Source organism: Lonchura striata, chromosome 17 (assembly GCF_046129695.1).
Source record: "Lonchura striata isolate bLonStr1 chromosome 17, bLonStr1.mat, whole genome shotgun sequence".
NCBI lineage: Eukaryota > Metazoa > Chordata > Aves > Passeriformes > Estrildidae > Lonchura > Lonchura striata.
In genome coordinates this window covers 5,407,499-5,551,184 of record NC_134619.1, presented here as the reverse complement: position 1 = coordinate 5,551,184, position 143,686 = coordinate 5,407,499, and the positions used below count along the sequence as shown (strand labels likewise).

The 143,686-nt window shown below is 45.8% G+C and overlaps 2 protein-coding genes across 2 annotated transcripts; both read right to left on the bottom strand.

Annotated features, from left to right (window-relative positions):
- Nucleotides 1-33,773: 33,773 nt before the first annotated feature.
- Nucleotides 33,774-90,513, bottom strand: NTSR1 (neurotensin receptor 1). Its single transcript, XM_021553529.3, has 4 exons — nt 89,705-90,513; nt 51,140-51,341; nt 40,820-40,910; nt 33,774-38,546 (listed from the first exon to the last, which is right to left on the bottom strand). The coding sequence occupies exons 1-4, from the start codon at nt 90,371-90,373 to the stop codon at nt 38,297-38,299; spliced, it is 1,212 nt and encodes a 403-aa protein (XP_021409204.1). The 5' UTR covers nt 90,374-90,513; the 3' UTR covers nt 33,774-38,296.
- Nucleotides 90,514-117,718: 27,205 nt separating this feature from the next.
- Nucleotides 117,719-143,473, bottom strand: SLCO4A1 (solute carrier organic anion transporter family member 4A1). Its single transcript, XM_021553570.3, has 12 exons — nt 143,430-143,473; nt 132,206-133,169; nt 130,929-131,019; nt 129,909-130,030; nt 128,864-128,975; nt 124,477-124,631; nt 123,604-123,799; nt 122,889-123,054; nt 122,117-122,289; nt 121,669-121,733; nt 121,026-121,174; nt 117,719-120,231 (listed from the first exon to the last, which is right to left on the bottom strand). The coding sequence occupies exons 2-12, from the start codon at nt 133,014-133,016 to the stop codon at nt 120,082-120,084; spliced, it is 2,190 nt and encodes a 729-aa protein (XP_021409245.2). The 5' UTR covers nt 133,017-133,169; nt 143,430-143,473; the 3' UTR covers nt 117,719-120,081.
- Between the last annotated feature and the right edge of the window lie 213 nt (nt 143,474-143,686).

Sequence of the window (143,686 nt, the reverse complement as noted above, 5' to 3'; positions counted from 1 at the left end):
GCTGACATGAAAGCTGAGGTTTCACCCCAAAGTGCAAGAAAGGCAAAGAATTAACTGAAATTTATATTCCCTCCCAGTTTGTATGTGGGAAGTGTTCAGATACTGTGCTGATGAGGGGTGATATAAATATCAGAGTTTAAATAAAAGGGTGTGGAAAGCCAGTGCAAAGATGTGTGAATTCTGAGAAAAATTCATTATCAATCTGGATAATGCTGCAGAAGGATCTTCACTCAAGTCCAGTCGCCAGGAGTTGAGATTCCAGCAAAACTTTTCTTGCTCTCCAGAAAACACCTTTGAGCAGACCATGATTTTAAATACAGTGAGCATCTACACAATCAACTTTTGCAAGGATGATCCCTTAGGAGGAAGAGAATTAGAAAAATGCTTTAATTTCCTTTGCTGTTCAGCTGCAGTAGTTCATCAGGATGGACAGATGAACATTTCTGTTTTCCTGGGCAGACAAGCATTTGCCTTTGTTCTTTCTGTTGCTTAGTGAGCTGCTGAACACCTATTTAAGTAGAAAGTTGTGTAAAACAAGAACTGAGGTGTATCTGCCTGAGAAGAAGCTGATGCAACAGATCTGAAGCTACCACTCAATGGAAAACTCAGAAACCAAATTTTTTTTCTAAAGGAGTGAAACAGCTCCTAGAAAAATTTCCTCAAATTCATGGAAAACACAAACATTTATATTAGACAGGCAGAACAATCTGGAAGGATAGGAAAGTGCAGGTGACAAGGGAGGGTCTCCCAGATCTGGGTATTGCCAGAAGCCAGCTCAGGGTGGTACCACCACAACCAACCCAACTGCCCGGGCTGTGTGCTGTGAAATCCACGGGATCCCTTCATCCTCTGTGCTATTCACATGCCCTCTGAACAGACTTGGCTTTCTCAGGGTTTCTCCTGAGAGAAGCTGTGAGAGAAGCAGAGAAAAGAGAATCAGAACAATTCTTATCTCATTGGCTGCTTGTGCCCATGTGGAATGTGGTCTGGGGATTGTTTACCCAAGGTGATTGCTTGGTTGGATTCTGGTGAGGGTGTTTGGATTCACTGACCAATTGGATCCACATATGTGCTGGGACTCTCAGGAGAGAGTCACAGGTTTTCTAGTTAGATACTGATAGCTCTTGTTAGTGTAATATAGTGTAAAATAGTTATAGTAAAATAAAGTAATTAATTAACCTTCTGAAATAATTGGAATTCAGACATCATTCTTCCCAAGTCGGGGATCCCGGCGCTGATAATCCTCAGCAAAAGCTGCAGCTGCATCCTCTGTGTCACAGTCATCCCAGCTTCTGGGGCTTTAGACTGTGTCCCTCTGCTTCCCCTTCTCTGCAGGAGACACAAAAGATGCTGCTCCTGCATTTATTGCTCACTGTGCCAAGATCCTGGAGTGTCTGGAGTGCTGGAAGCACTTTAACAGCTGCTCCCCGTCCTGCCAGTGTGCTGACAGCTCACTTCTGGAAAATTTAACTGTACAGAGGCAGCAATTTGTCTGCAATTTCTGATTTTTAGTTCTTTTATTCAGCCTTAAAAGGGGATTCACAGTACAATGTGGGCAGAGCAGCACTGCAGGCAGAGGCTCCCAGGTCCCCTCTCCATTGAAGCTGAGGCACTTGGCTGCAGCACCCTCTGTCTTGGAAGCTGCATCTCCCTGTTCCAGCAGAACATTTCAATCTGAATTTGTAAAAAAGCACATCTGGTGCATACACTTCCCTCCTAAGTGGGAAGAGCCTGTAAAATGTCAGGATTGGCCAAAGCCATGACTTGGAACTCAATTGTGGATTTGTACTTGGGGCTGGGAGAGAGCGGCTGGTCTTGAACCACGACTTCAGCAATGATCTGAGTTCAATCCTGGTCTCCCAGCTCCTCTCTCAGGGTCTGGATCCTCTTTTCTGTGCTTCAAACTACTGCAAGCTGTGAATTTTGTGATTTTACATTCCTGAGAAGACAAAAGATTCTCCTTTAGCACAGTAGCTGATCCTTGGGCTCGTGAGAGACCTCTAACTGTGTGTGATAAACTTGATCAATGTGATCTCCCTTCCACCTGCTGCATTGCTGTTTCTGCTGTCTCTGCTGTAGTGCCACTGATATTTGGAGCAGATTTTCAAGAGAGAGTAGAAAAATCCCTCTTCCCCATATATTTTTCATCCTTTTGCTTTCCCCAACCCCACAGAATCCTCTGATGATGTTTCTGCCTTCTCTTTTGCCATTAACAACAATGTTTTGTGACAAGAGCTATAGTTGCAGTCAGCATGGAAAATTTGCTGTTATTTTAAATAACCATCTGCTCTCCCCACAGTCTGCTACCTCACCCTTAATTTCTTTATTTTTTGGATGTTTATTTTGATTAGCTTTGTCACATGGTGCTATAAGGAAATCTTGCTTCACTTCACACACTGCTGCCATGTTGATACAGAAAACTGGCTTACAACCAAAAAGATGCTATTTTTTCCATTCCCTGTCCTTTTTTAATTTTTTTTTTCCCCAGAAAAAGTTTTATGTAACAAAGTGTTGTGTAAGGAGGAGAACAGCAGGGAGTACATTAGAACTCATGGATTTTATTTCATCTCTGTCACAAATGCACTATGGAACATTGGGCAAAGTCAGTACAATCCAAATTTTCTTATTTGGGTCAATGTGAGAGCTACTGAAATCTCCTCAGTACATCCATAGTCACAAGTGTGTAACAAGGACTAAACTCTAACCCAGAGCAAAAATGGAATCTTGGAAGAACCTTCTATATCAGGGAGGAGCTGATGCACTAAAATAGTTCACCTTTGTTAATTTACATTAAAATTGCTGGCACACAGATTTTGAATTTCAGAGTAATATTTAAATGTGGACGTTTGATATCTGTGCTGTAAATGCTGTTTCTCCATTAGATGTGCACTGACCACAGTGCCCAAGGTTGTTGTAACTAAACAGCCACAATTCTGGATGGGAAATCTGCACATGTGATGGAAGTGGCCCAAACCACAAGAAATCTCTCTTTGAGGAGCAAAAAATCATGAAGAATTTAATGCTCATTGTGCAAATGCAAATTTAACTGGTGTGGTTGAATGAAGAAATGTAATTTGGCTTCCTGTGAGAAGCATTTTCAGTGGAAATACGGGTCCTCCTGAGTCCTTTGCATAAATTCCAGCTCCTGCAGATCCTCGGGGATCAGAGGGAAGTGTGGGAGTACTGCAAGTGCTGCTGTTCACTTACACTCTGCTTTTCCATAGGACTTTTCTCAGTGTTGGCTTTGGGTGTACAAACCAACTCTGCTGGCCCTGGAGGTGAGACTGGAATCAAGGCACAATTACCTTAATGAGTCTTTCGGAGAATGTTAGTGCACAGCCTGGGTTTACTTGTTCTCATGTATCAGTGCAAACTGAGTAATTCTGAGTAATACGCAGTAATACTCAGTAATACTGAGTAATTCTGAGTAAAAGTGAGTAATACTCAGAGAAAACTGAGTAATAAACCAGAAAAAATGAACAGAGAATGAGGTCCTGTGGTTCTGTCAGAGATTTCAGAAGTTCACTTAAGGTGCAACTGTTACATTACAAAACACAAGGGATTCCTCCAAAAGCTTAAAAAAAAGACATTTGTGACAGTTCTAACAGCACACATGGCTTCCAGTTCAGAACCTGTGAAGAGCAGCTCTTCTGCAATCAGAGCAGTTCAGCTTCTCCCTGAATTAATGCTCTAAAAATCTCATTGGGGTTTTAGATACATTTTTATACATTTATCTTGCTTTTTACGGGGTTAAACTAACTCATATTACAATCCAGTTTCTGCAAACTGAATACCAGCAGGGGTAGTTAACAAATCTGCTCTGTTTGTGCTCAAAATTGTTATCAATGAAAACAGGAGTGGGAGTGTCCTCCTCGGGATTTTCCTTTATCCTTCCCTTTGTCCTAATCTCCATTCAATATTGGCTTCTGCCAGTATTTCTTCTATCTACCACTCAGTTTTTCTGGAAGTAACCCCAGACCAATAGACAAACTTAGCCAACAACAAACTTGAAAAAAAAAGCCCACCAAAACAAACAAATCAACCAAACAAAACCAAAACAAAACCCCAAGCAAACAAAAAGTCACAAACAACAAGAAAAAACCCAAAAATGCAAGCCTACAAAGAACAAACAGAACCCCACAAAACCCCCCAAAAACAAACCAGAAAATCCCTCCAAAACAGGAAAAAACAACAAACAAGGAAAAAAAAAAAGCCCAATAAACCAGAGTTGCCGCAGTGATGTGTTAATGCTTACTAATATTGGCCTGCAGAAAACAAAATCTTCATTACTGGTGACAGCTAAATAAGCAATATTTATCTTATCTACAGAGTGCAGCCATGGATTCACACAAGAAATGCCCTTTTCCAGCTCTTTCTCTGCACTTCAGTCCTTATGGGGTTTCATTGAGTTTATCTGGTGAATTAACACCATGAAGGACTAGAAAGTGCATTATTTCCTACAGCACAGGATACCCACTGCTGCTGCTGGTGCTTGGAGAAAAGCAGTGATGGATGAGCAGAGGAGGCTCCCCTGTCCCAGCCAAGGGAAAGCCACATAAATCTTGTTAATGCAGCTGAAACACTGCTCCAGAGGATGGATTGAGATGTCCTGGGGAAAGTTTCCTGAGCTCGTTTGCAGAATGCTCTGTTCTGATTCCTGCTAACCTGGGGCAATAAGAGGCAACTCTCAAACAAGCAGCAAGAGAGAAACTTCTGAAAATCTTGAGTGACTTTATTTTTTAAAGGAGAAGAGTAACAAAGACAGTGTTTATTAACTTAAAAACAAAAAAAGTCATAAGTATTAAATCTGTTTCGCTCCAGCAACACTCAAAATGATCTTTTGCCTTATTCTGTCACATAGATCTTTGTTCACCTTTATTCCAGGTGCATTTCTTCTTTGTATGGCCATACTACTACTAACCAGAAAATCCTATAAGACAAATCCCATAAGAATCCTTTGGCATCAGTCTTTTGTAGATGTCTCTTACAGAAATAGACTGTCCTCAGTGCTTCTAGTCTGTAACTACTGAAGGAAAAAGGGTGGATAAAGCCAGGTGTTACAGTGAGCCCCAGCTGCCCTGCTGCACTGGAGAGCCTTAAGTGTCCTGAAAAAATAGAAAGAAAGGCTGGCTTTCAGTGGGTCAGAGATATTTCACATCTTTCAGCTTTTAACTCATTTTCCACAGGAATTCTTGTGTGAACAAACTCTGAGTTTGTGTTCCAAGTGATCAAATATTTTAAAATTTTATTTTATTTTATTTTAAAATTTTATTTTATTTTATTTTAAAATTTTATTTTATTTTATTTTATTTTATTTTATTTTATTTTATTTTATTTTATTATTTCATTTCATTTCATTTCATTTCATTTCATTTCATTTCATTTCATTTCATTTCATATGATAGGAAGAGTTCCTGCAGGAATTAGTGCCTGACAAACCTCTTGGCAGAGGGTAGCCAGGGAGAGGGATGGATTTGTTGATGCTTTTCGTAGAATCCCAGAATGGTTTGGGTTGGAAGAAATTTTAAAGCTCATTTTGTTCCAACTTTCCTTTTCTTCTCCAGGACTCTCCAACCTGGGAGTGTCTCTCCAGCCATAATCCACAGCCCTGGTTCCAAACCTTTTCCCAGGACTGGCATTTTTCAGGCTTGGCGTGGCTGGGCAGAGGATACCACCAACCTCTCCCATCGCTCCTGGTGAGCCAAGGGGGAGGCTGCTGAATGATGTGAATTAACCCCTTCATGCCCCCAAATCTCCTTCCCCAGAGAGCAGAGCCCAGGAACCATCAATTGCAGCAGAGTCACTGGGGAGCAGCCCTGGACAGTTCATGGGAAGCTCCAAAAGCAAAGTGCAGAGGCTGGGGCAGTGCTGTGTAGCTCAGTGCTGTCCTGAGAGGGCACCCAGGAACCAGGACTCATCTCCCCAGCAGGAACGTGCTAAGGACAGCCTCCAGAACCTGTGAGTTTGCTTTGTTACAGGGGAACTGGCAAGGCCTGGGAGGTGAGCTCTGTGTGAACTGGAGTATGAAATCTCAGCACAGTGCAGAGCTGAACATGAGGCACAGAGCAAAGAGCCAGGGTGCAGGGGGCATTAAAGCTCTGACTGACACAAACTGCTCTCTTCTACCTCAGAAGGGGTTTAACTGATACCTGTCTTCAAATCATTCCTACCAGCTGGTGTCTTTTCCTAATTATGCTTAATTATATTTTGACTCTGAAAATTATCAGGTTACATAGTCCTACCTAGATTACCTTTTAACCAGCTAAATCAGAAGTCATTGGAGGCATAGCCCCAATATATAATTTACTTGACAGCTGCAACATGTCCCAGATTTCCACAGGGGTTTCACAGCCTCACTGAGTTCTGCAGTGCTCATGGTGCTGGAGTGCTTTAAAGTCAATTCAAAAGTGTTTGCAGCCACAAAAAGGATCTGCCCACAGTGGAAATGCAGCAGTCCCTTCCCTTCCCTTTCCTTCCCTTCCCTTCCCTTCCCTTCCCTTCCCTTCCCTTCCCTTCCCTTCCCTTCCCTTCCCTTCCCTTCCCTTCCCTTCCCTTCCCTTCCCTTCCCTTCCCTTCCCTTCCCTTCCCTTCCCTTCCCTTCCCTTCCCTTCCCTTCCCTTCCCTTCCCTTCCCTTCCCATCTGCCCACACCAGGATTTGAAAGGTGCATGGCAAAATTAAAGAAGACTCAGAGCTCTTGCCCTGTTTTCCCTCCTGGTTAACTACTTTGTTGTTACCTCATTTGTTTTGTGCTGTTCAGTGGGATGCTGACCAAGCTGCTCAGGGAAAATGTCATTAATTATTAACAAATTGTCTAATCCATCAGGGCATCAGTATTTCTATAATGCTTCCCCTGAGGAGATCAAAAGAGCTTTGAGTAAGGAGTTGGAGGTGTTCCAGTGGAATATGCAGCCCCAAAAACCAACCTTACTTCTTAAGTTTGTTAAATGAAATTTCCAGATGTTTCCTTCCTTCCCAGCATTGCACACCAAAAAGGCATAGCAGTCAGTTTTTGGAAAAAGAAGTTTGTTTACTGGGAAAGAAATATTGCTGAAGGGTCTAAGAGACAGGATCCTGAGGGATGAAATGTCCTTTGGGCACCACCATGTTATTACATGAAATAATACAAAAGGTCTGACCAAGGACTACTTTATAGTCAGAGTAACACATTACAGCCCTGTTGATCTTAAAGCTAGAATGGAATAAAGTCCTCTTTTTTTACTTCCAGGTGCATCCCAGACACTAAATATCACCTTTTTCCTTGCTGTTGACCTATTTTTTCTGACTGATACATGACTAGGAGGATACCCAGGACCAATCTGAAGATAACAGGATTTTATTTACTCTATTGCAGTGTCTGACCTCAGGTTTTAGGTGCTGAATTTTGTTCCTCTGGGACAAGTGTACATCATGTGTCAGAGATGGCAGAGATTGCCCACCCTGGTCTCCCTCAAAGAGAGCTCTGGGTAATTCCACTACTCCTCTGCCAGCAATTCCCTACTGTGTGGCAAAAGAAGATGAAAAAGTGCAGCACAGGAGGTTCTGTAGCTGGGTATGAATAAGCTCTAAATCTCTCTCTCAGTCCTTCCACTCTGGGAGAGAAGCATCTGATCCTTCTCACTGGCATTTACTTGATGGCTTGAAGTGGGAAAAACCTCAATAAAGGCTTTAAAATAAATCTCAATCTGTGAACACTCCAATTTAAGAAGGGTTTTTCATTAAATCTCCTGTTTCCAGCCTTTCTTCTCCCCTCCTCTATTACAGTCAGGAATGAGGAGTGGGAGGCTCAGGAGCTGCTGTCTGGACACCTCCCTTGAGCTGATTAAAAGGCTTCTTCCCTAACCATGAGAGCAAGGCTGCAAGGCTGCAACAGGCTTAGATGTGATGGCTTCCCTCTCCCTCTCTGCAGTTCCAGGTGGCTGTGATTCATCTTGGAGCTCTTGATAGCCAGGAGTTTTCAGGATGCTCTGCATCCTGCTGACAGCTACAGCTGCAGATGGCTTTTCCTCTTGAGGCCAGTGCTGTGCATCCCCTCTCTTCTTTAAAGATGTTTGTGACAGGACAGTGAGCCAAGGCTGGCCAGAAATGATGTTGGTGGGAAAAGCTGGTTCTTTGGAACCTTTAAAGGAGCAGAAAAAAACAGTTTGTGTAAAGCTTTTGTCAGAGATTGGTTTTATAGATCTGTAGAATTAAATTTCTTGTTGAAATGAAAAAGCATCTATGCCACCCTTCACTGTCCCTTTGTGATCTTCAGAACGGCCTTGAAGGATTTTAATCACCCTCAGTGTTTAATTTATACTCCAGACTTTGAAGAAAATACTTTTTGCATCATCATGGCATCAGCATTTGAATATATAAGTTTGCAAACAATGCAGTAATCCTTGTCTATGTTAAAGACTCTACTAATTCAGGGTGAGAAGTTAGAATATAGCAAATATTATCCTGACACAAGAAAGCAGCTTTCCAAAGGAAAATAATTTCTGAATGGGTTTCTTATTGCTCTGTGCTAAGAGTATGTGGTAGGTTTACCAATAATTAAATACACTGCAATTTCACTAATTGTTTGATTAGGGGCAATTCTTTAGACATTCTAATGTGTCAGGTTTTCAATGACAGAGCTGACAGATTGGTCTCTTATTTTCCTTTTGCTATAAATCATGGAGTGTGACTTGCTAGGAAACTGGAAGTATGGAAATGAGACACAATGAAATGCAGAACCATGCAGGGACTGGAGTGTTTGCATTTCATTCTAAGCAATAAAGCAAAGGAAAATACCTAAGGGAGGGAGTCTGTGTGTGCAAATGGCTCTCTCAGAGGCAAAATCAAGCCTTGCACAATTACACTGAGGCACAACTATGTGGAACACAAAAATGTAAATTGTTTTTTGTAAAAATAAGTCCAAAAATCAATTTTTTTCATCAATTATAAAGAAATGACAGCAAAGGGAGTGAAGGTAAAAGAGGTTATATTTGAGAGTGAAGGAAATGATGAGAACAGGCCAGCTGTCACATACCAGAGGGAATGGGCCTGGATTCCACATATTTCCAGCATGAGAATGTCCTCAAGGATCTGAAGAGAGGTCTGTGCAAATGGAAATGGCCACTGCTGCCCTGGGATTGGCATCAGGATCAGGGAGATCTCTCCTGGCCTGGGATAAAAATGATGGAATGAGGGAAGAAGGGCTGAGGCTTTGAGGCTTGGTCAGGAGATTGCCCTGGGGTGAGAGTTTGGTCTCCTGTTCCAGGTAGATCCTTGTCTCTACTTTTGTCAGCACTGCTCCATAATCTGCCTTCACAAAATGCAAAAGCCTTTGTTAAGAAATTAAAAAAAAAACATCTTTCAAGAGCTGTCCTCCTTCTCTCCAGGAAATCTGACATTGTCTTTATCTAGCATCCTGGCCTGTTTTGTGTTCCCATCAATCAGCCCCTTTTCCTCATTAAATCCTGCCCTGTTTCTCCAGGTCCAAGTCTTTTCATGAACCTCAGTGCATTGCCAGAAAGCCTTGAAGGATTTCAGTTCTTGGAACTGCACTGTTTCCTTTGTCCTGGCATGCAGCTTGCATGCAGATCTGCTCTTTAAAGAGAGCTGGAGCATCAGTCAAGTGGATTACAGGGAGCTGGCAGATTCCAAGGGCTTTATAAAAAAATGTCTGGTTTTTGGCAGGTAGATTGTCCCTTGAAAAGGGAATTCCATCAAGGCTGAACTTCTCTGCATCCGAGAGCTTCAGGTAATTTGTGAAATACATACATGTTGTATGCTTCATTTTTGCTCACAACATGGATAACTCTGATGAAAAAAAGTTATTTCTCTTTACCATTCCTTTAATGTCCCATAAATTAGGAGAGAGAGCAGCAAATACAATAAGAGGCCATTATCACTTATTATTCCATAATCTTTCCATTCAGACACAGTCTCTGAAAAACTAATTAAGGCACTAGTGGTGGCTAATGCAGGCACTCCAAATAATGCATGCACTCCAAATAATGCACACTCAGGCTCTGTTTCCAGCCAGAGCAGCCCAGGTTCATTAACATTACACACCAACAAATGAATTCAGTCTGGGGTAGTGCCTCCCGATTGAATTTTCCACAGCCCACTTAACTTTGGTGGGTGTTTGACAGACACTTTAAACTCCCTGGAGACCCTCTGCTCTCCCCTTTGCATTCCAGCCCCTTCTGAAGGGCAGACTCTGGCTGCTCTCAGCTTGGTTAGTGCCTTGCTTGCTCCACGGAGTTCCAGTGAGATGAGCTGCAGGGCTGAATGTTGTTCCAGCTGGGGAGAGGCAACAGAATGGGATCAAAATGGTGATGCTGACAACAAAGGGGTGATTTTTAAGTTATCCCATCACAGCCACAACTCAGAAAATTAGTTTCAGGGAAGACCCGGAGCTGGAATTCAAGAAATGGGTCAGGTTAAAGTTTAAACCTTAAACTATAAAATAGTGACAGACCAGGGAGAATGGCTTTAAAGAGAAGAAGGTTTAGATTAAATATTACGAAGAAATTCTTCCTTGTGAGGGTGGTGAGGCCCAGGCACAGGTGCCCAGAGAAGCTGTGGCTGCCCCATCCTTGGAAATGCTCAAGGCCAGGTTGGACAGGGCTTGGAGCACCCTGGGATGGTGGAAGGTGTCCCTGCCATGGCAGGGGTGGCACTGGATGGGCTTTATGGTCCCTTCCAACCCATCCATTCTGTGATTCTGTGAAAGTGAGAGTGCAGAACCTGTTTCCCCACCTTGTCTGTTCACAAAATTACTTCCATAACTCTTTAGGAAGAATTCATTCTACCCTCTAGCTTCAGCTTTCAGCGTGTTTCCAGCAGGTCCTGCCTCTCAGCAAATGTGCAGTGACTGTCACAGTGGGACCCAGGGAATGCAGGAAAGGTGCAAATTGACCAAATTTCACAAATTTGTGCCGTGAGAAGCAGAAGAATGGGCAGCCAAGCCTTGGAGCCTCTGACAGATGGGGGTGGCAGGTTGGACTGTCCCCATCTCATAGGGATGACAAGTTGACAAGATAACAAAACCCAGTCAAGCAGTCAGCCAAAAATCCTGCAGATGAAGCTGCTGGAATCACCAGCAGGTGTTGGGAACCAGCTGACGTGGCTGCCAGACACCCACATTCAGCAGGATGGGGATCCCTCTGCTCATTGCGTGGGTTTGATAGAGATGAGATTCAAACAGGATTTTTTTTCTTACAGGTGGCAGCTCTATGCAAATTTGAAAGTGAGAGTTGATAAATACACACTTAGGGATTGCTTTTATCATCCATTTTGATTTTTATGTTAGAGCTTTATGTTTTTCCTCAGGAAAGTGATGAAACAAATACTGTGTTAATAATTAATGGGTTGGCTAATTGAATTGCTGCCCTTTTCACTTGTGTGATCAACTGCTATTCACAGCTTTTTAGAGTTTTTTTCCATTAGAATGAGAAGTAGTTGATGTCTGCCTTGGATCTTCTTTGGTATGAATTTATGAGGAATATGCACAGGTTTTCAGTGAACATTGCAGAAGCACAGCAGGCAGTTCCCTTGATGAGAAAATCCTTGTCTGGACCTCCTGTGGGTGCTCCCTGCAGGGAGATCTGCTTTTCTGCCTGCTCTTGAGGAATCACAGGAACCCAGGGAGTCTGAGAGAGCCCTGCTCTCTCCAGTGACCCTGTGCAATACGAAAACAAGAAGAAGTGGCAGTAGCAAGAGGTTTATTGTGGTACAGTTTGTTAAACTGTGCTTTAGATCAAGCTCAGGGCGCTTCTTGTGGCAAAATTTGTGTTTAAAAGCAGAGAAGATCCTTCAGCTTCTCAGACTCAGAATTTCTGCGTACTCCAGGGAACTGATGTGTTACCTGGAGCCACCTGAGCTGTCTGAAAACTCTTGATGGCACCATTCCTGAACTTCATGGTCCAGGAGCACAGAAAATCCTTAGGAATCATCAACAACTCTAAATATAGTATTAAAAAACTCCCCTGAGTAATAGGAAAGGCATCTGGGGAGGCTGAATCAGTAGAGAAAATGCTTTCTATACTCTTACCTTTGTCTTTCAAGTGGACAGAATTTCCTCACCATCCCATCAGCTCCAATGTAGTGCTCTGTTTTCTGAGGAGTTTGTTTGGATTGGATTCCACCACACACACAAACACAGATCTGCACGTTCTCAGTGCCACAGCTGGACAGGACCAGAGCCACAGCTCCCTTCTGGCAGTGTCACGGGGTCAGCTGGCTCTGAGATGTCCTGTGTCACCCTGTGTGCCCCGTGTCCTGAGCTGGGGCTGGGTGGACCAGGCAGTGAATTAGCTTGGCCTGAGACAGCTCAGATGGCAAAAAAATCCTTGACTTATCTGCCAAGAAAACTGCAAATGTGCTTCAGCTGAGTCTGTCAATGTGAGAGGAGCAGAGGGTTGCCCAGTCAGCCAGAAGATGAATTTGTGCTTGTTCTGTCAACTGCTGGAGATGGGGATGTCAATATTGAGTCTAATAAACTTACAGTTTCTAAAATATTAGCTGTGCTGAGATTATGTTTAATAACAATCTGGTCTACCTCGGTCCATGCAATGGTGTGCAGGGCTGTCTCTGGGCTGCTGGTGTTGCCAATACTCTGGTTTCTCAGGTCTGTTTAGGTGTGTGATTCACCCAAATTAAATTGTGGCCTTGGGCGGCTTCACTCTCAAACCTTCCATGTGCAAAGAAAAGGAGGTAATTTAAAATAACAGCTGAGGTCTAGAGACCTAGAGATTAATATATTTTCTCAGATTTCTCCAGAGGAACTGAAGCAGAGGGCAGGTACTGCATGAACACTAGCAAATATCCTCATAAGGAGAGTTTGACACCACAATTTTGATGGTCAGCCCCTACAAAGGGCTGATAAAATCTTGGTGACTAATCAAGCTTCTAAAAGACCAGGAGTTAAAAATCTCAGATCCTTCTGTGGTGCAGGCAACTGTTTCCCATCTGGAAGTTCAGGGAGTGCTGATGGATGCCTGGGTACCAAAATGCTTTAATTCCACTGCCTGCCCCAGACTTCATCTTTGTGACATGTACAAAGTACAGGGAAGATATTGAACATGGAGATTTCTTTCCTTTGTTTGGCTGGATTAATTAAAGATGTCATTGATCCTGACAGGACTGCCCTGGGGTCGTGTGGCTGATGCTGTGCTTGCTACAAGTAGCTGGTGATGAGGGATTTTGTTTGTGCTGTATTATTCCATTCCAGTCCACTTGAGTCCCTTTGGAACAACATTTCTCTCTAGAATTATTACATTCTCCCTCTATTTATTGGTAATGTGTGGTAACTTATTCCCTGACACGGGAAATGAAATTGGTTGCTGGTGACTGCAGGGTTTTTCTTTGAATATACTTTAAATCACAGAATCACAGACTGGTTTGGGTTGGAAAGGACTTTAAACCTGATCTCATTCCATCCTCCTGCCATGGGCAGGGATACTTTGCTCTAGACCAGGTTGCTCCAAGCCCCATCCAACCTGGTTTTGAACACTTCCAGGGATGGGAAACCAACAAATGCAAAGCAATAATTTAAAGAGAAAATGGGAGGCACTTCCCACCCTGTGCCCAGCACTGGTGAATTAAAATAGTGCTCACCTTGCAGATATCCCAAAGAATTTCCTATAGATTTCTCATCAAAGCCAGGATCCAGTTGTCAAATGCTGGCAGGTTGGAGCTTGCAAAGATGGGGAAGGGTGGAATAAATGGATTTGTGGGCAGAGGGCAGGTGACAGGGTCAGAAACACATGACAGAGCCATTTCTCTCAGAGCCCAGCAATTTATCCTGTGACTGTCACTTCCAGTTAGAGGGTCTGGATTGACTTGGTGACCCGAGGTGAGTGGTGGGCGTGGAGCAGCTGTCTTGGTTCCAAGGAGGCTGCAGCCATGGCACTGCTTGGGTGCCTTAGAGGCACAAATGCATTTATCACTGCAGTAGCCTCTGGTTGGGCAACGATACTAAGATTTTTTTTCTTATTTTATTTATTTTGGGGGCATCAGAAGAATAAATATGGTATTAAAGGTCCTGCAGAGCAGGAACTAAAGCATATTCTTCTCACTCCCAGTCCAATATCTTGACCACTAGACTCACTTGTCAGGTGGCATCCTAAAAACCTGTTCTATTTAATCTGTTCCTCCAGGGACTTCTGTATATATAATATACACCTGCTAAAAATAAATCAGCAGAAGATAGAGTTTGACAAGTTTTTCACTACTTCTTCAAGAATGTGATCATTTTTAAATCAGCTGTGGCCTGTTTTGTGTATTAGAAGTTATTGTCTTTGATAGAAAAATCTCAGTTGTACATTGGCTTCTACTCCACATCCAGTTATGCCTGATACCTCTCTAAATCAGTGATGGCTAAATTACAGGTGACTCATGGACAGTAATCAGTGCTAAATCGAGTTTGATTCCTCTGATGAGAAGCCTGGAAGACAGAAATAAGGTGCCTGGAACTTTAGACCATTCCCAAGAAACACCTTGTTCTTCCTATAAACCCAACAAATGCTTGTCTGTTATCAGGGACAGAAATTTTAAATTAGCCTGTTTCCAAAGAGATTTCCATGAGAAGTTATTTATTTGGGGCCATAGAGTTTCAGGAAAGAAGAAAAAAAAAAAAAAAAAGAAGAGGAGCTGTCTGTTTGGTTCTTAATTTCTGTGGGAATATTTCTTTTCCCCCACTTCTGGATTCCCTTAATTGTTCCTTTCTTGCCGTGTTCAGGCCACTCCCTGAGCCACACTAGGCCTCTAACAAGAACTAGGAAATATAATTATTCCCACTCTCTCTGTTTCCATTATGTCTGTATTAATTGTCTTCCTTTTCCCAACAAGCTCTGCTGACAGGGAGCCATTATCATATGATGCACACAGACCGAGTACAAACTCAGGTTAATACCCCAGGATGCTGTGTAATGCACTGTCCTGCTGCTGGGCTTAATCTGACCCAGCCTGATGGAGGAGGCACCAAGCTCAGGGCTTCAGAGCAGGAGGCATCATCTTGCCAAATTTTGCAGAGGGCTGGCTCAAAAGCTCTCATCCTGCACCAAAATCTCCCAGCCCAACGTGCAGGGCAGTGGTGGCTCCTTGTTTCAGCACCACCCTGGCCTCTCTTCACCATCTCTGAGGAGATCAGTGAGGGAACAAAGGCTGCAGAGGGGCATCCCAAAAATACCACCAATCCAGCCCCTGGCACTCAGCCCAATGAGCTTTTCTCCTTGTATTTTCTATATTAAAATGGGCTGATGGGTCAGAGGGGGCACTGAGGATGCCAGCAGAGGACAGGGAGAAAGGGGGATCCTGTGGCTGTATGCAGCCACCCAAAAAGGATGAAATTAGAGGTGTGAACACAGTGCCTTCCTGGATCCTGCCAAGAAGTTAATTAAAGTCACTTGCTGTGCCTGAGTGACCCACTTTCACTCACAGCTATCACATCTGATGTGATGTTTTAGGAGATGGGCTACAAGAGAAGAACAGCATTTCCATCTTTCTATCTTTTTTTTTTTTCCCCTTTCTAAGCAGAGGAAACGACAAACTCACTTTGCAGGCAGGAGAGGATGATGAACTTTTTATGTTGTAGCTGTGGTAAAAACCACTGACACGTGACATGGCTCATCTAGATCCCAGCTCTGGCCATAGCTCTTCCAATCCCACATCCTTTTTCCTCTAGGGAAAAACTTCAGTGGAGACAACTCTATGTGAAAATTTGAATAGTTTGCCTTGGCTTCTGTCTTCTCATGTACCCCAGTGAATTTAGAATTGTAGAGTCTGTGTTTCTCAGCAGTGCACAGTTGGGACAGGTTTGGCATGACCCTGGGTGCTCACTGTAATATATTTCCAGGTTTTGGCAATTTTCTGCTCCCTATCTTGCAGGACACTGCAAGTCATTACTGTTGTGGCACCATTACACACATCTAGGGGAAATTCCCACATCTGCTCTGGATCTGCTGAGAGATAAAGCAGTGCAAAATGATGCACAAAGTGTTGGAAATTGTTCCAATCATGCTCCAAGGGTCATCTTTGATCCTGCTGTTTCTCCTAAGAATAAGGCCATACTCAGCCAGAGGAAACAGCGAGGTAGAAAAAATTTGACTCTTTTTTTTTTTTTTTTTTAAATTGTAGTAGAGGGCTTTTAGTCTCTCCCAATGCAGTTACAGATGTTTGATTCATTGAACCTTGGTGTAACTCCCTTTGGCAAACTGAGACCCAGAGCTACCACCTGCACATCAGCAGGAAGCTCCACTTTTCTTGCCACAAAGACACAGATTTATGACAGCTGCTGCCTCCCCATCATTTCTATAGCAGAGTTAATTTAGATTTATCATTCAATTCAAATCCAGGGAAAGTTCCAGTCCCTGACAGCCCTCACAACCATTCATTTTCTAGCAACAATAACTCTGACTAAACAATGGAATCTTGCTTGCAAAGACTCAATAAAAGTTATGCTGATACTTGAGAAAAAAAAATTGCTTATCTTCAAGCCATGAAAGGAGTAAACTCACCCACTGTCACAGTGATGAGCCCAAAATGAAATTTTTGATCTGATGCTCCAAAATCTCTGGAGTTTGGCCAGAGTGGAAACCAAATGTAGAGAAGGGGTGTCCAAGTTAGAGCAGCATCAAACCCAGAGGGATGCTGGCTTGGCTGCTGTCTAAAGGTGCTACAGCAAACTAAATAAAACTTGGCAGAAAGAACTTCTAGTATAACATCAATGTTTTGTCAGCTTTTCTCATTAATGGGATGTGACAGGACAGAAATATCACATGTCCATGGCTTGGGTGCATTTCAGTCTCTGCTTCCACCTCAGAGGCAGACTCCAGTTGTGCACTGAACAGAACCAATCCAGACCTCAGAAAACTGCCCACTGCTGGAATAAAACACCTTCCCCAGGAGCAGGGAAGGAGAAAGACATCCAGGAGACAAGGCCATTAGCCAAACTATCAAACAAAGAAAGATGCTGAGAAGAGCTACAACGACTCAGAGAGATTTCATTTGTTCCAGAGAATGCTTTGGCTTGAGCTCTTCTCTCATTAATAGAATTTCTCACATTTCTGTCCTTGCTGTATATCTTTCATCCCGCCATCGTTGAAAAGAGAGCCTGGAGAGACTGAAAAACATTGAAATCACAGCTATATCCCAATTCATCTTTGCCCTCCAGTCCTTCTTCCAAAAGAGAGCAGTAAGAGGCATCCTAATCCAAGAAACTCCTCCTTCCAGCTGCCCCCACCGCTGCTGGGAGCAAATGGTTTCATCCCTGCAGTGGGTGGATTGTGGATTGCTAATTGCTTCCCTGCCCTCCACCCTCCCCTGGGATTGCCCAGAGCATCCAATTCTCATCAGAAGCAGCAAATGATTGGCAGAAAGCTCAAGGCTTCAGCAGCTCCTGCTGGGGATGTCACTGCAAATCTGGGAGAGGCAGAAACACAGGGAGACAAGCCTGGGAGAGGATAGAAACTGCAAAGGGCAGCCCTAACACAGCCTGGGCCAGCCTGCAGCCTTTCAGAATATTCCTGAGCTGAAGGAAGAGCTTTTCACTGTGCTCAGAAATCAATTTTTGCTTTGTGTCCATGTTGTTTAATCAATATAATAAAAACTGAAGTAGCTATGGGTGCTTTTGATATAACAGTAGCTGGCAGTCACAGACCTAAGGTAAATAAATAAAATTTGCAGGAAGTCCCTGTGCAGATGAATGTAATCTTGACATTAGCTCTCATATTTAAAGCCTGATCTATAAGATCAGGTCTATAAGATCAGATCTATAAGATCAGGTTGTAGAATCATTAAGGTTGGAAAATACCTCTAAGGTCATTGAGTCCAACCCTCTGCAATGGGAGAATTAATTGCAAAGGCTCTTGAAACAGGCTTTGGCAAGCTCACATGATTCCACATGAGAGATTAATGACACTAAGAGAGGTTTTATCACAGCAAGACATGACAGAAAGTATTTGGGCCATTGGGAATGAAGAGGCTGTGAAAGCCAAAGATATAAGTGAAAACCAATAAATGTTAGGGGCTGCCTTCTCTAATTAGGATTCAGAGAATTTAACAAATGGGATTCCTTGCAGAAAATTTTTGGCCAAAACCAGATCCTCTAGGTATTGAGTGCCAGGGGTTTCATGCATGCATTTATTTCTAGGCATAAGAAAAGGGAAAGTGCAGGTCAGTGATGCACAAATCAAGCTGAGAGTCCTGTGGCAGTAAAAGGTTTGGTCCTTCCTGTACCAAAATTGTCCCTTTTGCTCCTCATGGATCAGCAGCTGAGGGATGTTTGAAGGTGCAATGTGTCAAAGACCTGAAATTACCACCTCCAGGGGCTGTCAGAGCATGGTGACAGAGCAGAGTCAGGGGGTTGACAGGATCCCTCCAACACTTTGGAGTCTCTGATTGTCACAGCAGCCAAGGCCACGGACATCGTGGCACAACTTCCTCCTGCATGGCCAAGCTGAAAACTCCATCTGTGCCCATCAGGTCATGAAAGTACTTGATCACTTCTCTCAGGGATTCAGATTTCAACTGAATAGACAAACCTCTGACAGGACATTTCTGTAGAAAAAAAACCAAGGGCTAATTTCATGCTGTGGTGATCTGTCCCCATCTATACCTGATCTTGTTTAGGAACAGGCTTTATCTCTTTCAGCAGATAATTACCCTCACATACTACAGTTATTCTCTGTTATTTCCTGCTTCTCTTTCCTTTAAAAAAAAAAAAAAGTGAACTTAGTTTGTCCCTTTCCTTTAAGCATATGGCTTCTGACACATATAAATCAATATACTTAATAGAAAATAAGCTTCCAGAAGGGATTTATAGAAATAGAAGGACCCATCATGAAACATGCACAGAGCATCCATAATAGAATTATATTATGTGAATCTATTTGGAAACAATTTGTCATCCTAGGACAAAAGCTATAGCCAGGAAGGAATATTACATGAGAGCTTTCTTTTTGCACAACATATTGCTGCTAGCCTGGCTGAAAACCACAAACTAAGAAACCTTTTAGTTTATTTAAGTGCCAGATGCCTGATTTAAGGCAAGCTGGGCCTGATCCCAAAGCCTATCAGAGATGATAGAAAATCATCCTTTGAATTCAGCTGGCTCTGGCCCAGATTTACAAGCTGGTCTCTTCCAGGCACATTTGTACCACTGACCAGGGGTATTTATGTATTCCAAATGCTTCCCTTCGAGTCTGGATGTGGAGTTTAGCCTGTGCTTACTCACAGTAGCTGGGAATCATAAATAAAGGCTCTTTGAGTGTTTGGCCTCAGTTTTCAGTACAAACTTGTGGCAGTGGTGCTGTTTTGAGGCTGCCATGTCTGAATTAATGTGCTTGGAAGGAGCACATTATGAAATTTCATATTACAAAATCACATTTTCACTATCATTTGGTCCCAGCCTTCAATGGGAACTTCAGAAAGTGGGTTGTGAGGGAACAGAGAGGGAAAACCTCCAAACAATTTGGTTGTGTGTCAGCAGCAGCACTATTCAGAGATTCAAAGAATGGGTTGGGTTGGAAGGGATCTTAAAATTTGTCTGCCATGGGCAGGGACACCTTCCACTATCCCAGGTTACTCCAAGCCCCATCCAACCTGGCCTTGGACACTGCCAGGGATGGGGAGGGAAGTACATAATGGAGCTGAGGAATAAATAAGCAATGAAAAGAACAGACTTACAGACAGAGAAGGTGATCACTTCCCCAGGCTGGCTTTTCAGTAACAGATCCTTTCCTCTTGTTTTTCTAACCCTTGCTGTTCTGATGTTAGGACACACTCTCCTTCCAGCCACATCAACATTTATTTATGTGACTCTAATGTGGCAGGTTTTTAACTGGCTGGATGTTTTTGTCCACCTCCATTTAAGCTTCCCTCTGGCATCCCAGGATCCCTGAAAATTGGTGCATTGGTGTTTTGGAGACAGCTGGAATAGCAGGAGGAGCTTTTGTGTGTGTGTCTGGAGCCTGATGAAGAGAATGAACAGAGCTGATAACAGATGCTCACTATTAAATCCAGGCCAGATAATAAAATCAGGTGAAGAATAAACCTCTGGCCCCAAGCTTTAATTCTTGTTGGTAAAGAAGAGAGAGTGTTAATGCAATTTCATGTACTGCTACCTTGATTCACTTCTCTTCCTCACCAACAAATACTCAGGGTTTGTTCACAGATTCTGGCAGAAGTAGCTATAAATACTTCCCCTGTGTATAAATTATAAATACTTCCCCTGTGTATAAATTCCAGCATTTGAAGCCTGGCTTTACATCTGATCTCTCTGAGAGCTGCTTTGGCTGTTGAATCTACATCCCAAGAAAATCCTAGCAGAATTCAGAGAAGGAAGGAGTAGGCAAAGTCCCATCAAATTATTTTTTTCAATGACTGGGAGCTTGAAGAGAACCAAATCTCTGCTTCACTGGAAAAACAAATCTGCATAGATTTCCTTGCCATCAGTTTATGAGACAATATATTACTATTTCCAATGTCACCATCATCCAGTGCTGATGATTGCAGGTTGGGCTGCTTCAAGGGCTATAAGAAAAGCCACTGGGATATGCTTTGCTAACCAGTAATTGCCTGTGAAGGTGAAAATTAGTGTGTGATTGTCCTTGATTGCATAGCACACATCATCTCATCAGCCACCTTCCTGCTGCTCCCAACCCCTCTTGAGTGATGCTCTTTGGATTGTGGCCCCTCTGATCCTTCTGCTGCCAATAGTTTCTGCATCACTTTGTGGATGTGCTATGTTTATGTTAATGCTTATATTTGTGTCTGCTTTTGCTTCTGCCAAGGTGTCTTCCAGATTAGTGAAAAACACCACTAAAAAACAAGCGTTGAGAATATTATCATTCCAACACAGGAATGGGAATTTCTGCTAATCCAAACCAGGATACAGTGTCCAAACAGTTGGATTAACACAGCTCTGCTGCATATGCCATTGAGTTGCAAATGAATCAGAACATGTTCTCTATCCAAAGGTGGGCAGGTGTACGACTTTGATAGAAGGCTGTGGACATTGGCTCCTCCAGATTTTAAAATGCTGCCAAGGAGGAAGGAATGGCACAGACCTGAACTGGGTTGCAGCCCTGCTTCTCACAGTGGAGTCAGGGAATTTCAGCTGTTTGGGATTTACAGGGTGAAGGAGAAAGAGTCTGTGCTTATGACAACCACTAGAAATGCATATTGTAGGACCAAAGGGGTTTTTTTCCCTGTACAAATTGCTTCAATTCTACTTTCCTAAGTAAACAACCAGCTACAGAGTCAGCTACACTGCTAAATGAAAACACAAGTTGTCAGTGCAGATTAATTGAACAGGAAGAAAGGAAATATATGTGTAGCAGACCTGAAAAGGAGACAGAGAGCTAATTAAATGTAGTACAACAATTTCACACAATGTCCTTCACATGCAGCATCATAAAATGTTTGCTAGATCGGTGCACCGAGAATCAGCTGCAGATCTGAAATCTTCCTAAAATCGGAAATTTTTACATCTCTTGTGCTCCACCTTATTGTTGTCAGGCTGGAGCAGAGAGCTGCTAAGAGGAAAAAGCATCATAGCTCATTAGCCCTTCCTGAGACCAAGGTGAAATTCCACCATATCAACCAAAGAATGGGAAAGTGGGAAAAGCAAAAAGACCAAAACTCTGAGCTGGGCAACAAATCAGAAAGAACAATCTGCCATGTGCCTTTGCAAGAATCCATGGGGGTTTTTGAGTAATCCTTCCCACGATCTCACAAAATTCATGCCTGTGCTTCTACATGTGGGGCATGTTCCAGTGTGTGTGTATGGAAGTGCTGCATGTTCTTTTTGGAGAATATTGGTGCTCGAGGTTGTAGGAGCGATATCCATGTTCCCTTTTCCAGATGTGATCCTTCCACTGCCTCATTTTGGCTGTGCTCAGCCAAGGACTACACCTGAGGGATGGCTGTAGGCACATTAATTAATTCTTGCTTTCAAGTGACAGCAGCACACTCCCTGTATCAGTTGCCAAGAGTGTTACTTAGCATGTGCAGGGAATTGAGGGTTGGTGAAAATAGCATAAATTTCATTATTGTTGGAGAAAAAATACTACAAGTGGAGCAAACTGAAAGTCACTGGAAAATGATGGGGCTGAAAGGAAGAAATTAAATATGTGAGCATTCCTTTAAGGATACTGATATTTCTATACTGGTGGTTTTATGTAAAAAGCAGAATTTGGAGCAATTTTGCTTCCTGCTCTGGCTCTAATCTTCACCAAATTTCCTGATTTTCTGCTAGCAAATGTGCAGCCAGTTTTTTCCTTGCTGCTTGAATCACAGCCACTGCTGGGAGCCACTGTGCAGCCAAGAGCCTGACCAGCACATGGGACAACAGACCTTGGACACGTGTGGGTCCTGTTCCTCTGCTCTCAACACTTCCAGAGTCCAGCCTGCTGCATCTCCTGTCCTTTTAACACATGGTGGTGATGTCCATGTGAGAGAGACAGATCTAGGCAGAAATCTTCCCTTTGGTTTTGGAGTGTTAATTCCTTTGAGTCTCACAAATGAAGGCAAGATTTTCTTGCCCATGGAAGAAGATTCCCTTGTTGGACTTACTCAGTACTTAACTGCCTGTCTCCAGGAATAAATTAGAATAACATGGTAAGGCAAACCATTTCATTAATTCCTTCTCTTAGCAGGATGTCCCTCAGAAGGGAGGTGCATTCCAGTGTGTTTGTGCTCCCATTTAATCTCCTCTGTGCTGCCCATGAGGGGACCAAGTGAGTCATGAGATGCTTTGGACATCAGCTCCCATCTCCTGGTTGTTCCTCTTTGCATGGGATGGAATGAGGGCAGGCAGAGCTCTCCTGCCCTCGTCACAGCCTGTGGCTTAGGCAGGTGTCCCTTTGCCCATCAGCCAGCTGGAGGTTGCTGCATTATATAGTTTTCCCAATGGAAAAAAGCACAATTATTATAAGGCACTGTTATTTCCTGTCACATTCAATGAAATCTGCCTGGCTCTCAGGAAGTCCTGTGAGGAAGGTGTTGGGATGAAAATTCATAAGTGCAGGGTAAGAAACATTGGCAAGTTAGAGCTTGTGTCAGTCATCACCCCACAGATACTTTTTCTGGGGCAGGAATGGGTGAACTGGGGTTATGGTGCCTTGCTGTGTGATTTTCCAGGCAGTCCCAAGTGCCCTCATGTAATGACTGGTGATGAAGGCAGCTTGTGCTAATGATCCTTGCTCTGCTCTGAGCTGGGTTATGCAGCTGTGCAGCTCTGGCTGCTGGTGGATGTTGGCTTTGCTCAGCAGGCCACAGTGGTTCCTTGAAGAGAAGGAAAGGGGAAACATTTTAAAAGGCTCCAAAGCATGAGATCTGTAATGGATTCACACGGGTGGGCAGCATCCTGAGAGGTGAACAAACACTACAGAAAAAGGAGCTTGTGACAAGAGCATTGGAGGGAGAGAGACTCTGCTGGAGCTGAGGCTGCAGCACTGAGGTGAGATCTCTGCTGTCAGCCAGGGAAAGCCACGGACTGCTTGCTGTGGTTGCTCTTTGGAGGATCTCCACAGCTAATTTAGTACTTTAAACTCAATACTTTAATTTAAGAAAGAGTTGTTGCCGCTGACACAAAATGCTGCTGTCCTACCTGTCCTAAAGTCAGGAGAAATCCAAGCACTGACTTGATAATTTCTGAAAAACCCAAACCCTTTGCACTGCTGTGGACACTTGACCATGTTTGCTGAGGTTACCCAGATGTCCTTTATGAAGTGTTCCCCTGTTTGTGAGGAGAATCCCTGGCAAAAGGGTGGATGGTTGTTGGGTTTCACTGCACAGCCTGGCTTGGAAATGCAGCACAAGCAGGAAGCCTGTGGTGATGTTTCCCAAAGCTGCAGAGCTGAGGAGGAGCTGATGCTTTTGGTGTCTGATGTGTTTTTGGAACATTAAACCCAGACTGCTTCTGTCTGGGCCTGCAGGGCTCAGATCTCCTGGGGCTTTTCTGAAGTGACAAAAAGCAAGCTGATTTTTCTGGAAAAGCTTCTCTCGGGAAAAGCTTTACCCCACAAAGTGTTGGCAGCTCTCCACACTTACTTTCTTCAGGGTACAGGGGGAAACTTGCTTAGTAGCTGGCAGAGCAAAGCTCATGAGGGAATTTTAAAACATTGAAGTGCCTGCAATTCAGAGATGCTGCAGCAGTCATCTAATGCACGTTTATTTTGCACAGGAATTTTGCAAACGTAGCTGAACAATAACATTCTTTTGCCATCCTGCTTTTTCTGTTATGAGGTGTTTAGCATCTCTGATGCAGATTCCCAGGAATAGATGTGTTTAAATTCAGACTTGACCCTAGGAGGGGAAGAACCAATTTTCTGCTCGTGTCAAGCCCAAGTGCTGATGAATTGGCAGGACCTGCCTTACAGATACTTTCATTTAGATCCTTTTGAGTATGTAATAGAAAATGGAATGTTGAAGATAGGCTAATCCTTGTCCTTGCTTTGCCAAGCATCAAACTGAAATAGCTGATGCCTTCCTGAGACACTTTGTCAGTCTCTCATGGGAAAATGGGAGCAAAAGGTTGCAGTCAACATTTCTGCAGCATTGCTCCAAACAGAGTGGTTCATGTGTGAGCCCAAAAAAACCTGCAATCAAGGGATGTGCCCACATTACCCCTTATCAGTCAAAGACCTCAGCCCAGCCCTGTTTCAGAGGGAGGGCAGTGCCCCTGTGTCATCACCCAGCAGTTACTACAGGGGAGTGGGCAAAACTCAGGAACTTCTCCAAAGATGCCAGGCACTTGCGAGTAGGATTTTTTTTTTTTAATTGGTTTCCACCTGTCAGACTTGTCAGTGGTGAAACTGGATGTTTTCACAGAGAAAAAAATCCTTCCCCCTCATCCACCCCCACACGTCCTGCCTCCCCATGGCCCATCTCCAGCTCCAAAGTGACAGCTGAGCAGGTTTATTTCTGTCAGCACGAGTGGAGGAGGCTGTGAGAAGAGGCATCCCACAGCTCTGGCTCCTAGCTGGTATTTTGTGTCTGATCTCTGTTTGGGAATCATTTCCTCTGCTGTGCTCCATTCCCCAGCTTTTGGCTGATGTTGTTCCTGAGGTGTGCAGGTGCTTTAACAGCAGCCTGGCAGCTCTGCACAGTGTTGGGAGGATCTGTCCCTCCTCAGCACGTCCCAGGTGCCACAACATCAGCCTCTGGCAGCAGCTCCCATAGGGGCTGTGCTTGGGCTGCAGCCTGGGCACAGAGGGACCTGCCAGGGCTGTGGGGCAGTGTTTAAACCAGGGCTGCTCACAGAGGAGGCTCCCTGGCACAAGCCCACCCTCCTCCTATGGGAACGAGCCCCTGGAAAGCAGGAGTGAGGATTTTCTCACAGAGTGACAGGGAAAATTAGGGGAGAAAGGAAACATTTTCGCTCTGCTGACAGCAGGAGACAGAGGCAGAGAAGGGAACAGCACAGCCACAGCCAGGATGTCTTCCTGTATTCCAAAGCCCACTCTGCAGGTGAGTTCCCTGCTGACATCCCTTCCCTTACTGCAGCTAAAATATAGGAAAGACTTGGGTGGTGAAACCAAAGGGTAAGAGGATCATGGATATGAGTTATGGGGAGGAAAAATGACAGAAGCTCTCCTTGTACACAGCTGTCACCCCAGAGATTTCCACTTCCACCAAATTCACAGAATTCCCTGAGCCTTTGAGACAGAATGGATCAGTTCAGCTTTGTGCCATCAGACAACTGAGATGACAACATTATTGGTGTCCTCAGGTCAAGCCTGTCATGTTGAATTAACAGCTCACAAGGCACAAGAAGTGCTGTCTCCCCCCTGTGAATCAGAGCTGAGACATCACCTGCATAAGTAATTCTATTACTTTTGAATCAACGATGAAAACAAAGGATAAACAATTATCTGCTTAAGTTCTTCATCCTTTTTGGTAACATTATTGGGCAGAGTAATTGAGTTACTCTTGTCTTCCCATTTGTCATGGGGTTTATGAGACACCCCTTCTTCCTCTCCCCTGCCTGTGCCATTGTGTGCACAAACTCTGAGCAAAAAGCCCAAAGTGCCTCTGGCTCTGCCTCTCAGGGTGGGAGGCTTGGTCAGGGTGAAACGTAAATTTTAAGGAATTTAGAGATTTTAGAGGAGCTAAGATTTTTGCTAGAAATAAGCCTTACTAGACTTAATTAAAATAAATGAGTAGGCCTTGATAAAGTTAGGAGTTAGTAGTTAACTAATGATTGCTTGTCAGCACAATGTTTAGTTAGCTGGGTTTATAATGAAGAATACACAAACTGACAAATAGCTTTTAGGAATATAAGACAATTGTGGGGCTCCTCTGTTCTGAAACCAATTGAAGACAAGGAATGGGAGTTCTACCAAGAGTTCATTTGTCATATCTGCATTGAAAAGGTAGAAAGGTCAGAACGAGGAAGACTTCATTTACTTCCTCATTTTGGGACCCCTCCCCATGAAAGGGACACTGACCCATTTCAAGGAACAAACTATGCATGCTGAATGGCTTTTGGAGTGATTAGCATATGAAGTGAGGGATGGGATGTACCAAAATGATGAATATGGATTTGTATTTTGTGTATTCAATACTTGTATGGATAAAAAGACTCTGTAATCCCCTGGAAGGTGTGGTGTGTATTTGGGAGTTATCCCGCACGCTGCCCAGTGTCAAATAAACACACACTTTCTAACTTTAAACTGTTAGAGAGTTTTTGTCTGTCACAGTTGGATATCGGTACTAGATCAATATCCAGATTTTTTTAATAAATCAAGAGGTGTCCTGGTCCCCACCTGCTTCCTGGGGCTGGCAAGCTCCTGGTGTGGCTTAAAAGGAAACCGGATCCCCAGCCAAGGGAATGGGAGCAGAGAGAAGAAATTGGGAGGGAGGAAATGTTCATGCACCTGATGACCCAGAACTAGAACTGGCCTTCTCAAAGTGATGCTTAGAAAGGAGCTGGTCTCTTCTTCCTGGAGAGTTTTCCTTCAGGTGAGATCCAGATGTGGCTGCAGTGTCTCATAGCCCATATCTGGGTGTGCGATCCCAGTTTTGCCTGACTTGGATTTGATTTCTCTGTACCTATGGAAATATTGCACATCACAACTCGGCATTGTTCCCGTCACAGCTCATGATTTACTGGGGATGAAATCCACTTTTCTGCATCAAGGTTTTTCTGGGTACATCTGGTTATGACGAGGTCTCAGTGTTTGACTTTTGGAACATTAGACTTTAGCTATGAATATTTATGGCCAGAGTTGAATTGTATTTCAGACTGCAAGTCATTATTGCTGGGAGGACAGCAGATAGAAGGCAATATTCAATTTATCAAAATATTTTCTCTTTTATGCCTTGATCAGTGAGCAGATTTATTTGAAATTTGTGTCATTTAAATATCAGTATTAAAATCTTATTAAAGTTACAGTCTTACTAAATAAAACATAGCAAGGAGCAAGGCTATCCACAACAACAATAAGCCAGAAATATTTCTGCTCATACACAGTAAAAATGTAGAGTTGACCCAAGCTATTTTATAAAGCAGATACTTTGATATGAACAGAAACACAAATTATTCTCAATTTAAACATTCATGAGGTGAAACCACAGTTTGCTCAAGTGAAACTCGTACTTGTTAATCCTAAATAAAAGGAGTTGGTTGTAAATATATGAATATTTGCACCGGAGATGAAATCAATCAAACCAAACACACCCTCATTTTGAGGGTCCGTGACTGAACATTTCTTCCAAATTTAATATCTGTAGAGTAGGGATGACTTTGAAAACATCTGTGATTGAAAATAAAAATGTGGGAAGGGTAAAGATGAAGATTAACGTGCTGTGGAGCTGTGTTTGGCAGCAGGAAATCCTGAAAACCTTCCCAGATTTGGGTGTTTAACTCTCTCCCTCTCTCCAACAAGCCAGGTGAGTGTCCCCTTCCTCAGCCTCTGCAGCTCTGATCCCCTTTCTCCCCCTCTGCTAAAACACCAAGTGTTTTGTTGGGTAGCTACAAGGAAAACTCTAAAGACAGGAGCTTTTCTTAGGTGCTCTGAGGAGCTTCCACCAAACTGAATTGAAGAAAATTTCATCTGAGCAGAAGGGAAAATGTCCTCAGTTGCACTTAGGAATACTTGCTGTACAAGAGAGTTGAGAACAGCTAAAAAATACAGAACTCTGGCCAAAAAGAGCCAGGGATTGTGGGAACAGGCATTTTCTGGGAGATGTGAGCAAAGTTAACTCTTTGCTTCTCTGCTTTACTCTGATGCTTGGTGAGGGGATGATTTGCTGAGCAGGTTGACAGGGTTGTCCCTTTGCTTCATCCCACTACAGTGGGTGATCCTCTGACCAGCCCTGTTTCCCCGCATTTTTATCACAGTCCTATTCTGTATTTCTCTGTGGAAGTAAAAACCTTCCTTAGAAATGTGATTTGTGCATCGCAAGAAAAAAGCTCAATTTCAAATAAACATGTCTTACCCTCTGTTTTAAAGATTTTCATTCCAACGAAACACCTTTCCCATCACATCCTCTGATTCATTATTTCATTTTAGTCTACAGCTCCTAATTCTCCAGCACTCTGAGGCCAACCTCTAAGGAAGTCTGTTGGTTTCATCAAAGTCATGCTGTGACTCATGGTCCCTTCTTACAGAGAACAGGTTTTTCCTCCTGATGAAGACAACCAATCTTCAAACCCTGTGGTGCCTTCTGGAGAGATGGATATGAAACACAGGCAGATCCTGAGCCCTGGAGCTGATCTCCCAGGAAAATAAATAGCACAGGGGGGTGAATTCTTGTAAACAAGTGGAAGTGAGATTTTGGTGGAAGAGAAAAGCTTTTGACTGATCTTTTAAAATGCAAAAATCAGAAAGGAGCAGAATGTATTCTCTTTTTTTTTTTTTCTCCTCTTCCATTTTCCATTTTTTTGTTGTTGTTGTTGTTGTTGTTGTTGTTGTTGCACATTGTTGTTACTGACACAACTGTATTTTCCCTGGGAAAATCTGCGAATCCTTTTGATGATGTGATGTTAAGAGAGCAAATTGAATTATCATTGTGCACTGATGGTGCCCACACTTTCTGAAGACATTTGAAATCCTTTGTACCTTTTATCCTACGCTTTAAGCTGATATGGCACAATCCTGAAAGCTGAGCTTTGAAAAGTAAGAATTTTTGGGCTGGGGGAAACCAAAGTGAGATCCCCTCTCTGCAGGAACATTTTCTGCCTATATCTCCCTATACAGAGATTCATTAATTTTGCATTTTCTGATGAGTGGAGCAGAAATAGCCCTTCCCAATTTTTATTTTAATGTTCATCTATGTGTAGCTTTGGCTTTCCTGTTCACCACAAGTGTAAAGCTGCCACTCACACACTGACTCTTCATTAAGCTTAGTGATGAAATGTTCTCCCAGAAGAATCTTCCCCAGGGATCAGAGGATAACAACGTGGCTGATCTCCCAGAGATCATATCACCCCTGGGCAAGGGGAGAGGAGTTTTTGCCAGTCAGCCATTCTAAGACAAAGACATTGCTCTTCAAGACTCTTCGTGGTGATGTTCTTCACAGCCAGGTTGGACAGGGCTTGGAGCAACCTGATTTAGTGGAAGGTGTCCCTGTCCATGGCAGGGGATTGGAATGAGATGATTTTTAAGGTCCCTTCCAACCCCAACCATTCTCTGATTTAGTCATGAGGAGCTGATTGTAAGGGTGTATCCTTGGAGTGAGACTGGCAGCATGGCAGAATGTATTTTTCCCTGTCTCCAAAATTCCATAAAAACTTTTTAAGATACAAAGTGAAACCTGCAAATGAATGCCAGTGAGCTCCAAATGATGAAGAACATATTAAAAAGCACTGAGCCATGCTATGATAAAAGCTCTCCCCCCTCATCCCTGTAATATATACAAAAAGCAAGAGATATTGTCCTCTATCCAATAAAAATCAGCACCAGAGTCTTTATTTCTCTCAGACACAATCTATGAGCTCTGATTTCTGTTTTAATCTGGTCATCACCTCTGGCGTTTAACACCGGAGTTGTGAACAGAACAAAGAGTATCATTTTCCCCTGCTAAATGATATTTTTCAAAAAGAAAGCCTCAGAAAAGAGAAACAGAGTTAGATTGGGTCACTTACAAACACAAACTGTGTTTCTTTCCAGATGCAAACAGGTTTATACCAGTTGTGCAGGTAAGCATTCGTCAAGGCTCAGAAATGCTCCACAAATTTGTATTTTCTTTCATCTCAACACGTGCTTACGTGTTTTCCTAGATCAGCCTCCCAGAGGGTGCTCCCTTCTTTGGGCAAGAGGATTAACCAATCTGGCTGCCTTGCTTGGTTTCACTGATGACCAGCTTTAAAATCCCTGCACCATTTGCTTGCTCTGCTCTGGCTCAAGCCAGGAGGAAGGAGAGGGATTAAGTCTCAAGTTCTGAGTCAGAAAGCACCAGCCACGACATCAGGTGTTTTCCTGGACTGGTCACAAAAAATGGTATTTCATGCTTGTGTTAATGGTAAAGACAAATCGATCTTATTCCAATTGCCAGTCTGAAGGAAGACAAAAAATGATTTATTGCAGTAATGTGAAACTTTGTAGGGATTCATGCTCTGTGTGGGAGCTGTACTAATAATGCTGTTGGCAGTCGTCGCTGCTTTCCACTTGGACAGAAGAACTAAAACATTGAAAATGTCAGGTGCCACAGATTTCTTTACAGCTCCCTGTGGCACTGCTGAGGTCACTCCCAGTTAATGGAGTTTGCTGCTGTTTGGGTATTTTTTAAATTCAGCAAGCAATGCTTCACCTTCTGCAGTCTGCAGGGAGCAGACCCCAAGGATAACAGCGTTGTCTGAGAGCTGCCAAGGGCTGTGACAAGGTTGTTGCTGTTGCTGACAACCAGTGAGAAGCTGAGTTTTGATGGCTGAATGCTGGCATGTTTTGCTAATATATGTCTTGGAATGGAGGCTTAATATAGCTCATGAGCTACCTGCTGATGCTGAGTGAAGGGAAAGGTGAAGCTGAGCTGGCTGCTGGAAACACTGGGGTTTGAGGCTCTGGTCTATGAGATTTCACTGCAGCCCTTGGGTGAATCCCAGAAGTTCCTGTGCCCGAAGTCCATCCCTAAAACAAGAGTTCCATTGCAGTTACAAAGGGAGGGAGTGGGGTGGGCTGTTGGAAGTGTCCTAATGCTGTTAAATCTTGGTAACAATGTCTACAACATCTCTGTTATGTTTGAGACATTTTGGGGTGCTGGCAAGATCTAAATCTACACTCCTTCAGCTTAAAGCTATTCCCCATTGTCCTCTCACTCCAGGGTCTTGTAGAAACTGGAGCTTTTACTCTCTCCAGTTCTCTTGAAGCCTCCTTAAGTACTGAAATGGGTCCTAAGTTCTCCAGGCTCAACAACCCTGGGCAAAACATCATCCCAGGTGTGGCTGCAGCACCCACATATGCCCTTATACACTCACTGCAAATATTTGACCTTTCTCTTTCTCCTTCTTGAGACTCCTGGCTGGCTTGGCTGGTTTGTATCACCAGTCATATGGTGTTTAACTAACTTTGCTGCTTCTCTATTTAGATGAGATGTTAGGAAGAAATTCTCTGAGGGTGCTGAGGCCCTGGCACAGGTTGTCCAGTGAAGCTGTGTCTGCCCCATCCTTGGAATTGTCCAAGGCCAGGTTGGATGGGGCTTGGAGCAACTTGGGATAGTGGAAGGTGTCCCTGCCATGGCAGGGGGTTGGAATAAGATGAGCTTTTATGTTCTTTCCAACACAAACCCTGCTGTGATTCCATGGATCTGTGATTCCATGGCTGAGCGAGCCCAGGACGGGGCTGGCAGCCCATGGGTGCTGGGTTGGCTGCTCTGGGCTCCCCTGGCAGGTTTTTGCTCCCAGAAAACAGCCCCAGCAGCTTGGTTTGGCCACCCTGCAGCACTCAGACTATGCCTGTGCCTGTGCTTCTGCAGGGGTTTTGCACTTGAGCGCCCAAAACCACTTCAGGTTCTGTTTCTTCTTCCCAACACACAGGAGTCCTGGAATAATAACTGTGTTGTGCTGCCTTATTGCTTAAATGCCCCCATGAATATACTCCAGCCTGATCTACCGTTCAAACAAATGCAATAAGGCAGAGCAGGATTTAAAGATATTTTAAATAAATTAACTTCTGCATGGATGTTTATTAAGTTTTATGAAGCCATTTACTAAAACATAACATTTTTTTCCGAAAGGTGCCTGAAATTTTCCTGTCGTGAACTATGGAAATTGCTTTTATAATTGAAATGAGAAATAAGGGCCAAGCTGAAAGCATCCCTCATGGCTCAAGGCACAGTCCTTGTGCCTTTCTAAAAGGAAAAAAGAATTATTTGACTCTCCACATCTATTTTCCTTCACATTTGCAGGGTGGGACGTGGTGCACGATTGCGTGACAGCAGGGGGGAGAGTGGCTTAGGAAGCTCAGCTTCCCAGGATTTGGCTTTTTTAAGGAGCCAGCCCTGAGCTAAACAAGTCACAAGCAGACAGCAACATTTGTCACCCCAGGTTGAACACGGGCTGGATTTCTGCACAAACCATGGAGGCTCCACTGGGAACGCCGTGCCCAGCAGAAATCTCCTGCAGCCAGGAAACAAGGAAGCTGCATGTGCTGTGGATTTCCACTGCTGGAGACATGAGCTGTGGGCTGAAAATACACCTTTGAGCAGAGCAGGGCTGAATAGGAAATAAAAGGATCCATAAAATAAATTATTTTGATTCTTGATAGAGGCTCCTGCTCTTCTCATCTGGAAGCAGCACCAAAAAGCCTTTTTGAGCTAGGTTTTGGAAGATGGATTTTCCAGGCATGAATGATTCCAAATATTTAAATTTTATTCTCTTGCTGCTCTCCAAGCAACCTTCCACTCTATCAGAAATCAAAACAAAATGGTTGAATGGTTAAAAACTATGAAGAGTTTATGGCTCAGCTCAGCTATTGCACAACAGAACATTAACCAGGAGCTGCAGGGAGGATGAAGGTGACTGATTTTTGCTCATTTAGTGTAAGGACACTTTAATATCGTGGGTTATACCCAAGCATTCTGTCGCCACAAAATTACATTTGTGTTAGAAAAATAAATGCCAGGGAGGAAGAGGACCATGCTAAAGATGGGAGGATAGGAGGAGAAATCTCACTGTTAAAACTCAGTAAAGCTGCTTCTTTTCCATCCTCTTTGGGGTGAGGGCTGGTTCCTTCTCTGTGCCCCCACAGCTCCTGGTGCAATAAACCCACAAATTGCTGAGTTTTCTGGGCAAAGCTGCTGCAGAATAATGGCCAAGATACAACATCTGTCACATCTGCCCTGCAACAGGGAAAAGCAAGCAGGGAAGACAGGCAAGGCAGGAGCTCAGACCCCTGCAGTGGCCCTGGGATCTCAGCACTCGGAGCAGCTCAGCCTGGGAGCTCAGGTCTCATTCCACACTTCAGGCTCCTGCACTCCACGTGCTCCAAGTCCTGCCTGGGCTGATGCTCACAATTTCTCTGCCCAACAGCAGAGTAGGACAGCACAGATCTGATGCTTTCCACAGATCTCAGGAAGGATTTTCAGGGCAAACATCACTGCTGGAAGTGTCCTTCAAACCTAACTAGTCCCTCTATTTGTTTGCTGAGCTGAAGCCAGAAGCAGCAGCTGATGTTTGGATGCTGTTTGAGCTCAGAGTGCAGGGACAGGAGCTCTCAGGGCCCTTCTGCAGAGGACCTGCAAATCCCAGTTCAAGGCCAAGGGGATTCCACCAGTTTAGACCCCAGCCAGGGTGCCTGTGCAGATAACCAGCTATGTGATAAAGGCACATCTGCCACTTCAAGCAAAAGCAGCCCAAGCCTTAAATTTGGATATTTATTTCTTAGGATCAATAAATGACAAAATAAAATACCATACAGTACAAAGGCTATATCAGGAAATAACCATTTCAGTACACTTTGATCAGTAAATACAGTATCAATAATAGCATGTTACATTGAAAGTGTTTCCCATTGCCATACAGGAGAATTCCACACCCTCTTCTTTCCCTTTGTCACAGAAAATATCACAAAATAGACACTGACACACTTTTAACATTCATTTTTTCCCCATTGAGCAACAGGCCACAAAAAAATAAAGCACATCAACATATTGTATCTCAGAATAAAATAAAAATAAAAATAAAAAGGTGCACTTCAAAAATATTTGCCACAAATACAATATGTGCAGGACTATCAGGTGGCACAGCTGGGGAAGGACTCTGGATCACAAAGCCAGGACGCAGCATCATGAAATTTTGGATCAGCAATTTCTATTTTTTAAGCAAATCCAGACTGAGAACAGGAAGAGTGGTTGAGCTGGGATGTGAAGAACCAGGCAGAGCTCCAGCAGACACAGCTCCCACGTGCTGTGGGTGTTTGCTGGCCCTGCCCAAGTGCAGCAGCCGTGCAGCTGCACAGGTGGTGAGTTCAAAGCTGCAGCACGAGCTGTCTGCAGCTGCAGCACAGCCAGGGGCTGCTGCACTGAAGGCTGGGTGCTGGAAATGCAGAGGTCCTGCTATTGTCATGCTTACAGCATGTGCCCTGCTAACCCTCCTCGCTGATTTTCCATGGAGTTTTCTCCTGAAAAGCTCGCTGAAGTGAGGTCTCATGCACCTGACAAAAAAAGACAAGCTCAGCAGAGCATTCCAGCACTGATGGACTGGGCCTGTGGTGAGACAGCCCTGTCTGGGGGAAATTTCTGAATAGCAAAATGACTTTTTAAACCTGATTTCACACTCTGCTAAACTGATGGCTCTGGCAAGGGCACTCCGAAGAGAAACAAAACCTCAAAATAACGTTTGAAGAGGTCACTTGACAGACTCTCTTCAGAATAGAATTTCTCAGAATCCATCTGGCAGCACTTCACATCTGCGGGTTCCACAGATTTTATTCTTTTTTTAGTCAAAACAAACAGTTCCAAACACAGGGAATTTGCATAGATGAGCAGAGGCCCCAACGCTCCCCTCTGCTTCAGTGAAGAGTGCAGCCAAGGCAGGGACACAATGGATGGGAGTTTTTGTTCTGTCTAATGCCTAAAGCCATTCACACCAGATTAAATTTAAAAACCTTGTCAGGTTAGCAGTTCAGTCATTGTTAAAAGGCATCTAAAGAACCATTTCTCTGGTAAATATGGGGCATATTTTTTTCTTCTTTACTGTATCAGCTTTCCTTTACAAGGCCAGGCTGGACAGGGCTTGGAGCAACCTAGTCTAGGGAAAATGTCCCTGCCCATGGCAGGGGTTTGGAGCTGGGTGGTCTTTAAGGCCTCTTCCAATACAAACTGTCCAGTGATTCTCTGGAAATCATGAAACCATGGGGGTTTGCAGTCAGCTATCCTCACTTCTTTGAGCTCAAGGGAACCACACCTCTAAGCTGAATATAGCAAAATTAGGTGAGGAGGGAAAAGAGGATGAAACCAGCTGTAACTTACACTGCTCAGCTCAAGATTGTCAGATTTGGCCAGTGGAAGAGGTAGCTTTGAGCTGCAATCTCAAATTAAGGCCGTGGACCCAGATCTGCTTTCCTGTTAAAAGAGCTGTAGTAGTCAGCAAACCACTTGGGTAAATCCCACAAACCCCCCCAGCTCTTCAGCACTTCAGTGGCCCAACAAACACTGTGGAAGGAGTTTATGATAAGTTCACTTTTACTCCAGCTTTTTCCCACTGTCATGTCAAACCAAAATAAACCCACCAGTTTCTCCGAGCTGTGATCAAATATTCTGTAAGCTGCCAGTGTATCTCAGTAGTGAAAATCTAAATTAAGCATCTTATGTGAAAGAGCAATTTTTGTACAGTGTTTCTCCAAGATAATCAAGCACATTTCAGCAGGTTGGTGTTGAACAAGTGTAGTAGTAATGTTTAATATTTCAAAAGCAAATGAGACATGCAGGGTGTTAAATTGTAATGAAAGTCAAAGTAATGCAGATACAGCTTCCCTGCGAGGTCTCAGAAAGCTCCTCCCAGCTGCTGACTGTATTTGGAGGTGAAGTAAAAAAAATTGGGTCACCAAGAAACATTTGAAGTGTCTGGCCTGGAAGGTCAATGTTAAATGTGTGACATCAAGACTCCTCTTTCTCTTGAGGCAGATCTTTCCCCTCTCCCATTCATGGTACCTGGATTTTGCCACTAGGCAGGATGAGCAGGTCTTCTTCTTCCAGCCTGCCCAAGCCATTTCACACACACCATACACACAAAATACTTGCTGTTTTCTCACAGCTTTCCTTCTGAAGAGATCAGCCTCCCTTATTCCTCTTTGTTTCAATTTATTTATTTGTGTGTCACTCCCTGTCAAAGAGGAGTCAAAAGTCCATGAGCAACAAAAGTGCTTGGTCAAATATAATCTCTGCTCTCTGCTTGGTACAACCAGGGCAAGAAATCACAGGAAGGCATGACAGAACAGAGCTTGCAGTTTGGCTGAATCAGAAGGAACTGAAGCACCTCTGACTTTTATTTGGAGCCCTTTCTATTGCAGGGTTTCACCTCCCATCCCTGGCAGGTGTGGCTGATGGGCTGCCATGGTGGCTAGCTGGGTACAGGCTCTAAATGCCCCAAAACTAGTCACTCATCACCAACAACTCACAGCAAATGCCCCCAAACTGGTGTTTCCTGTTTGTGCTGAGCCCAACAGGACCTAAACCACAAGTCCAGCGAGTTGGACTCAAAGGTTCTTGTGAGTCCCTTCCAACTTGACCTGTTCTGTGATTCTGTGATGCAACATCCGTAGCAGGAGATGTCACCAGTGCTTCAGTAACTGGTCTCCATCACTGTGTGACCCTCACTTGGGCCAGCCCACACCTCCAGCACTGTGGCTTCAGTTAGGGACCACAGGTGCTCATCAGCTGAAGGGTGACACGGGATGGGCAAAGCCAAGAAAGCCAAACTGAGCTGACTTTGTCACCTTTCAGAGGCAAGTCCTGCTCTCCTGATGACATGTGGGGTGAAAAGGGACACCAGGTCACCACCAGCACAGGGTGATTGGTCACTTCCAGGTTTTTGCAGGTCACCATCTGGGGGAAAAAGCCCTTTAGCTTGTCCCATAGCCCTGTTACTTCAGTACTAAAGACTGGAGCAATTTGTTGTATCATATAAGGGGCTGTTAGAGATGGAACCATATGGGGGAAAAGCTCATGCTACCTCTCCTTACCAGCTGGGAAATTTCAAAGAGAATTTTCAGGTCTTGTTTCTGTTCCTCTGGCTTGTTAAAACAAAGTGGGTTTAAAGTGAAGACTCCCCAGTTTAGACTTTCTTATGCTCTGCATTTTAACTATCTGAATATTGGGGGTACAGATGGGTGTGCCAACAGTTCTGGTAGCAAAAAGTAATACAAGAAAAGGTAGAACAAGGGGACCTGCTGCCTACAACTGCTAAATATGAGATGTCAGCCTTGTGAAAATGGCACGGAAAGAAGTAAAACTGGAATAAGAATGGGAAAAATCTGAACGTCCCACAGAACTGAGGCAGATTGCTCTTATCTCAGCAGCCTGGAGCCCTCATGAGCTCAGAGTTTTCTCATCTCTTAATGCAGGCCAGCAAACTGTTCTCCCTGGTAAAAAATAGGATTTGGCTGTATGGCAAAAGGAAGATTTTCGATTTCTGTTCATTTTCAGCACTCCATCTGGGCACAGCCTCTGCATCCTTGACTTTGCCAGAGACTCTGCTGCTACGGGTGCAGTGGTACCAAAGCCAGGCACTGTGGATGCCCTAAAGCCAAAGGTGACCCCACTCCCCAGGCCACAGCCACCCCAGCCTAGGTAAGGCATCATCTGTTCTTATTTAATTTCAAGGAGCCAGAGCGGCTCTCTTGAGCACCTCGGTCATATTCCTCACAATGGAGATATATTTCTAAAATAACCACCTGGCTCCCTGAGTTTTCACTCCTCACTCATTGAACATCCCACAGATGAGCATATCCATTCTCCAAGAACATCCCTTTCTGTTCAAAGCTTCTTTCTCCTCATCAAACTCTCTGCTTGGTGCCACCAGGAGACGTGATCTCAAACCCTTGGATGTGGACATGGCATCTCTGCACTGAGAACAGGATGAAATGCAGAACAGTTTTGCCTAAGTTGAACACACTTTGGCTTCCCAGTTAACACCACATCTGGATTTATGCCAGACTGAAGTTACAATACATGTAGACATTACTCACAAGAGGCAAGGCCAATGCTTGAAAATAACCTCAAAGTTACTGGCAGAACAAAGCCTATTTTTTCCAACAAAAATGACTTTGCTAAACACATTTGTGTTATGTGAATTTGGAGACCATGCATGAAAGTCACAGAGGCCTCTCTCAAGTTTTGACTCCACGATGAATTGCGTTCCTCCTCCTCCTCCTTTGGCTTCAGTACGTAGTTTCCCTTGTGACCTGGCTGGAAAAGGTGTGGTTGCTGGAGATGCTGTTGGATTTCCTGGTGAAGGCCAGTCGTTTCTTCTTCTTCCTCCATGGCAGGCACAGGATGGTGAGTGTGGAGAGGAAGATCTGGCGGAAATTTGCCGACACCAGGTTGTAGAGGATGGGGTTGATTGCTGAGCTGACGTAGAAGAGGACATTTGTCAGCATGTAGAAGTAGTGGTAGAAGTTGTACAGGAAACTGGAAGAACAGATGAAAGATAAAAATCTGAGTGTGAAGAACTCAAAGTCACAAGGGTGAGAAAAACAGGAGCTGCTTCCCAGCTAACCTTTCTAGGCTGCAAACATGAGCTTACCAGAGGTGCCTGAGCCACCACAGCCCATCTACATCTCCATCTGGAACTGGTCAAACTTGGACCAGATGACTTTGTGAAGATATTGCCCCACTCACCAGCAGTTAGTGACTTATTTAAGCCCTGGATCCAGACAAGACATTTACCTCATGCATTCATTTTTCTTTGGAAGTAGTCATTCTGGAAACTGAGAGGCCAGATGGAAATTCACTTCTGTGTCATACATACACATTAGCTTGACTTTTTTGGCTGCAGTTCTGATCTACAGAGGTTGCAGAAGAGCCAAAGTCCAGGAACAGATGCAGCTCTCTCCTCCCTCTGGCAGTGAGAGCAGCAGCAGCTCATTCAATGGGTCCCTGGGTTGGGATTTGTCCATAGTGTGGGACAGCATTTCCTGTTCTGGGGGCAAGCTGATGACAGCACACTTCTGAAACACATCCTAACCACCACAATTTAATGTTTTCAACTACAGCTGGTTGAAAATGTTTTATTATATTTTATGCTTTTGCATAGATCTTTCCTTGGGCCAACTGAGAACAACAGCCCTGAGCTAGTAAAGCATTTATAAACACCACGGGTCTCATTTTCAGGAAGATGTTCCTCAGAATAATTTATCTTGGTGAAAATTGCAGACCTTTTTTCTAGTCTGAGCAGTGTCTAACAAAAGATAAATAGAAGAGTGCTGGACTATGTTGCCCATCCCTTCACACCCCCTCAGCACTGCCAAGGACTGCATGGCCCATCCAGTTCTTACAGGCAGAGTTTCTCTGTGTAGTTGTGAAGAATTAATATTGGAAAAATGTCTCTTCTTCAGGGGCAAGGCACATATGTTTATAAATGAACATGCCAAGCTGCTGCAAACTGTTGGTTAGCCACCAGACTGATAGTTCACTATCGTTCTGAAAATTCAGTATTTTCCTAAAATCACTCATGGTTTTAAAAAGAAGAGGAAAATATTATGTGAATGGAGCCACAATGCATAAATACCCACTAACTGCAGACAGATTTCCCTATCCCTCTTGCTCAAACCGAATGCAGTCTTTACATAATTGAACAGTGCCTTAAGTGCCTTTCATATAGTAAAGCAAAGGAGAATCAAGATTTTGTCCCAGTGTGTGCCTAGAGCTCTGTTTTCATGACTGAAGATAGATTTTGGATTTTACTGTGGCTGGGTCCACAGTCCCATTCAGTAGACTGCCATATCCTAATTTATTACATTTTGTGTTTGGAGTTGATAGAATTTTAAGTTTTTATTGTTGTTCTGCCTTTTGGTATTGTAGATTTTGTTTTCCTTTCCCTTGAAAGAAACAGGCCCGGTGTCAGGGAGATCAGGGATGTAACACCATGGGAGGAGACACAAGAGAGCATCCCTTGGCATCTCAGGCTTCCTCGGTGCGTGTCCCCAGACAGCATTAGCTCTTAATGACATAATTAAAAATAATAATTAGTTTTGTGGATGCTGTGCTGAAGAGCCTGGCCTGGAGCCTCAGAAAGGAGCAGGGGGTGCCTTTGCACATCTGTGAGCAGTACATGTGTGTCTGTGCAATTATCCCAGAATTCTCTGGCAATCTGGCATTTCCCAATCAGCAGCAACTGCTGGCATTTCATTTTGATCCACTCCCTGCAGAACCCAGTACATAACCTGGCCCAGGCTCAGTAAGGAGCACAGCTATTCCCCCACCTGTGTCATCTCCCCTGTCAGAGAGGAAATGTGGCCTCGTGGAGGTAAATTGTGTGCAGACAGAGGTGCTGCATCTTAGGGCTGGGGATCAATATCTCTGAAATCCACTCTGGATGTACCAACCCCTCCGTCCAAATGTCATTTCATCAAGGGCTGCCAGACTGAAGTGTGTGGTTGCAGCCCTCAGGAGGAGGAGGAGGAGGGGCTGATGATGCCTTTTGGTTCAAAATAATGCTTCCTGAGGGATTTAGGAAAAACAAAAACTCTTAATTTGCCTGGCAAACACTGAGACATTCAAAAGAAAAATCAACCAAAACAGCAATTAGGTTTTGGGACTTGAACCCCTCGATTGGAGAACACCTTTGTCCCCAGATCCCCAGCTCCACCTCCACGTCTGTGGGTGCCCTGGCATCCCCAGCCCCAGCCTGAGCCCCCAGCCTGTCCTGGCACAGGGGGACGTGTCCCCACGTTGTCACTCACTCTGTCCAGTGGCTGGAGGGGACATAGCAGAACATGAGGCGCCGTATGTGGTAAGGGAGCCAGCAGACCACGAAGGCAATCACCACAGCACCTGCAAGGCAGGAAAAAACTTAACTTTGTAATAAATAAAAAGGTCTTTGTTCATCAAAACGAGCATTGAAGGAGATAAGAATTTGGACTGAGTACAGAATGCAACTAGCATAGAAGACTGTGTGACTAATTATATACAACTTTTAGACCAAGGACAATCTGCAGGGAAGACGAGGAGCCTTCATCCCTACGACCACCAAGGGCAGAAAAAAAGACCCCCAGCAAATGATTGCACCAGCGTAGAGTTCATCGAGAGAAAATACGTCAACTGGAAAAAAAAATGGGACTATAAAAACAAAAAGGTCAAAGGGGGAAGGTGCACCATGGCAGAGCAGAGGCTCCCCGGCCACCCAGCGCTGTTCTTTTGCTTGATACAGCTTGCTTAATAAATTCTTGTTAATTGATTTATCTATAATTAGCCTCCCCAATTGAATTTGTCCATAACAACTTTGTGAGCAATTCTCCAGCAGGCCGAAAAAGGGACGTGCCTGCTGGGGTTTAATTTCTGTAACCGTTTTCCTGCAGCCCCACTTGCTCTTGCAGTGCTGTAGTGCAAAGGATTAATAACCCTGAGGGACAACCAGCCTGCAAATGTCTGCAAAAACAAGCAAAACAGAAGTAATGGAGAGCAGCACTAAGCACTGGGGCAGGGACATGAGGAACAGTAGAAGGTACAGATGAAGGACTGGCCATGCCTGGCACAGACCTGGCTCAAAGGAAACTCTGTTTGCATCTGTGTTTCACACCCTTGTGGCACGGGGTATTTTGTCCATGGCATTCACAGCTGCTGTATGTTTTTCATCCAGGTAGACAGGGAGCCAGGCCACTCTAATCCCATTAGTTTGTTATGTGGAGCCACTGGCCATGGGCCCCACAGTGCTGAGCATCATTAAATTGCTCTTTCTAGGGGCAGGGCTCATCCTTTTGTTCTACATTTGTGCCATACCTGGGATTACAACGTGTTTGGGTCTGGATTTTGTCATAATAAAAATGATCAATTAAGGGATAAGCAGAGAAAGACACTATTGCTTCTTTCCTTTCCAGATTCTGAGGGATGTCAGACAATGGAAAATAAAATGCAACAACTCTGAGGCATAAAAGTGCTGTTGATAGAGTGCATTTATCAGTCTGGACTAAAAAGTAGATATATCAGGCAATCAAGAGAAAATTTTGTTGCCTTCTGTAATATACGTTTCAACTTCTGTATGGAACAGCAGTATTCTAGCAGAATCCTAGCAGGAAATAAAGAAATCTCAGTTAAAACATAACACAATAAAAGGCAAGAAGAAAATAAAGACTAAATAAAATAACTAAGTTAATTTTTGGTCCCAGATTTGCTCCACAGACAACAAGGGACACATCACTCTTGTCCTGTAAGGGGCTGGGAGGCAGCAAAGCTCTGCTCCAGAGTAAGGTACCACAAGTGCAATGTTGATTTGGCATGTGGAGCCAAAGGCTGGAGGCTTTGCTGCCTTGGGGTTGAAAATATTTATGTGGCTATGTCCCAAACCCATCCCAGAGGGACCATGTTGTAGCTCAAGAAGATGTGTTCCCTTGGATAATGCAGTCCAGGAGGAATAAGTCTAGCTGTGGCTGCATCTCCCCATCACTGATGCTTAGCTAAGAGGCACAGGAGAGCAGAAATTAAATAATCCCTGGTGTCCAGATCCCTACTCACACCCTACTCCAACTCCATGAGCTCCCTCTCCCATTAAACACACAGCTAACAGTGGAGAAGGTTCTATTCCATGATGCATGACAGCATCTTCCAAGAATGCTGCAAAAGCCATTTAGCCAATGAAGATTTAAGCAACTGAAGGGACATGTTTTGGAGAGAAGGCTAGAGGGTCTGTTTTTATTCTCTTGTCCAAGTGAATTCATTTTTTCAAACTGTTTTTTGGCTGCTCTCTGGCCACAGTGATCACAGATGTAACTCATCACCAGACAGCCTGAAGCCCTTCAGATGCCATCAAGAGAATGAATCTGACCTGTGTCTGATCCTTCCCTGAGGAGCTTTGATGGGACTTTGGCAGGAGAGCCCCTGCACGGTGTGTGGCACAGGAGAGTGGGGACATCCCTGGGAGCTCGGTGGGAGTGTCGCTGCCTGCCTTGTCCCTTCACATCTCTGAGCACCTGCTTTTGGCCACCTCCAGAAATGCATTTCTCTGTCAGATGGGCCTTTGGGATGGAGCAGTCTCCCCCTTGATTCTCCAGCATTTCCCTCCCAGGAGCTGCAGGAGAAGCCAAACTCTCCAGCCTCTCCTCCGGCATCCTCAGCCAACGGGAACGAGCCAACATCCCAGCTCCAGCCCATCTGCTCTCCTGCACAGAATTAGCTGCATTTTCAGGCTGCAAAAGCAGCTTCCCAAATGGCTCCAAACACAGGTTCATTCAGGCACATCACCATTCTTGCAGAAACCTCCACACGCTGGCACTCCTCAGCTGCTCACCCCTGTGTGCAGCTCTTTAGGAACGGCAGGATCCGGATTCTTTCGACAGCCAATTATAAGAATCTCACACATCTGCTTGTTAAATTTACCAACACGTTAAATGAAAGTGGTTTTCTCCTGGTAAATGATCTCTGCTTCTGCTGCTCAGGCAATGCTGTGCCAAATAATATGGATCTATAGTAACAAAAACACATATTGAGAGAAGTATCTGCTTAACATCAACAATTAAGTAATCTGTGATAATTCTGTAATATCACATGCAATCACTCCGCAATTAAATCTCTATTAAACATGTGAAGTGCACTGGAGACACTTATGGTCTGATTTGGAAGTCCCAGCTGGGTGACACACTGTGCAGTTCTGTGCTGCACAGATTAGGAGATCCCGACCTGAATTTGTCACCCTTAATCCGTATGTTTTCATTTTACCATACAAGGGATCAAGCAGATTTAGGATGGCAATCCTGCCCTCCTGAGTCCTTTCCCCTGGGAGGAATATGAAACACGAGACTGTGTTAACTTTCACCTAATACCGAATGAAAATTCCCTTTTCTTCCAGATACCTGGTTCCTTTTCCTGCTGTTTTGTTCTGCCTGTCAAAATGGTTGAGCTGTAAAACAAATCCTGGGCAAACAGTCTGCCAAAATGATTTTTTTATTGTTGTTATGAGCTCCTAGGATGTGTTCTTCATCATCAAAAGCTTGACACATGGGTTCCTTTGGTGGAGTAATAAGGAGCAGGTCAGCCTGCTGGAGCTGAACACTGCAGGGGAAGGGTTTGACTCAATATGTGATGGGATCACTGTCCAGGATGGTGTTTGTGAGGTTGGAGGTTTCCTGCCTTTATTTTTTGAACTAAAAATAAACCAGACACATCCCTCACTTCTAATTAATTCAATAAGGTTCTAATAGGAGCAGTGCTGCTCAGTGAGCTTCTGATATTTCCCATAATTGAGCAAATGAGGTGCCAAACCTCAAGGCTGGGGAGTGGATGTGGGACCCCAGCAAGGTGACCCCAGTGTGCCAGGGGTGGCAGGGAAGGATCCTTCCGCCAACGTATGCTTTCCTTTCCCTTCTAAATCAAACTCCCAATTTAAATGTGTACTAAATCATGAATTATTACATCCTGTGTCTTTCTATTTTGTCTTATAATGGCTCTTTTCTCTGCCTGTTTGAACTGCATGCCAAGGAAGAAGGGGAGAGGATGGAGGAGTGGCAGAGGATGAGCCCTGGTTTGTTTTTCCTTCAGGAAGTCCTGCAGAGAGAAACATCAATTCTGACTGACATCTTTTTCATTGTGAGGAGACTTAAACTGTGCCAGTCTCAACTCTCAGACTAAATTGGACATGGCAGCAATCCTGAAGTTAAATTCTATTAAATCACACTGGGTATTTTATTTTGCCTTGTGTGTATCCTGGGCTGAGGCTGGGAACCTGCCCTGCTCCAGGAGCTCCTTGGGGCTAGCCTGTGCTCGGGGCAGGGCACCATGAGAGGGAAGCCCATGGTTTGGCTGGTGTGGCTGAGCTCAGGAGTGATGCTCAGGAGGGTTTCCAGCCCCCATGCCTTGGTGGGGCCATGTGAGGTTGGGAGTGACTCAGAGCCCGGGACAGCGATGGCTGAGGAGCCACGGCCGCTGACTCACCCGGGAGCTGCTGCAGCACAGAGCTCAGCTGGGCTGGTGTCCTCCTCCTCCTCCTCCTCCTCCTCCTCCTCCTCCTCCTGCATCTCCTCCAGCCCCTCTGGGATGCTGAGTCACAGCCCTGCAGCCCCAGGGTGGCCCTCGGCGAGGGCATCCCCTGTCCTGTCCTCTTCCTCTAGCAGAGGCAGAAGAGGGATGCTGTCCCTTCCTAGAACCACTCCTGCTGCTGCTAGGCCTCCAGAGAGGCTCAGATCCACCTTCCCTTGATAGTTTTGTCCAGACTATTTCAGCTAATTTATTTCTTTTTCCCTGCATTTGAAGGGGAGCTGAGCCACATAGAGATGTGGAGCAGCACGGTGGAATTCCTGAGCAGAGGCAGGAGCTGTTTGGGGAGGCATTGCCCCCCCTGAACAACAGCTCTCAGCCTTTTCTGTGTTTCAGACTCATCCCCAATGCTGCCCAAGGGGTGCACACCCACCAGCTGGCACTAATGAGGTGTACAAAAGTTATCAGGCCTGTGTCAGAGTGGTTTTTGGAGAAACAATCCTTGTATATCCCAACCTCCTGGGTTTTATATACTTATTTAGTTGATGACATTACAAGAGAACCTCTCCCAAAGTGCTGCTTGATATGAGAGGTGGTGAAAGCTGGGCCAAAGCAGGCACAGCTGGCACTGCCTCGTTAAACCTCGAGGTGCTGTTTATATTAACATGATGTTCTACCTGACAGGCTGTTGGCAATATTTATATCAGCAGGCCCCAAAGTAGGGATTGCAGGAGCCCAGTAAAATTAAAACTACTTATGCTGGTATTTGGGTCATAAGGCTGTGGAATAAGGGATTTCCATAAAAGTCAGTAACAATCAGCAGGGTTTGGGGACCACCAGCAGGAACCAGGAGTACTCAGGAGAGCAAAGAAGAAACTGTGAGTAACAGTGAACTTGAGAAGTCCTCAGCTCCTTTAAACACCACTGAAAACACTCAACATTTGCTGGATACAATCTCCTAATTCTCCTGAATGTATGATTGAAGAAACCCTACATTCTTCTTTATTAGTGAAAGTGAGATAGCACAGTGAATGGAAAAATCTTTTGGCATTCAAAATCAACATATTTCACTCAGACTATATTCTCTGATTTTTAATGGCTTCAGAGACAGATTTGAAAATAGATGTGAATTGCTATCCCAGCTCACACCAGTGGTTATATCATCCCCTGGCACCAGTTCCATCCATAAGGAGCAAGGCAGAAAATACAGATTAAAGCTGGCCCAAGAACAGGCACTAGCAAGCAGCACATCACTGCTGTCCCAGGGTATACTGGGGTCTCTTCCCAGGTTTCCTTCTGAGGTAATTATTCTTTTTGAAATTAGAGAAGAGGTTGCTTGATTCCATTTAAACTTCATTCATGCCATTTCCCCAGGAGATGTCTGGATATTTGAAAGAGAAGAAGAAAGGAAAAGAATTTCCCTTTGAAAGGTAGAGAAGGAATCCCATTTTATCCTCACCAGGTTCAAGTCTCTTTCTATTTGGTGAGATCAGGTGCAACCTGAACTGGCTTCCCCTGCAGCCTTTTCTTCTTTCCTCTCCAGTTTTGAGTTTCACGTATCCTTTGTTCCTCCCAGAACAGTTTCTGCTCATCAAAGGGACCCTGGAGCTGTATTCACTGCATGCTTCTGCAGTGACTAAACCCCTGGCCAGACTTCATGTTTAGAATCACATTAGTTCACTTTTTAAACACTCGCATTGTCACGGCTTAACACCTGGAAAATCTGCTTCCAGGGCATGGCCAAAGCTGGAGTTTTCTGCAGAGATGCAGCCACAAGAACCTGCAATTCCTGCAGCAATGCTGTGCCAGGCCAAGCTGTGGTGCCAGCAAAGGGACACATCTTGGGAGAGGGGAAAAAAGAGATCCCCTGCCCCAGGAGGTGCAGCCACCCCTGGTTTTTGCTCCTTGGAGGGTGTCAGAGCACTCTGATTCTGCTTGTTTTATCTCACTTGGCAAGCTGCAAAGTAAACCTACAACTGCAAACATCTCTGGGAAATATATACAACTGTTAAATAGGTAATTTATCCTCCCAAATTTCAGTGTGACACTTCAGCTGTTAAGATCAGCTTCCACTCAAGCTTAATGCCACAGGGGCTTCGCTGAACTCCACTTGGAGTTGCTCAGACTTTTTATTAGAGATACAAAGTGCCATTAATTTTATTCCTTTCTTGAAAAGAAATGATTCATGAACAAATAAATTTGCTTTCCTTAGAATATAGGAATTATGAAATACAACTATTTAAGGAGCTTAAGACTGGTGCTCTTCTGTGTATTGTGGCTGCAAAGTATGAGCTATTTCTGTCTGTAGGCTGGTTAAACTAAATCTCATGGCAATATTCTCCTCCTGAAATGAATAATTCAGACTTGGAGCATTGGTAAGGAGAAACAAATGGACTCCTCAAAGTATCTTTTCAGAAGGGGAATTATTAATGCACAAATTAATGAAATATGTGGATGCATCATTAATTCTTGGCCTTTGTCTTATATTACTTGACGAGATACAGAGGCCCCAAAATCATAATTTAAAAATTCACAGACGTTCAGTAAAAAATGCATCTTGACTTTATCTGCTAAGAGGCATTTTACTGAAGCATCACCCAGCCAGCTGCGGGAGACTGAAGGATATTCTTTTAATTGCTTAAACCTTTAAGTGCTTTATAATTGCTTTCACTAAGCAGCTTCAGTAACAGAGCAAACGCTACCTGGAACTCATTACATTTTAATAGGCTTAGCCAACGTCCCCTTGCAAAGCCTCCTCTTGATGTCCATCAATTTGTCTCAATGTTGTTATCAGAGCTCAGCTGTGCCATTCAGTAACTCCTGCCTTCCTTCCATCCATGTGGGAGCTGGTCTGACAGGTAGCCAGGAGCTGCTGAGGGCTGCAGGCAGGTGTGTTGGTGGGGTATCAGTCCATGCCACAAAACTGCCCCCTTTCCAGAAGATATTTTGGCTGAACAGAGCTTTCATCCCGAGCCAAGCTCGAATACACCCTGATTTTTTGAGCAGCAGGGAGAATTGGGGTTGTTCAGCCTGGAGAAGGCTCCAGGAAGAACTTGCTGCAGCCTGAAGGAGCTCCAAGAAGGCTGGAGAGGGACTTGGGACAAGGACTGGAGTTACAGTTCAAGGGGAATGGCTTTAAAATGAAAGAAGGAAGGGTTAGACTGGATATTAAGAAGAAATTCTTCTCTGTGAGAGTGCTGAGGCTCTGGCACAGGGTGCCCAGAGAAGCTGTGGCTGCTCCATCCCTGGAAGTGTCCAAGGCCAGGCTGGATGGGGCTTGGAGCAATCTAGGACAGTGGAAGGTGTCCCTGCCCATGGAAGGTGTTGGAATGAGATGAGTTTTAAGGTCCCTTCCAACCCAAACCATTCCATCATTCATTGTTCTGGTGTGTGTGTGTGCATGTGAGTATTTAAGGTTATTTAGAATTTTATCAAGTGATTGGCATATCAGGCTGTGCAATTAGAAAACTTCACTTTTCTGTGAAGCATCACACAGCTTTGGGAGGCTCAGCATTCCAGAGATCCAACATAGCCAAGGAACAGAAATGTGAATTGGAGGTGGTTTAATGGAAGGAATTGGATGGGTGAAGGAGGGTATGGAATCTCTTGGTGGAAAGTATTTTTAACAACAGAACTGGTTGCCTTGATATCCTCAGTAGAAAAGCTGGGAAGCTGCAAGTGCCTGGAGCCCTCTGAATTTGAATCCTCACACCTGGTGAACTCTGACAGCAGAGAGGGAATTACAATCAGGAATCTCATGCTCACTGATTTAATGAGTTGGCTCCCAGGCAACAGGCCTGACACATTCCTTGATCCTGATCAGCCTCATTATTTTGTACATGACCACAGTCAGACAGAGCCAAGAAAATACACAAATGCTACCAAAAGGGAGGAAAAGACTGTTGTGGATGTTTTGAATGGCGCTGTTAGCCTGGCCACTTTTAGCCCTTATTTCAATGTAAACAAACACTTAATCCCAGTACATTTGGAGCAAGGAAGTTTTTTTCTACTCTGATCTTATCCAACAGCTCTGCACACCATGAATGACAAAAAAACTGTTTTCTATGCACTCCTTTTACTAGTTCTGAAACATTTCACCCTTAGACCTAAATCAGCCTTCCCTGTACCTCAGGGCAAAGTTCACTTTTGGGAATGGAAAATACTTTTACCCCCATGAAGCTCTGATACTCTGCCAGCAGTTTTATAAGAGGGGACAAATGTCATTTTTCTTTTCCCACCCTCTTCCACAAATGAGCCCAGACTCTGTTCATGATTTTGGCTGTCATGGATGCTAGAATAAGTCATGTGAATCCTTGTGTATTTTTTGCTACTTTTCAGACAGCTCAGACTTGGGTTATTAAAATGCAAGTCATAAGGAACAGGTGACAAAAGTAAGTGTGAATCAAGCACCTCCAGTAATGAAGTGCATCTGAAAAAATGAAATGCACAGAATTTCACTCCCATTTGCTAGATAAAGAGAGCATTTCTGCATGGTGGAGTGAATCACAGACAAAAGTGAGGCAGGATTTTTTTTTTATTTTCTGAATCTTCCTTAGCACAGTAATGCAACAAACAGCTGCCCTCTCATTGCCTCCCAACAGGGAGGGCAGCTCAGTGCAGCTGCTGGGGTGGCCCTGAGGAGATGCCTGGAATATCTGGGCATCCCTGCATGATTGGGCCCCATGGTGCCACATCTGACCCACTTTTGAACCACCTCAGGCTCCAGATGAAACCCTCACTTTTGCCAAACATTCTCAGCTTTTGCGGTAGACAGCAAACACAAAAAATTGCCTGGAGAAGAAAAAGAGGAAGCAGAAGAAGATGAAAAAGAAAATTATGCTTATTGTTCAGAAAGTGAAGGGTTGTTTTTCAGATGCTTGGAGGAGATGTGGACCTGTGGGTGAGGGGTGCACTTCCTCCAGTGCTGAGGAATGCCAGATGCAAATTTAGGTTTCTCTGCTATTATTCATGAAGAGCTCTCTCAATGATCAAAGAGGATACAATACTAAAAGGAGAGAGGGAGAGGTGTGTGAGGTGGTGTAGTACAAGTGACAAATGGCAGCTTCTCACTTCATGGCAGCAGGCAGAAATGTTAAAAACCAGAAAAAGACAGCAAGGAGCAGAGTCCTTGTAGGCTCCATGGGGAAGCAAGGCTCCCTCCTCACCCAGCCCTGGATAACAGTTCATTGGGGTGCAGGGACAGTAAACAAACACAGTCTAACAAGGTAATTGTGGGGAATTTAATGTATCCTGTATTTTTCTTTCCTTTTTCTCAGTAGGCATGTCCCACTTGGAAGATGAGATGCCCACGTGGCTCACCTATGGCACAGGCAAGGAGTGATGCATGGGATGCATTCCATGTGAAAAACAGCTGGAAAAATGTCCTGGAGGCTCCTGGTGCCTTCTCTAGGGATTTCTCTCACTGGAAACCTGGTTTGAGCCAAAGCCTTTCAAATACCAAGATGCCCCATCCCTGGAAGTGTCCAAGGACAGGTTGGACAGGGCTTGGAGCACCCTGGGATAGTGAAAGGTGTCCCTGCCCATGGCAAGTGTTTGGGACTAGGTGAACTTTAGGTTCCCTGCCAACCCAAACCCTTCTAAAGGCACCAGAACATCAGAAAGATTTCTGCTAACAAATTCTCCCCATCTCATGTTTCAAACCATTATGGGCACACTTCGTTAGCTATTTTGGGTACTATTTTTGAGCACCTTTTGCTTTATCCTCTCTAAGGTTAAGCTACCAGGTTCTTTGGTCTTTTCCTCAGCTTATTTAATCAACACATCCACTACTCTGCAGTACAGCTCAGTTCCTGAGTGCAGAATCTTTTATTTAAGCTCTGTTTGAACCAGAGCTCTGCAGAAAAAGAGAAGCAATGAAACAACACAAGCAAGGCTTAAATTGCTGTCGACTAAATCACTAAAATGCTGGGTTGGTTTTGCTTTTCCAGAGCGAGCAGGTCTGCTCGTTAGCTTTGCAAACCAACAAGCAAAGACAAAAGGAGAGGGCAGAAGGTTTTCCAGTTTCCACCTGTTACTCTTCAATTGCATTTATTTGGCCACCTCCAGGCCGGGGCACAGCGAGGGAAGGCGATACTCACGCAGGACCCGGACGCCGTGCTTCAGGGCTTGCACTCTGCTGGGCTCCATGGACATGCTGAGCATGGTCTGCTGCCCACCAATGGTGCACACCTGGTTCTCCTGGGCCGCCTGCTTGAACATCACCAGCAGCTGGTTGGCAATGATGGTGTTGAGCACGGAAATGACGACCATGGGGAACACGAAGGAGATGAAGGTGTTGACCTGCAGGGGAGAGATGGGGCACAATCAGGGATAGGAGCAGCGGAGCAGGAGGCTGGGTTTTATTTCTCAAAGCAACAGAGGAACAGCCTGCAGTGGAGAGCTTTCCCTCCTCTTACTCAGCTGGTTTTGAAGGTTTGTTGTACAGAGGAAGAACTCAAACGCTGCTGACGCAGGTTCATTCATGTCGGTCAACACCTAAAAAAGGCAAAATCATTCACATCTAATGACATTCTTTTTCCATTTTCGGTGCAGTTCATTGCCAGAAATGAAACACACCATTGATCTTTTCATCTCACAACCAGCAGGATGCTGTTTAGCTGTCATCATGCATAGCGTGACCTCTAAATAACATCGTGTTATTGTCCTTTTCCTGTATTATGAGCACTCCTTGGCATCTTTTTAACTATCTTTTTTTGTCTTGTGTCCTTTCCTTGTAGATTTAATGACAGCGTTTTGTTACTTCATAACTACGTTAAATAAACCTTGTGCCTTAAAGGATTAAAATTGATCAGAATAAACAAGTGGAAATTGTAATGTTTTTAGTACAAATTATTTGATTACTACCGTTTTGATAAAATTAAATGAAAGATCAAATTAAGCAGTGATTGAATCAAGTAGGAGTCACAGTTCATGTCAAATGCAGGAAAGCTTTTGGGCTGTTTAGAAACCCCAGCAGAACTGAGCTTGGCAAAGGGCAGCCCAGGGAAACAGAGGCACGTGTAGGGTTTGCCTGCACACCTGCAAGGCTGCCATGGTGGGATGGGGGCTGCTCTGCTTAGCCCAAGAGCTCATCCTCTCTGCTGGATGGCACAGGAGGAGACTCAGCAAGTCACTCAGCTGAGTGTGGAACAAATCAAAAGCCCTTCAAGTGTTTAGAATTTCACAATATTGACAGGAATTAACCCGTGCTGCAAATGGCTGTGAAAGCAATTGCATTAGAAGTAAAAAAAAAAAAAAAAAAAGACAAAACGATGAAACTATGAAACTCAAGAGGGAATTTGCTCAGTGGGAGGGCTCAGTCTGACTTTTTCTCCAGACAGGGACTTATCTTTCACCTCAGTGATGTAGGACACACAACAACCCTGCACTCCAAGCCAACCCCAGGTCCCTCTGCAGATTGCAAAACCTCATCTAGAGACAGGTGCTCCATCTGCTGGGAGGGAGATATCCCCTCTCCACCCACCCACCCCTGCTGGACCATCACCACGGTGGACAAGGTTCTCTGTACACCCTGTGTCTGGTGCAGGTTTGTGGGCTCTGTGCTCTGGAGGGATTCAGAAATGCTGGAGGTGAATGGGAATCACCCAACCACACGCCCAGGATGCTGCAGGACATCCAAACAATAAATGAGCAGCACATAAGCACACGGAAGCAGAGCCTCATCAGAAACACTTCACTTGCTTTGTCCCTAGATCTGAAGCAGAAATTCCTTTCTTGGTGAAGACAGGCTCTGTGGCTGCTGCCCAGGTTTTCTTTGGATGGATCAAGTCTCCAGACAACTTTGTGCTCCAGAGCTCAGCGTGTTAATCAGAAGCACCAGCTGGGTTTTGTCTGTCTCCCACATGGTGAGAACATCCTCTCCCGTTTATGCTGGCAATAATAACAGAGCTCCTCTGTGGGCTGAGTGAATTCCTAGATACACCCCACCACTACAAGTTGCTAATGGCCTCTTTTATTAAGTATAAAGCAGTTTTTAGTGCCTCTAAAAGATTTCACAGCCTCCTGTATATTAAGCAGTAAGGACCAACTATTTAACCTCTGCAATGTAGCTGGGCTGAGCTGGAGCACACAGGGGTGAAATGATTGCTCGGATTTACCAGATCAGACTAAGACATGAGCCCTGTGGCTCCTCACTCCAATTGCTGTGGCTTTAGCTGCAGAATGCCCTTCTTCTTCCCCACTGCTGAACAATGTCTGCACATCAGCAAAATGCACCACTTAACTCTGGAAATGTTTCACTCTATCACCTGTGATTCAGGATTTATTGGTTTTCATTCTAAAATTTTGCCCTAGCTGTAAATTACACTTGCTTTATATAATTTTGCAGAACTCTAAAAGTCTTTTCCAAGCTTTCTTAAAAGCTTTGATTCATTCCATAGTTGCATTGTGAAGTCTTTTAAAGAGCTTAAGAAATTGGCTAGAATAGCATTGACTTTCCTTTTTAGGAATTGTTATGGTAAAAGTGGGAATATTACATAGTTTCCATCAAAGGCTGCATTTAAAGATTTTTTCCTGTTTTGATTTGTAGGAAAACTCTCATACATTAAAAAAATCAATCTTTCCCCCAGTAGCAGAATGTTTTAATTTGTTGAAAAAATTATGAATTATTTGCAAACACAATGTCCCAAAGTACATAAGGGCTAGAAAAGCCAATTTTTCTAAAGCAAACCCTTTGCATTCCCTATTTTTCTGTCGAGCTTCTTGCTGGGAGCCCAGCACACTGTACACATCAGTGCAGCAACACCTCATTTTCAGGTGACTTTGCACACTGCTGGAGCTGGTGCCTCCAACAACTTCTCAAAGTCAGTGGAAAATTTCCCACGTGCTCAAGAGGATTTGGTCTGGGATCCCAGGATTACAAATTTGACAGTTCAGGAGCAGAAAGACTGAGGTGTTTAATGGGATTTTTTTACATTTTCTCCAACATCAGTGGGCTAAAGTGGATACAGCTGTCAGTGAACACCCATGGGAGCCTTTGGAGCTTTATAAATCTTTACAGACTACTCTGGCCCCAGGAAGGAAGGCTTGGAGACTGTGCAGGCTCATTTTTGACCTGAAAGTCTCAGATTTATGTTGGCTCACCATGGAAAGCACAGTCTGTGTGATGCTGGATTTACACTGATCCTGTGTTTGGGTTATTCGGATGCACAGGGGTCTGCCCTCATCTCTGCTCTCACCAAGCACGGTTCAGTCTGATTCTCCTCTCCTTCAAAACTGATTTCAGGGAGTTGGGGTTGTTTAGCCTGGAGAAGAGGAGGCTCAGAGGTGACCTTATTGCTCTCTACAGCTCCTGAAGGGAGGTTGCAGACAGGTGGGGTTGATCTCTTCCATTGGGCAGCAACTGGCAGAACAAGAGGACACAGCCTCAGCTGTGTCAGGGAAGGTTTAGGTTGGATATTAGGAAAGAATTTTTCACTGAAAGAATAATGAAATACTGGAATTGTCTTCCTAGGGAGGTGGTGGAATCACCATCTCTGGATATGTTTAAAAAAAGACTGGACTTGGCACTTGGTGCTATGGTCTAGTTGTGGTGTTAGGGCATAGGTTGGACTTGATGATCTTAGAGATCTCTTCCAACCTCATTATTCTGTGATTCTGTGATTGTTCTGTGATGTGTTTGCACCAAAGTGAACCCACCAGAGCCCAGCACCACAATGGGCAGGATGAGCTCAGTGCAGGAGCCCAAAGCTGTGCATGGAAAACCTCAGCCTTGGTTGCCCTCTAGGCTAAAAAAACCCAAACAAATACAACACAACAAATCTCATGACTGTGTGCTAAATCCTTATTAAAAAAAATAAAATTAAAAAAGATCCAATATTGCAGTGTTTGCCTGTGGCAGGACAGAATGGAACAGTAACCCAGTTCCATGCTGCTGGAATCAGTGCAACCCCAAATGCTGCTCAAGCACCAGGCTGGCAGCATCTGTGGGGTGGGATTAGTCCTCAGGACCAGATTGTGTTTTGTCTGCAAACCTTCCCTCCCAGCACTGCCTGAGCAGTGACAGCCTGACCCAAGTCACTCTTCTCTGGCTGTGCTGAGCAGGACAATGACAGCACAGGTGTCACCTGAGGCTGAGCTCCAGCAGAAACCTCTGCTAAGACCCTGAACCCCCACAGGCACCACTGAGGTGTCTGTTCACCTGATGGATGCCAGGATGAGGCAGAGACACCTCTGTGACCCACCCATGTCACACCTTCCTTGTCCCCAGGGTGGTGACAATGACCGCCCCAGCCCCATCAAGGGGTCCTGCCCTGCCCCAGCACTGAGCCTTCCTGGCTGTCTGATGATAATCTTCATCCACCTTTCTCTTGGCTATCCACTGCCAAAGGTGATTTCAATAGAAAATAGGAATCATTGCAATTATTCAGGTTTTGCAGGAAACAGGATATGGAGCAAAGCTGAGGACAAGGTCTCATATGTTCATGAGAAGATAAATGGAAATTTGTGGGAATTAAATCAAACTTCTAGAAGGGAAAATGGTGCAGTTATCAGCCTCACAGTTAGCTCGATAAAAATCAAACTTTGTGTGAGACAGAGAATTCAGCCTTGTGAGTTTGCTTCTTCCTTCCAAACAAGAATGTGGGAGAGACATGGGGGAAGGAACAGCAAAACCAAGGGACAAAAAGCAGAACCCAGTTCTCAAGTTTGTGACTCTTCCTAAATCTTTTGCGTGGAGAACTGCTCCCCTGGCTCTGCTGAGCTTCCTGCTGACATGGTTCACTTTTGCCAAGTCGTCCCTCAGATGATTTGACTGTGTGGTTTCCCTGGGTTACCACTACAGGCAGCTGTGATGGAGAAGATGAGCACAGATCTCCACAAGGAACTCCCCAGAGGGCTTCAACAAAGCCCTGTAAATCAGAGGGTTTATTAAAGATTTATTCTTTTGTGCTCCAAGGTGACTGTTGGAGGAACACAGATTCAAAGGTCACTTTGGAAAAAGATGGGGTTTGGATCCCTCCTACAAGCCAAGACTTTTTTTGTTAGATATAGCTGAAGGCAAAGAGGGTAAAATTTATGGGAATTACACTTGTTTGTGGGTCACCTTTGCGCCCAGAAAAACCTGAGCCACCTGCAGCTGACTGTTCCCATGGTCCATCAGCACACAATTTTGGACAGCACAGAAAAAATGAATGAGGTCTTGGAGAACTCATGGTTAAAAGTAAAAACATTAGGCTAAAGGTTCTCCTGGAGATACAGTGGCAAATTCAACACTGTAAATATATATGATAAAAACAGCCAAGAATCAGAACTACTCACAACATTTTAATTGAAAGACTTTTGATGAGAAAATAGAAAATGTTTCAATACTGAGAAAAAAAAGATTTTTGAACACGGGTCTTGTGTTTTCCCTCATGGCTTTTTTCCAGATAAGTAAATAAAATCCCCCAAAGCCAATGGAGCATGAAATGCTGGTCACAGCAGCAGCACAGTGTGGTGCATCCCATGGAGCAGCAGCTGGGGTGCTCTGCCAACAGGAGCAAGCCCCTGGAGTGGACATGGGGGCAGCTGAGATTAAGAGATAATTTTAACCCCGGGTTATGACAGGATTTTGTGTCAGGATCAGAGATGTTCCCTTGTAGCCTGATAAATGAGGTGACAGCAGGGGCAGATCCTTGGTCTCTGTCAGCTCAGCCTCTCCAGGGACACAGCCCATTCCAGCAGTGACCTGGGATGCCCAGAATGATTTTTCTCCCTTTCCTTTCAGGGCTGTGGGAAGGACAATTAAAATGCAGAGAAGTGTGGATGATGACGAGCTGGGAAAACCTCGTTTGTACCCACTAAGGTTCTGTCATAGCTGATTTCCCTGTGCACACCTGGGGGATGCTGTGAGATGGCTGCAGCCTTCCTGTTTTCTGCTGGGGAGGATTCTCAGTGCAGAGACTCGTACCTGGGGAAATGGTGAGAAACCCCAAAGGAGCTGAAAACTGACTCAGGAGGAGATGTGTCCATGCTGGTTTCCTGGAAGTGACGAGGGAGAAGACTGAGGATACAGAGCATCGTTTGATTTGTGGTTTTGAGCAAATCTATTAAACCACAGAGCCACATTTTAACAATCTACCACATTCTGGTTCACCTCATTTCCAATGGAAATGGAAAGTAAATTATCCTCCCCCTGACTATGGAGGCAGTATTGTTAGCATATGTCAATCAGGGAAGCACATTCTGCTACAACAACATTTGGCTGCCAAAAAATCTTATTTGACTAAATGTACTTTACAAAATTACTGGTTATCTCACTCAGTAGCCAGAATTAGCATTTTTTTAACCAGCCAGTGGATAATTTCAGCTGTTAATAAGCACAGTACTGCATTCCAGGATACAGCAATCTGTGCAAGACAAAGCAGGGAAGGGGAAGGTACATCATGTTGGGATGCCAAAGGGAGCATTTGGCAATGGCACTTGTGTTTTATGTTCACAGGATATGTCTGTTGAAAAAAAAAATATCCACAGGTTTTTTCTCCCCCACAATAGATAAATTACCATTTAATCAACCCCACCTTTAGATTAGCTCTCCAGCTTTCCATGCCAAGTATCTCAGGATTGTCAGGTAAATGCCACTCCTTAGCTATAACAGAGCAGGAGAGGATAGTGTTTGTGAGTGATATTAGAAAATAACCCCTGCTTTTGGAGCCAGTAACTGGCACAGGGGGAAGCGTGGAAGCTGGACAACTACAGCCTAGTGAGGGAATTTATCTCTTCCAGAATTTGTTGAGGGGATCAGCACTGGCATCCCCACCTTGGATGAGGGCGTCCTGGTATGGGGGCACAGATCCTGGGTACATGGGAATATTTGGCCAAGTGCCAAAGCGTGTGTGTGTTTCTGGAGCTCTACCAGTGCATTTGAGCAGGAGCTCAACCTTTACAGGCTGCCAGCTTTATCTCGGGCAGGTTTGCCTGTCACTCTTCATTTCGGGCAGCAGCGGTGACAGCGTGGCAGGGGTGGCACAGCTGCCACCCCCGGACAGAGGCTGGCTGCTGACCCGGGTGGGTGGCACTCTGTGCCCTGTGCAGACACTTCTGGTGGGTGCACGAGGGTGTGGTGGAATCCTGCATCCCTGCAGGGTCCCCTCACAGCCCCAGAGTGACACAAACCCCACTGAGCTCAGCCGTGTGAAATAACCCTCCCCTTTCCTCCTCAAGAGGGACAGGATGCAAATATCTGTGTAGGTCCAGGATATAATATCCCATCATTAGCTTCATGAATAATCAAAGACAAGATATTGAAACCCAACTATTATTTTTCTCTTTGAAGCACCCTGAGAATTGGCAAGAAAGCCTCTGGTTGTTACATCCTGGTGTACCCTGTGCCTCTTCTGCCCAGCTGGAGGTGGGTACACATTCCACACACTTTATCCAAGGTAACAGAGTGTGGCTCTGTGAATTGCTCTGATCTCACCCCAAAGAGCCCCCCTGTTCTCCCCCTGGAGCTGCAGGAGCTCAGAGAGACTGAGGAGCTCCTTCCCTGTGCCTCAGGGAGACCTTTTCAGAAGCGCTGAATCTCGAGCCCAGGCATTTCAAAGAAAGGTTACGATGATGTAAAATGTTGCTCCCAGTCACAGGTACTGATGTCAAAATGTGTGATCAGCTCTCAGTCACAGAGGCAAAGCCTGAAGCCAGGACACAGCTGTGTGGGGACACTGGGGTGGATGGCAGTGACAAGCAGCTGGACCTCAGGAGCTGGGGCAGTGATGAGAGTGTGAGCATGAACACAGATATGAGCAGGACATCCAGAGGTTTTTTCACCCAGGGGGAAAAAATCCCAAAGAAAATTGGAAAATTGGGGAAAAACTGGGGAAAAAATCCCAAAGGTAATTGGAACACAGGCTCATCCTGTCCAATCCATTGCTGATTAAATAAACTCACAGGTTTTGTTAACCTCAGCTGGCATCAGCCACAGGAGCTGGAATTGGCCAAAACTCTGTATTTCACACCTCTGCAGGAGCCCCAGCTTTATCTCTGCTCTGGATGTGGTCTGGGAACAGGAGACTGCTGAGGTGAAGAAAGAGAACAGCTAAGTCTGAAGATAAATTATCAGATGGAACTTCTGAGTCCTTGAGTCCCTGGACTGGCTCCTGTGCCCGTGCTGCTGCTGCCCTGCAGCCACTGGTGTCAGTGAGGCTGGAGCTCCATTAATTGCACAGCAAGGACAGGTGAGCATCTCTTCCTGACATCCATTTATTTGCTTATTTCCTGTTACATCCATTTATTTGCTTTACTCACTGAGGGAAAGCCCCTCGAAAGACAACTCGGAGGGTAATGCAAAAGACTTGTTCTTGAGCTCTGGCTGCTCGATGCTGTGGAGGAGTCTCAGGTTTTGTACTGGTAGATGTTTATTCCAGAAGAAAATCCCTGTTACTTCAAGGCTTGGGGTGGCACAGTGCAGTCTGTGCTGTGCTTGGAGATCTGCAAGGTGCAAGTACCTACAAGCTGCTGCACAGCAGGAGGACATGGCCATGCCCAAGGCAGTGGTTCTCTCCTCTCTCTGAGCTGGCTGGATGCCTCCAGAGCTGTCTCCAGCTGGATAACACCAGCCATGAACTCTTCCAAAGAGCTTAATTTGGCTCTAGCATTGAGTTCAGAAAGAGGATCTGCTTAAACTCTGTTTTCATTAGCATTTTGTCTCTGCTCCACAGTAGTGATGCTTTCCTGGCTTCTCTCCCTAGACCTGTGGCCATCACAGAGACTAACCAGGCAGTGTGGATTAAGGTTTTAAGAATAACCAACATGTACCATTTTTGAACCTGTGTGTGGTCCCACACTGATGAACTATAATGGGAATGCAGAGCAGCTAATGATGTTGAGAAGCTGAGTTAATCACATACTCTGCAGGAGTTAATCAGATACAGAACAGATGGAAATAAATTGCATACTGACAAAAAACATCCATCATATCTATGGCAAAAACATTCCCATTCATAAACTTCCCTCCTTGGAGGAAACATTTGTACATAAAAAACAACATCTTATGCAGAACAACTTAAATGGGTCTCTTGCTCGTGATGAGTTGGAAAGATGTCAGAGCACTGAATAATGGTGGCATTCCTGAGCATGATCTGAAGGATCATTTAACCTCATTTGTATGCATGGTTACAATGCTGTGACCTGAACTATTTTCAGATTTATTTATTTAAGTAACAGCAAAATATATTATTAATCCATAACTGTTACATATAAATCTTATTATTCCTAATTGCACACAAGGGTAATACCTAAATATTGAACTCCCTGGGGACCTCAGAGCTTTTCAATACCTCCTTAAATGGCAGAGAACCTACTCCATTATAACTGTTTTTAAGAGAAAAATTCCTCTTTTCCTGGTCTTTGCCCATCAAACTCAAACTTGAATGGCTCTGCTGATTCCACTTTTCAAAGAGAAAGAAAAGCTGTGAAATTCAGGAAACTCTGGAATAACGGAGTTGAGAATAGACAAACTGGAAGGTTCTAAAGTTTACCACTGTGCACTGGAAATGCCTTGTATATAATGGATACTCAGCTTTTTCTCTTAACAAAATGGAAGGAAAAATGTTTATTTAGAAAAATTGAAGAGTAATTAAAAAAACCCAACACCAACAGAAAAAAACTGAAAACCAAATAGCCCAAGTACTCTATAGGATTGAGTTTGATGAAGATGATGAATTTGGACCCTTTTGCATCTTATTTCAGTTAATTTAGGGCATCCTGCCACCTATTTAAGAGGGATATGTGGAATTTAAAAAGGAAGGGGTTTGGTATGGGGCAGTTGCTGCCTTCCTGTACCTGGTAAGGGAGAACAGAAGAAGTGACAGAGCAGCAGTGATGGTCCTCCATCACATCATCATTAACCCAAATCTTCAAATCCTCCCCACTTCCTCCTTCAGGAAATCACAGAAAATTCTGAGCTGGAAGGAACTCACACAGATCACCAAGCCCTGCTCCGTCCTTCTTCATTTCCTGTGACTAGTACAGTAAGCTACAAGGTAAATTAATTCAATTTATCAATTTTTCCTTGCAAACAGGAATAAAGTCAATTCATATGATGTCAGTTTGCTGGCCTCAGTTTTGCTCCTCAGATCCATTGCATTATTTAGGGCAATATTTTTGGTTGAACAAAAACTCAGTGTATAATGTTCATGCTTTTCCCTTTGAACACACAGGTCTTTGGTACTATTTCTCCCTCACCCTACCCAGCAGCTATGTTCTACTGAAGGGGAAATAATACTTCAACTTCAAATGACAGACTGGAAATACACTTTAAATAATTTACCAGTGCAGTTGGATTTCAGTTCTCACTATCTGCTGGTATTTTGGTTCCTGCCTGTTTTTGCCAAAGGGATATTGCCCATTGCCTTTCATAAGATATTTGAGTTTCTCCAGCTCTGCTACTTGTCAGCCCTCTAAAGAATTTAATAAATGTTCATATGGTGCCTAATGCTCCTGACAGCTCAGTAATCCTAATCCAGATTTTGCAGTCATTTTCTGCTTAGTCTGTTTTGGTTCTTCTTTCCTACTGGGTTGCACAAGTTGTGGGGGCTCACAGGGTGGACATTCATCCAAAGAAAGTGTCTCCATGGTGCTGCCTGTGGAGCAGCCTGATGCAGATGTTGGGTATGGCTGACGATGTCCTTGTCAAACCCCAGGAAATCAGCCTCTTTCCTGTGTTCTTCACCACAACTGCATGTGCTCAGCACATCTGACACTCCTGTGTGGCTTCTGCAGCCTGGGATGCTGCAGGAGGAGCAGCCACCACAGCCTTAAGGACAGCACAGGCTGCTCGTGTGTCTGAGGGCACCATCACCACATAACTAACTCACAGCAGCTGATTTTGTGAGCCAGCATTCAGATATCCAGATCCTTGCTGCTCTAACCTGTGCCTGCTATTCCTTTCTTCTGTGGTTCATGCTTGAGATGGCTGTTGTCATGAATGAGACTGTTATGCTTGGATATTTACTCAAAGACAACATCAAGAAAAATATTCAAACCCTGGTGACAGCCAATTATCCCCCAAACTTTTCTTGTTCTGGCAATACTGAGTCATTTCATCCCCCATCATCAAAATGGATGCCTTTTTCCCACATGGGTGTGAAGTCACTCGCAGTGGCTGTTTCAGGGTTCTGACTGAACAGTTCTGCTCCAGCAGGGGAACAAAGCCAAAGACACGAGCACGGGAGCAAAACAAGCCAAGATTTCTGACTGTGAAGAGCAGCAAACAGTTGAATCAAGCAATGCTTTCTTTCTTCCTTCCTTCCCACACTCTCCTGGTAGGTGGATCATGACAGAGAAAAGTGTGGGTCTGTTTGGCTCACGTGGTGCTGTCAGGCTCCAGTTTGACACTTGGAATGAGTGTGTAAATGAGTGTGGAGCACTCAGTGCTGGGCTCCCCTCTGCCACCCGTGTCCCAGGTCCCTCTCTGGGCACAGGGGCTGGGTGGGCAAATCTACAGTGGGGAAAAAATGAGGATGCAACCAGCAGCTGGCTGACAGGAGAGCAGAAATTCATTAGAGCACAGGGTAATTATTAAATCAGCTCCATTCCCCAGGATGGTGCTGAAGATTTAAGATAAAGACTTTGTTATAAACCAGCCAAGGACTGCAGCCTTCAGCCTGATGCATGAGGTACTCACTGCAGGAGGATCCAAAGGAAAGTTAATTTAAAGAAAAACCCAAAGAAATGGGAAGAACAAATCATTCTCCTATTGAAAAACATGTTAGACCAAATTCAGAACAATTCAAAGGAAAGTTAGGTTAAACAAAAACCCAAACAAATGGAAAGAAAAAAAATCATTCTCCTATTGAAAAAATACACTAGACCCAATTCTGGTTTTGCATTTCTGCCAGGTGAGGTGGAGGTAGAGGAGGGTAAGAGATGCTATAGTGTCTGAGAGACAAGTAATGTCATGACAAAAAAAAAATTTATCTGTTGAATTACATATCAGGATCATTTTATTCTGAAGCTTTTTGTAATATTTCACATATGCTGAAAAGTCTCATTAATACAGCTGGTAAAATAACAGCTTGTCTGCTTAAAGTAATTAGTAGTTGACAATTGGGTTGAATTTTAAATCCATGAGGAGCTTTGGTTAGCACTAATAAATGTTGATTAAGGTAGCAATTAAAATCTAACAATCTCTCTGGGGGTCTGAACTTAAAAGCTGAAGTTTGGAACATACCTCAGTTTGCAGAGAAAATGCTACAGTTCCTCCCCAAGCTGCTTTATTAAGCTGTAGCAGTGTGGATTTTTGTTTCCTTTGGTGTTTTTTTTTTTTTTCCTTTTCTTTCCCTTTTTTTATTTTTCCCAGTTTGCACAAATTAATTGCAGCCTAAAGTAGTGCTCCACAGCTTGGGCAGCCACCAGCACCTCTTCTGGCTGACGTAAAGACTTGGGGACAGTGGTGGCATTTAGCAGAGTGAGGTTTGAGCTTTCTCTCAGGAAATGCTGTAGGACCCTCTTGACGTCCCTATTTCCATGGCAGTCCTTCCCAGGAGGCAGTACCTGCCTTTTCCTCTCCTCATCAGACTCTGAAGTGGGCTGGAGAGATCTCCAGCTCTCCTTCAAGAAGTTCTGCCAAGAGGAGAGGTCAAGCAGCTCTCACCTCTCCCGATTCCCTCCCCCACCACTCCTCAGAGCATCCCAGTGTGGGAATCCAGGGCTTCCCTCTGGCTGCCCTGGCAGGTCTGGGACCCTGGCAGGGTCAGGAACCCCCATGGACAGAGCCCCCAGAGACACTGTCTGTGATCTCTGTCCATGGAAAAGAGTTTTCAATCTTACAGGATGAATTACAAGCTCTGAGTGTTTGATAGAAGTAATAATTAAGTGTGGCACGGGTGCAAAATTAAAATTTTAGGATTCTAGGTTAGGGGTCCAAAGGGCACAAGATGGAGGAAATTGGGTGTGCCTTGTCCTTTTTCTCCTTCTTCATGCCCTCCATGTCTCACTGTGGTGTTGGCATTTTTCTGTTGGTTCAGGCTGGGGACACACTGCCCAATGTAGGTGACAGATATTGGCATGTTATTGTAAATCCAGCCCAGGGAGTTTCTGGTATTTAATGTTTGTCACATCCCACTGAGGGCAGAGCCCCACACGCTGCCCTGCAAGACAGAGCTGGGCAGGGCAGCAGAACATGTGAGAGATAAACAGAATAAACAACCTGGAAACCAGCACAGACCAATTATGGCTTCTGCTTTGGCAGCGGGGCTGACAGACAGAGACTTTCTACAATCTCAGAATCACTAATACCTCAGATTCCGACATCCCATAATCAGGGTGATTGGATGAGCTACCAAGGAAAAGTATTGACTAGGCAGTGTCTTGAGGAAGAATGAAATTCTCTCTCTTTGTTGCACTTGAGCAAGGCAAATCACAAATCACATTTTGTGTATAGACTTCTCTTACTGATTTATCATCAAGGCACTATTCATGGAGGTCTCATGTTCTTTGTGATCTTACTTAACCCAACACAATTTCAGTCACTTCCTCGCTTTTTTTTTTTTTTTTTTTTTTTTTTTTCCTATTTTGGAAGTCAGGAAGCACATTTGTATATCATGGAGCGCCTCCTTTATAGTGGCCAAATCCTTTTGGTTTTTTTCACTCTTGCTGTGGGCAAGACATAAACTGAACACAAAACCAGATTTGTCTTTATCACACATTAGCTCTGCATCACCCAATTATTACATTGCACCCTCCAGGTTTTAAGATGAATGCCAGTAGGGGAAAAAATAAGAATACAATGTGAAATGGGAGCACCTTGGTCCTCTGGTGCTCCTGGGAGTGTGTCAGTAATTCTGCTCTGGTCATGCCACTTAAATCAACAGACTTGTCATTATATTGTTCCCCAGGTCTGTTCCTGCTGACTCTGGGAGCTGCTGGAATGAGCTCCTTTTCCTGCAGGGTACTTGCCATGGCTGTAATGGGAAAAACAGACCAGCAGAAAATTTGTGCACACCGTGGTCAAATCCTGGGAGCATTCCTGGGGCAAGGCAGGGAGGTCAGAAGGAAATTGTGTCCCTCTGACTTCCCAGGGCTCCTGCTGAATTTGGTGGCTGCTGCTTGGTCCTGCTTCTGGCCCCAGCATCCCCAGGAGATGAAACAGCCTCTCATTCTGGGAAGGAGCTCTAATTAGATTCTTTTTAAGGTGCTTTCTCAGCCCAGCCTATGTGATCTGAGTGTGGCTGTTGGTTTCTCCACGGAACTGTGTGTTCCTGAGAACATTTCCGGAGTCCATTCATTGTTAAGGATATTTACAGAAAAAGAGAGTTGGAGAACTGAAGATGTCAGGAGCTGGAGGAGAAAAAGGAATAAATCCAGAGGGTGGAAAAAAAGCCCATTCACTACCAATCAATGTGTCTATCACTTTCTTTTTCCTTTTTTTCCTTCTGTGTTGTAAGGATGAAATACAAATGGCTCGGATGAATGTGGAAAGGAATGCAAATAAAAGCTTCATAGCCAGAGACATTTAAAGCCCTTTTTTTTTTTTTTCAGAGGAGGCTTAAGAACTGGATGAAATTGTCCATTTCCATTTGAGCAATTTCCATCCCTGAAGCTTTGGGACAGGTCATTTTCTCTGCAAGATGGACAACAAGATGGGTACTGCAGCCACAGACGGTGAGCAATGGTTTGTGTGTCTTGGCACTGCAGCTTTGGGGTTTTCAGGGAAAATAGCTGCTCTGAGAGGGTCCCCAGTGCACACAAGTCATCCTGGACATCTCCACCACCCACAGCCAATACCACCCTCCACATGGATCCACCTGTGCTGCAATGGGCACTCAGGGCTGCTGTGGAGACATCACCTGGGGTCTGGAAACATTACTGCATGGAAAGCCATGAGCTCCTGAGGAGAGACCAGGGTGATTATTCATGCACAGGCTTTCAGACTACTTGAAAGGTCCTATTTAATATTTTTACAGTAATACTATGCACTCTGCTGCTCTTACAGTAGAATTACAGGTGTCATCCTGAGGAGGTGTGTGTGGGGGGCAGGTTTTTGGAGAAAAGCCATTTTGCCAGGGAGAGGAGACAAAGAAGGGGCTGCAGAGAGATCTGGCATCTCCAAGGAGCTCAGAAGATCTCCTGGTTTCAGGCTGCTGCCCTGCTCCCTCACAGAGCCACGAAGATAAATCAGCAGGGGAATACTCAAATGGTGGGGACAGCATGGAAGGACACGTCGGATCAAGTGACATGCAGAGGGAGAAATCCTAAATCTAGCACAGGTAGGGAGGAAAGCAGGTATGAGCCATCTTTCCCTGGTGACAATGTCTCTGTTGGCCAATTAAAAGCCACTGCATTGAGCAGGTCAAATCCTAATGAGCTGTGGGTCCAAACCTGACTGGGCAGCTGGAAGACCCCGTAACCCCAAATCCACGTGGTCTTTCAGAAAATGGACCCAAGGCAGAACAGATGGAGGAGGTCACAGCTCTCTCCTGTGAACCACAGCACAGGCAAGCCCTGAAGGCTTTCCCATTTCTCAAAATTGATTTTCTTTTTTCCGAATTAAAGTACAAAATGAACATGTGAGACCAAATGCTATTGGAGCAGACTGCAAATGAGGCTAATAGGCCAAATGTCAGATTTGTTTCTGCTGAGGAGTCATTACTGAGTACAGACTTTATGTAACCTGCTTTCCTCTAAAGCATAATCCAGCCAGCTAATGACTGGCATGAGAAAGATGTTTTGCCTGTGGAACGGATTCTTTGCTGTTATAAATTCCTCTGGACCTTACCTCAAAAGGTTGAGGCACCCACCTGGCTGTAGCCAGCATTTGAGGTTGGCTAAAAATCCGATGGCTAACTATTTCTTTGGACTCTGTATGGAGCAAAGGCATAAATTGCTATTCCTCAAACCAAGATTCTGATTGCAGGTTTAGAAGAGTCTCTCACCATTCCCCCATGGCAGCTCTAACTCCTGCAGCACAATTCACAGGCTCTCATCAGGCGGGCTGTTTTTCAGCTTTACCTTTCTCAAAACCACAGAGCTCCAGGGAGGAGTGGCTGAGAATGCTGCCCTGGAGCAGGTAGCAGCTTCCAGTGTCCTGACTTGTGCAATGCAGGAATCAGGAGCTGAATCCCAGCCCCCAGTGCTGGTCCTGGTGCTGCCCAGGGCTCTGAGTGTGGCTGTTGGTCACATCCCCCTCTGCTCACAGAGATGTTGCAGCTGCTGTTGCTGGCACTTACTTACACTGGCCTGTGCTATGCATTAACCAAAATAATTTCCTTTTTGAAGCATAAAAATTTCAGTGCAAAAATTGCTGCTTTTATCCCTAAGGCAGGCTGCCCAGACACAAGATTGTCTCAGGTAGGAACCATTCCTGTCCAAAGAGTTGTGCAGGCAGATTCCTTGCAAAAGAGGACGTGATTTAGCAAGATGAAGCAGTCACAGTGTCATGAATGCAACCAGGATTTCCCTGTTAATTACCTCACTGTTAATTAAGGGACTATTTTTTTATTAAAATTAATTCTCATATTTAAAAAATGTATCGCTTAAAAAGGGGATGTACAGAAGTGTTTATCACTGATACCCTAAGATGCTAATTTCCAAATGTTATGGCTTGCAATCAAGTTTAATTTTCTGACTTATCCTCCAAAGGAGAAACTTTACACCAGTTTTGACATTTAAATTACCTTTGATTTGCAAGTCCAATGCTTCCATAAATATTCATAGCCAAGAACCGACTATTTAGCCTTGAATTTTTAAATATTTTTAATTCACTACTAAAAACCAGCTCCAGAGCGAGCTGAAGGAATGAAATGAGGCACATTTTCTCTGAAGCACTGCGAGCCTCTGCTACCTAAGAGCCAACCGACACATCCACGCTTCTGTTTGATGCTGCTGAATGAAACCTGGCAGCGAAATCATCCTTTGATCCTTTCCCTTCCATCTCCTCCCAAAAAGCTGCTGCCCAGCACTGCTGCTGTGCTGGCGTGTGCCACGTCCAGCCTGGCACGGGGGCACAGCAAGGGCAGCCCACGGCAGGGGCAGCTGCTGGCACCGCTCTGGGCAGGCAGAGAATTTGGGCTTTCACAGCCACACCAACCCAGCAGTGTGGGAACCAGGGCAGAAACTTCCCCAGACACTGAAGGGTTTGAGCTGCAGCCTTAGAAGAAGCTTGGATTGATTGTGATTGATTGATACACTGATATTAAGCAGAAAAATAATAAACTTTTATTCTAGTTGTAGGTGAGAATATGCCCTAAGTAAGTGAGAGGCCCCCTCACTATGGGGAAGGGTTGTAACGTAGAGGTGTGGTTGCACGTGTCACCCTGATTCTTAAGATTTTCTAAAGCCATCTAAGTTTACATTCTGTTAAAAAACTTTCTCACACAATTTTCTATAAACAACATATTGCTATACATTCCTTCATAAGGGTGGAGAAACTTAATATAATAGTAGTTTATCCAATGTCTTCAGAGAGGTGGCACATTCACTCTCCAATCCACTGTCACCTTTAAAAAAGTATAGAAGTTAGAGTCAAAAAAGAAACCCTTCTTTACCTTACAAATAGCAGTGGCTCGCGTTGTGCCATCACGTGTCCTATAGCGAAATACATGAAATTATTGAAGAGTTTAGAAGTTGCAATAATGTGTGCACCTGAGTTAGAAGTCCATTAGATAAAAGTACCCTCAGTGCAGTAGAAGTAAGTAAAGGTGATAAGTTAGAAAAGCAAAATAAACCCTGTGGCAACTGTCCATTGGGTTAGAAAGTTCTGTATTGCCTTGAAATGAATAAACTTGTGACTACTCTTGAGCTAGGGCCGACTGCCTGCTCTCAATAGATCTCAGGGCTTCTGAGACTGATGTTTGTGTGAGCAATAAATCATTCTTAGCTTGAAAATAGTCCCATCCTTTCATTTCTAGCAGTGATAATGATACACTCCCCCTGAGCATGGCCATGCAGAGGACAATGTACACTGTGACACAAAACTCACAGAAGCAGGCTAGATGTAAAAGGAAAGAAGAAGAACTTTAAAAAGTAAACTTTATTTTCTGACTCTACTATATTTACAATAGTAGAAGCGACAGTGGATTGGAGGGTGAAACTGCCACCTCTCCAACCACACTGGTTAAATTAACAGTCTATTAATTCTTTCTACCTACAAAGAAGCATGCAAAACAATCACTGTTTATATGAATAGTGTGAGAAAACTCAGTAAAAATACGTAAATATCAGAAGGCATCGAAACTTTAAAATAACTTTAAAGCTCTCAAAAGAACAGGGCGACAGGACAAAGCCCAGCTTGGTGTGGGGGAGATACCTGCTAAAATAATGCCAGGCTTGGGGGGAAAGAGCCTTTTTGGTGCTGCCTGTGTGACCCTGGGAGCTCGCTGAGCCGTCCCTGCCCAGGTGGCAGCGTGCCAGCCCTCAGCACAGCTATGCCAGGAGAAGGCAGCAGGCTCCAGGCCACAGGAGCATCCCTGTCCCCTCTGGCAGTGACAGCAAGGTGTTCTCTCGCTGCTCCCCTGCAGCCCCACATCCATTCAGGCTCTGACACAGTCTCAGTGAGAGGAGAAAGCTGTGCTGGGACTGGCAGCTCGCAGGGGTGATGTGCCAAGCTCCCTTCCCCTTCCCTGAGCAGAAACCCGGGTGAGAAGCAGAAGAGCTGAGATGCTCCAGCCCCTGCCCGTGTTGGTAGGGGACTCTCTGGTGGTTTATTTCTGTTTCAAAATGTTCTAAAGATGGTCCATTTTATTGTAAAAACATGGGTCAGTGTGGGATGGGAAGAGAGGCAGGATCAGCTCAGATATTGAGCAGAAGGCTCTGAGAATCCTCTGAGGCACAGAGCAGGCAAACACCTGCACACATCAGTCACAATAAAGGGCAAATTGGCTTCATAATGAAACATTCTCCTCTTTTCAGTGACTGATGATTTCTTCAATTTTTTTTTTATATCAGGTACACTTCAAATGTAATTAGTTTCTCCAGTCTTTTTTCTTCTTTCAACAATAAGACAAGGACAGAGAAGCAGCAGTCTTACTACCCATTTCTTAAAATAATTTATATTTGCAAAAGGCTAATAAAAAAAAATCAAGATACAATGTGACCCTTTCTGTGCTTAAACCAAGGAATTTATTTTAAGCATAAACATTTACTTCTGAGATGAGCCACTGCCAGTGCTTTAACCAACACAAGATGGACTTTGACACTGCTTTTATGGCATGTTAGATACCCCCATCTCACCCTCACCCCAGGGACAATGAATATGTAGCTCAAATGTACCTCTGCTGCTGCCAGGGGTGTCCTTGGCTTCTTCTGTGGGCATCTTTGCACCACAATTCCACTGAGAGATTGATTTTCTGATCCATAACTGAGGTGTCTGCTCCTACCTGAGATCAAAGAAAGGACTGCTTTCCCAGGAGCTCACCCAGATCTTTACTTCATCCGTTTGCTTTTCATTTCAGTTCAGTATTTTAATAAAAGATATTTTCTCTACCTGCAAAATAATAGTTCACAATGGGTGACCGGCTCGCTTCTGATATTATTTTCCTCTTTCATTTGAAAAGGAATTGTTTGCAGTAAAGCTCCTTTCAGTTGGGATCTGAGTGTAGCATCAGAAATTCCAACCTTTGAAAATGTGAGATGGACCATAGAATATCAGGGATGAAAATTTCAGGTCTGTTTCTGCCAAATAACCTAAAAAATGTTATTATTTGGTGGGGTGATGTTCCCTCTGGTCAGTACCTAGGACTATGTTTAATCCAGGACAGCAAAGCCCTTCCAGATTCACTTTCCATGAAGGACCAGACATGAGAAGAATGAGCATCAGAACTGATGAAATTAAGAAATTCAGCTCTGAATTGTTTGCAGAAACTTCACAATGTTTAGAGAAGACTCATAAGAAAACCTGGACTTTGTTCTCCCAGATAACTCATGGCAAAGGAGAAGAGATGATCCTGTGTCACTCTGGCAGAAAAAAAAGATGTGACAATGGCCTGAAACTTCTTGATTTTTGATTCAGTAAAATCTGAGAGTCTTTTAAGTGACAAGTTCTCATAAATGATTCCATCTAATGGAAGATACTTTGGTAATTGCCCTATTTTAATTTCCACCCTTTAAGTGCAGAGAATTCTCATTAGCACTCAGCATTCAGGTACTGCAATGAATTTTCATGGAGAGAGAGGATCATACACAGTGCTGAAGTGGTGGAACTGTGATGAATTTATGCATCATTTTATGGACAAAGATATTAAGTGATTCATTAAGCAAAACCACCCATTCCCTTCTGGGTATAAGAAAGTTTTTATTATTCCTGTTCTTCAGGTAAATAGATGGAAGCAGAAAATTAATGGCCTAAACCTCTTCTTCCTAAGTATTTCTACAGTGACTTTCTCTGGTTTCTTGACTGGCAATATTGCTGGCAGACTGACTGCATGAATATTATAAATGAATGAAGCAAAATTTGGATTTCAGGACAAAGATTTGCACTTACACCAATGCATAGAGAACTGGGCCTTGTTATGGCTGTTTAAAGGAATTTGCAATATTTTGGAGGAGTGACTCCTGTTGCCCTGTGCTGCCAATTCAGAAACCAAGTCATAGAAATTAAAAAATCCAGTTGTCAATTATTCTGCTGGCACTTGAAGTGCTGAAGGAGGAGGAGGGATATTAAATAAGGGTGTGCAAGAGCAAAAGTGCTGGTTTCACACTGAAGTCTCAGCTCTCTTGTGTAGCAATGACTCACAAAGACTTGGGCAAGCAGCACTCAGCAAGGGTGACACCATGGGCAAAGAATGAAGAGTCATGGCACATTTTCCTTCTAATTGTCTCCTGTCTTTTAATTGGTTTCAAAAGTAGATGTCAGCAAGGAGACAAATGCTGCTTCCTTCATGTATACTGCAGTTAAATGCTGGGAAAGGTAAAGCACTGCAGGTTAATCGGGTGGGAATGACAAACTCACAAAAAGATTGGTTTGGGTTGGAAGGGACTTTAAAACTCATCTCATGCCACGCCGTGCCATGGTGGGGGTGGAATGAAAATTCAATTAGATCAGGTTGCTCCAAGGTCAGTCCAACCTGGTCGTGAGCACTTCTAGGAATGGGGCACCCCCAGATTTCTGGGGCACCCCCAGATTTCCTGGGCACCGTGTGAGTCGTTCCCTCCATTCAGGCTGTGAGTTACCAGCTCAGAGAGGCATCACTGGATATTGTTTAAAAAGAAATTAAAGATTGCCAAACCTCAGCTCCCTGCTGAGCTGCTGTTTACAATCAGCAGGTGAGTGTTGGGGACAAGGACAGTGACCAAAGGCAGGACTCAGCCAGCCCAGGGGAATTGCTGAGCATCACTCCATCACTGCTGCAGGTGTTTTCCTGTGGGGATGGATAGCACACACTGCTGCCTCCTGCTCCATTGCCTACAGCTCTCAATCATTTCACCTCCTATTTCCTGGCACTGCTTCATTTGGAAAAAATGCTGCAGTGACAGGTCTGTGGCAACTTTGACCACTTTTTCAGGTTCACAGCTTAACCAAGGGAGCTGAGAAGTGCAGGTTCACTCAGCCAAAATTGTGGGCATCCAAATACATGCAGGTCACTGCAGCTGCACTTGTTACAAGCAGACAACAAGATCAATGCTGTTTGCTCTGCAAAAATCCTGTTTCGGTGTAATTATTTTATGTTTTTTCATGAAAGAAAGGTTGTTTGTATAAATAATGCATGGATCAGCTTTAATTCTAAAGGTAGAGTTCAAACCTAATTTGAGTGTGTCAAAACTTCACAGGTGAGGATCTCTCTGCTGCTGCATAGACTTTCAGAAATTCTGCTTTTCTGCACAGCCTTTGGTAAAGCAGAGATCCTACAGATGAAAATAAGGGATTGGTCTGATCTTCAATGATACATCCAGCCTTACAACCTGAGAACCAAAATAAAAAGCAAGCACAAAGCAAACACAATGAAGGAGAGACACCAGCCACTTGAGTGTTATTTGGATTAATGTATTTAGAACAAATTAGAGACCTTATTAAAGATTCTTCCCCCAGGACTTCTCTGGTCTATACCTGAAACATGCAAGGAAAAACATTTGATCTTTAGCAGTGAAGGAGCAAAAGCAAAATAAGTTAAAAAAAAAAAAGACACATTGAAGACAGGAACTTTAAACAAAATTAATCAAGAGAGAATGCCAAGAAGATTGTGCCTAACTTCTAGGGGACAATTGAAGTACCAGTTTACTTATTTATTATGCATTAATTAAAATGCCTAAAAGAAGTACAACCTGGCTCAGGGAGTGATGAAGCCAAATCAGATGTGCTTTGACTCATCACAGTGACACAGTGAAAGCTGTACAAAAATATTACCAGGAAGATCTGTTTGGAGAATTTAAGATCTTTGTGCATTTAAGGAGTTATGACATGCTGTTGTAAGGCAGTGAAAAGAACAGGGACTTGAGAGAACACAAGTTATAAAATCAACTGAAAAATGTTTTTGTCCTGTAAGAGGTTTCTAAGAGCTGAAGCAGTTCTAATCGCCTTGACTAAAGGCAATTAGAAAAAAAAAAACTAATAAAATGAAAAAGTTAAAACAGATCTTGTGGCCCTAAAACCCTCCTGTACCTGTGTTATGAGCTTTGAGTATCTGCTGTAACTTAGAGCTGCTCTAACATATTTTGCAGTGGGTTTTTTGACCCCTCTGTAGAATGAACCTCTAAATTGAGGGTAGAACCCTGAGCTTGTACTTCTGGAGGTCCCTGGCTCAAGCTCCAGCAGCTCAGCCACTCACCCCACAAAGGCTGAGGCAGGTGGAGAGTTACAAACCTGGGGGCACAGGACACAGCCCTTGCTTAGGAAAGCAGCAGTTATGGACAAATAATCTCCTTTAGAGAGAGGTGAATTTTATGCAAAATGAATTTTTGGAAGGAAACCAAAAGCTACGTGTCATAATTCAATATACAGTACTGGTAAAAAATGGGGAAATGTTGAACTATTTCAGTGTTTTCAAATCAACACTTGTTTTCTCCCTAAAAGCACTAACACATTTTGTTTCAAAATATTAAATAAGAAAACATGCTAATCTCCTGCTTTATTTCAGAATTGTCCTAAGCTAAATAAGAAAGAAGAAAAAGATGGGTTGTAAGTCTAAAAGGAAGCAAAATGATCCAGCTCAGCTCAAACTAGAAGCTTAATTTGCACACAAAGTGCTGTAGGTCAACCCCAAGTTAATTGCTTTGTTTAACTCATCCCTGATACATTTCTTAATTAATTCTTCTTGGTTTGACCCGAGCTCCTTTTTCTCCTTTGAAAACAAATTACTTCACCATGAAACCACAAATCCCACCATTCTCCCACGTGCAGGAAGAACATCTCCAGTGGAAAGGGAGGAGGAAGGAGAACTAAAGACTGCAGCCCATGAGCTCTGGGAGCAGCGTGCCCCTGGGGATCCCCCACCTGCTCTGATCTCATCTGCAGCCTGCTTACCCAACATTTCTCTGGGTTCCTGCCACAGCAGAGAAGGTCAAGATTTCTCCCAAAGCATCAGGGCTTTTGTGAGCCCAGCGTTTAGGTGCAGGGGTTGAAAACTTTGTTTTCGAGCATGAACCACCAGAGTATTTTGCCTCTCCTGTCCCCATCCAGAAAAAAAAAAAAGTGTAGAAATGAAGAAAGTTCATCTGGATGAAACAAAGCAGGAGGAAACAGCCTGTCCTTTCATTTTGATGGATCTTTCTCTGCAGGGAGCACTGAATATCTTCATTTTCCAGGTATCATTTGGTCTCAGATTAGTCATTCTTGACACAGGCATTTTCCAACCGACAGATTAGGCTTCCCCTACTGGGTACAAAGTATTTGGATGTTGTCTTGTAAAATAAGTAATTTCCTCCTCCTCCTTTGGCCAGAGCAGTGATTACTGCTTGCTGTGTTAGGCAGTGAAAGAGTGGGTTGTTCTAGAAAGAATGAAAAAATAAAATAAAATCCGGAAACATTTCCGTTTCCCTCAAAGCTTGCTTAACTCATTTTAAGGTACAGAATGGTTGACAATAAAATTATTTCTCTGAGCTGGGAGAGGTGAAGTAGATTGTTACACGCAGGGAGAGGGGAGCTGACTGCTCTCATAAATAAGTCAATGTGTTACTCCTGCAAGACTGGAAGTGGAATGACAGCTCCTCCAGATGCTGATGCTCTGCTTCTCTGTGACCCTCAGTAAGCTGAAGTTTGCTAAAAATACCCTCCAAAAGCACACGTGCTCCAGGGCTGCAGAAACCCTTGGAGCAGGGCAGGTTTTAAATGGGCAGATTGTCGCACTACAACACAAAATAACTCACACGCTCACACTAAGATCAAAAGAGCAAAAGGAAGTAACTTTTATTTCTGACCTCACAATATATAGAATTTCAAAAGTGACTGGATTGGAGGATGGAATTGCCACCTCTCCAACCACACTAGTCAAAGCAACAGTCCATCAATTCTCCCCTCCCACAAAGAATGCAAAACAATCATTATGTACACAAACAGCACATGAGAGCTCCAGTAGAAATATATAAACATCAGAAGGTATAGAAAACTTTTAAAGGAACTTTAAATCTTTTAAAAAAAACAGGGCAAGAGGCAGATCCCAGCTCAACCCCCCTCCATCCCCAGCTGGGCTGGGTCTCACACCTCATGTGCCCAAAGCTCCTCGAGCATCACCACTTGCCCGAGGGGCTTTGTGGCCAGAGTGGGGAGGGCTGGTGGAGCCTGAGCTGCTGAGCCTCCCCAGGCTGGTGGGGATGGTCCCAGCTGCATCCAGGCAGTTTGGGGAGCAAACCAATGCTCTGAGGTGCTGCTGAGCTGCACCATGTTTTAATGGAGATGATTTCAATTTATGTTTCCAGTATTGATGTTTCCACACATGCCCAGCCTTGCTCTCCTGCCTGCCCTCTCTTGACACAATGAGGAGGTGATAAAACATGGCAAAAATTAAAGGCAAGAGGAGATGGAAGCACATTAAATTCCAAAGCAGAGCTGTGTTTTGGAATGAACATTCCTCCACTCCTCAAAATACACCTCATGCAGACAGACTACCCAAGCAGTGGGCAAGGATATGTCACCTTCCCTTCCTGACACCCAGCAGAGGAAATAAATCAGTGTCATCAAACCCCAGCCTCTTTCTCCCCTTCTTTTGCAATTTGATGTCTGAGATGCATAAAGAAAAGCCCAAGTGTGACAGGGTGATTAGTGCTGATCTTTACTCACACAGAGAATAAGTTACCAATCAGCCAATCTCCTATCTCCTTATTTAAAGTTCAAACTAACATGAAGGAAACAATAACATTTTAATTAGATGGAAATAGAAAAGCTGCAGGAGAATGCCATTGTTGCAGCAGTCTGAGGCTCCTGAGCCACATGTAATTATTTTGATGGATCACACACTAAAGGGAGAGTTACACAGCACAGTTTCCACAACACTTTTTGCACCATTCCATCTCTTCTCACTTTCAGTGATGGAAGCCAGGGACAGTTAGGGTGGGGAATTATTTTCCTTTCAGTGCACAAGGACAGCCTTCTGGGAAGCAGACTCAGTCCATACTCCAACCCTGCCTGTTTTACTTTAAACAGAAAGAAGAAAAAAGTGCCTCAGAGCTACAAACCTAAAGATGCCCAGAAAGCATCAAAAATGGAGGAGAACGTGTAAACCATGATGGAAAGTAGAACAAAAGAAAGGGAAAACTGGAAGTAAAATAACTCATGAAACTTTTCACAAGTGTAAGGATCTGTTCTGACAAGCAAGGCTGTCACAGAACAACTCTGATGCCAGCTTGCACTCTGGTGTGGTCCAGGGTTCAGCCTGGTTCCCCCAGACTCAGTTCATCTTCAAGCCCAAATTTTGGGGAGACACAGCCCAGACCACACGGTGCATCGAGATTTTCAAGGCGGGGCCTGCTGCCAACACAAAATGTGTCACTGTGAATCATCCACACACCAGTTTCAGACTAAAAACTCTTCCCTGAATCATGGGGAAAAGCACAAATGTTCTACTCTGAAACAGAAAATTCACTGACTCCTTCTTGAGCCAAAAATAGGGAAAAGAGTTATGTAATTCATTTACTTTGAAAAATAAGCATTTCAAAGTTATCTAAACAGCACTAATAACAGGGAGAGCTCTGTTTATTTAATCAGTCCACTTTTTGCTGGGCTTGGTGCTGGTGCTCCAGGCAAGTTTGTCTCGTTCACCTTAAAACAACTTAAGCAAAAAACTTCACCCAACAGCTGTGAGAGGCTGGCAGGGCAGCAGCTCCACTTCCCATCCACATTACTGCCTCAACCATGTGCTCCTAAAAACATCCCAGGTTTTGTTGCACACCATGTTGTGAGCAGGAGGAGAAGCTGGAAGCATTTTGTGAGTAAGTCTTGGAATAAGCTGTTTTATTAGGGGTAACCAGTCCATATTTTATCACTGGTTTGCCCCATTTCCAGCCCAATCAGCTTGTATGGAGGCAGGTTTCTGACAAGTTGCAGCTAGAATTATAAATGAAAAAGCCATGATTATTTTCAACTAAAATTCTTGTCTCTCTGGATAAGTACTCTACTCCCTCAGCAGTCTTTGCAAATCATTCTTTGTGACCAGACACAAAAGCCCTGTTTTCTATGAGATCACTTATCTCCAGCAAAGCTTCAATGGAATATTGAATGAAGGCATCAAAACTCTGTCAAAACAACCACTGCCACAGCCTGGAAAGTAATTTTTCAAGGCTTTTTTCTTGATGTTTGCTGGTAATAATTTTCATCAAGTTCATTCTCAGAAAGGATTGGGGGATTTTCTCCCAATCAGCCTCTTGGGATGCTGGGCACAGCAGCACCCAAGGCCAGGTTGGACAGGGTTTGGAGTGACTTGGTCTAGTGGAATGTGTCCCTGTCCCCAGCAGGGGGTTGGAATGAGATGGTCTTTAGGTCCCTTGCAACTAAAACCATCCTGTGATTCTATGATTCACCACTGGTGAAGAGGTCTTTGATTGCCAAACCCATTCCTGGGAGATTCCCAAGCGTTGGGATCACCCAGCTGGGAGGAAGAAAAGCAGCTTTTCCCCACCTCAACCCCCAGTTTGGGACTGCTGTCTGTTTTTAAGCGAAGGCAGCCAGGCAGAAAGACTCTTTCTCCACCTGAGTGGTTTCCCTGCTGCTGAGGTGCTGATCTGAGAGGCTCCAGCCACAGGCTGGAGGGTGCTGGATCTGGAGAGGATGGGGTCGGTCCACGTGATGGCTCCAAAGGGCACGAGCAGATTTTCCAAGTGTTCTTGGAAATTTGTGAAATTTGTAGGACGGAAATAGAGGGAAATCTGCTAGCTGTTAAGGTTTTCATAGAATTATCATTACCTAGCCACTCAGCATGGAAATTTTTCCTGGCATCCAAGCTGACCCTCCCCTGGTGCAATTTGAGGCTGTTTCACCTCGTCCTATCACTCACTGCCAGGGAGCAGAGGCTGACCTTCCAAAATGTAAGGAACTGAGGTGTGGACCAGCCTCCTAAAGAGGAAAGAAGCCCAGTGCTGGAATGGAATTAATGCCCAGAAGATTTTCAGCTGTGCTTGAATCTTGTCTCAGCAGTACCCACAGGTCACAAGTCAGGATAATCTCCACAGCCCGATCGATGCACGTGGCCTTTGCAGCAAACTCCTCTCTGCTGCCATGAGCCTCAGGAAAGGTGTTGGTGCAAACCCACGTGGAAAATCAGGGACTGCAGCCCCAGCAAAGGGCACCTGGCACAGCCACGCTGCTGCAGCCCCATGAAATTAAAGAAAATGGGGGGAAAAAAGGGAGCCTGGCAAATCACCCGAGCTAACTCCTTCTCCTGAAAAATCACCTGGAATGTTTTAGGGGTTTTTAATTGGATTTGAGAGCACGGCTCCCATCTGGAGCACCAAGGGAAAGCACTGGCTGTCTCTTCTGAATTCAGTGGGGAGGAAGTCAGGGTGTTTGCAGGCGTGTGGCTGCTGTGTGCAGCTCCAGCTGCAGTTGTAGAGCCCCAGTCAATAGCTGCTTTGCAGAAAAAACAGTTTTGTTTTGCAGGCACAAAGACCTCTTCTATCCCTTCCCAGCAGGAGGTTTATAAAACTGTCATTTCTTGCCCTGTTTTTGCCCTTGCCTCTCTGCTTCTACTTCTCACAGGCTGCCAATGGTTTTTTTATTGCTTTGGGTGTTTTCTTTTAATTGAAAGTGAGTAAATTGCATTTTTCCCCTAAATAGTTGATGAGTTTAAAATTTTTTTTCCATTATTTCATGGGGAAAAATAGCAACCTTTGAAGCAGAAAGCAGAAACATTATTTGAAGGTGGTTTATGCAAGAGCACAGAGATATAAGCTGAAAATGAGGGGGCAGCTCCTGAGGGCCCTTAAGAGCAGCTTTTGCTTGGGCAATATTTAAGGGATGAAGTTTAGCACAGCACTACATGATGTGAGAAAACCTCTGGGGTACGACCAGTGATTTTTCCTTTCCCAAACACTCTTCTTAAAGTAAGGAAGATGCCAGCAAGCTTTATTTCTGGTGTTCACTGTATTTGTAACAGTATTTCCTGCCGTAGCTCCATTGGTAACAGGGGCAAGAGGGAAGATAAAGGCAATCATGAAAGGGAAAGAGGAAAGACCTGCCTCATCCCCCTCTGATAAAGCCATTCCCTGCAGATCACACATCTCTAGCCCTTTTTAGAGGAGCTTGGGATAGGCAGGGAGAGGGGTGGGAGACTCATTTGCTGGGAAGAGACAGAATTGCAAAGCAGTAATGCAGCTGGCATCTCATTCTCAAAACTAAATGGCTCCTGGGATGCTTCATCTTCCCTCTCTTTCCCTGCAGGACCCCTCACATTGATATCACTGAGCAAGAGGTCTGTTCTTCCTTAGAAAAAAGCAGAGCAGCTCCCTCAGGCACAGCTCTAGCCTCAAGCCCCATCCCTGTTTTTAACGTGAAACATTTCCTTCCAAACATCTGCTGAGCTGCCAGCCTGCCCCTCGTGCAGTGGGAACCACCCCACAGAGGGGGAATGGAGGAGCAGGGACTCAAAAAGCTGAAACAGGACATTGTGGGAAGCACCAGTGGGAGCTGGGATCTGGGAGCAGCAGGGAGGGTTTGTGGCTGGGGGCTGAGCTTGGGCAGTGGGTGCTGGGAGCCACAGCCTCTCTGTTCTGCTGTTCTTATCCCCTCTCTGCCCTGGCCTCTTAGAAAAGCTCTTTTCTTTGGTTAATTGTGGTTTTGTTGTCACTGGAAGCACTGCCCTGGGACTCACAGTTGGTGACACCCCCGTACTTTGGCTTGTGGTGAGCTGAGGGAAAATGCACCCATAATGGAGCTCATTTGGAAAATCCTTGAGCTTTTTGCTGCTCCCAAGCAGAGTATTCAGCAGTGACACAAGATCTAATAGGCTTCTGCTGTTTCCTTTGACTCAGAAAAATGTCTATCGCAGCTGCTAGTGCTCTGTCTTCAAACAAACTCCCTTTCTTGCTAGATACTAAAGAATAAATGGTATTTCCTTGGCTCCAGGATGCTCTTGGAAAACAGCTGTCAGCTCAGGCAGTGTTTCTGGCCACGCTGCCGTTGCACTGATCTCTGTCCAGTTAAAGCTGGGCTGGTTGTTCCATTCTGATCCTCCAAGGCTGCCCTCGAGCAGCCCCTGCCCTTGGGAGCCTCATCAGGGCTTGACTCCCCCTTGGAGAAAGGAGGGGAGAGGTTTCCCTTCCCCTCTGCCACAGGAGAAAAGCTCTCAGCAAGCAGCAAGTGCAGCAGTGACAGTGGCAGAGCCTCTGTGGTGGCACAGGGGACAAGTGGCATCACTCTGGTGGGGCAACAAACAGCTTTGGCCACATTCACAGCATGATCTTGGTCACATTTCTCCTCTGTGAGTGGTGAACAGAGGGAGGAACAGACCCAAAACAAACACAAACCCTCCTCAAAAATTCCATAACGAGGTGCTGGGCCCGTGGCATTACACCTGACAAATTCACCAGAAGAGATCCAAAGGAATAAGGCAGCTCCAGATAATTCCAGGGCATGAGAATATATTTATTCAATATCATCTTAAACTTGGCAAGGTTAATTTACCTGACAGCCTGTTTAAAATAAAAGTGGGTTATATGGTTAAACAAAATACCACCCCTCTCCAATGCCCTATTGTGTGGCCAGAAAAAATATCTTTTCTAGGTGCTTATCCACCTGGATGTCAGCATTTCCCAGAGGTTTTCATACCTCCAGCCCTTTTCTTTGTCTATGGAATCACAAGCAGGCTCTTGGGCACTGATTTTTTGCAAAACAGCAGGTTTAGATATAGATTTCTGGATTCAAATATTGCCAGCACTTGCCTACAAAGCACAGGGCACAAATCCACAGTGGATAGGCCAGAGTAATAGCAAAGCCAGGCTGTTAATCTTCATAATGTGCCTCTCAGTGGGGATTTCACGTGAATGTTATTTGCATTAAATATGATACTGAGTGGTGGATATGCATTTATAAATAAATTAAAGGCCATATTTAAGTCAAACACTGTCCCCCTGTTGACTGCAGCCCCAGGGGTGAGAGCTGCTAACAGTGGGCAGGGCAGCTCTGTTCATCTGCATGGCTTGCTGAAGACAAAAGTGGTGCAAAGTTCCATCTCACTGCCCACAGAAACTCTTTTTTTGGGGAAAATTAACCTGTTTTCTGAGGTTAAGGGTGTCAGCCCAAGCTCTATGAGTGCTGGAAATGCTATAGACACTTTTGCTTCCCCACACTCTGCTTGTGGATTTTCTCCATAAAGGCTGAGCAGGCAGGAGGCTGAGCTGGAGCCTCCCCTTGGGTTGCTGGGGATGGGAGTAAAGAAAATTCAATTAGACTTTCAAGGGAGGAAAAAAAGGACTTATCCCAAAGGAGAAGTGAACTTCTTGGCTACTTTATTACTGCTTTTCCTCAGTGGTTTTCTCTGCTGCAGGTCCTCTCAGCCTCGTGGAGCCTCAGGTATTACAGGGTTTTTTTCCTGGCATGGTTTGGTCTCCAGGCTGTGTTCAGAGTGCCAGGCTGGCCATGTGCCCAGCTCCTCTGGACTGCTGCACTCTGAGACACTTACTGATCAAATTCCTGCCCTTTCTTGTTTCCCTTTCAAGGGATTTTCTATCCTACATTAGCTAGGAAAAACCTGCAAGCTGTCAGGGAGACAAGCCTGAGGCAGAGTTTGCTCCTTGGCTTAGTAAGTGCAGTCTATTAAGTGTTAGGGGCATACACAGCTCCCCATCATTGTACCTTGAGGTCAAATAATCTCTTTATTAGTCTAAACCTATCCTTCTGCCTACAATGCTTTATCAAACTTGACACACTTGGATTTAAGGAACAAGTATGACAGTGTCACAAGCCCATGACTGACAGCAATAAAAAATGAAATGTGGGAAACTCAAAGGATTGAGTTTCTTTTTTTTGAATTAAATGAGTATATTAAACTGTATAAATTACCCCCATGGGAATAAAAGGTAAGGTCTTTGCAGAAGGAATCAATAGTGATGCCAGTAATGAGTTAAACTTTGCCAGCAGCTGTGTGAGCTGCATTTTTATAAGATGGATTTGAAAAAAATCATTGAATAGGAGAGGAAAGTGGATTAATTTCTTATTGAACATACTCAAACAGTTATGGACTTATTAAACAAATTATCCAAGGGAACAAGGTGGTACAAAAGTCCTGCCACATATTAAGACCACATTTGATCAGTTCAGCTGCACAGACATCCTTTGTTCTTGATTAAGTTAAAATTAATAGGATGTGGCTTTGCAATGACTGTATTAATTAGCTCCTTGGAGTCCTGATCAAAAGTAGGGATCTGCTGAGCATCTGGCAGGTCTGCAGCAGGTCCCTGCTCCCAGGTGTGGGTGAAGTTGGTAAGGTGATAAACCCCTTTTTTCAAGGTTGGAGGAGGATGAAAATGGGATGGTTAAGGGGTGAGACTGCTGCTCCTGGCTGCCTAACACCTCCCAAAGCCCTGAGAGCAGACCAGGGCAGCAGGAGCACCCCAGGCTGAGCCTGGCAGCAGGGCAGAGCTGCCCAGGGTGGGAAGGCAGCAGGGACATGCCTGGATGAGCCTTGGCTGCTCCCTACAGGTGCCAGCACAGCCACGGGCACTGCCCTGGCACAGCTGCCCCTCCCCTGCCTCCCTGATTTAGGGATTCTGAACATGCCTCCTGCTCTGCCCATGACTCTTCAGTTCAGAGCTACTCCCAGCTTTTTCATAAGGATTTTGCATAAAATAGATGTTTTTTCTCCCCTTTCAAATATTAGGCTTTATGAAAGTTTACGTTTTTTCATTGTTTTTTTTTTTTTCTTTATTTCTGCTAGGAAAATCTCATCTCTTTGATTCCTGTCTTCAGCTAACAATTGCCTCTAGCCCACGAGAACACAAAAGCTTCAGAGAAACCTCACTGAACTTTTCCTCAGAGGAAAAGGTTCAGCTACAAAGACCTTGTCCATTTTATCTTTCTCTCCCTGGGAAAGCCCCCACGGAGCTGTGCCCAGCAGTGCACTCTGCACTGAGAATTATTGAAGTGAAACAGCCACAGGAGATGAGGAGCCAGCCTCACACGCTGAAACCACCTGCAGGTGAGCAGCTCCTCCAGCCTAGCAGATGCATCCTCCCCAAAGACTGAGTCACACAGCACAGCCTGCCACAGCACCCCTGTCCTGCCAGGAGCAGGCTGGTGATGAGTTTCTGGTACCCCAGGGGGGGAGGAGGAGGATGGACCTCTTCAGACAAGGCACTCAAATAATGGCATTCAAACTTGTCTCACTCATATTTTCCTCCCATCCACAGAAAACAAGTGAGTGCAGAAAAACACTGAGAATGAACTTCAGCTCAGAAATGTGCTCCCAGGCAGGGTTAGTACTCCACCATTTCTAAACCCAAGTACTTTTTTTTCTAATAAGTCATCAGCTCAACTGCTTTATCATCATTATCCTATGTCTGGGGGTTTTTTAATCCCACACCTAATAGACTTTGCAATTGGATGGAAGAAAAGGTGTCCATGGGAAGGAAATGTGGGGGAGATGTCACTGGAGCACGATGAGTGAGCTGGGCATTGCAGGTGAGAGTGGCCTGTCCTGGAGGGCAGAGAGCAACCAGACAGACTGGGAATGTAAAAACCCAGATTCATCTGCTCAGCGTGAGGGAAAGGAGGGTGCCAGCTCTGGGGCTGATGGGTTTGGCATTTAATGCTCTCTGCCTTAAGGCTCAGAGCTCCCACCTGGTCAGCCCAGGACCCCAGCACACTGCCAGCCCCTCCAGTCCCCTTTGCTCACTCTGTCCCATGGCCCTCAGCAAGGGACAATTTCACAGCAGGGAGAAAGCAATGGGGACCCCATGGAAGCCCAAATTCCCCACCCAGGCACCCCTGTGTCCCACAGGGGGATGCTGCACATCCTGCCAGCCTCGGGCAGGACACAGAAGCGTTTCTAAACGTCAGGAAGCAAAAAAAAGCCATCTGTGAGTGTTGAGCAGATGCTGCACAGAGACAAGAGTGAAAGTCTTTAAGGGGAAGGAGGGGGGAAGCAGGGAGATGACAATTAAATAGCTGTTTTAAATGATCTGAAAGATTAAAGGCAGATGAAGGTTTTGGGATTTTTTTTTTCTCTGGGATGAGCAACTACGAAATTGCCTTCATGTCTTCTGCCTTCACAAGCTGCTGGTGAGAGGAAAACCTCAGAGCTAAATTGATCGGCCACATTTCCTCATTTTTTTATTATCTCTCCAGCTGACATCTTGGGAAGGGGGAGGGAAAAACAAATCAAGGGAATTAAAATCAATTGAGGGGGGGAAAAAGAGAAGAAATTATGTAAGAACTGGCAAAACACAGCAGGCAAAGTGGTTATGTAAAGCAATGAACACAAGAGCTTATTTAAATTAGATCTAGCTGCGAGACAGAGCAGAGTGTAAACGGGCTGGGATTAGGCAGGCTGGGCTGTCGTGCATATGCTGAGTTAAAGCCCTGGGTTCCCTGAATAGCCCATGAAAAAAAGGCAGCTTTTTAGGGATGCTCCCAGCACAACAGATGGGATTGCTGCTGGGGTGGGGGTCCCTCTCCACCACTGTGGGGATGGATCCAGGCACATTTACACACCAATATCTGCATTTTCTTATCTGCCTGGGGCTGTGGCAGCACCATGATCTGATGGGACACAGTCCTGCCACAAAGGTGCCATTTGTGAGGGGTGAGTGGCACCCAGGACTTCTCTGGGGTAGTGATTTAGAACAGCACTGTTCTAAATTAAAAGCCATAGCAGGATTTCAGCTGTGACTTGAGGAAGAGAAATCAACTTCAATTCCTCTAGTCAATACCAGTATAAACACAGGATTCCTGGACTATTGACTAATCCTGGATAGGATTTGCCAGCAAACAGGAGAGAGAATTCACTCTTGGCTTATGGCTTGCTATTTTCATGTAATATGGAGAAATGCTTGTCATGTTTATTTATTTGGCATCACAGATCTGAGGGTGGGCAGAGCCCTGCCTTCCACAGCACCAGAGCAGTGAGCACATCCCACCACCCTGCCAAGGTGCTCCTCACCAGGGGAAAGTGTAAGGGAGCGTTTGCAACATCATACATGGAATTAATAACTCTGTGAGCCTCTCAGACAAATGGAAATCAAATACATCACCTCAGAAGAGTGTGTAGAGAGTATGGTAATGGATGTCAAGACTCCTGGTCCTTCCTTTCCTTTCCCTTCACACCTGAGGCTCTTTGGCAGGTCCCTTCAAAGGCATTGCATGAAGAAATGTAGACAGAAATAAAGCTGAGGAGCCACTTGGGCGAAGAGCTGCTTTGTGTGCAGAGTTATTTACTCTACAAATCATCCAAACTGTGAGCAGGCTTCATAAAACACAACAAACGAGGGCTCTGGAGGGATGGGTGAGCTGCAGGCAGGCAGGCTGGGCTGGGGCAGAGCAGATCCACAGCGGAACAGAGATCCTTCCAAAGGGTGAGGAGGTCCAGAGGAGCTCCCCAAGTGCTGCCCTAACAAATGAGCAACTTGGAGCTGCTGGAGCTGTGGCAGTGCCTGGAGGAGCAGGGCCTGCTGCCACGTGTTTAATAAATGGGATCACACCAGCTGTCCGTGCAAATCAAACATTTGCATGTGTCAGACACTCTGCAGGCACTTGCTGTGACTTGGGGGACATTTTTGCAGCATCCAAGCACAGGCTGTGCCACACCAGTGGGAAAACATCTTCCCCTGTGAATTTTGGGGTGCCCACACCCAGCTCCACTGGCACATGTGCCCAGTCCAGGCCCAGATGAAATCCTGGGGTTTTAGCTCGAGGAGCTGTGTGTGTGTACGGGGACTGACAGTGCACCAGGACTGTATTTCCTTCAGCTTCCCCTCTTCCCCAGGTTCTGCTGTGAACCTCTCCAGAAAACAGGTATGAAGGAAAATCAATTTGCACTGCATCTGGCCAGTAAAATTCAGAACTTTTTGAAAATCAGGGCTGAGGCTCTGCCATGTTAATGGCACACAGGGCTGCACATGGCAGATCAGGACACTCAGTGGGATCCTGTTTTGAGGAAGTTGGTTCCAGAGCCACCCCCATGGGCACAGACTCATAAGTGAACAGGGAAAACCTCTCATCCCACCCCAGAACTCTCATATCTATTGCTGCCACAACGAGGAGTTTAAAACCTCCTCCAGCTGAAGCGCCAGGAAAACATGAATTTACTTCTATGGCTTTAAAGTGTTTAATCTATATGGGAAAAGAACCTAAAAACTGGCAACAGTGCTTTTCAGAGGATGTATGCCAGCTAAAGAGTTTACTAGACCTAAATAATGTGGCAATAATGGACTTGCTCCTGCTACCAGATCCCACTGGATGCCAAAATCCAAACAGACATCTATGACTGGCAGGAGCAATGTGAAAACTTGGCAATGGAGAATGTATAATAAACCAGATCCACGGGCTGATTAAAGCAGCTGCAAGGACAGTGACGAGCAAAGCTGGGAGGTAGTTCTAAGAATTCCATATTAGATGCCACACAGGGCTTATGCCTCGATGGCAAGAGGTGAGATGTGCCTGGGGTGGGGATCGTGGGGACAGTGTCACCCTGCAGAATGTCTCACCTGCTGCTCTTCCTGATTATGTGCTGCCCTGGACAATTTGTAATTGCTAGAAGAATATCAGTGATTACCTCTTACACTTGTTGTGGAGCTTAAGTGGTGCAAGTTAATATGTGCAAGAACCAAATTTCCTGAGTGTCGTTTCAATAATTACTTTTTTTATTATTCTTACAAGGAATCCTGGTTGTTCACATTCAGTCTAATTCCACTCAGGAATGTTCACTAAAATTTGATTACTCAGAGCAAATACAGGGGAATGTTTTCAAAATCAGAGATGTTAAATTACTAGAATCAAGTAGACCCTTACAACTCAGAATATTCTGTGATTCTGTGAAATGCTTTTTCCAGGAAGCTTGTTCCAGTTCAGAGAGGATCATTCTCCTGTAATGATCCCAGTAAAACCATCGCTCACACTGATCTCTCAGGGTAGAAATGGTTAAATGCCCTGTTCTGGGACAAAACTTGAACTTCTTTCAATCAGTCAACAAATAAAACCACTTGGAGAACTAATGGCTTCCAAAAAAAAAAAAAAAGCCAGTTTGCTTTAGACAGTTTGCCAAACAGGAATAGGAGTGAAATATGTTGAGTGATTTATTACAAGTGAGCTGCCAGCTCGAGCAAGTGCATCACTGCTCTCCTTAATTTAAAGACAGCAAATGAATGCAAAGAGATGCAGAGATGCTCTAAAGCAGCTTGAACCCACCACAAAAGACCAGGGCTCCAGATTGCCACCCAGCAAGACCTCTGCACGTCACGCTGCACATCAGCACTGCCCTTTCTCTCCCGGATCTTCCATCATTTGTCTTTTTTTAAACCTCTGCACAGCTTAGGCCGTGGGAGCGCCGGCTCGCACGCTGTGCGCTGGTTTCCATTAACGCACTTCCAACCTGACTTGCAGCTGCTTGGCTTATTCACTCCAGAGCCCTCCCCTGTCCAGGGCCCTGCCTCACGTTGTGTGATGCTTCCCTGTGCTCAGAGGAATGGAGTGAAACCATGAAACAACCTTCTCATCTTGGCAAAGGCACTTCTGCAGCCAGATCACTGGAGAAGGAACAGATCGGCACAGTTTGGGGTTTGGTTCTTCCTTCTCCCCCAACAGCTGCCTCTCTTTTTTAACTTTTAAATTAATCCACTAGTTAATTAAATATATATATGAGGAAAAACCCACAGGTGAACTTCACATATGCATAATACATTCATGTCTTCCTACCCCTGACTTGGCTAATGGGGTAAGGTATAGCCTGAATAATTGCAAGACTCTAAGGTACACTGAGAATTGTTTAAAGTGTAATCTCCAAAGATATGGATGAGAAATAATCCTCTGGTTTTTAGCCCTCCCATGGTAACAACGAGCATCAGTTTAATCCTAGAAGGAAGATGAGTGGAAATAATGCATTTCAGTCCCATTGTTCTCAAATCAGATGGCTCAGTCTCCTCAGAGAGCAGAGAATTTGGGTTAAGTACACTGGGCTGCCGCTGACAAAACCTTCCAGGCATCTACAGGAGAAATGCAGCCCTCACCACCTCAGATGAAAGTTAGGGATCATGATAAAATGCAGAGGAAATCCAGGGCTTCTATCAGGGCTTGATTTTGGTTTACTTGAACAGTACAGAGGGGAAACTGGCAGAGTTTTGTCTAAACATTTACTGACTCTGATCTTAAATCTAAATGCACATACCCTCACCTGCTTTTAGTGGGAAGGAATGGTTCGGATTAATTTCCATTTAAGTTCCATCCCTTCAAGTGTGGCAACATCCCAGGGACTTCAGTACACATGCAGCTTTAAATTCCAACTGCCCGCTGATTAACCCCCCTGAAATTCATGTTCCAAATAAAAAATTGAGCAGCTATCACACGCAAGCCTGGCAGCTAAGGGACTATGGAGATTGGTGTCTTGCTCTCTTCTGTCCCTCCTTCCCTGTCTCTTACATTTTTTCAAGCTCAATGCTCCAGTAAACAAATGCCTCAACCCGCCAGAGCACTGGAGCACGGCAAGTGTTGATGCTGAAATCCATTCCACGCACGGGCGTGTTGGATTTAGCACTGTGTGGAGAGTGCTGAAGTCAGGAGGGGCTGCTAAAACCAGCTACGGATTTCCCCAAAAAAGCAAAAATAGCAGCCTCTGGCTTCCACGATGCAGCTCCTTTTCAAAAGCCTATGTTATACCCTGTGTCCAAAACTTTCTGAAATTAGGAGCTGTCACTACGCTGAAGAAAAGGGCTCTGGATCAACACAAAGAACTGGGAGAGGGGGAGAGATGGTTTTGTTTCGCCTAAACTTACTGGCTGTTTTCCAGCAGAAGGGGGGGGAGATGCAGAAAATGCAGGGAAAGGGTGGAGATTTGGGGGTTTCTGGCCACGATCGGCCACCGGGAGCTCCGGACCGGGACAGGGGAAGCTCCGGGCACGGGAATGGACCCGATTAACCACGGAGCAGGATTTTCCGCGCTGCAAGGTCTCTCTCCTCAGTGTGAGGAGGGGCACAGCAAGCGGAGCCGAGACCCCCACAAATCCCTCCTGAGCGCACCCTGGGCCGGTGCATCCCGTCAGGGCTGCCCGGGACATCCCATTCCCGAGCCGGACCCCGCTCCAGCCTCCCCGTCCTGCCCCGCCCGGCTCCGCAAAGTTTGGCCAGCCGGGGGAGGAGGCGGCTGCCCGGTGCCCCGGCCCCTCACCTGGATGACCGTCTTCAGCGTGGAGGTGTCCACGATGGCGGTGCAGATGAGGGAGTCGGGATCCTGGTCCTTGCCGTAGATCTGCCCCATGGTGAAGACCATGGGGATGGCGAGCAGGAAGGAGGCGATCCAGATGCAGCTGATGAACTTCTTGGTGCGGCTGCGGGACATGATGCTCTTGGCTTTGAAGGGGTGGCAGATGGCCATGTAGCGCTCCACGCTGAGGCTGGCGATGTTGAGTGCCGTGGCATAGGTGCAGGCGTCCCGGAGGAAGTAGTAGCCCTTGCAAACGGCGCCCCCGAAAGCCCAGGGGTGATGGACCCAGATGAAGTTGTAGAGCTCGATGGGCATGCAGAGGAGGAAGATGAGGAGGTCGGAGAAGGCGAGGCTGGCCAGGTGGTAGTGCACGGTGCTCTGCAGGTTCTGCAGCGACTTCTTCCTCACCAGCGTGTACGCCGTGATGGAGTTGCCCACGGTGCCCACCAAGAACAGAGCCGAGTAGATGACGGTCACCATCACTTTGGAGTAGATGTCGGTGTTGACGTCCAGGTCCTCCTCGTCGGGCACTTTGGGCAGCAGGTCGGAGCGGTTGGACGCGTTGGCATAGCCGCTGGGCTGCGGCGGCAGCGGCCCGGCGGGCACGGCCGGGGCCGTGGCGTTCGGGTGCATCCCCGGCGCCGCCCGGAGCCGCCGCTGCCCCCGGCGGGGAACTTGGCCGCTTTTAATGCGGCGGGAGGAGCCGGCGGTCCCGGGGCTGCCGCGCCTGTGCGAGTGCGAGACGCGCCCCCCGCTCGGAGCGAGCGGCCCCGCATCGCATCCATCCCTCCTCCCCTGCTCCCCCGCACAGCGATGCGTGCGCTGCGCCGAGCCCCGCGCCGCGGCGGGACAGCGGGACAGCGGGACAGCGGGACAGCGGGACAGCGGGACAGCGCGACAGCGGGACAGCGGGACACACCGGGACACCGGGACACCGGGACACAGACACATACACCGGGACACACCGGGACACCGGGACACACCGGGACACCGGGACACCGGGACACACCGGGACACACCGGGACACCGGGACACACCGGGACACCGGGACACCGGGACACACCGGGACACCGGGACACCGGGACACACCGGGACACACCGGGACACCGGGACACCGGGACACACCGGGACACCAGGACACCGGGACACCGGGACACACCGGGACACCGGGACACACCGGGACACCGGGACACCGGGACACACAGGGACACCGGGACACCCGGACACCAGGACACACCGGGACACCGGGACACTGGGACACCGGGACATCGGGACACCGGGACACACTGGGACACAGACACATACACCGGGACACACCGGGACACCGGGACACCGGGACACAGACACATACACCGGGACACACCGGGACACCGGGACACACAGGGACACCGGGACACACCGGGACACCGGGACACAGCGGGACACCGAGAGATACCGGGACACCAAGAGACACCGGGACACCAGACACCGGGACACCGACAGACATCGGGACACAGACACACCACGGGACGCCCAGAGACACCGGGACACAGACACATACACCTGGACACTGAGAGATACTGGGAGACACCGGTACACTGAGACACACCGGGACATGGACACACACACTGGGACACCAAGAGACACACCGGGACACACTGGGGCACCGGGAGACACACCGGGACAGGGACACACACACACCGGGACAGGGACACACACACACCGGGACACACACACACACACACCGGGACAGGGACGCACACACTGGGACAGGGACACACACACCCGCCCGCCCCCCCGGTCACCAAGCCCACCCCGCAGACCACCCCGGCCCCGGCCCCGCCGCCGAGAGGGATTTGCAGCCCCTCGGTCCCCAAAGCGCGGCCCCTGCAGGGAGAAGGTCCCGGGCTGGGCTGCACAGGCACTCCCCACTGAGACTCCCCACACCTTCTCCACCCCTCACTCAGTTGGGCACAGAGGCACAGCTGGAAGCTGAGGGCTGGTGAGGGGCTGCTGGTGGGGCTGAGACCCCTCTTTCATCCCCCACAGGGGGAGCAGAGGTATCAGGGGTGCTCTGACACTCCTGTACATCTGTAGGGACTGCTGATTCCCAAATACCCACTCAGCTCTTGCTGCTGCTAGAATAAATGCATGGAAATGAAGTGGAAAATTCACCTATAAATACCTACCTGTGCCCTGGCCTGCTTGGGGCACCCTCACTGCCATGGCACAGCTGCTTTGCTTTGGTCCCTATCACTGACTTTTCCCTTAATATTTTCATGTTTGGGGATGTGGGTTCCTCTGTGAGCTTCCCTGTTGCAAGGACAGGGGCTGTGGGGGTGTCGTGGTGATGCTGAAGGTGACAAATGGATCCTCCACAGGGAAAGGTTCCCCAAGGATGAGTGGTCTGTCATGGGGTTACCATTTCAGCCACCCTGTAAACCTCTGGTGAGCTGTTTGTCCACTCAGTTGCCTTTGACAGAAAAATCTTTATAAATTAAGAGAGAAGATGGAGGAAAATCCCACTCAGAGCATCACTGTTTTATCCAAAGACAGCCATAATTTTTCCTGTTCATTAACAGATGCTGAGTACCTTGTTTCCAACAGCCAGTGGGTTTTGTGTTCACCCAGGTTGCTTACCCAGCTGATGAAAGATTTTTTTAATTCTTCAGTTAGTCAAATAATCTCTTTAATACAAGCAGCAAACTTTCCCCAGCCAGTGTTCTTCCTCTTACATCCATCCAATAAGAACACCACGGAAGACTAACCAAAATCAGATTTGTTTAGTCATGTTATTCATACCAATTTGGAGAGAAATATTTTCCGGCACTCATCCCACTCTAGTTTAGAGAATGACTAATAATCTCTTAACACCAATGTTCCTTCCATTTAAGCTCTTCTGTTATGAAATTTCTATTAGCTGAGAGGAGTCTGTCAGAGTTGCTGTTCCCAATTAATCTCCCCAATTGCTCCTGACCCTTGGACAAGGTCTTGGGATGGATCAAGAGTATTTATTCTGGAAAAGGAGAGTGGAATATGAGGTAAATTGGTGGTATGTACTGATGTGTAAAGGAGATCTGCAGCTGGGATTCAAACCTCCTCCTGGCTACCCACTGTCCCCAGCCCTCCACCCCCAAGCTGGGGGGAGCTCAGGGCCCCATGATTTAAGCACAAACCCACAGTTATGGACTAAAGCAGCTCTCCCACAGATGCAGCAAGTGAGTTCCTTTGGGATCTTTATCTGTAACGAAGAGTTATTGTCCCTTCTGGTGCTGTAACTTCGTTTTGGCCTTGTGAAAAGCTGTTGCTATTCCCACAAACAAGATACCCATCTGCTGGTCTAATTTTGCAGTGTGGATGTGCACGTTTATATCAATAGCTGTCTGCAGAAATGCTCTGGTTTGGGTTTTGCTGCTTCATCTTTCTGCACACAGGCAATGCTCAGGCATGGCTGACGAGGAGACAATTGCCCCAGCAGCTCTTCCTGAGTGCTCCGTGTGCTGCCTCCTCTGCTTTCCCTCCATGCCAAGTACTGGCAGGGAGTATCAAGAGATATCATTTAAAAATACTTCTAATTGCAAACTGAAATAGCAGGTACCTGGAAATAATGTAGTTGTTGATCTACAATCAACACTTCAACAGGCTGGTGCAGTTTGTACCAGCCAAATCTCTCCTTTCCTAAAAGTGCACAGGGAAGGTACTACCTCAAAAGTTGGTAGGGACCATCCCAAAAATGGGCTGAGTGCTCCCATCAGGAAAGGCCTCAGCAGTGTTGGAACTCAAAATGTCCCTCATGGAATTTTTGGAGGTTCCAGGCCTTGGTCAGAAGCATTTTAGACCCCGGCAGGCAGCTGCAAACAGCTGTGATTTTGAGTTTGAGCCATGGAATGAGTTACCAACTTTGAAGGTGGAACAAGCAGTCACAAAGGGTCAGATAGTATAGTAGATGTAGTTACAAAGTAGAGGGGAAAATTTTTTAGCATCGTACAGGGGAGGTTTAGCTTTAGCACCTGTACAGGGGGGTTTTACTTTGTACATGAGGGTCAGAGGTTTTCAGATGGAGGAATGGAGGCCGATCCTGTTCCTCCTTCTTCTTCCTCACCTCCATGTTCTTGGTGGTGTTGGCACTCACAGATTGGGTTCGAGTAGAAAAGCACCTTGTAACATAGATAGTAGGTACTGGGGAAAAGCTGTAAACATGTAACACGTAATGTACCATATAAAAGAGAGCAGCAGCCCTGGGTGGGGAGAGAAGAAGCAGTCGGAGTCAGAGAGGATGTCAGGGTGTGTGTGTGCCTCTGCCTGAGCTCTGAGCAAACCACAGCAGCCCAAGGAGAAAATCTTTTAGATAACTTGCAATAAACTGCCTTGAGACCGAACAACAAGAGGCTGTGGAGTTTTCTTTGGAAGCTCGGGTTGGAGGAGAGACTTTTCCACCACATGGAACCCCTGAACCGGGCTGGGAGTTCCGGCACAGCAGCACATTTCTATGAGCCAATTAAATTAGTAAATTCTAAGAATTCCTTGCCAGACCTGCCTCAGCCACATGTGAAGGACTCTGTCTCTCCAGCAGACAACTCTGTTTCTCACAGACAGTGTGTTGAGCACAGAGTTTTTCTCCTGGGATGCAGCCTTGCATTCCTCAGGCAGGGATCAACCTCTCCTCCTTTCCAGAAAGTTTTTGCCCAGGCAGGCAGGTTCTCCCTTCTGCTCTGACCTCGCTTTTACAGAGCTGGGCACCTGCGGCTGGTCCAGCCTGGGACCCTGCCCTGCTCTCCAAGCTGGGCCTGCCCAAGGAAGCCACCCAAAAAATCCACCCCTTTCCATCCCACATCTATCCCTTTCCTGCCTCTCTATTCTCTCCCTGCTGCCAGCGCATGCCCTGGGGGATTTGTGAATTCCCTTTCTACAAAACGAATAACAAAAGCATCTCTTCTCACTTTCTCTCCTGCTACCAGCAGGGTTTTAATCCACTTTTCCCTCCCAGCCAAAGCAGAGGCAGGGATGAACCGCTTCCTCCTGGTGCTCCAAAGCCTCCACCACAAATCCCCACTGTTTGTTTCGGAACCAGCCGACCTTTCAGCTAATCTGGGCTCGTTTTAATATATTTTGTGTGTGTGTGTCTGCGGCTTAAAAAAGGAAAAGTATCATGGAATCCAAGAAACGCCTGATCTCAAATGTTACAGCAAGGCATTTACTTAAAATCTTGCAGGAAAATGTCACCCAAAGACCTCGTCTATTTAAACTGCCTGGACTTCGAGCCGAGGGTCCCACTGTGCCTCAGATGTGGAGCTTCACTCCCCTTTTATGGAGACTCAAGTATTTTTCATCTTCTCTTCTTCCAGGTGATTCCAGTCACCAGGAATTTTTCGTGTTAATCTTATTCCTGCCCGATTTCAACAGAAGGATTTTTCTGAAGGGCACAGGAAGCAGCAAAGGGGTTGGTGCATAGAGACAGCATCAACCTTTTTGCCATGGAGCACCCAGCCCCAAAGCCCTGTTAGAGCAGGTGTGTGAGGCAGGGGATGCTGGACTGATGGAAGCCTTTAAAATCACTGCCCAGTGGGCTCACTATAGACAGACTCTCCCGTAAAAGTCAGGAGTGTCTAAGATGGGTTGGGAAGGTAAAATCCTGGAGTATACAGGGATTTTTTGGGGTCATGCTGTGCCTGAAAAGTGAGGAAGTGAGGGAGAAAGGGATGGTAGAAAATGAGACATCGATCAGCGTTGTTGGTGGCAATATTGACTGGATCATTACTTACAGGCACTCCTACACTCAACTTATTGCAAAATAAAGTGTTGGTTTGGCTGAGCAATAAACAATATTTACTGCCTTTGGCTGAACTGTTTTCAGAAGAGTATTTTAAATCAAACCAGTTGATACGCAGGAAATTTATTGACTCTGGTTTTCATGGCAGATTCACCCGCTGAGGCTCTGCAGTGTGAGCACGTTGGTGTGTGGGCTGGCAAAGTGGACAGACGTGCCCAGAGCAGAGCAATGATCACACACCCCAGCATGTGTGTTCCTGGGCAGCTTTAAAGAAGAAAAAGGCAGCCCACAACCCAGATCACACTGTGATGTGTATGGTGCTATTGGTAAGGAAACCACTCTGAAGAAGGATCAGTCTCTGGGAACGAAAGACTGGGAAATAAAGTGTCCAGGCACCTTTTACAGGTCCTGTATTGTGTGTGCTACATGGTCAAATTCAGTCCTTTGCTCAGGCAAAACTCCTCCTAAGATAAAGAATGTACTGGCTGGCAGACCCGGTAGTATTTGTCTCAAACAACAGAGAGTGATGCATTAGCTGGACACACAGAGGAAATATCAAATTCTTCAGCTTAGAGATAAAGGAGTTTGGGGTCCCCTGGGCTGGTACTGCAACAAGCCCAAATCTGATTCCTCACGGCATTTTGTCTTTATGTATGCAGTACAGGTGCTCTCCACACAGACAGTCGTGCTGCACACAGGGTTTCTCTTTGGAAATCCTGGGGTTTATTCCAAGAACAAACACATAAAAAAGGCACAAAGGAGTCGAAATGGAAAGTTTGCACTGGCTGTGGCTGGGACCCTCCATCCTAGCCCCAAGCAGGGCAATGCAGATGGGCTGTTCCTCTGCTCCCCAGGGGTTTAATCTGATTTTGCAGCCCTGGCAGCTCTGCCAGCTGCGCTTCCAACAGCTCCACGCAGCGGTGCTGGCTCGGAGCACAGCCCTGGCTGCCAGCAGCACTCCAGCTCCAGCCCAGTCCCTCCTCACACACCACACCAGCATCTTTCAGGAAGTCTCAATTCGCAGATCAACCTCATTCCCTCAGCCCTCCTCCATCAAACCAAATCGGTGATGCTGTTTTCCAAAATTTCAGTGGGCCTGGCAATTGTAAAATGCAAAGGAAAAAGCAGCACAGCAAAACTTCCTGGCAGCCAAATGCTCTTTACTGTCTTTTCCCAGTGACCTTCCCATGTGTTTCAAGTGCTCACAGATCCTGATTAAATGCCTTGGATTTCAGGAAACACAAAAAGCACCGGGCATGGTTTGTGCTCTTTCCTGGTGTGAGTTTTTTGTTAAATGCTGGAAATGCCACGGGCTGGAAAGAGCTTTTTCCTTGGCTCTATGTCACCAAACAACAAGATGTGTTCAGACACCCTTCACCCTGGTCCCTGGCACCCAGAAAATCCCTTTCGTTTTCCAGGGAGACCAGCACTGAGGGATGCAGCAGGCTCAGCACCAGAAACGTTCCCAGTGGAAACTTTCCTGGGACTCCCTGCACTGGCTTTGACATTTCAAACTCAAAACCTTGGCACTTTGTGTCTTCCAAAGCACGCTGTGACCTGTGGAGATGCTTGTTATTGGTTCTGTGTAATCTGGCTCGTTCCTGCTGTTCTTCCCTTTAAAAGCCCACATCCTCCTATTTTTTCAAGCCCTGACACCCTGAGCCTGGGCTGCTCCTGGACCCAGTCTGGAATCCCTGTCCCTGTGTGAGCAGAGAGTGCTGACACTTCTCTGCAGCCTTGGAGGGTATGACAAGATTCCTCCTCATCATCACCAGGAGGAAGAGCAAGAGGCTCTGCTGAAGCTGCTGAGCTCTTTCCCTGCCCTGCAGCTGCCTGGGCACAGCCTGAGCTCAGCCTGGAGAAGCCCAGCCCTGGTATCTCTGCAGGACCTGCTGCTCTGATGGTGAATGTGAGACTTGCAAAGGTTTATTCACACTCCTGTGGCCAGGGATTGCTTTGTGGGCTTGCCTGGGTGCTTTGTTTCTGAGGCAGGAGCAGTCCTGCTGACCCCAGCAGCTCTGCAGAGGCACCAGCTGCCTCCCTGTGCCCACCCCAACACCTCCCAGCCACATCTCACACCTCAGGCTGTGCTGGTTTCCTTCCTCCACTTGGCCAGATTTACCCAGACAATTTCTCTGTTCAAGCATCTTGAACCAGAGAGGACAAAAACCCTGACAGAGTGAGCAGAGAGTCCCTGGAGAGGGATTTTCTTTTCCTCCTTCTGTTATGGCTCAGAAGTTATTGCATGCAACCCAGGGGAAAAGGGTCCCATAATCAGGTAAAAGCCCAACTCCAGAGGCTCTGTAGTGTGCAGCATCCCTGGGACTGCTCTAAATTAAACTGTATACAACCAAATGATGCAGGGGATAAAGAAAAATATATCTACAAAAAAAAAAAAAAAAAAAGGCCAGGGAAGTTCATTTCCTTTCATCCTGTGTTAGAGAGGGAGCTGCATTCAGTACCTGACATCTTTTTTCCCATAAGTCTCATCAGAGGTGTTTGGGGAACTGCAGGTTCTGAAGAAATGTAGGGAGAAAAAAAGGAAAAAAGGGCCCAGATTGTGGGAAATAAATCTTTGGTTGATTTAGTGAAAAGATGTTTACTGAGAAAGGGAACTCTCTGGACAATAGCTATCATTATAAAGATTCTCATAAATCACAGACAAACTGTTCTGACGCCAAGGGAAAATATTTCCAACTGTTTCACTGTTAAAAAATAAGCTGGATTTTTTCATCTTACAGAAAACAATGTCTGCTCTTGCAGCATCTTTTGATTTTTGCTTCTAGAGACTTCATTTTGCTTCTAGAGACTGCTCTGCCTCTTGTCTTGCCTAACCTGTGAATATCATGCCAAAGCCTTATGCCAAAGCAAAGGGGTGATCCTGTGGTGTGTTTGCTAGAGTTGGCAACTGCTCCTCGAGAAACTGAATCAGAATCATAGAATGGTTTGGGCTGGAAAGGACCTGAAAGGTCATGTCCCAACCCCCTGCCATGGGCAGGGACACCTTCCCCTGTCCCAGGCTGCTCCCAGCCCCCTCCAGCCTGGCCTTGGACACTTCCAGGGATCCAGGGGCAGCCACAGCTTCTCTGAGCAACCTGTGCCAGGGCCTCAGCATCCTCACAGGGAGGAATTTGTTCCTAATATTTAATCTCTGCACATTCTCTGTCAGTTTGAAGCCATTCCCCCTTGTTCAGCCCCCCCATGCTCTTGCACAGCCTCTCTCCATTTCTTTGTTGCTCCCTCAGGTACTGGAAAACCACATTTAGTTCACTCCAGAGCCTTCTCTTTCCCTTAGCTCAGGCTACAGTTTTGCTCTTTTGTTTACAAAGCCCATGTGTGCAGATGTTGAAGCCAAAACAAGTTCATGTTTAGTGCAGTAAATGATTTTACAGCAAAACAGAAAAAGTTGCCCACCCAGCCTTGAATCCAGGTCTGAATGCCCGAGGAAAAAAGTCTGGAGAATGATTTGGGTAGAAAGATGCATTCATACAAGAAATTGCTAAACATCAGCAAAGCCACGCTGGTGACAAGGATGTGAAATAGGTTAGAAAAATTAGATGGAGTCCTTCTTCCTCAGTAATGACCCTGTCATCAAAGGAAATCATATTTCACCAGGTGACAAAGAGGAGTAACAATGACAGAAACTTCCACAGAAGCAGCTGTGAGATAAACTGGCAGGCAGTGGAACTCTGTCCAGAATTCAATTTTAAAAATTATTTCTTTACATGACTTCATTCTCCAGAATTTGCTCTGATCCTTCAGCAAATTTTTCAGCCATGGGTCAGCTTGGCTCTGACACTGTGTGAGGTTCAGAGAGACACTTAAAGCCCTTGTTTTACCTGCAGCTATGCTGGCAAGATGAGCAGGTTGATCTCAGTGCAAGGAGAAATATTCCTCTGCAAGGGAGGCACAAGGAGAAACAGAGCTATGAAATTCAAGAATTAAAAGCCAAAAGTCAGGCTGAAGTCGGGGTGGCAGGATCTGCCTGGATTTTTTTTGCATAAGTAATACTTTTAGAGGGCAGAAGCCTCAGGCAGCATTTTCTGTCACCTCTACAGCTTAATTTGCACAGCAAGGGCAATGCTTGGATATTATTTTCAAATGTTTGGGGCCTATAACAATATGGGGCATATAAAAAAATGTGGGATTTTGACCATAAATGCCAGGAGTTATTTTTAAAGATTTTTAAAGTAATTTTTAAAGCCTTGTGGAGTTCTTCACCTGCTGTCCCCAAACAAGATTGTCTCAGGGGGTGTCTCATTTGAGTGTCTCCCTGGAGAAAGAGAAGCACCTGAGGCACCTCAGTGGATCATAACAGGGAGAATAACAAATTACCAGCACTGATGAGCTTCTGGAACCACTGGCAAATGAGCTGAGCTAGCAGCAAGTCCTAAATTCATCTCTGTGAGGACTAAGCTTTGGATGCATTAGGAAGATGTGTAGTTCCCACCTGCTTGTATCTGCACCTTAATGGAGATCTTCACTTCCCAGCAGCCTCTCCAAGGAGCTCAGAAATACACCCCTGTCCTCTGTGAAACTCTCTGCTTCCCTTGATAAGTACGCAAACATATTTTATTATGAGCCTAATATGCCAGCTAGAAGGAGAAATTGATAGTCTGCCATATAAAGAGATCTGAGATATGCTTGAAAAAGGGCAAACTTGCAAGAAATAAAATCCGTCTTGTGTTGCAGTATGAGGAGATCACTTTATCTGTTCATCTTTTATTGGAATAAAAGGGCATGTGTAGGTATTGAATTAGCTGCGTGACATGTCACAGCCTGAGCTGGAAGTATAAAAAGAAAGATTTTGATCAAATGCACACTTGCTTCAAGATGTAAAAGGGATGATGTGAAGAAGCAATTTTGCAAATTTAAGCAAAATTGGTTTAGAGCAGATTTCGACAGCAAATAGAGACAGAAAATGTGACAATCTCACCCTCACCCACCAACCAACCCAGAGCAAACCCAAGTGCAGGGTCCTGTCACAGCTGCCCAGGGCACTCAGCACATCCCTGCTGGAGCCACAGCAGCTCTCAGCTCTGTGGCTGGCTCAGCCTCAAAGAAAGGGAGAAGAGAGCTGGAAACAGGGATAACTCCTGATCCTGTCTGACTTTTGAACCGAATCACAGGATCTGGGAAAAGGTGATGCTCCTGAGCCAGGAGAGCTGCAATAGTCTCATGTTCAGCTCCTGACAGGCTGAATTTCTTCTTCAAGTGCTAAAAGGCAAGGAGAGAAGTCAAATCCATTTGTCTTTAGATTCTCAGTTTGCCTAATTGCAGACTTCCTCACAAGTGCCATGCTCATGGAGGACTCAGAAGACATGAAGCTATTTTTATTCTTCATTTAACTCTTCTCAGCCATTAGCAGCCGAGAAGTTGTGATTAGTGCTGGAGTTCTCCTGTAAAACAGTTATCCAGTGAATCACTCTTCACTGACAGGGCTCTGCCCATCTTCCCACCAGCCTCACCAGGTGATAGCCTACTATTATAACTCCTCCAGGAGACAGTTATTTCATGGAGAAAACACTTTTGTTCCTCTCCTGCCTGGTAGGGAGCTGCTCTGCTCAGCTCCACGGCAAACAGCAGCTGCTGCTGGAGGTGACCCTTCCAGCCAGGATATCCTCACAGATGGGCTTCAACTGCTCACACACCAGAGAGCCACAGGGAGTGGTCCTGCTGGCTCCAGGGAGCTGATAAAGATGGAAACAAATAAATAAATAAAAGTAAAAATAAATAAAATAACTATCACCCAATGTGCCTGGAGATCTGAAGTCATGGTTCTGGGTTAAGAATAGCAGAAGTGCTCTTGCTTTAGCCACCTCCAGCTGCATCAGGAGGGGATTCTCCCCAAAAACGAGGTGCACACAGTGCTCCTGTCCCCCATTCTCTGCTCAACTCGATGCCCAGCACTGAAAATCAAAGCACAGCAGTGTGCAGGGTCGCTCCTGTGCTGCGTTTCACCAGCAGGAGGAAGCAGGAGCAGATCCAGACCTGCTGCTACACCTTGTCCTGCTGTCCCAGGGGATGGGCTGGCCTGGGCTCAGCAGCAGCTCTGGTATTGATCACGGGCAGGTTGTGCTGGAGAGGAGCTGCAAGTGACAACAACAATCATCAGCATTTGCATTGCTTTATTTGATCCCACAGACAGAGCCCAGAATGTGCCGATAATAACAGGAACACCCTGTGAGCATCTTTGATTTTCTCTTTATGAAATCACACGTTTCACTGTTGTTTCTGGAAAAACATTAGATGAGGATCATTACAAGGCAAATTAGGTTTGAATGTTGCCAGTTTGTGGAGAGAGGACGGAGACACAGCCTCAGTGAGCTCCTTTTCTGCCCAGAATCTGGAATCAGTGGCAGAGCTCCACATCTGAGTCTGATCCTGCCTTCCTGACTGCACCAGAATTCAGGAGTTTCTGATTTTTGCCACATCCCAGCTGACTAGGAGCTAAATAACATGCTGGGCTCAGATATTACCACCAATGTGTTTTCATATTTCCATTAAGATTGGTTTTGACTATCCTGGAGGTCTTTACCAGCATTAATGATTCTATGATTCTATACACCTAAATAAAATTGAGTGGAGAAACAACAGGGCCAAAATCCACTCCCTCCCTCTAACTCGATGCACTCATGTCTTACCGCCTCAAGCTACTTATTACAGCTTGTGTTTATGTGGATCTTTTTGCCAACCTATAAAATAGCAGCAAATCCTCATGCTTGGTTTTGGCACTGAGCAAACTTCTCAAACAAACCTCCCTTGAAGCCCCCTGGTTCCTGCAGCTTGTAGCTTTGTCCTCCAGGGTGTCATGACAGTGAGGTTTGGTCCCAAGTGGCTTAAATGACATTAAGTGGTTTTCCCATTACTCCAAGAGCAAACCCCATTCACTGGTGTGATTTCTAACCTGTCACAGATTAATGAAATTCAATTTGTGTGATGATATCCAGAGAAATGCTTTTATTTTGGAATAAATCAAGGAGCAGGCTGGTGGTCCAGGTTGCAGTGAAGCTGCAGCAAACCTGCTGTTATTGCTCAGAACTGCACACCTGGAGCCAGGCTGAGCACCTGCAGTGCAATAAGGCAGATTGTGGATGCAGAATATGTGTAAACAATACACATAATGGGCTTTGGCCAGCACATGTGGATTTGAGCCCACAAAAAGAGCAGCCTTCACTTTCCTTCCCCACTTCTGCCCACGGAGGATTTTCCTCCACAGAAAGAAGACACAAACCCTGAGGTTTATAATAAATTCTGAGAGTGGGGTGAGAGGGTGTTTGATGTTAAATGTTTAAACACATCAACTTCTGCTGTTCAGACAGATCCCACTCCCTTGGGAGGCTTCCTCGTAGGTGTGCTTAATGGGACCAGCTTTGCAGCAACCAAAATCCATTCTGAGTCTGCTACAGCACAACCACAGGGCTGAAGCTGGGGAATTTTGGCTCAAGGGTTTTGTTGTGGGCTCCCAGTTCAGCCTGTGATGAGGGGATGTGCATCCCAGAAGCTCCAAGGAAGCTTCTTAGCTAAGGATTAAAAATTTTCAAAGTACTTTGCTATAATTTCACACTTTTCCTTTAAATTAAATGCTTGGATAATTCTAGAAATTGGCTTGAACTAGAAAATGCTTCACCTCTAACTATAATTTGCTAGGAAACAGGTAAAAAAAGGAAGAGCTCGAGCAGGAATAAGTAGCACAAGTATAAGGAGGCTTGGGAGAGAGGAATTAAGTGTGAATATGAATCAGCAATAACTTACATTTATGTTGTTGTCACAGAACCCTGCAAATAAAATCCATGAAAAAACAGGCATAAATATTAAACCAGCATTTGTGTTCACTTTCATTTGAACAGTGCAAATACTTCAACACATTAAAAAAGATTTAGATTCTCTAGATACTCAGAGGTTTTGTAGTCACTGTCAAATTTGATTCAAGTCGATGAAGAAGTCTGAATACTCTGTATAAACATGCAGCCCAGCCCAAAATGTAAGATATTTTTACACAGCAGACTAGAAATGGGACCCATGCAGCCTCCTCATGATTGCTCTGGAAATTTGGACAAAAAAGAGAAGCTGCATGGGAATGTGCAGGGGTGAAGAATGAAGAAGAGGTGGAAGAGCACAGCTCTCCCCAGCAGACAAAACACATTTTCCTTGCAGGATGCTGCAGAAGTGGAGCCAGGGACCAGCCAGGTCTGACCAAAGCCTCCAATCTGACACATTTCTGTGTTGAATCATTTGACAGCTCAAGTGTGAGCTGGAGGCTCAGCAGCTGCTAAAAGACTTGTGGTGTTGAGACTGCCCAGCTGGAGAGTGTTGGGTGCCCATGGGGGTCTCCTGACCTGGGCACTCCAAAGCTGCTCAGCTCTGTCCTGCCCTTCCCATGGCTGAAAGAGATGAAACCTCAGTGTGGAGATATCCAGGGCAGGAGCAGGCATCACCTCCTCCCAGAGGCAGCAAGGACTGCTTGGAGCCATGGACTGCTCGTTTGAAAATGAGATAAATTTAACCAGTACAGGAGTTTGCAGCACAAAAGGGGTCCTGAGGAGGCTGCAAGGTGCTGTGTGCTTGGGCAGCCTCAGCACAGGGAAAAATCCACGTCCACTGAGGCTTTGGCCACTGGAGCTGGGAAGAAGTGACAGCATCAGGCCTGAGCAGGGTGTTGATTGACCATTGATGTTGATGCTCTTTAATTTTCAGACTTGTGAATGTTGTTGCAAACTTGGAACTTTGTTTGACTCACGACTAAAAGGAACATATGATTATTACAGCATTTGGACCCAAGAATCAGTAAAAAACAAAAGCAGCATATGAGGCAACATATGGTAAATATGTATTTAGAAGCACAGAAAGCAGACAAACTCATCTGGGTCAAGATTTAATCAGATAATGTTTGGTTTAGACTCAGCACTAATGCTGCTTTGGAAGCATATTACATTTGGAGTCAGTATTTAAAACTCTGTTACAGACAGATCAAAATAAAAACTAAGGGGGAAAAAGAAGAGTGGCAAATTCATGGCATGGCAAATTTAAATTTCTTTGGCAACCAGAAGATCAAGTCTAATTAATCCATACCCACCCACTTTCCTTACACTTCTGGTACAAAAAGCTAGCCTGGGTGTGTAATGTAGTGAATAACTCATTTCCTTTTGGTTTCTTCATCTTTATTAATTCCCAAATTCCATCCAGACCTACAAATACCATCTTAGACTCTGAAGAAGTTCCTGAAAGAAGAAAAATGAAAGCTCTGATAATGCTGGAACTCCTTTGTGTTTTAGTGAAAGTCGTTCTGATTCAGGTTTTTAGCAAAATATTTTCCCACAAAGTCAATGAATCACAAAACACAGTAAGTGCTGGCATGGTTTGGGGTAATCTTTTAAGAGCTCTGAAGCCCTGTAGCTGTGATATCATCTGATGTTTTTCCTGTACCTTTATAATTTCCCAATTCCATCATTATGTGACCTTTGGCAAGCTCCATAAGTTTATGTTGCTCCAGCATGCAAAATGCACAGTTCACATTCAGATCTCTCTTACTCAGGTGGAAACAATGGAGTAACACCATTATCTGTAGGCTGGGAAAAAGATCAGGACCCATCCAGAGTCTTTTCCTCAGCCAAATAGTTACAGCTTCAAGCCATGAATAACACAAGGTATATGGGAAACCAACACAAGACTCAAGACTTGTAGCACTTAAAATTGAATCCTGATGGATGGAGTGGTCCAGCTCTGTTCTCCACCACTTATTTCCCCACAGAGCACTGCACTGCACAAGGCCCCTCGTGGAATCCTTGTGCCAAGCCAAATCCAGCCCCCAGCAGAGCCTCTCACGCCTGCTTTCCATCACCTCCTACTTGAAACACTGCATGCCTTGGGTCTTTTCATTGTTCTTCCACTTGATTAAATATTCACAAAATCTCTCCTCCATTTGGTACAGGGTTCCCTACCCAATTTGCACTAACAGGTATGAATTTATTCATTTAGTGAGAACTCAGGTGGGGACACAATAAAGATCAAGGGAGAACAGGCACTGCACAAGAGTCAAAGTCCAGAACGAGCAATTTCTGAGCAGAAATGTCTTTCTTTGAGAGTCAGGTTTAAGTTAGGCTCAGGCACTTGATGTGGTCGCTGAATTTCCTACATATTTATGACTCTACACATGAGAAAAGTTGTCAGCTTAGCAATGAGATGAGAACAGTTTGCTGCTCCCTCCCTGTTGAACAAAGGCACCAGGTGGCTGGCAGAGACGCTGGATTACTTCGTTAGCAGCAAGCAGAGCAGAAGGCTGGCTGTGAACAAGCAGTGCTGGAGGAAGCCAAGCAGATGAAGCTGCAGGATGGAACCCCTCCAAGTGCTGATAGGAGAAGGGGAGATGGGCCAAACCGGCGAGAAAACCCTGTCACCTCTTCCAGGAGCTCACAGAGCCCTCCAACACCCCGTTCCTACATCTGTGAAACCACCTCCTGTCGAGACACGCTCTGTGTTATCATTCCCAGCAAGGGCTGCTGTCCACAGGACAGGAATTGCAGCAGCCCCCCGGGAGCCATAAACCACTCAAACATATGGCCCTGCTCCTCCACATCTGCTGGGATAGCTGCAGCCTCCCCCTCAACCAGGACACCCAGCAGAAATGGAGATGTGCACTAGCAGTTCACAGGTACCTATGGCTTTGGAGGGAACCATTCCACTCTCCTGGTTTTTGGGCCATCTCTCCTAATTCCATCAGATTATGGCATTAGTGAGGGTAGTAGAGGCAATAAGCTAATGCATCAGCCTTTCAGGCTCGGGGGGGTTTGCTGCCCTTCTTTTCCTTGTCTCACAGAGAATGCAGCATGGTTTGACATGGATACTGGGAACCAACCTTGAGACTGTAGCTGGGAATCAAGGAGCTTCTCCTGGATCCTGGAATTAATTAATTAATGTATCCATCCATTTTAAAAAGGCACACAGAAATATCAGACTTTTGGGGCACTTGAAAATTCTGCTACCAGCAGGTATTAAAAAGCATATGGCTTCCTGCCTGCCAAGGGCATCAGGGAAATGAGAAAGGAATATCTCCAATTTTAGCTGAAGAGAGGACTCGGATAAATGATCACAAAGCTCTCTGACAGGGCATGCTGCCCCTCAAGGTGCTCTAAATAGCCACAAGCAAATGATAGCAATTATTGGAATGTTTTCCCTTTTCTTTTTGGTGGAGATTCAATGAGCCCTGGCAGTAGGAGTAATGTCAGGCATTGTTATTAACAGCATGGGAAACTCAAACACGGTTCTCAGGGTCTCACTTGTGCTGAACACAAGACAATTTTTCCCAAAGCAATTACACCCCCTGTGAGACCCAAAGAAAACCCAGAAGCTGAGTTTATTCTGTGATTTCTCCTAGTTTTTTTTCAAGCAAGGATTGCAGCAGGAAAGGTGTGGCTGTCAAGCCTTTCTCTGGGGGGAAGCTTGGGGGTCTCCTCCCTCTGTGCCCCAGCTCAGCAGTGATCTTGTGCTGATCCCCCTGCCCATTCATCTGCTGTGCCTTCAGAGCTGGCACTGCAGGCAGGGTAATCCTCTTTGGTACCTCTAAACTTTAATTAAAACCTCACTTTTTAAACTCCAGTGAGAAGAGCCCAGTGGTCCTTTCTGCTCGTCTCACAAACCAAATTAGCCATCAAGTCACAAGTGGGAAATTTAGCATCTCTTTGCAATGATGGTAATTAGTCACCATTTCAGTTTAAAGGACTCTCTGGTTCACCCAGGACAGCAGCACTGAGGGAAAGGAAAAACCTGAGGAGCTGTCAATGAGGATCTTAATAAAAACTTATTGTCAGGTGAATGAAGCCTTGAGAACACATTTACAGATTTGAAATGCAAATAGAAAAAGATGGGAAAAAAAGAAAGCTACATCTTCTTCATAGCAGTCAAGTTCTGCCATGAACTGGCATAGCCAAAAGGAGGGAAGACTGGAAATATTCTTGCATTATAACCCACATAACTGTGGTTTTGGGGCAGGTCACTTTGAAAGTCATTCGGTCACTTTGAAAGTCATTCTCTATTTAAATGTTCCAGGTCAGGGTGAGCTGGTTTTCAGTGTGAACACAGTGTAGACAGAACATCCTCTACCAAAAACTCTCTGTTGCTCTTCTCCTGCCCATGTGCCACCAGCCACAAGGTCTCACCCCCCAAGACATGTCACAGCAGGTGAGCAGGGACCCTTCCCAGCTGCCATGGAGAGGAGGGAAAAAGCCTCTGCTTAGCAAGAATAACACAGGAAGAGCAGGACTGCTAAAAACATGGCAAAATGAGTACCTAAAGCCACAGGGACCATTCTATAATTCCTCTGGAAATGTGGAGCTGCTCGCCAGTTTTCCCTCACTGCCATTTCACAATGTTGGCTGATTAAATTTTGCTGTCTGGTATTGAGTCTAAATAACAATGAATAACTTATGAGGAGCTCTTCTAATGAGGCATACTCTGTTCCTGCAAGTCACTCAGCCTTGGGATTGCTGCTCACCAGACCCAGGGGAGCCAGCCAGGTTTTGTGCCTATTTTCCATAACTCTGGATAGCAGTTGGTGAGTATCTGTAGCTGCCACTCCAGTGCCACCCACAGCTGGCTCCCAGATACATCAGGCCATGGATTGGGACCCCAACTTTAGCTCCCACATCTCTGGGCATCATGGCCAGCTCAGGAGATGAGTTGACTGGTGAAGTGTCCAGGAAGAATACAAAACCAAAATCCCACCATTGAGCCTGTCCCACCAGCTCTTTCTTCTTATCCTTAGCTCTTGTTAGGTTTATTATTTCCTGCTGAAGGCGAGTCTCCACCAGAATGAAGTCCTGAACAAGATACTTTAAAATATTCTGAGTCCTGCAATGGGTTTTAGCTCTCCCAGACCCCACTCCTAGTGGAGGGAATTTGCACCCAGAAATGGTGCAAAATGTCCATTTTTGCTTTGCTTACTTGAGGCAGCAGGAACTCCACCACCCCTCACTCTGCTCTGCTCTGTGCTGGGCAGGGGTGATGCTAAAACCAATTCACCTGGATACAAACCACGTAGAATGTTTTACAAAGGCAGCTCTGAATTCCCCAGGCTGAAATGCACTTAAGCAGCAGCTTTTGTGCAGCTTTAGCTCTGATGATGCACGATCAGACGGGTGGTGCAAAGTGCCTGTCTCTGCTCCAGACTGGGAGGCAGCAATTTCTCAGCCCAAGTGCTGCGAGTGCATCCGAAATGCATGAGGAGCTGTTTAAGCACCAATTGCCAGAGCCTGCCAAACAAGAAATAGATTTGCCTTCTCCATTGAAGTGAATTTTTATTTTTGTCAGTCCTGCCACTCTTCTAACATGTCCCCCTGTGAAATGTGTTGAGCTGAGATAACCGGGCATAACGCATCCGCAGGGATTTGCAGTGGCAAGAAAACAATCTTGATATTCACAATGAAAAATGTCAAGTCGTTTTATAGTATCAAATGATGATGGTTTTTACATTCTGTCTCCAGAGAGCAAGCTGAGGAAAAAGCTAGACTGAGCGAATTTATGTACGTGTGTGTATTTCCTGCAACCCCTGATCAGATCAAGAAAGCAATGAGGAATCTCAAACAAACCTCATTGTTTTGCCTACACACCCCAGGACTTCTTTTCTTTCTGTGTGGTTTTTTTTCCCCTTCTAATTACAGTGATGCTATTACCCAAATTAGCAGCGGAGAGCACAGCACACAGAAACCTTTTCAGGACCAGGTGTGATGGCAGTGAGACAAATGCCTTTGAGACCTGGCAAGATGCTGTCCCAGGCAGGAGGAGAAAACACACGGGATTTGGGGAGTCCCCTCTGCTCCCTGCAGCTACAGGATCCCCCAAATAGGTGTTTCTTTGTTTATTTAGCCTTTGTGGACCACTATCTAATTGCAGCTTAGAGTTCAGAGTGCCTCTGAGGAGCCCACGTGTGGGGAAGGCAGTGGGAGGAAGGTTTACCCTCCAAAGGGGATTAATTAGGAGAAAAGCAGCTGGTGGGCATGGGATAAATAAGAACTTAAGGTTATAAATGAGTAAGCATGAGATAAGAACATTTCTCTCTCTGTTCCTGGTTCCACCATGTGTTTTTGCTATCTGCCATCTTCTCCAGCAGGGATAGTGCTAAAAACCCCCAGTTAGTGAAATGAAGCCTATTTTCCAAACATGTGCTGCTGGCTGGGAGGTATGATGTGTGTTAACTCTGTCTCCCTCGAGTGATTTTCTAAAATGTCAAGTAAAACTTCTTAGTTATGGGAAGATTTGTGCAGAAATTTCAGTTTAGGAGTGGGCCAGAGGTGGGGCTGAGCACCAAGACCCTGCAGGGGTTGAAGTCACCTGGATTGCTCAGGTGCTGAGCAAGATGTAAGATCCACCCTCCTTAGGTTTTGACTCAGACTTAAAGCTCCCAAAATTAATTGCTTGCACCAATGTTTGTATGATCTTACCTGAATTCAAAACTGAATCTCTCAAGGTTTAGCAGCACTTGGGTCTGGTACAGACTTTTAAGCTAATCTACCATGGTTGTCATGTTATATTGAGTCAAAATTTAACTTTATTTTGTCTTTTCCAAGATACTTTCCCGTCTGGGTCCATTCAATGTGATTAGCCAGGTATGTAATACCTAATTAGGCAGCAGCACTGCAGAAGGATGCAGCTCTGGGCTCTGTGCATTGTCAGGAGGCTGCAGAGGGTGAATTTCCCCACAGACACCCACGGCTTGCCTGTGTGTGAGAGAAGGGAAAAAGCTCCAGGCAGTGAGGTGGGGGATGCTGTGGAGCAGAGAGAGGGAAGGGAAGCCCTTGACATCAACACTTGTCAGCCAAAAGGTTACCAGGAATGATCTCTCCCTGGTGCCTTCTCAACCACCTCCTTCCAGTGACACTGGCTGCAGGCAGGAAAGGATGGATTTCCACAATTTCCACAGCTGCTGAGGAGTTTTAATTACACCTGGCACATCATGAGACGCCTAAATCAAAGCACTTGGCACGGGGGAGGTTAAATGTTGCTCTTTTCAAACTACATATTGTTTTTGGTTTTATCTCTATAAACAGAATGTTACAGAAGCAAATGTGGCGACACTCGGTGAGCGCTTCCTCCTTAATCCACCTCAGCATTTGCCTGCAGTAATCGCATTTCCTTTATCTTTAATTCATGACCTGATCTTTCATTGAAAGTGTTTCTTTCTTCCTCTAGCCCTGTGGATGCATATTCCTGCAATGCACAATATAACCTAATGCCAGAGGGAAAGCGAGGTGAATTTTTGCAGCGCAGAACTTTGGCAGGAGGCTGACATTTGAGGAGGGATTCAGGTGCTTGAGCACACGTCATGAGCTGCTCTGGAACCCCCCGTGGCAGCTGAGGCATCCCCAGAAGGGCTGGGAGATGTGACAGGGGACCTTTGGGAGGCCACGGCCTCGTGGGGACCGTGGTCCCCAAGTTGGCTTAATAGAGCAGACAGAAAATCCCAGTGTCACAGCAATTATTCCTGACGCTGAGACAATCCAGGGGACAGTGAAAAACGTCCTCTCTGGCTGATTTTATTCAGGGATTTTGAGGAGATGAGAGCTTTTAGCCTCTGCAGTGTGCCTCTGGAGGGTTGTCCCCCATTTTGGGCCACAAGGGGACCCAGGGACCCTGGCCCTGCAGCTCTGGAGGGCACAAAATGCTCAGATCTGCCTTTAATCTACTGACAGGATTTGTATAAGAATTCTATGAAATCTGGTAACTAAATCTCTCAAGAGGTAGAGGATTTGCTGTGATCCTGAATGGAATAAGCTAAGATATTATTTCTTTCAAAACCTAATCTGGCATAGATGTGGGTAAAACCCCCCAAATCCACAGAAGCCCTATTTTAGGCTGAAAACATGCAAAAATGAGTGTTTTAAAAGAACTGGACTCTAGGTATGGGATGAGTGCTTTTACCCAAGCTGCAGAGACATAAAAGGAGTTTATTTTAATAAATGTGGGATCACTTCCTTGCATTGTGGCTGTGGAGGGGGGAGACCTCCAGGGCAGTTGTTTGGAGGAGGAGGATTAATAAATCACCTCCCAAAGCTGCTGCCCCTCTGTCCCATCTCTACTGCATTAACAGGACTCCTCATCCAGGTAGGAAAACTGTTGCCCTGGGTCTGGCTTGCCTGAGCTGTGTCCCTTTGGAAATGGGAAGCCAGAAAAATGCAAAAATAAACCTTAATAACCTGCAGCTGCCTCCTGGCACAGGGCAGCATTTTCAATGGGATCTTCCCTTAACATCTTGAGCCCTTGGATGCTTTGTCCTGCTGAATGAGAAGTGTGGGCGAGAGGAAACGAGCAACATGAAAGGAAAATAATCAACAAATGCCAGCCTAAATTAGCAGCAGCAGTCTGGGAAGTGGGTCCATTGAGCAGTTTATCTGTGAGTCAGACCACAACGGGCCCAGCTCATTCCCACTGCTTTCCCCCAGGAACCCATGAAAACAAAAATAATTCTGTAAATATAATTATTTGCTTCTTGGAAGTGCCTTTTTCTCCCCTGGAACAAACAGAAATAAAATTCCACAATGACTCTATAGGAAAAAACCATGAAACTCAATTAGTTGCATTAATCTGCTTTGCAATTTTTTTTTTTTTTAATGTGCATTCCTGAAGAATAAACCTATTTTTCCCAGCTGGAGAGGGGCTGTCCTTGAGCAGAAGCCACTGCACACACAGTCTGTGCTGCTCCTTTGTCACTGTCCTGGTGTGACCCAGATTCACAGGGGATTTGTCACCATCCTGGGGAATGAGACCAAACACGGGCAGCCCACATTTAGGGAGGTTTTGTAGCACTGGCCTCACCCTGGGCTTTTATTTGCCCTGGATGGGCTCAGATGGACCATGTGTAACTTGTAGACTCTTTTCTGCTGCTGGGGAAAATTGGGACAGATAAATACAACTAAGGAAAAAAAATACTTGAAACAGTTTTCCCTCTAGGAAAAAGGGAAAGCCATCTGAAAAAACAGCCTCTTGGTAAGTTCCCTAAGAAAGTCTGGGGCTCTTAATATTTTTATAACTTCTTTTATCCCTCTCATAGGACAAGTAAAAGGGAAAACATGACCAGAATTTGCATTTAGTTGCTTGCAAAAGGAATAATTTGATGGTTTAAATTTAATTTTGTTCCTACACCCAGATCAGCTGTTGGGGCCTGGAAAAACCCTCTGGTCAGTGTTTATCTGGCAAGAGACATAAATCATCTCACATTTATACTTTTAGGAACTGAAACTTCCTGGCATAAGCAAAAACTAGTATACAGATATTTATGAAACTGAATGAAAAAAGAAAGGGAGAAAAAAAAAAGAAAGAAGACCTGCAAAATGAAAATGTTGAGATCTGATTCATTCCGATGGAAACAAGTCGTATAGTTTCAGGTTTTCAGATAGCTGAAGCCCTTGTTATTTTTTTTTTTTACTGTGCAGAATGTAAAATCTTGTCATGTTTTGGGATAGGAAAAAAATGATGTTATTGTTATGAGATTGAAAAAAAATAAGAATCTTTCTGCCTTTCACTATTAATGAGGCACAAAAGATAACAAACCTTCCTTGTGCAAAACCCTCTGCTGTTGTGTACTCGGGGGTTTTCCCCTGTCTCCTCCCTTTGCCCCCATCACTAACAGCCCTGTAAAAAGGCAAAGCACAAAGGCAGAGAGGAGACGCTGCCTGGAGATAACACGAGACATTTGCAACTTGGGGCAAAGAGGAATTGTGGGCTCCGAAACTCCGCTAATGAGAGCAACCTTGCACTCAGCGGGGATGATAATCAATTAGACACACAGAGTATTAATGATGTTCTTTTGCCTAATTAGATTAGCAAAACCGGAGTACAGCCACTTGGGTTTTTGCCCTCCAGCTCGCAGGGAGCATCACCCACCTGGGTGATGAGGGATGCTCGGGAGGGAGGCGATTCCCCGGGAGCAGCTGTGCCCACCCTGGGGATGGCAGAGCAGCCCAGGGGGAAGGGTTCTGGTTGTCCCCACAGCTTTTAAATGCCTGAGGCTGAAGGCAGAGGTTCAGCAGCTCTCGGTGTGCTCTGGGCAGCTCCCAGCGCCCAGATGTTCTCCAGCCTCTACGGGATTTGTTAGAACTCAAAATGTCTCTCAGACATTTTTACAGGTTCCAGGCCTTGGTCAGAAGCATTTGAGACCCTGGCAGGCAGCTGCAAACAGCTGTGATTTTGAGTTTGAGCCATGGAATGAGTTACCAACTTTGAAGGTGGAACAAGCAGTCACAAAGGGTTAGATAGCATAGTAGAAGTAGTTACAAAGTAGAGGGAAAAAATTTTTTAGTATTGTACAGGGGGATTTTAGCACCTGCACAGGGGGGTTTTTACTTTGTACATGGGGGTCAGAAGTTCTAAGATGGAGGAAAGTGGGCTGATCCTGTTCTTCCTCCTTCTTCTTCCTTACCTCCATGTTCTTGGTGATGTTGGCACTCACAGATTGGTTTAGAGTAGAAAAGCACTTTGTAATATAGGTAGTAGGTATTGGGGAAAAACTGTAAACATATAATACATAATATATCATATAAAAGACAGCAGCAGCCCTGGGCGGGAGAGAAGAAGCAGTCGGGGTCAGAGAGGATGTCAGGGTGTGTGTGTGCCTCTGCCTGAGCTGTGAGCAAACCACAGCAGCCCCAGAAGAAAATCTTTTAGATAACTCACAATAAACTGCCTTGAGACCGAACAACAAGAGGCTGTGGAGTTTTTCTTTGGAAGCATGGGTTGGAGGAGAGACTTTTCCACCACACGGGACCCCTGACCAAGCCCAGGGTTCTCACAGGATTCTCCAGGAATCTAAAACCCAAATGGTTGCTCCCAGGAGCCAGCCCAGGTGGAGCTGCTGGGATCTCCAGGAGGGCAAAATAACAGAGCTGTGGGAAAATGAGAGGAGCCTTATCTCCACGAGAAAAGCATTGTAAGATGTAGAGCAAGACAAGAAGCAGATAAGGTGCCAGGAACGCTCACAAATCCACTGACCTACAAAGTGTGAGATCTCTGAAAAACACTGATAAATTGGGCCTTCATCAGTTTTCCTCCTGGTTATCTGATTTATGCAGGTAACACACTGCTGAGGGCCCAGCTCCCAGCACAGAGAAAGTGAAAGACACTGCAGTGCCTTAATGAGGGAATATTCTTAGAGCAGATCCAACTGAAGTGTTAAAAGGATTGCACAAATGATCTTCCCAGATTGCTGGTGGGGAATTGGGAATTATCACATTTAAAAAGAGAAAATTGAAAAAAAAAATAGCTGAAAATAAGTTTTTAAGATATTGTTAAAGAAAGATGAACCACACCTCAGAGTCCCTGACTGGGTTTCTTTAGCAGTTGGGTTGTCCCTCAGGAGAAGCACAGGGAGCAGCAATTTTTTGAGAAGTTAGATGGACAACCCTTGATGTTTAAAAATCAAAAATCCATCCTTTTTTTGGTGCATCAAGCTCAACCCTCCTGATTTTTTTTTCCTTACGGAGTAAAACAAAATGAAGTGTCTACATCTCCCAAGACAAATCCTCTGCCAATCCCTCCTTAGGAATGAAGGCATGCTGAGACAACAAGCAATTCACTTTTTCTATTAAAAATACTTTCATTGCTACTCTTTAGGTGGTAAGTGTACAAGTTGGAATTGGCACAGGGTGCCCAGAGAAGCTGTGGCTGTCCCATCCCTGGCAGTGTCCAAGGCCAGGTTGGACAGGGCTTGGAGCAGCCTGGGATAGGGGAAGGTGTCCCTGCCCATGGTAGAGGAGTGAAATTGATGATCTTTGATATCCATTCCAACCCAAACCATTCCATGGCTCCACGATTCCATGATTCTATGAACTACAGGGCAGATTTTATCTGCAATGACAGGGACTCGGGAAGCTTAGAATTTTCTATTCCTCCCCCTGCTGAGGTTCAAGGCTTCATCTGTGACTTCATCAACTTTCAGAGCATTGCTCCACTTGGAACAGGTTTTGTATTTTTAAACCAGAAAGCCAGAATAGTAAAAGATCACATTTTTCACATGAGTTTGAAGCAGGGCACATTAGTATGTTGAACACTCATGTCTGGAGCTACAGTTTCTATAGTTACTCATGCATCAGTGTTTCACTGAACTACTGCAATATTCATTCTACAGCAGCTCTGCTTCCCCCTCACTAGGAGGAGAGGTTTGTAAGAGAATTTGTGGTGGGTTCCTCCCTTTGTGTGCACTTTTAGGTTTCACAGGACTCTGTTAACTGACAGAGTGTTACTTGATAATGAAGCAGGCGAGATGTAACACCTCTGAAAATTAGAATTTAATGTGAGATTCTCTCTTCTGTGTATCTCTAGGAAATTGGTTCCTGGCTGGAGAAGACATGCAGCACCTCATTAGAAGGAGCAGAATGTCTCATTTTCCTCTTCTAAAATTGCTGCTTGCAGGTCAATATGAAAACTTGAGGGAAGACAAGAAAATTCTGGTGTTTATTCTGTTCCAGAGAAAATTACTTAGCAAGAGAAAATACCAGCCCATTCTTCTTCCTCAAATTCCCTGGAACTGTGTGATGGAAGGCCAGCTCTGCTCCCTTGGCAGAGCCACAGCCACCCCTCACACCTCCTGGCCACCCTCACATTTGCTGGGTTGAGGTTGCCCTGGCTGGTAAAACACACACATTTCCCTTAACCTAGCACTCCTCTTTTTTTCTGTTTGATTTTAAAGCAAGTTAGATAAATTATTAATGATGAGCCTAACCCAGAGACCACTGGGCTCAGTATAAGGTTTACCATGGAGTTCCACCTGGGTCAGAGCACCTGCGCTCCAAACCAAACATCCTTTTAACTTCAGGAGAACCCAGTCAGCGTGTCTCAGAGTGAGGTGAAAGGATCAGGCTGATAGCAACCCCAGTTATAACATCTGAAGAAAAAAAATCAAAATATAAAAACTTCCCTTTGAATGATAGCTCAGAGCCCTCCATCCCTGCTTGGGAAGGGAACACTTCAAATAAGAATTTACCAGCTTTTGTAGAAATAATACAGCTGCTCTGTTTGAACCCTCACCTGTTGCATGGCTTTCTGCTTACAAATTGTACACTTTCCCTGGAATAATGTATCACTAGATACCACAATTTTAATTTTGGACCTTATTTGGATCTCATAAAACGTATTTGTGGTTTTGCTGTTGCAAAGCTGGATTCCATCGCAGGGACTGGATTTTTCTGTCCTCTCCATCCAGCACCAGGAACCTGTCAGAGCACAGGGAGCTGCTGGCCATGGCACCGTGCTCCATTGCCATCTAGTGGCCCTTCCCCAGTGCCAGCTGGCCCTGCACGAAGCCCTGACCCACGGCCACGAGCAGGGGCTGACCCTTGGAGAAAGAGAGGTGTTCTTCCTTTTGCTGAAATCACATCACGCCACTCACCTTCTGTTTGTTTGGCTGGTGATTCTTTTTCCTTCCTGTGTTGTATCAAGCTAAGCATGGATAGGGAATTGTAGGGGTTTGCTCCCATTCCTGTCTCTGGCACCAGGGCAGGAGAGCTGCAGGGATGGGGCAGGGGAAGATGAAGGATGCAGCTCTGGGACAGGGAGGAACCAAAGCTGTAGGAGAGCCCACGGCAGCAGCAGAAGGCTTGGAGGCTCTGCAGAACCATCTGTGTGTCACTCAAAGCTTTTATTTACTGGCATTTCAAAACCTCCAGGAAGCTTCCAAACAATCTCCTCAGCAGAGAGGAATGGCTCATTGACTGCCTGGGATGCTGCTCAGAGTAAATAACATCCAGCTCCTGCTGCCTGCCCTCCTCCGGGCGCTCATTCGTGTCACTTCCCGCGGCTCCGCTTGGCACCAAGCATGGTCTGTTTGCACTCCCAGCCCTGAGCAAACCACGGGTGACACCAACTTCTGACCCTTCCTCACCCACTGCAGGGCTGGCACGCACTCCATGGCTTCAACAGCGTCGGTCTGTGGATGAAGAAGGGAAATGATTCTTGCTCCCCAGCAACCACAAACTTCTTTTTGCCTTCAAAAGCGACAATCCTCGGTCTCAGGAGGAGAGGGTAAGCCAGCAGGAGACACCAACTCACAGGGCCTTGATGTCACCTGGACCTCCTGTAGCCAGGAGGGGCTTTATTAATGCTACAAATGAAGCACAAACCTGAGTTCTAACCTTCCTCCTCGGAGATGCCACGATGGCCTTGCAGCAAATGCCACCATGGATACACCCCTGCCAAGAACTGCAGCTGGGAAAGGGTGACAAGTGATGAAAAACACACACACAAGCACCTGTGAAAGAGTGGTTATATTTCTATGCTTTTATGGCAATATAATACTTCATATCAGACTGGGAAACATACTTCCAAATATTTTAAATGACCTGTACACCTAAACAGCCTAAACAGGGATGCCATGCTGCTGTTTACTAAAATCCTTGAATTACCAGTCCCACAGCAACATAATAAATGCCCAGAATCCCAGGAGCTTTTGTTTAGCTCTGGAAACAACACACTCAGGTAAAGCTCATTTTATAAACACTAAAATTGCATTGCAATATCCATATATATATATATATATATATATATATATATATACACATACATACATATATATATATATATAAAGAAAAACTTAAAACTTTCATAAATACATCATAGATAAAATAAGCTCCCAAAATACATTCATGCATTTCCCCATCTAAGATCCCTGCTTGTACCCCAAGTGTTCCACTTGCTGGGAAGGGCACGGCCAGGAGACAGGCTCGTGTTTGCAGGTGGCTCCAAACCCAGGTGAAGGTGTTGGGGCAGTGTTGGGGTTAAATCCTGCATCAATGGGTCTAGTCCTGCCCCCCTAGAAAAACAGGGTTCTCCTGCACACTGTGCCCCATCAAAGCTGCACCAGCTGTCCTTCCACAACAGCCAAAAGCCACCATCCATCTTGCCCTGATCACTTTTAGTTTTTCCAGCAGTTACTAGAGATAGAAACAAAATCATAGAATGGTTTGGGTTAAAGATAATTTTGGTTCAATGCCCTGCTGTGGGCAGAGACATCTTCAGATAGACAGGTTTGCTCAAAACCCCACCCAAGCTGGCACTGAGCACTTCCAGGGATGGGGCAGGGCGTGCACAGTCTGTCCCAGCACTCGACAGGGGCTGGGAAAAAAGGGCTTTGGAAGCAGGGAGGTCACCCTCTGGCTTTGGTGGAAGGGGATCTGTGAATGGAAGAAGCTGCTTTCCTCCACTGACCTGAATATCAACTACACTCCCAGCAGCACCATCCCTGCCTGCAACAGGAACACTCTGAGAGCCAGTCCTTTGCTAATGAAGGAAGCAAATGCCCATCCTCTGTCCATTTGTGAAAGCATAAATGCACAAAAGATACAGAAACATCTACAAAGTAATTGTGAGCTGGCACGAAGGAAGTGCCAGTGATGCAGGTCTGTCCTGTGAACATGGAACCAGGCAGGGTCCAGGGGCTCCCTCTGCCTCCCCTGGGCATGCAGCTGGACCATGTAGCTGTGCAAACGCCGGCACACCAAGCACTGGCCTGGCCTCATCTGCACTGAGAGGGAAGCCAGACCCACACAAGCCCCAATTCCACTTCTGCCCCTCAGAAAGGGTCTGATCAATATTGCAAGAGCACATTCAAAGCTCATTTTGGGAATGCTGCCCTCTCTCCTTGCAAGCAGTTACAAGCCAGCATCCCCTTCCCACAAGGCAGACCCATCCCTCAGGCTACTGGTCTAGAGACAAACTAAATTCACTCCAACCTTTCTGTTCACCCAAACCCACTGTCTTTACAGAACAACCCAAGATAAACATTGCATAGCTCTGCATCTCACCTCTTCCCACGCCCAGCAAACAGCAAGAAGTTCAAGTTTTGCACAGTACATTACAAAAGGTGTCGCTTTTAAACAACACAAATAAAAAAACCGAAGTGTCACCACGGTGTAAGCCCTGCAATGAGTGAGGCAGTGAGTGTACAGTGCTTGGCAGCTCTGGGAATGGCTGCCTGTAGTGTACTGATGGATTTGCTAATCCAATCTCCTCTCCCAGTAAGAGGAACTTGCATAATGAGAGAAGCTGCTCCTCAACAGAGCAGTGTGCTGATTCTGTGTGCCATGGGAAGGAGGAGGACACTGCCAGGGCTGTCTGCTTTGCATGCAGCAGTTCAAGGGCCAGCTGACCCCTTTGCAGTGCAGACTGCAGAACGGCAGTGCTCCTCCCCAGCTTGGAAATCCCAACAGGAGGTTTGCTACAGTTGGCTTTACAATTGAGATATTCAATACAATTAGCCCAGATCCTCTGGTGGTTTAAACCCCACATGCTCCATTGGAGTTACCAGTGATTACTTCCACGAGTGGAGAACGTGGTCCTGGCTTGTCACAGACACAGAATAAAGCTACAGTAGCCCTTTCTTTAAATAAAATTAAATAACTGCACGTGGCACCAGTACACAACTTTAAATGTGCTTCTGCTGTTAAGAAAATAGCAAAGCACACCAGCGGTTACTTAAATTATTTATCTTCAACTAAAAAAAAAGAATAAAAATTTAAAATATTACTGTTGATTTAAAAACCCCTTGGGATGCTGCATAATGGTATCTCATGGTATTTCTGAGGCTGAAAAAGTCACTTGCATGTGGGCAGCACTATATATCCTCTTCAGCTGGCAGTGAAGTCTTGTGCTCCTGGAGGTCACTGGTGCCATTTTCGGATGCATCCAAGCTGCCTGGAGCTGACTCTGCAGGTGGGGGTTTGTAGAGTAAACAGGCCACTATAAAGAAGGTTGTCCCGAGGACCTGCAGGCATGGAGACACCCCGTTATTGTCTGCTCTCCCCCAAAACCAGGAGCCCACCCCACATCTGCCATGAACTTTGCTGACCAAGCTTTGGGGAGGAGGAGATGTTGGCCAGCCTGGGAAGCAGAGCAGCACACAGAGCTAGAGGGGGTAAAAATCTGAATTTAGCCAGCCCCATAGCAATGGGAATTTGGAAAAGTTCAGCCCCACACAGACACCTGGAGCACAGTGCTGCATGAGCCAACACTGCCTCAGCCTTTTGCTGGAAACCTTCTGAAAACCTCTTTATCACAGCAGCTGCTAAACACTGCTGTCTAGGGCAAGTGCTTGTTTGAAAGCAGTTAAAATGATGTTTTTCTGCTAATAAATAAAGCCCATAGCTCTAAGCTCTCTTATTTTTTAGCAGTGACTGGGGAATTGTTATTTACAGCCTGTCCACAATGCCATCCCTCACTCTCACTAATATACTGCACTTGGATATTTTACTCCATTTCCAGCAAAAATCACTTTGGTTGCTGTTGGAAGGAGGTATTTCATATAGTGCAATAGAAGTTGTAATCCTAGAAAATAATGGGAATTTAACAGAATGATGGTGTCTGGAGCACCATTACCTGATGAGAAACAAACGGTGCTTTTGCCTTCCCTGAGAAATTTCTTGTATGAAAATGTAATTTTGTCTGGGGGTGGGCCAGATCAGGGCAACCTAATTTTTAAAAATTCTTTCCCGGAGCAAAACGTTATGTCCTAAAAACCTGGCTGCTTTACCAGGGAGTGGAGCTAAGCAGCAGCATCACCTTGTAGACCAGTCCAGCGACGAGGGTGTATCGGCTCATGGCTGAGTTCTGGTAAACGTAGCAGGAGCCCTGCTCACCACACTGGTCCTGCCAGAGCAGGCAGGATTTATCAACCATGGAGCCAAAGGCAATGGGGCCAGGGATGCCTCCTGTGGGCACAGAGAAGGCACCTTCAGTTTGGCAGCACCTTGCAGAAAAGCAACAAGTTCTGGTGATATCATGATTAAGAGAACTCATCCTGCAGCATCCAGAGCCACCAGGTATCAAAAATATGCTGGATTTCAAGATCTGGGAGTGCAGCAGGTCTTTTGGGCATCCTGACCTACATGTTGCACAAGAGCCAAAAGACACTCACAGGAGCTTCAACATCTCTGCTCCTTTTCCTCAAAATTAGGGCACATTGGTAGGACATTGAGCCTCTGTCAGCAGTGACGTGTTACAGGACCTTGCATCAAGTTTGCAAATCACATGCAAAGGAATTGCTGGATGACAGCAAAAGAAAGCAAGCATCCTCCTTTTCAGCAGTGTGTGTCCTACTCCCTTCTTCTCCAACCAGAGTGTGTTTTACTCTTGGTGACAGCTTGGCACACGCCTCCCAGAACCACCAGACCATTGTGGTGTGCAAATTCCCTCTGCTCCATACCTAAGGTTCGTACCACAATCCACTGGATCCCGAGTGCAAAGGACCTTTGCCTATCAGAGACACACCTGGGGAAGAAAAGGTTTTGCTTAAAAATGCTGCCAGGCTGCACCTCCTCCCTGCTTCCCAACTCCAGGTCCTCAAGCCCAGCACACCTGGGGCATCCAGCACACCTGGGACCTCCATCCCTCTGGAGATTTAGGATCACCCCAGTGCAATGTCTCTCCACCCCTGATGTAAATGTGTGTATCCCACGTCAGAGGACAAAGCTCCCAATGCTGAAATTTCCCAGCTGGACTGGGACAGGAACTAGTCCTGATGTCTCCAGGCTGCCACTAACTCAGTGGTTCCCATCACACCTTCCCATGCCTGATCCAGCAGGATGAAGCAGGCAGGAGGATGTTGAGGCTTCTTGCAGTGCTGGCAGAGGACGAGGCCATCCAATGCTTACCTGAGAGTGGCAGTCAGGGCAGGAATGCTGCTCAGGAAGGTGAAGAGGATGACCACGAACATGAAGCACAGGAGTAAAGGCTTTTTGGCACAGGAGGAGGTGCATTTCCCTGCCTCTGCTTTGCCAGAGCCAGAGAGGAGGCCTTTGTCAACACAGCTACACTCTTGGTAGACCTGGGAAAGAAAGGCTGGTGGGGGCTCTGCCGAGGAGAGCGTGGTGACAGTCAAAGCTTCAAAAATGAGAAATTCAGGAAGGGCAGAAAGCAGCTGGTTAGACTCCCAGAATGAAGTAGAAATCAAGCTGCTTTTTTGACACATTTCTGTTTCCAAACAGGTCAATCAAGCAAGGGAAGTTAACTGTACCAGGCAGCTGAGTATCACCTCTACCCTCCCTAAGCCTTTGCCTGACTCCATGAGCAACATGCTGGAAGGATGAGGAAGTGCATCATGCTCATTCAAGACCCAAAATGAGCACTAGGAGAGAAATCAGAGGCTTACCAAGCTCCCTGCCTGCCTGGGTGATTTTCCATGGATTTCAGCACAGTTTGACCCAGAATGAGGCAAAGACAATTGGACATAAGGAGAGAAGCAAAGCAGGGTGACCTCAGAGTACCTTCTGCCTTCATCTCACGTGGTACCTGAGAGCATCCACCCTGCCCTGGCTGGTTTTACATGATTTACAGCAAAGCTCAAACCTTTTGCAGAGCCAGCCAAATCACTCCAGAGATGTGCCACCACCCTGTTCATGCACATGCTCGTGACTTTAGACCTACCTTCTTGCCATTCCTGAGGTTTGCAGACACACTTCTGCAGCCAGCATGGCAGGGGGAGTAGTACATGATGCCATCAGTGCCACAGACAGGGCTATAGGTGTCCTGCAAACAGCCACACTGGGCATTGCAGGCTGCTGTCAGGTTGAGGTGCCCACCTGGCAAAGCACTGAGGGAAACACAGGAGCAGTCAGTGAGCAGCACTTTACAGGAGGAAAAGGGGAGAGGAAGGGACAGTGGTAGTTGTGACAGACCACCAAGGAGCATAAAGCCAGGTTTGGGAAGGCTTTCATCCCACCAAATTTTAAACATGTCCTGGAGCTGTCTCTCCCACAGCCACCAAGGGAGTTTAAGTGACTGGCTCTTAGGGTGACACTTCCATTCAGAGAGGAGATTCCCACTTTTGGTCCAGTTTATCCCACTGGATAGAGATGAGGGCTGCTGCAAAGGCAGCTGAAGTGTGGAGTATTTCTCACTCTGGTGCTGCTGATCTTCCCTCCCTTACTAACTGGGGAGCCTCTTCCATAAACTTCATCTCACTGCAAAACTTAGGACATCTATTTTCTGTGTCTCACCCTCTGCCTGTAGGACTGATCAGACACCAACTTTCACCCCCAAAACATGCACACATGACTGCCACCAGCACTGTGTGTTTGAGTTATCCTGCTCTGAGCAGAGCCCCTCAGGACAGACAGGCACACAGGGTGGCTGTTGTTACCTTCCATCATACATCTGGGTTACTCCTGCCATGGGCATGTTAGGGCAGTGGATAAAAAAAATGAATATGGCCAGCAGACTTGACACTGTGCAAAACAAACACAACTTGATGATTCCTGAGCAGCGCAGTTTAAATTTATTCACGAGGAATCCTCCCAGGAATGTGCCTCCCCCTCCGGCTGGCACGACCAGATAACCTGAAAAAGAAGAGGAAAAAACTCACAAGTGAGTTTAGAAATGTCAGCAAGGAGTTTTCAGGTTTAAATACATTAATTGCAGTATGTTTTGCATATAAATGACTCCTTGCTTTCTGTGTGGCTTCTTGGGGGGAGCTCAGTGGTTGTTGCTGTAGTGGGGAGTCCTCTCTAACAGCTCGGGTAATGTGGCATGAGCCTGTAAAGGCAACTTTCCCTACCCAGAGATCTTAAAAGTGACTCTTTGAGGAGCACATCATGAGTGCTGATGCTTGCTGGACACCATCCCTTGGTCTGTGTTACAGCACTTGGGTGAGGCTCTTCCCAGTTTCTGGATACTGACAAAATATCCCCTCGAGCTCTGACACCCCTCCTAGAGGAAACCTTTGGCCAGTGTTTCCTGAGGATGCTCTAGGAGGAGTTACAATTATTTTGCCTTCCTCTAGAGGGTAACAGATGGCTACAGAAGTGACACATTTCCTCCTGATGTCAGTAGATGCAGCTCTGGAAATGCACAGGGTGTAGGTGTGCTGATAGGAAATGATCCCATCTAACAGCTGAAGGGGATAACCAGTCCATAATTAAACTGCAAAGCATCTGTCTCCATTCTAAACAAGCTAAAAGTGCTCTTCTATTTGTTGGCAAAATAGGAAAACATTGCAAAATCATGCTTTCCTTACCAAAAAAGGTGGCAGCTTCAGAGGCACTTAAACTAAACTGAGACTCCAGGAATTTGGGTCCAAACGTGGACATCCCTGCAATCAGGGTGGCTTCAGTTGCTCCTGCTAAGCAGAGGAAGATGAAGGTGGGGTTCTTCAGAAGTAGCAGCACTGACCTGGGAAGGACAAATATATTGGAATTGAATCACTGATTTCAGGCACATTTTGATTTCAGGTCTTCTAAGTCAGAAGGATCACATGTAAGATGAGGCAGCATCCCATCATCCTGCAACTCTTTGAAAGGAAAAACACCAAAAGGAAGCTAATTGGGGTTTGAGGGAGCTTTACCAGTCAGCGACACAGAGTGTATGTGTGTGATGGAGCTCACACTAAGGGCACCCACAACTTCTACATGGATGATCTCAGCAGTACTGAGAGGACATTACTCCCCACCAAATCTCCATTATTTCCAAGTTTTATTAGTGCCTGTTGGCAGGTATCTTGGGAATCCCCCCTCAACCAGGAGCAAATTTGTGCTACATCCTCACATACACACGTTACTTGTGCACCCACACTCTCAGAACAATAACAACCTCTGATAACCATAGCTGTTTGGAACTCAGGGGAAATACCAAGCAAGCCTTTCTATATGGAAGAAACACCTCCAAGACACCTGAAAAACAGAAAGCAATCTTTCTGCCACAGCCTAAGCCCAGTTTTACTTGAAGCTTAACGTATAAATTTAGTAACTCCATTTAACTTTGACCCACTGGGATTTAGGAAAGAGCTGCAGATATGCCTGAGAAATTGCCATGTGTCATTTATATGCAGATCCAGCAACAATTCCATCCCTGAGATGCAGAAAAGGCCCTCAGGCACAAGGAATGGTCTCAATTATCTCTCACTATCTCGGATATTGGACTGAGAGGACTGACATTGCTTTGCAGGGGATGTTTTGTAACCAGCTTCAAATTCTGCCCCATGACTTCCCCCTAGCCAAGCCCAGGCCAGTGCCATGGGTTATCCCATTTCTGGGATGGGCACAAATCCTGCAAGAGCAATACCATGGGATGCTCACTGAGCAGAAAGGCACAGTCACCACCTCCTGCTCTGGTGGAAATGTGAAATCACAGAAAAGCTGCCTTGGTACAAGCAAGGGAGAGACGTGCTGAGGCTCAGAGTCAGATTTATGCAACTTTACTCACATGAACTAGAGAATTTCATTATACCAAAAGAACAAAGAAGCTGAAAGACAGAAATACCACACATTCCTACACTTTGATTACAGGGGGCTTTACACTGCCTAGCTCTTGGGATTAGTTTAATGTACTATTTTATTTTCCAGATCTTTTTGACTGTGCTTAATTTAGAAGCATAAAGCCTAATATTTTAGTGAGAAAATGCTTGTAGAGCTGGTAGCTGAGGGAGAAAATGGACGGTGCCTTCACCTTTTTACAGAGAAGAGTTACTCCCTGGCATTAGTGTGACTTTGTACCCTCTGCCCAAAAGTTACAGGCTGCACTTGCAAGTAGAAATAGGCAAAGGAACTCCTTTCAGCGCTAAGAATAAGGATTTACTTACTTAATTTAATCTGTCTGAAGACAGAAGATGTAGTTGTGAGAAGCTATGGCACACAAAACCTTACCAAAGACGGCATAAATGGTTTTATTACATCAATAGGACTTTGAACACACCCAGAAATCACCTAACTGCTGAATAGCCTTGGCAGTGCTCAGCTGTTGCAGCCAAAGGGATTTCAGGAGCCCCAGCACTGCAGAAAAGGATCCCACCACCCAAAAAAGCTGACCCTCCAAGGCTTTACTGATACAGGCACATACAGGAACTCTTTCTCACATAATGGTTCTCTGAGTAGGTCGGTGCCACCTGCATGATCAGAGCCTGCTCCTGTGAGCACAGTGTGCCCAGAACACCCCAGATAAATGGATATTTCTGCAATATCACAGCATGGGAATGGGGGCTTTTCCAGCACAAAATGACACCCACTGCCACCAGCATCCACAGGACAGAGGGCACCATGTGCATCCCACAGGAACATAAACCAACCTCCCTTTGTTTCATTTCATGGCTTTTCCAAGTCCCACCCTGCACCTAATCAGGAGTGATCAGTGAAATATTGACCACAGCTGCTCATGCTGAAGATCAGGGCTTGCCAGGTCTGGGGGTGATCCTCACAAACTCCACCCTGCAGCTTGCAGGGACAAAGCCTCCTCTTGGTACAGCTCTACATGCCTTCCCTTTGGGTCCCTCTGCTCTGACAGGAGGGGTTACTCCATGAGAGCAATCATATGGAAGCAGAGAAAGGAAAATGCTGTTTTATCAGGCCTTTTCAACCCAAGAGTTAATACAGAAGTGTCTCCAGGGCAGAGGATTAGGCTGTATGGGCTGCATTCCTGTAAGCTCCTGCTCTCAGGCAGCACTGTGCACACAGCAACTCATGAACCTCATTTAGAAAGGGCCTGATGGCATGGAACAGTATTTTATTTATCAGTATTTCTGCTTATCTTTGTGAGACTGTTACTGCCTGTACTGTGAAAAATTGTGTGACACACAGCCCCTGACCACCACAAAAGGAACAGGGAGTGTCCTTTGGCCTCATCCTCCAGCCTGGCCCACGTGTCCCCAGGAGCTGCCTGCACAGATGGGATCTCCTCTTTAATGCAAGTTTCCAGAGCAGAAAGCTTTGAAGGCACTTCCCTTTCATTAATCAAAACCAGGGACCACAAAAGTCTGTTGGGTTCCTGCTTTCAAACCACACTGAGGTCTGGACTGGTCTGAATTGCTTGATACAAGTTCCCTTTGGGTATTTGTGATTCAGGTGTGAAAGATGCTCCTGGAGGAGGATTGTCTCTATTCCTGCTGTCAGACAGCAGAAACAGTGGGAGCTTTGTTCCAGACAAGCAAGAAAAGCAACAGCCACTGAGATTCATTCCTCTCTGCTGCCCTGTTTGTGTTGGTTTTAGTCACAGACTTATCGTTATTTAAATGCAGGTTTTGAATTCAATTTCCGTGAGGAAAACGAGCCATGACCTCGGAAAATGGCACCCAGTCAAGAATGCCATTTAATAACAGCATTGAAATCTGTTCAATGTAATATTCCCCATAAAACTGCCTTAACCCCTGGTAAACTTCCTACGAAGTCTCCAAGAATTTCAGATGGGTGTGAGCTGACACAATACACTTGACTGGCTCTGAAAATTCCTGTTCTGAGCACCTGCTTCCATCCTCCTCTGCCAGCACAACAAAGACCACAGCTAATGCTCAGGAGTGATTGCTGGCAGCAGCCTGGGGTTTAGCAACATCTTTGCAGGGAGCAGCCATCACACATGGATAGAATCTCCTCCTTAAAAACAGGCATGGGAGAAATAATTAAAAAAAAAAAAAAAAAAAAAAAAAATGGAGGATCTCCTTACTGACTGCAAGCTCCAAAAGGAATCAATATCCAGGTATCTCTGCAACATCCAGAGCCTCCATGCCAGCTAACTCCAAGCAAGAAATAAAGCAGCACCTTTCCCCCTGCCCTCCATTTCAATACAACTCAACACATTAAAAAAAACCAAACCATAAAATATTTCAAAATCCATAACAAAAATACATGGTTAAAAATCACATTTTATTTTGGCTTCTGCTTTGTTCCCATCACAGAGCCGAGCAGCAGCTCAAGATTAAGCAAGTTGCTGTGTCACTGCCTTGCTGGAGAGATAAGAAGTAGTAATAGATAAAATGTGGCTGGAAGATGTGAAGGCAAAAGAAAAAAAAAAGGAAACCAAGAATAAAAGAGAAAAGGAACTGAAAGTTACAGTGTGGTATATTTTGTTCCCTGGGTTTAGAATGGAGCTGTGAGGATCACAGGGCCTGTTTCATCTTGTTTCTCATTAAAAATGACAAACCAGGGATCTAACCCAAGTAAAAATAGAGGAAAGGAATAAAGCCCCAAGGGGCTGGGGAGGAGGAGCTGTTGGAAACATGCAACTGGGCCAGGTGAGGCCAGGCAGAAGCAGACAGGCAGAAATAATGCTGCTGGGGAGAGGGAGGGAGCTGGAATGCCTGGGCATCTCCCATCTCCTAAAGCTTGGCATCAAGCCACTCTCAGCAAAACTCAGTGTGTGGCACAGGACTGCAGGTGGACACGAGCTTCTGAAAACCCAGATGGGACCAGCCACTTGTGTCCTGCTCCCCTGTGTGATCCTCAGCACCAGCTCTAGCTCAGTCTCCCTGCCAAGAGCTCCCAGACCTGGACAGGATCAGGCACCTCCTCTGCAGGAAAGTGTCACTGCTTGAAGAAGGGCACCTTTGAGCTGCCAGGGCTGGGGAAGCTCAGCTTGGGCTCATTGCTCTCTCTCCCCTCTGCACAGGGCTCCCTCAGCTCTGTGTGGGGTGGTTTTCTCACCGAGGCAGATCTTTCACCGTTTTCCCAAAGTCTGGATCCGAGGCTTTCCTGTGGCTCCCATCCTTCAGCTGATGAGCCTCTGACACCCTCATGACGATGTAGCGCTGGGATCCTGCAAGTGAGAGGCAAAGGGAACGAGGAGATGTCAAGCACAGGGCGTGGATGCTGCTGCAGCCGTGGATTTGCAGGGGGAAAACACAAGGTGACATACTCCCTCCACCAACAGCTGCAAGGGAGAAGCACTAACAGAGGCAGATGGAAAGCCCAAGGGGTGAAATCCATTTAGGAATTACAACTGAAGCACAGGAAGCTGTTCCTTTGCCCCCACATCCCAGCTACACATGTGCAGGAGGATGGAAGCCCAAGTGTGAGAATCCAGGGCTTCCCTCTGGCTGCCCTGGCAGGTCTGGGACCCTGGCAGGGGTCAGGAACCCCCCTGGACAGAGCCCCCAGAGACACTGGCTGTGATCTCTGTCCATGGAAAAGAGTTCAATCTTACAGGATGAATTACCAGCTCTGAGTGTTTGATAGAAGTAATAATTATGTGTGGCATGGGTGCAAAAGTAAAATTTTAGGATTCTAGATTAGGGGTCCAAAGGGGACAAGATGGAGGAAATTGGGTGTGCCTTGTCCTTTTTCTCCTTCTTCATGCCCTCCATGTCTCACTGTGGTGTTGGCATTTTTCTGTTGGTTCAGGCTGGGGACACACTGTCCAACGTAGGTGACAGATATTGGCACGTTATTGTAAATCCAGCCCAGGGAGTTTCTGGTATTGAATGTTTGTCACATCCCACTGAGGGCAGAGCCCCACACGCTGCCCTGCAGGACAGAGCTGGGCAGGGCAGCAGAACATGTGAGAGATAAACAGAATAAACAACCTTGGAACCAGCACAGACCAATTATGGCTTCTGCTTTGGCAGGGGGCAGAAATACAGAGACTTTCTACAATCTTGGGATCATCAATACCACGGATTCCGACACCCAAGGCCTGTGGGATCCCCGTCAGTCCCAGCCCCAAAGCCCGAGCCCAGGAGGAGCCCCGTACCTGGGAGGCGCTGGGGGTAGCCCAGGATGGGGATGGAGATGAGGAGGGAGGCAGCCCCGGCGCCCAGGAAGCCGATCCACCATGCCCCCACCCACAGCGTGTTCTCGGGGGCCATGTCGGTCCTGTGGGGAGCGAAGCAAAGGGACACAAGGGAGAGAGGAGATGGTTGGAGATGGAGCGGGGCAGCTCCGTGGGCCTCTCCCTGAGGCTGGCAGGGCTGGGGGGTCATAGGGTGACAGCAAAGGACACTGAGTGATCTGGTGGAGATGCCATGCCCACCATCCCTCACAGCACTGCCTCACCAGAGCACAACATAAGCCCAGGAAACCACACCATTTCAGTCTCATTTCATCTCAGGTTTGCACATTCACCTCACTGCTGCTTTTCAGCTCTGCTTTGAGGGTTGCCAAAGAGGTTGCTCCACCCCAAAAACACCCTTTGCAAGAAAACTGGTGGAAATAACTCATTTCTTCCCCTGCAAACCCATTCCCCCTTTTTAATCCATTTATCTGGTCTAGTAAATGGTGTCCCTGCCTAAGGCAGAGGGGTTGGAACCAGATGGTCATTAAAGTCCCTTCCAACCCAAAGCATTCTGTGATTCTGTGATCTACCAAAGAGCCTGTAAAGAATGAACAAATCACAAATATTACAAAGCAAAGAGGGACTGAGCATCCTGGTGGGATGACCGGGATGGCGAGCAGCACTGCTGGGAGCACTACCTCATCAGGGAACTCATTCAAAAAATTCACCTGCTGCTCGCAGCCTCATTAGCACAGGCAGTGCAGCGTGAGGAAGGATTTAAGCTGACAGGTTTGTCAGCAATTTCCCTTCAGCAGCAGCGCTAATCCAAACCACCCTTCCAGCCTCCCTGCCTGCAGACACACCACCCAACACCCCAGGCACACTTCCACCCAGCCACCAGCTCATTGCTCCAGATCATTGGCATTATTTTTTTCTACCCCAAAGGAAACACAGAGCAGAAAGGGAAAGGAACAAGATTTTTTTTTTTTGACGACTTACTCTCTGCCAATTTCAGTATAAATATTTAGAAACATTCCTCCTACCAGATAACCCGCTGCAGGCCCAAGGATTGCAGCAGTGTAGAAAACAGCTGAAAGGGAAAACAAGTCGTGTTAGACAACGTCAGCCAGGGATCCCCAGCCCAATTCCCTCCTGGATGCAGGATGCTCAGCCTCTGGCTGCCTTGTGTCCCTCCCCCTAAACCACCAAGACACAAACCCAGATTGTTCCAACAAGTTTTCCTCTCATGCTTCTATTCCAGGGAAGTTTTTTCATCCAACCTGGGAAGTTTTATAGTGTGGGGCAGGCAAAATTGGTTCAGAATTAAACCATATTCAGCAGGGATGCAGCTGATCCCACTGCCACATTATTGCCACAGTAATGAGCAGCAGGATTCTCTCCCCACTGACAACATAAAATATCTACACTAAATACAGCACCAGTGGCACTTATTTCAGTTTGCTGTTTAAACCATGGAACATGGAAGGATGAACTTGCTGATGATCTCCTTGTGATCTCCTTCCCACACTACACAGCCTTCTGCTAAGTGTGGGCAGACTGACACATTTTGAAATTGCTAAAGGATCACCCTTTTGGCACTTTCACCAACAGGACTGTAAGTGTTTGGCAGCTGCTGAGTGGCCAGTGATACAGGGGAGTGAGCTGAGCCTGTTCTCTTGGCTGTGCTGTGCACCAGCAGTAGCTGAGCAGCCCAATGACCATCCCTGCTGTGCTGAGGCCTGAAGGGATGATGATCTAAAGATTTAGATTAGATATAAATTATGGTGATAAAACACTGGCACAGGCTGCCCAAACCAGTGGCGGATGTTCCATCCCTTGGCACATTCAAGGTCAGCCTGGATGGGTCTCTGAGCTCCCTGATCAAGTTGAGGGTGTCCCTTCTCATTGGACTAGGTGACCTTTAAAGGTCCTTTTGCCCAAATCAAGCTGTGATTCTATGCCCCCTTGCACAGATGGGGCTATGGCCTCACGGCTGTCTGCCAGTGATGCTAATGCCACATGGGCTGGCCCCACACCAGGAGCAGGAGGCACTCCGGGAGGAAAAACACCCAGCCGAGCTCACACTTTTCCTCCTGGTAAATAACCAAAACCTCCCCAACAGCTGCCACATCCCTCTGAGTTCCACCTCGCCCCTCAACAGGAACAAGAGGCTGAGCAGTGTCGGGCGAGGTGCTCCCAGTTTGGGCTGGGGACCACGACCTCTCCCTCCCATCACCCTGCAGATAAGGGCTGGAGCTGTCCCCAGCCCCACTCACCAATGTACACGGGGGAGTAGTTGGTCTTGACGTTTTCATCTAAGTAGGTGACGCCGAGCGTGTAGAGCGGCGTGGCTCCCATCCCGTGCAGGAACTGCCCCAGCATGAAGACAAACCTGTAGCCAGAGAGGCTGGAGGCAGCCTGGGAGCAGGCCAGGCTCTGGTTCCCCCCGCAGACGCCCACCTGGGCGGCCGAGCGCGCCTCGTAGCGCCCCGTGGTGAAGTGGGGCAGGGCGAAGAGCAGGGAGCCCAAGCCCATGAGCAGCACGCCCCAGCCCAGCCAGCGGGGCTTGTGGCCATTGCCCCCGAAGTAGCTGACGAAGGTCAGGCAGACGCAGGCCGCGATGTCGTAGGAGCTGGCGATCAGCCCGCTCTGGTAACTGCGCAGGTCAAAGCGGCGCTCGATGGAGGTGATGACGGTGTTGATGAAGCCGTTGACGGTCATGCCCTGCAGGAAGGAGGCCACGCAGAGGAAGAACAAGACCCCTTTGGATGTGTTGCAGAGCTGCAAGCAGCCGGGGGTGAAGCCCCCCCAGCCGCAGGCCAGTTCCTCTCCATCAGCAGACACGTATTTGATCCCCTCCTCGAGCGGCGTCTCCTCCTGGGCCGTGCAGAGGGGCTGGGCACAGGAGCCCGAGGGGCTGGGAGCCCCCGAGGATGCGGTGCCATTGCTCAGGGGGGTGCTGCAGCCATCCACCCTGCTCGCTGCATCCCGGCCGGCCTCGCCGGGACGAGGGCACGGGCAGGAGAAGTCGAGGGGCTGAGTGAAACAAAAGCCATTTTCTCTGGTGGAGTTCTGGGGCATTGCCATGAACGGGAATGCGGAGTCCAGCGGCAGACTGAGGTGGGCTGGTGGCCAGGGTGGCTTTGTGGGGCAGCGAGGACCAGCCTGTCCAGAAGATGCAACTTTCAGCACTTACTTCAGTAGGGAGATGGTGAAAGTCTGAGCCAAGACCATTCTGATCTGTGCAAAGAGAATTTTTACACGCCTTTATATGAAACCATGCTCAAACCCCGCAAATATTATTTTTCCCCTTTTTTTTTTATTTTTTAGTTAGTATAAGCATTTCTCTGTGCAGTTCACCTGGTCACGTGCCTTCCACCATGGGATGTGTTGGTACCTCAGGTGTCAGGGCATCACCAACATTACAGAAAAGAACAAAACATTCAAGAGCCTTAAAGAAAAGCAACTCTAAGGCAGTGTTTCCATTGACTGAAGCCCCTTATCCCTCCCCTGATAAAGACCTGGTGAAACCCCCACAGCCTCCATCCCCCTTTTTCCCCCTGCAGAGAACAGCCCACACAGCTACAAGATTCCCACTGCTACAAGTCCTTTGGTCTCTCTTTCACACTCTGCCAATAACAGTTTATAATTATCCTGAAAAGTTTCCACAGTCAGATTGATTTTATTCCAAGCCCTCAGATCTGTTTACAACTATTCAGTAAAATCCTTTCTATAACTAATTAGACTACATGCCATTTCAGAGCAGGCTGGAGGGCAGAGGCAGCTGACTCTAACCTGATTACCAATGCAGACTGCCTTCTTTCACCCTGTTCCTGTGCATTGCACCAGCTGACCCTGCCAGCAACCAAGAGTATTTTTCCTTAAATGCCTTGGCTCAATGATAAATGATGAAAATAAGGTTCTCCCTTGAATACTGGTCTTAAATATGAAAAAAAAAAAAAAGCTAAGCAAGAACTTTTTAATTAGAGAGCATCCTCAAAGCATCCTGTATTTCTCAATAATTTTGCCAATATCTGTTCAAGAGGTTTCCACAAAAATGCTCCCCCTGAGATGACACTCATCAGCATAGAAGAGGGAAAAAGGGCATTTTTTTCCCTGATAAAATGAACTGTGTTCAGATGACTGTAACCTGGGAATATTGCAGCCTTTGGTGGAGACTTTAATGCTTACCTGTGTGTCACTGTAAAAAAATTATTGACATTTGCTAAATAGATGTGCTTCTCTGCACCAGCAGGTCTCGCAGGCACTGGGGCAGGACTTGGCAGAAAGTGATGCTCAGAGCACCACCAAGGTGCTGCTCCTACCCCAGAAGGGCAGGGGACAGCCCACATGTGCTACCAAATTTTAACATTCATGTCAGGAGCACTACAACAGCTACAACACGTCTGGTCCTTAAAGTAGGTTAAACAAATGAGGTCCAGCTTTCACTTGCAAATAACTTTATCTTAATTGCCCTGTCTGGGGAGTACTGTTCATGGACTATTTCCTATTTCAAGGTCCAGATTCCAGCACAGATTTGATGAAAGGGCAGGGCAGGTTGAGCCTGGTGGGCAGGAGGGGACTGCTTTGCAGCTCCACACTGGACTCCTCCAGGTAACTTCTACCTTAGCTGGCTGAGTACAGCAGGTAACTGTGATCTGAAAAGTGTAAATGCAAAAACTGACTGCAGGGGTTGAAATTTTGCTGCAGAGACAGACTGTTGTAATGTGTTGGCACAAAAAAAATGATGCCTTGGTGCAAGGCTCTATTTTTTCCACTTTTTTTGCCTCTCCAGTGTTCTTATGACTCTTACAGATCTAAATCTGTGTCTCATCTTTGGATGCAGTATTGGAAGCAATAAATCAGCCTGCTTTAGCACTCTGTTAAAGTCAGGAGTGATTATGAGGTGCTGAATCAGGCTCTAAGGGGCGGAATGGTTCGTACTCATGTAAATCAAACGCCTCCTTGCACAGCAGCCAGGGCTGCAGCTGCACCCTCCTCCTATCAGACTTGTATCAGCCTCATGTCTGATGTTACACATGACTGCACTTGTAAAGAAGGTTTCTTGGCTGGGGATTGATTTTGCTCTCACTGATTTCAGCAGACAGAAAAAGCACATCTCTGCTATTACCTGATATGCAAGCAGGATCCCTGAGCTCCCCAACTGGCCCAGCTTCACCCTGGAGGAAACACTCCTTTAAACACTGGGATCTCTCCTTTGATACCTCATGAATTTATATCGATATTTTAGTATTTCATGAGTCAGGAAAGAGATTACAGCTCTTCATCAAAGGTTTTATTTCCTTGGTGGCAGCAGCCTGGGCCATCAGACCCAGGTCACCACAATCATCCCCTCTTCAACTCCTGCCACTGTTAGTGCGAGTTAACTGCAAACAGGGGGAAATATTTCCAAGAAAGCATCCAACCTTTCCTCCAAGAAGCAGATGTGTCCCCACACCCAGAAGCCTTCTCAGCCCCAACACCTCCCTCCTGTACACGTCCCAGTGGGCCTGGGCTAATGACTCGTGCCCAGGTGCTGTGGGCAGGGAGCCCACTCCTGCTCTGTGCTGCCTCCCGAGCTGCTTGGCATCTCTTGAAGTATTTATAAACTGCCTGTGACACGTTCACTGTGGGTATCAGCTTTCACAGGAGCCATATGCCACTTCAGAGGACAAAATATAATCTTCAGGGGGAAAAAATCCAAGCAACTTCATGCACTTCCTAATCATTCATATTCTTCTGAGCCATCCATTTACTGCCTCCCATTCATCTCTGTTTTTAATGACTCAGCGGGTGATTTCTTGCTTACACTGAATCAGTCCCAATGCTATTATCTCTCTGCCATAGATTTCTTCATTTTGCTGCAAGATTTCTACTTTTTTTTCCCACTGTACAGCTGGTTCCAAAGTGCCAACATTATCGAGTCAACACAGCAGAAGGAGCAAGGCAATGAAAGCATATGATTTGTATTTCCTGATGAAATCTGTAAAGACTTTCCCCCCACCACCATAATATTTAGTATTAAATCAACAGTAAAACTTACAAGCTTTTCATCAGGTGATCATTTAAAAAGTCACAGGACCAATTAAAAACATTTTGTATTTCTGCCAAGGACTGCGATGAGATTAATGTTGCAAATTAACTCATAACTGACATGTAAAATAATCTCATTTGCTGAAACATGCCCAATAATAGTTAATCTTCCCTTTCACATTATGCTTTTTTGACTTTTATATGGTATTATTGTGGCAAATAACATCTATACATAACTTCAGCTTTCCACAGCTGAGCACAGTTTATGAGTAGACTTAGCATTTTTTTCAATTCTATTGCATACATGGAGATATTTCCTAATGAACAGGGGTAAGGGGAAAAAAAATGATCAGGATGTGTACTGCAAACAGGAGAGAAGCAGCCCCAGGCAATGCTTGGTGGCTGTGATGGGTCTCTTTTATTTTCCTCTGGGTCTCCTCAATTTTTATTTTCCTCGATGTGTGAGTGAGCCTGGACTTACTGATCAAGTACTTAGAAGCTGGGAAAGTCCACATCCAAGTGCCAAGCTCATATTACTGCAGCAAGGGATAAATTCATCTGGGTTTGTCCATTTAGCTTCTCATGGTAACACACACTGAATTTTCCTCAGAGAGTTTGGCTTCAGAGGATTAGCAGCACTCCTTTCATGGCTGATAAACACCATATGGATCAAGTGCAATCCACTGGCTGCTTTAGGAGTGGGGAAGCCTCCCAAAAGTGAGATAAATCCAGTCCTGTGAACAGGGCTTGTCCTTAGGGCACTGGTTCAGTGCAAGGGAGATAAAAGCAAGAATGGGATGAGTGAGTTGTTCTGAGTAACGCTGAACTGATTTCCTGGCAGCTGGGGAACTTCACCCAGCTCACACCAAGTGTAAAGCTTATATTGTAAGTGCAAACCAAGTGTAAACCCAGCTCACACCAAGTGTAAACCTTATATTTTTAGCCCAGTTTTTAAAAGCATCCCTTTGGATCAGCAGTACAGAGGATGCTGCTATTGTGGGACTGGCACGAGGACCAGACTGGAGCCTTTGGTAAGCAATTCCTGTGGGAACAGCATGGTCCTGCACACATGGAAAAGTTTCAGGAATGAGAAACACACCCAGAGAGCAGCCAGCTGACCATGCTGTGCTCACCACCAGTGCTGCAGGGACAGACAGAGGATGAGAGAGGAACTTCCTAGGAATGGAGGGCAATAGGAATATCCTGACCCACTCCTCATGTCAGAGACCTGCTTTTACATGATTAACCCTACTGGAGTCTGAAACATGGAAGAGAGCAGCAGAAGGTGACTTCAAGTTATCACACGAGCAAAGACATATTTATAATTACATAAATTCCAAATAGTAGAGCTCAGCACTCACAAACCCTTTGTATGTTTTCCAAGTGCTTTCTATTCACTGGGAAATTATTGCAATATACGCAAGAAATCAGGAAGGTGGCTTGGATAATTTTCAATTAGCTGCTTGAAAATGCTTTAAAGATAAATCTAGCCAGATTTTCTGTGTCTATTCACTTGTCCCAGCTTATCTGTGCAAATACAACTGGCTGCAGCTGCCTCAGACCATCTTCAAAAACTTGCAGTGCCAATGTACGGAGCAGATTTAACCCAGACACTGCTTTTTGCCATGGCACAGATTAACCAGACAAAATGGTCTTTTATTCTAATTCCTAACTCCCCCTCCCTAATGTCACTCTTGCTTTAATGTCTTTTTCCTACCCATATATTTGGCCAATGCTGGGAAGGTTTCCGTGCTGGCACGGCACTGTGCTTTCCATCACTGTCACTGCCCACGGAGCTGGGTGTTTCCAGATACATTTTCCCAACCCCTAGCCCTGCATGGTGTTATTTGCCATCATTTGGATTCTTACAACCCATTAAAGAATGCTCTATATTCAGCACACTCTTTCTGCATGAGCTGCTGGTCAGCTCTTCCCAAGAATTACCAGTTAGTTCCTACAGCTGTCTTTTCTTTGTTTCCAAGCAGAAGATGCAGTTAGGCAAATCCTTTATGATGTAAGAAATTAAACAAAATGAGCAAAACCCAAATAAAGAACATGAGACATGTGATTCTCTGGTGCTTCTAAAGATAGAAGCACTGAAATGCAAAAAATGCAACATCCTCTGTTACACAACTCAAGGATGTTGAGAATAGATGTATTTCAGAATAGATGCATTTCATGTTGACACCGTGATTTACAGGCACTTACACTTTTTATGTTTATGGTTTCATCAATATAAAGGTAGAAACAAAAAAGAAAACCAGATGGAATGTTACCATGAAACTACCTAGAATTTCACTTTTTTCTGAGACACAATTGTCTTCCAGCTCCTCTTTCTCTGCACTGTGGGGACTTTCTGGAGAAAATCACGTACCACAAGGTCATTCTGCTCTACCAGCCAAGGACAGACTTCAGCTTGAGCTTCCTATGACAAGTTCTCCAGCTCAGCCCTGTGTTGGTGGATGGATGCCCACTCATTCAAGTCCAACCAGACAACACAAAGCTCAGTGGAGCACAATAGAAGAGCTAAAATCATCACAGAAAAAGAAACTTGCTGTTCATCAGCAACTCCTGCAACACCCACCACTGCAGTGAGCACAGGACACCATGAGATGGGCAGGTGGAAACTCGGAGCCAGGTGGGAACAGGAGAGACACACACACCAAGGATTCAGCTGAGGGAAGGGTATTTCCCCACAAACCCCTTTGTTTTTTCTAGATCAGCAAGTTACAGCTTCCCCAAACAGCCCTGGGAGCACGAGCTCACCGGTGCACACCACTTAGCCTGGATCTTGTTTAACATCCAATGATGCTCCCTAATCCTCTTAGGTATTAGTCTTGAGATTCCTGCCAAGCAGGGGAACAGCAGAGCCTCCCAGACAGCACTTAAATGAACTCACTGCTTGAAATGTGCAATACTTCAAAATGCAGTAGAACTCCAGCTGTTCTGCTTTGGTTAACCTCAGATTAGCGACTTGGAGGTCACTGCGGTGTGCAAAATGCAAAGTTAAATCACCTCCATTTCTGAGTCTCAGGTGACTCCCTAGGAAGCCATTCTGCACTAGGAGTGCAATTTTTGTCTCATAATTACTTGCTTAAAGCTAAGTACCTAATCTGAGTTAGACATTCCTATTGTGTCTCTGTTGCCAACTGCAAGGAGATCATCACGTTGAGGTTACCCACGGCCCTCAAGTCGCAGAATTTCAGAATGGGTTGGGTTGGAAGGGAGCTCAGAGACCATCCAGTTCCTGCCATGGGCACGGACACCTTCCACTATCCCAGGCTGCTCCAAACCCCATCCAACCTGGCTCTGGACACTTCCAGGGATGGGCCAGCCACAGCTTCTCTGGGCAACCTGTGCCAGGATCTCACCACCCTCACAGGGAAGAATTCCTTCCTAATAGCTAACCTAAAACTACTTTCTTTCAGTTTGAAGCTATTCCCACTTGTCCAATCACTCCATGCTCCTGTAAAAATTCCTTCTCCAGCTTCCCTTAGGCTCTGGAAGGGGCTTTAAAATCTCCCCAGAGCCATAGCTTCTCTAGGCTGAACAACCCCAGCTGTCAGAGACTATTCCCAGCAGAAATGCCCCACCCTCAGTCCTCTCCCCTGTCTCCACAAGGATTATTTTGTGTTGCTAAGTCACCCATTATTGCAGATATGATCTGGAGAAGGAACAGGTACATAATCATATTTCTGTTGGATTAGCCGAGGATATTACTCCCAGCTTATTCTGGCCTCATGTTGGCTACCACAACAGAAACAATATTTGATCTAGCACAAAGCCAGATGGTGCAAAATTAACCCATTCAACACAAATCTGATGTGGCACAGGGAATCTGGTCCAGCACTGGCAAAGGCTCACATGGCTGTAAGACTTCTGACATGGCATCTGCAGCCTCTAAGTTTCCTGATACCAAGTACTCCCCATCCACCCCCTAAAGATGACCTAAACAGGAATCACACTTCATTTAATTTCATTTTATTTTAGATAAACAGAATATCAGCTTGCAGATAATTTGCATTTCCTCATGCAATACCCTAGATTTTGACAGACTGTGGTATACTGGGGGATTTCTCTGAAGAGGGCAGATCCCTATTTGTGTCATCAAAAGGAAATTATGAACACTTTCAAAGGGATGACTTCTCTTCAATCTCTGACTCAAAATCCCACAACCAGAAATTAGAGCAACTATGAGGTGAAGGGCAGGAACTCAGGGCCAAGGGGGAATACTTTTTCTTGGATTTTTTTTTTTCAGCCAGATTACAAAATCAAAATAATTTTTAGGGAAAAAAGTGTTTAATCTTGCTTTCTCAACATGAAAATGACTCCCTAACTCCTTGAAACCATCAGCTACACTTAAACAAAGTTTGTTAGCATTTCATTTTTTTCTTGAAGCAACCAAGCCAAGCTCTGGGAGTTCCAGTGACTGAAGATTATTGATGCCATACAGCAATATGCCATTAACAATAGCAGTTAAATTCAGTTTTATTGTAACTCTACATATGTCAGCAGAGTAGCACAAGTGAATAAAGGGGACTTCATTGCTCTATGAATTTCAAGAGCTGCCGGAAAGGCTCAGAACTTTGCTGAATGAGCTGAACCAGAATAAACAGAATATTTCCCAGTGCTAACATATGTCCACTGCTCAAGCTCAATTACAGTCGAGAGGTGGAATGACACTCTTTTTGGCAGCAGCAACATTGCAGAACAGGTTCAGGGGTACTTCTGCCTGAAGAGGGATTTAAGGTTAGAACAACACTGCTCTGCTAATAATAAACACTTCACTGCCTCATCACATGCTCTCCTCTGTACTAGAGAGAGCTCTGACATAAAATCCACTGAAGTTAGTGGCCCTCTCTGAGCACTTGTCTACAACCACTTATCCCATCTACTGAAGTAGGATGGATGCTTTTGTCTGGGATTCAAGAAGCAGATGAAGTCTCTGACCTCTCTGGGAGCATTTTCCCCGGAACGTGCGTGCAGGAACTCTTTGTTCTCCAATCCTGCCGTTCAGCGTCCGCGCTTGCACGCCACCAGGTCACTCAGGGCCAAGATGGAACAAAACTAATTCTGTGGTGGGGAGGTCTAGGAATTAATCAGTTTTGAAAAGGGAAAAGAGAGTGGCTTCAGAAGAAGAAATCTCACAGACCGAGAGGGCTGGAATAGCTGGGCATAGGTGCAGGGACAGCCACGCTGCCACCAACCCTGCAGACAAAGCCCCTGATCCTGCCTGGGGCGTGCTCTGGGCTGCTCCAGTTCCCAAATTCTGCTTCTCTGCACAAGGATAAGCCCCTCACCAGGCCAAAACAATGCAGTTTTTAACTGTGCTGGGGAAGCACAGCACCCTTGCAGGGTGCCAGAGAAACCCAGGCCAATGCAGTTCATTTCACCTGTAACAGCCTGTGCGTGGTTGATAACTCTTACATGTTGCCTTAACACAGTGACATCAATTCATTAAGCACAAAATCCAAAGGGGAACCTTTCCACTGGAATCATACCCAGCATCTCACTAACCCACCAGCAAAAAGCTGCCAACTCTGTCGTGTGGGTGCAGTCTTGCAAAACTTTTCCACCATTCACTGTGATTATGCAAGATACAAATGTCCCAGGCTCTGAATAATCAACTTCCAGGCAACACCTCAAGGAACACACGAGGAAGACAAAAAAACCAAGTGGTAAAGCAGAATGTATGGCATCCTGCATATGAGCACCTTCATCCATGCAAAGTCAGGATTCTGGGCTTGGCACACCCAATTAAAATAAAGAAAAGAAAAATAAGTGCTCAGTGATGCTTTTTGGGGTGGACTGAGCAAAATGAGCAGCATAAAACAGAGCCATGATTGCCTGCTACTGCAGGGTGTAAAGCCCCACATGGGAGAGGGCAGGATCCTCCCCAACACGTTCCATGCTGCAAAGACACACGCAGGAAAAAAGATTAAAATTGCCTGGAGGAGTTTGCAGTCATGAGGCACCGAGCAGCTGGATGCTGATCTCCCTAAGCCGGTGGGTATTTCTTTTGTTAGTGGCTGATCCCATCTTCCCCCTTGCCTGCAAATCTCTAATCTCTGTAAAGGCTTCCAGCGAGTGCTTGCTCAGGTAGTTCCTGGTTTCACCGGCCAAGAATATCCAACCCAATATGGCAGGAGTCACTGCTTCCCAGTCTCATCTCTCATCCCAGGGTCACACTTCGTGTTTCTGCCACTGTCACCGAGCAGCTTTGCCTCATGGGCAGGAGAACTTCAGGGAACATCAGTGGAGTTGCCACTTCCCAGGGTTTCAGGTGGCACTTGTGACACCTGAGCACGCTCATCACTCACCGCAGGGCTCCGATGGAGTCCTGGCAGGGCAGGTGGCTCTGATCTGTCCCCCCAGCCCGCCCCGTGCACCGAGAGTGCTTCAGTTTCCGACCACTTCAGGCAGTTTGCAAATCAGACCTCTTTGCATATAAATAGCTACATTTTTTTTTTCCTTTTCATTATTTGACTAACCCGCTCCCCCCAGAGCTTCATCCTTTCTCACGTTTACAAGAACTCTGATACACTTTTCTGAAGATCTCCTTTGTGTTCATTTCTGCCTCAAATGATATTTTAATGTGTGTTTTTACAACCAAGTGGCACTACAGGAAGTAGAAGCCCAGAAATATATATAAATATATGTATAAAGAGGTGCCAGGCAGGGATAACTTCAGGTTTGCAGTGTGTTGCCTGGTAAAATCAAGCAGCCTATAAAACGGTAATAAAATGTTAATGCAACAAACTCATGTGATTAAGGTCCATTTGTGCTTTTTAGGCTCTCAGAGCTGAAAAACATGGTTTTATTACAGCAGCTTTTGATTTGTATCATCTGAACAAATGGGTTATAAAAGTAATATAGGGCAAGTTACTGAAGTGCTCCGATTCCACCCAGCATCCTGCCCACTACTAACTTCAGTTCTGCTCCTGTGAAACGGATTAATTTATCATTAACGTAACTTCTTTTTTTTCCTGTTGTAAGCATCCTGCCATGCCACTTTACTACCCTTCCTTACTTTTAAAGGAAATCAGCATCTTTTAAATTTTCTATAGCAAGACACGTCACGCTACAAAGAAAACCCCAAACCGCAGCGATTCAGTCCGAACACAGTTCCAGGCGGCAACCCAACCTCGCAGCATCCTCGCAGACCATCGCAAAGCCGAAAACCTCAATCACTTGTGCTATTTCGGTGACATCCACCGGGCTGTTCCCACCACGGACCCCTCGCCGTGGCCACCAGAAGCCCCCAGCGCGGGGCTGAGCCCCGGGCGATCCCCCCGTGAGCCCCGCATCCCCCGCGCCCATCCCCGCGCCCCCGGGGCTCCCCCGCAGCCGCGCGGGCACCGCCCGGCCGGTCCTGCTGAGCCTGCCGAGGCTCTCCCGGGCATCCCCCGGTGCCGCATCCCTCCCCGCAGCCGCTCGATGCCCGCTGCGGTGCCCGGTGCCCGGTACCTGCCGCCGCCGCCGCCGCCCGCGCTCCGCCGCCTGCGCTCCGGGCTCGGCGCGGGGCCGGTGCGGGGCCGGGGCCGGGGCCGGGCGGGCGGCCCCTGACGGACGGACACCTCCTCCAATCGTCGGGGCCGCCGCCGCCCGCCGGGCCAATCGCGGGGAAACTGAGGCCGAAGTGAAAGCGGGGAAAGGCAGAGGATGCGGGCGAAGGGAGGGACGGGAGGGATGCGGGCAGAGGGATGGGGATGGCAGCAGAGGAG

What these genes read in the sequence shown, in the direction of transcription:
- SLCO4A1 (XM_021553570.3), bottom strand. Translation starts at nt 133,016, where the DNA reads ATGGCAATGCCCCAGAACTCCACCAGAGAAAATGGCTTTTGTTTCACT. An exon ending in TATACTGAAATTGGCAGAGA is followed by an intron (nt 130,031 to 130,928) that starts GTAAGTCGTCAA and finishes CGCTCCCCACAG; the next exon opens with GACCGACATGGCCCCCGAGA. An exon ending in ACCTCAGGAATGGCAAGAAG is followed by an intron (nt 122,290 to 122,888) that starts GTAGGTCTAAAG and finishes TTTCTTTCCCAG; the next exon opens with GTCTACCAAGAGTGTAGCTG.
- NTSR1 (XM_021553529.3), bottom strand. Translation starts at nt 90,373, where the DNA reads ATGCACCCGAACGCCACGGCCCCGGCCGTGCCCGCCGGGCCGCTGCCG. An exon ending in CGCTGAAGACGGTCATCCAG is followed by an intron (nt 51,342 to 89,704) that starts GTGAGGGGCCGG and finishes TCTCCCCTGCAG; the next exon opens with GTCAACACCTTCATCTCCTT. An exon ending in CCCTCCAGCCACTGGACAGA is followed by an intron (nt 38,547 to 40,819) that starts GTGAGTGACAAC and finishes CTGTTCTTCCAG; the next exon opens with TTTCCTGTACAACTTCTACC.